The sequence below is a fragment of the Mesoplodon bidens genome (assembly GCF_964165515.1).
Source record: "Mesoplodon bidens genome assembly, chromosome: 19".
Lineage (NCBI taxonomy): Eukaryota > Metazoa > Chordata > Mammalia > Artiodactyla > Ziphiidae > Mesoplodon > Mesoplodon bidens.
Window position 1 is genome coordinate 30,421,345 of NC_138179.1, and position 144,179 is coordinate 30,565,523.

Genomic DNA, 144,179 nt, shown 5'->3' on the forward strand with positions numbered 1-144,179 from the left:
GGAGATATTAGGACTTTGTGCCTGGAAAACAAACCAAGCGGCTAGAAGGTGATCTGAGCTGTGGACCTGAAACCCACATGCCAGGTGAAAGCTCCCACTGGGCACTGGCTTGGAAGCTTCTGCACAGGCGAGACCACACCAGTGCTTCCCGCCCGACCCCTCCAGGCCTCCCTATGGGCACAGCTGGACCTGCACTCCTGAGGCTCCCCGACCCAGAGCCTGAAGGGCTGACACTGCCAGGGCCTGGGGACGCGAGGGGTCCCTCCACCAACGCTGCTCGGCCCCTCCTCCCCAGTGACCAGGGGAGGGAAGCCCCGTGGAGTCTCAGACCCGGCGCAGGCAAAACTTGCACACACACCCCCCAGGACCCCCGGCCCAGCCCTGCTTCCTCAGGCCCACCGTCTGCCCCTCGCGGTGCCCGCATCTCACCGACCCACATTTCCGGTATGGACGTCCACGTGCACAAGCTGCTCCGTGTCCTCTTCCCACATGGGACACCCCCATCCGTGCTTCTCCCTAATGACGGCCTGGACCCCGAATGTTCTGGGCAGGAAGAGGGCCGAGGAGGAGGCCAGCCTGTCCCGTCTGCCTCCCGGGGGCCCAGACACAGGGCTCGGGGTTGCTGAGCCTTGAGGTCTGGATGCTTCCAGGTGTGGGATGAAGCTGCCACTGCCCGCTGGAGCTGCTCCTTCCGAGACTCAGGAAACAGGGGAAACTACCAAACGGAGCCCGTCCCCAGGCTCTGCTGAAAGTTTGCTCGGATTTGCTCTCCCGATCCTGAAGGCAGACCTGCGGGAAACAGGGCCTGCTATTCCTATACTGATGGTGTTCTGTGGAATTTCCACTAGACCCCTTCCTACCCTGTTCTGAGCAAAATTGCTAGTCAATCCATGCTACCAGCACCCCACGAGCAGACCAGGAAGCTGAGGCTCCGAGAAGCCAAGTAATCCAGCCGGAAGCACAGATGTGGGACACGGAGTGGGGTCTGCACCCGCCACACACCCCAGGGGACTGCCCACTCCCCACAGGTTCCACGCCTGTTCCCTTCAACCCCCTCCTGGGACCAGCTCACAGAGCCTCCTCTTGGGGGGATGCACTTACCTTCTTCTAACAGGATCTGTCTCACTATCCTGTTTTGTGATCATCCGGAAGGTTTGTCACTCTGAAGCAGGTTCAGCCTCACGTCACCAGAGCAGATTTCCTGGATCACACTCACCACCTGCACGTCCACTCTCAGCTCAGACCTAGAAAGGCCCCCTCAGCCCTGAGCCCCGTGGCTCTGCCTGGGCTCCCACACCTTCCTGCCTGGTCCATCCCTCTCATGTCCCCTGCAGGGTCACCAGGAGCTCCCACCTGCCCCAGGCAGGCTGTCTCCTCTGTCCTGGGGAGGCCTCCATGGTGTCAGGTGGAAGACACAAGAGGTACCCGTGGGGCCTCCCTTACGCAGCACAGTGGCCAGCACCCACCTACTGACCTCATCACTCTAGATGGACAGGGGTTCAGGGGGTCCGTGGCATCTCCTGTTTCTCATTTCATCCCAGCACTGCCCACAGGGAAGTTGCTAAGCAACTCTGTGCCGGCTGCACAGAGAGGACGCTCATACACGCCCCCCTCCCAGCACACGGGGCTCTCATGGCCAGGCACCCTCCCAGGGTATGGAGCTCACCTGGACAAGTACCCAGCAGCCCACGGGGCTCTCGTGGTCAAGCCCCTCCCAGGATATGGAGCTCACGTGAGCAGGTACCCAGCAGCCCACAGGGCTCTCGTGGTCAGGCCCCTCCCCGGGTATGGAGCTCACCTGGGCAGGTACTCAGCAGCCCCTGGGGCCCTCGTGGTCAGGCCCCTCCCAGGATATGGAGCTCACCTGGGCCGGCACCCAGCAGCCCACGGGGCTCTCATGGTCAGGCCCATCCCAGGATATGGAGCTCACCTGGGCCGGCACCCAGCAGCCCCTGGGGCCCTCGTGGTCAGGCCCCCCCCCCCAGGATATGGAGCTCACCTGAGCAGGTACCCAGCAGCCCCCGGGGCTCTCATGGTCAGGCTCCTCCCCAGGTATGGAGCTCACCTGGGCAGGCACCCAGCAAGCCTGGGCACCCAGGAACCGTGCACATAGCCCTAATTGCAGAGCACCCCCAGCCTACCTGTTGGTCAGAGCTGACCCTGAGCACCTCAGAGCAGGACCTGAAGTAACAAACAGCAGCTACTGGACAGGTCTGTGACCCTGGGCTTCACTCTGTGTGACCTCCTTCCACCGGGTCTTCCAGAGGCTTCCAGTGCAGCTGGGGTACCAGGCCTCTGTCTTCACCCACCACCCCTCCTCTCCCTGACTCCTGGGTTCCTCTCATTAGGAGAGGGTCTTCTTGAAGTTGTCTCCCACTCATAGGCCAGATAAAATGATTAGAAAACAAGCAGCATTGCAGCCCCATGTCTATCCTGACCCTCAGGACCCCACACCTGTTCCTGGGACCTGGCCGGTGCAGCAAGGCCCATTTTCTGCAACTCTGAGCCCCTGATGGGCAAGGATTGGCTGACCTGGGCAGCCTGACCCTGCCTTCCAGCCCTCCCCAGGTGTGCCTGGGTTGAGGTCAATATAAACACCCCTCCAGGCAGCAAGAGCCCCTGCAGCTGTGCCTGACGCCATATTCTCTGCCCTGTCAGCAGTCTCAGGGGCTGGGCTGGTGGGAGGGAGTGAGGGCCCATGGCTCTGTGGGTGGCCCGGTGTGAGTGGGGCTCTGCTGGACTTTCCGCAGGAGTTGCTGGACTGCCACCTGTTAAAGAAGAGGATGTGTCACCAGTACTTACCGTTGGAATTTCTCCCCCGGCAGAGGTGAGGAAGGAAAAAAGCAGTGGGGGCCGGGACAGGAGGGGTATCTCAGGCAGGGAAATGGAAAGCTTCCAGAAGAGCGCCCGGGGCCAGGACCATCCTGGCTGGCCTGCAGGCACCAAGTCGGCCTGCGTGCTGTCGCTGGTGTGACTCCAAGCCCTTTCCTCTAGGCTTTCAAGTCTGTGTACGTATTCAGGTGTTTTACCTGGGAAGGGTGGGAACAGTTCAGCAGCAGCTGGCCTGGGGCTCAGCTCACGTTTACTCACAGACGCCTCGGCACGGTCCCCCAGCTTTGCAATGAGGACGCTCCTTGTGGGGGTGCTGCTGGCTGCATGGGAGACGATTCCCCACCTCTGACCAACTTCAGAATTGTTTACCACTGGAGCAAGTGTCCTGATAGGGTTTTCATCTGTGTAACTAGTGGGTTCTTAATTAGCAGCGTGAACGGTGACATCAGAAGTCCTGAATCAGGATGAAAATACTTACCCCTAACAGGTACAGGCGAAAAAACCTGGGGAGGCCGTGTGCAGCCGGCACCCTTAGGGATGGGCTTCCTACTGACCCCTCAACATTCTGGTGTCCAGCCACTGCTTTAGGATTTCTGGGGCTCAGTGCTGACTCTAAGGGTTCTGCAACCCAGCCTCTGCCAGCCTTTAATGAGACCCGCACTTCCAGGATCCTACAGAGCAGGGACTGTGTGACCGTTCTGTGGCTTCTGTAACAAATGACCACAAGGTGGGTGGTTTAAAACAACAGGAATTCATCCTCCCCCAGTCCTGGAGACCAGGCAGCTGAGATCAAGGTGTTGCAGGACGGAAGTCTCTCCAAAGGCTTCAGGATAGGGTTCTTCCTGCTTTTTCCGGGTTCTTCCTGCCTTTTCCAGCTTCTGGGGGCTCCAGGCGTCCCCAGGCTTACGGCTGCATCCCTCCCATCTCTGCCTCTGTCTTCACGTGGCTTCTCCTCTATGTCTGTGTCTCTCCTCTTTTGTCTCTCATAAGGACTCTCTCAATTGGATTGAGGGCCACCCTAACCCAAGATGACCTCACCTCGAGATCCTTAGCTACATATACAAAGACTCTTTTCCCAGATATGGTCCTGTTCACGTGTTCTGGGGGGGTACATCTTTTGGGTAACCCATTACCTGTGTATAAAATAACCCTCATTTTAGGAGGTTACCAAGGTCCCGTATAGACTGGCACAGACAGCAGCCAGCAGCCATGTGGGTGGGGGTCTGGACAGAGTGAGGACCCTGGAATCACCTGGAAAGGATGAAGTCCTGGCTTCATTAGGTGAGCTCTTCCACCACGGGGCCCGTGGAAACAGCCACTCCACTCTGCCTGTGGAAAGGGACCCCGTGCCGAGTCCAGAAATGGTTATATTGCAAAGCTGGCTCTTATGGGATTTCACTATCAATAGCATCATGTAACCAATAACTACGGGCTTGGAGGAGTCACTCTCTGGCACATGATGACAGCACTGTCACTTTAGGCTCATCAAGCCTAGAATAGGAATGTTTGAAGGAGAAGAGTTTGGGAGATTGAAAAGCTTGGTTGTCAAGGAAACTGAGCAGGTTTGTCAAGGTTGTCAAGGAAACTTCTCCCTTAAACTGAAGGCAGGGCTGGGAGAGCTGAACGCCAGGGATCTTTTAAAGGGGCTGCTCTGAAGCACCATCACCTGAGAGGTGGTCTCAGCGTGAGCTGGGGTTTGAGAAAAGTGTGATGAGATTAAGCCTGCCTTTCTGTGACAGCTGGGGAGCGGTTTGTAAAGCACCTTCGCTTTTAAGGCAAAAGTTTGTTGCTGGGACAAAGTGTCTCCCAAAACTGGGCTGAAGCTCAAGATGTCTCTGTCCCCTTCTTGTGAGAGTCCAGGGCAGGTTGGTGTCAGAGGGGCTCTGTCCCCCTTGTTTCTCCTCCCTGCTTCCAGGTGAGGGCTCCAACCAGCAGGGTGGGATGACCAGGTGGGCATCATGCCCTCCATCCTAGGATGCAGTCTGGTCAAGGCCCTCACCACCTCCACCCCTTCCCCTTGGTAACACGAGACACTGTGCCCCAGCTGTAAGGGGTGGGAAGGCTGGGAGGTGCAGGGTAGCTGTGAACAGGAAAAAGGGAAATGGGTTCTGATGGGCAGCTGTGCGGCTCTGCTGTGAGGGTCACCTGGACAGTAGTGCACAGACTCTGGGGCCTGTGAAGCTTCGATGCTTTGTGGTTCTGGAAATCCTATAGGAGACGGTCCACAGCAGGTGAAGCTAATGCTCTCAGTGGAGCTGGTGAAGCCAAAGATCTGCAGTTCAGACTGAAGGTGCCGATGTGGGTGTACATACAGGGCAAAACCATCTTGTGTGAATGGATTTCAGGCACGTTTAACATGAATGCAGTCATGTTAATACCTACCATCTTCTATCTTGTGCCTCCCATCAGGGACCACCTCCTCAGTTCCTGAGGATTCTGTAACTCACGTACAGGGGGATGGAGAGTGGGCTCTGTCCAGTCTGAGCCCTGAGTTACCCTGCATGTGAGTCTGCTCAGGGCTGCTGTAACAAATAGCACAGACTGGGCAGCTTGAATAACAGACCTATCTCCCAGTCCTGGATGCTGTCGGAGGTCAAATTGTCTGCACGCTGGCTTCTCCTGAGGCCTCTCTCCTTGGTGCTTAGACAGCCGTCTTCTCCCCAGGTCCTCACATGGTCTCCCCCTGTGCCTATCTGTGTCCTAATCTCTTCTTGTAGGACATCAATCCTATTGGATTAGGATCCAGCCTAGTGACCTCATTTTTACCTTGATCACCCCATCTCCAAATACAGCCATGTCCTGGGGTTCTGCGGGTTAGGGATTCAGCCTGTGAATTTGGGGGGACGTGACTGAGCCTATACCATCCTCCTTAGGAACCAAGTGTGCTTCGGTCCTTCCTTTCCTCAAGTCACACGAGGTGATGTAATGGCTCAAGGAGAGGCCACTCATGCAGAGTTTGTGTGCCAGCTGGGGAACCCTTCTCTGCTCTCTTTGATCAGGCCGTGGCAGTGCCAGTCCCCTCCTGAGGTGAGCAGTTCTGGGGTTTCCTGCCATGTCTCCTGGCCTGCCGAGGTGCTCATTGTCAGGGAACTTAGGAGCCAGCAGCCTAGTGGGGATGCCAGGGACTCTCAGGGCCTTTGCAGATGTCTCTCCCAGCAGATACCCTAGCAAAAATGGGGAAACATTTGGGGGATTACAGGTGGGAGAGAGTCACAGTCTTGTTTATGCTTCAGAAAGACCACGTTGGGTGGGATGTGAGATGCACCGGGGGACAGGGAGCTTTGTCAGGCCTGATGGAGGAACCAGGCACAAGATCGGGCTTGGGCCAGGGCTGTGGGTGTAGAGGGGAATTAGTGTGGGAACTGGCCACAGACTGTTGTCGAAATATCGGCTTCCCTGTGCACTGAGGCTGAGCAGAAATACAGAGACAGGGATTTTGGAGGAAGAGAGAGATGGCTTTATTTTTCTGCCAGGCAGAAGGGAAGACACAGCCGGCTAGCACCTCAGGAACTGGGCACACCTCCTTGAGAATCAGGGAAGATTTTATATGTGGGGCTCTCGCAGTCTGGGGTATAGGATAAGGATAAAAGTAGTGAAGGTCTTGCATTCCTCCTTTCCTTTGCATTATTTCAAAACAGTCATAGTTGGCGTCAGGCTGCCCAGTAATTAGGGTTCAGCAGTCTGGTAATTGCGTATGTTTGTCTCTGGTTTGTCGGCCAATGAACTTGTTTCTGAAATGAAAAACTAGGGGGTGATTTGTTAGGATGGGAGCATAGAATGTAAGTGCTGGACATAATAAGGTTAGGGAGTGAGAGGCAGGGGATGTAACTCACACAGAGTCCGGGGTGATGGGGGCCGAATGTAAATTACATAGTTTCAGGGAGTGAGGTTAGCTTTGTAAAGTACAAATCTAGTTACTGCAAATGAGTGACAAAGTAAAACAAGGAGTGATGAACTCTTTCAGGCCAGGTTATGTTTCTTCTCTAGCCTGTTCGCTGTTCCCTTTGTTTTCCTTGTTCTCAGGGGAAGGAAGACTTCATTTCTATTTTTGCTGCAACAAGACTCTGGAGGAGCAAATGACAGTCACTGGGGCGCAAGGAGGGTGGGAGCCTGGGAGACCCCAGTGTTACCGAACAAATCGTGGGTCCGCTTGCCGGAGTGCAGTAAAGCCAGTCTACTGACACTGGGTGTGGTGAAGGAAAGTGCAGCTTTAATTGTACAAGGGCCAATACAAGGAGGCCAGGTGGCTTGTGCTCTAAAACCCCGAACTCCCTGAAGGATTTCAGCAAAGAAATTTTAAAGGCCAAGTGAAGGAGGGGGGTCGCAGGGTATGTGATCAGCTGGTGCACAATTCTCTGGCTGTTGGTGAGGTAACAGGCAGTTAACATTATAAATTCTTAGGCACCAGAAGCTCCGGGGCAACCTGTTCATGATCATCAAGTAGTTAGTTAATTTCTTCCACTTGGTGGTGGAGGAAGCATGCGTCAGACACTGTTATCCGGGTACTTCAGAGAGGACCTACAGCAGAGGACGTAGGGGAGGGCTCTGTTCTCGGAAGGCCCCGTAGGGTCCTGCTCGGTTACACCCGGTGCCTGGGCTTGGCAACCTGGGAAGGTGGGGCTGCTCCTGGGTGTAGGGAGCTGCGGGATCCCAGTCCTCTGAGGGCCCTGTTAGCCCCCAAGGTGAGATGGGGGTGCAGTGGCTGGACAGAGGCGTCTGGCCTGGGGGAGGGGTCCAGGCTGGAAATGTCACTGGAATCATTGCAGGGAGGGAGAGGGAAGGCAAAGTGGGGGCAGATGGGTCACAGCAGACTACGTGCAGGTGACTGCGGTCCTGTTGGAAGCAACTCAGAGCCAGAAAGGAGTGGCTGTCGGGCTCAGCTCCATTCTCTTGTTCCTTTGTAAAACCGCTGTGTCAGAGTTTGAGACACCGTCAGGAGACGTCTGGGCCCAGTGCTGCCGTGGCTTCATCAAAGGGCCCAGGGGGAACACAACCACTGCAGGCCCCGCCCATGTCCTCACTGGGAATGGACCCCATCGGGGCTCCTGGGCTCACAGATTTCAAGGAACCTCTGTCCTCAGGACCGGTCTTCCTCCCTCTTCTCACCTGCTGGTCAGAGGCCCAGGAACCCCCAACCTGGCTCCACCCCCAGGGCCTGGATTCTGGGACAGCTTAGGGGTAAGCAAGACCCTCATGCTCCTTTATCTGCCTGGGGATGAGAATGTCTTAAATGCTGCAATTGCCTGATTATGGAGGGCTGAGTGCTTCCAGCAGGTCTGGGTGGAAAGATGGGGTGTGAAGTTCCTGTGTCTGCAGGGTCTTCCCAGCGTGAAGATGTGTGTGTTTCCCCCGGCCAGTCAGCATCCTCCCAGGAAGCCCAGATCCAGGATTAGGAGGGCAGAGGCTCTCCACTTGCTTATCTGTAACTTCCCACGCCCACAGCAAGGAGGCTGGCTCCCACCATCTGCCATTTATCTGTGCATTGCTCCTTTCCAGGTTACATGTGCAGAGGTTTCAGAATTGTTAGCTACTACACCCTGGAAAGAACTTCGTAAAATAAAGCCCACTCTTTATATATGGACCATTTTGCCTTTAATCTACCGTTTCCATTCATTTCCAAAGGTAACTTAGGTCAGCACCTTTTACCCCATCCCCTACAGTGAGTTGTTTCCATATATTTCTAATACAGTTAGACTCTGTCACATTATGTATTCCATCCTGCAACACGCCTACATCTAAATAACTAAATTTGAATAGATTATGATTGGCCCCTTGGGCTATACACATCTGTTGGCTTAGAGAACTGCATAGTGACAGGTATCCATCCTAGAGTATCACGTGGACTACTTCAAACCCCCCACCCCATGATCTGCTATCATCTATGTAGCTTTGCCTTTCCCGGAATGTCATCAATGGGGTCATACTGTGTGCAGCCTCCTCAGACTGGATTCTTTCACTTAGCAGTATATACTGAAGATTTATCCATGTCTTTCCATAGGTTGATGGTGCATTCCTTTCTGCTGAGTAGGATTCCACTGCATGTGTATGGGAGGAAAAACAATTTTCCCCTACTTTTCTAGGTTCTTGGTTGAGGCCCCCCTGCCCCTGTAATAAAAAGATTACCAGGAGAAAAGCAGAAGTTTAATAACATGTATACCTCCTGCATACAGGAGGGATACCACGGAAACTGAGTCACTCCCTGAAATGACCAAAACCATCCCCTTAAATACCATCTTCAGCTAAAAACAGAAGAAAGATGCTGCGGAAGGGGGGAAGGCCAGTTATGGCAGGTTATCATGCAAAGCACAGTAAACAAGAGTATGATTGCACATTAAAGTCAGGACTTCTCCATTGAAAAGAGTTACTTAAGATTTAATTATCCGTCTATGTTTGGTGCAAAGAGGGACATACCCTTATAAATGGAGATTTCTCTATTGTAAATGTCCTTCATAAAATGGCAATCTCAGTTTTCTGAGATTTTTAAAAATAAATTTATTATTTTATTTTTGGCTGTATTGGGTCTTCGTTCCTGCATGCAGGTTTTTCTCCGGTTGTGGTGAGCAGGGGCTACTCTTCATTGCGGTGCGCGGGCTTCTCATTGTGGTGGCTTTTCTTGTTGCGGAGCACAGGCTCTAGGCATGCGGGCTTCAGTAGTTGTGGCACACGGGCTCAGTAGTTGTTGCTCACGGGCTCTAGAGTGCAGGCTCAGTAGTTGTGGCGCACAGGCTTAGTTGCTCTGCAGCATGTGGGATCTTCCTGGACCAGGGCTCGAACCTGTGTTCCCTGCATTGGCAGGTGGACTCTTAACCACTGAGCCACCAGGGAAGCCTTTTTTTAATTTTTAATTTTTTTTAAGCAGATAAATAATCCTTATGCCAGAGAGACATATTTTGGGGTGGCATATTCTACTCGCCTTGACATGGATATACCCCAATTTGCTTATGCATTCATCTTTTGAAGGATATCATGATTTCTTCAAGTTTTTAGCCATTATGAAAGTGCTGCTGTGCATAATTGCATCCTTGTTTGCATTTGGACATAGGTTTTCAAACCAGTTGCTTAAATACTGGAAGCATGATTGTTGGATCTCAACATGAGACTTGTTTAGCTTTGGAAAAAACTGCCAAATTTTCTTACAAAGTGGCTGCACATGCATCCCCCCAGTGATGAGGGAGAGTTCCTTTTGTTCCTCACCCTCTAGCATTGGTATTGTCCTATTTTTGGAGCTTAGCAGTCCTAACAGGTGTGCTGTGATATCTCATGATTTAAATTTGTAATTCCCTAATGGTATATGATGTTGAGCTTGTTTCTGTATGACTTTTACTATCTGTGTATCTTTTTTGGCAGTATGTCTGTTCAGATCATGCTGTTCACGTTCATGCTGATGGGAGCCCTGTCTCCTCAGGACCCGCTGGGGCTTTGGCTTCTGCGACACGCGGGGCTGAGTCCACGCTGACGGCCGGGCTTCGGGACAAGCCGGGGTCGAGTCCACACTAACAGAAGCCGGGTCTCCTCAGGACCCGCTGGGGCTTTGGCTTCTGGAACACGCAGGGCTGAGTCCATGCTGATGGCCGGGCTTCGGGACAAGCTGGGGTCGAGTCCACACTAACAGAAGCAGGGTCTCCTCAGGACCTGCTGGGGCTTCAGCTTTGGGACACTGTGGGGTCCAATTCATGCTGACAGGAGCCTGGTCTCCTCAGGACCTGCCGGGAGGTGATGCCGCAGAGGGAGAAGGTGAGGAAAAGTGGGCAGAAGGTTCCTGTGCGTTGCTGACCGCTGAGGGTGTCTGTCTTCAGAGGGCCCAGGCGGGGAAGGGCTTGATGTGGAAAACTGGGTTTTTGGCTCCTTTTGTGTGTGGTATAGACAGAGTGCAGTGTTGTTCTTTGGTGAGTGGCCTCTGGTTTTCCCAGCACCGTTCATTGAGGGGACTGTCCTTTCCCTGGTGTATGTTCTTGGCTCCTTTCTTGTGAATCAACTGATCACATACCTGTAGGTTTATTTCTGGGCTCTCCGTGTGCCTGTTTTTGTGCCAATTCCACACTTTTTTGGGGACTGTAGCTTCGTAATGAAGTGTGGAGTCAGGGAGTGAGATGCCTCCAGCCCGTTCTCCTTCCTCAGGGTCGCTTTGGCTCTTCTGGGTCCTTTGTGGCTTCACACAGATGTTAAGATTGTTTGTTCTGTTTCTATGAAATGTCATTGAAATTTTGGTAGTGGTTGCGTGTATGTGTACATTGCTTTGGGTAGCATGGACATTTTCACAATATTTTCACCCATGTGCACGGGATATCTTTCCATTGATCTGTTCAATTTCTTTCATCAATGTCTTAGTTTTCAGTGTGCAGGTCTTTCAAGCCCTTGGTTGAATTTATTCCTAGTTTTTTTGGGGATGAGATTATAAATGGAATTGTTTTCTTAATTCCTCTTTCTGATAGTTCATTATTAGTGTATAGAATCACAAATGATCCTGCAGTTTTACTGAATTCATTTTTTTAGTTCTGACAGTTTTTTTGGTGGTTTTATGTAGAAACCTAGAATTCAGAAATCCCACTGTTTTCCACTCCATCCAGGTCATCCACAGCACCCAAGACCTAGTGGCTCCTAATATTATCTCCCACGGTGCCTCTCATTACCATGTGGACAAAGTGAATAGCATCACCACTTTGCTTGAATTTGGTCTGGGTAAGTCTTGGCCTCTCTAGCAATGTTTGATGTCGTCTCTGATTTTCTGGCATGTTACTGACATGGTTGTATTGAAAGGTGTTTTCTAGTAAATTTCAAATGTTTAAACTTTAAATAACAGTACAAAGTTTTCTACATTCACACCAAATACTGCAGTGTGTTTTAGCCAAAACAGGGCCAGTCTCCCAGGGAACCAGGACATAACCCCAAAATGAGGGATAATTATGGTGTCCACATTATAATCCTACCTACAGGACCACTTCAGCTTTCACCAGCTGCCCCAACTTTGTGGAAATGTCTTTTTCCATTCTAATCCAGGTTTCTTTTTCTGGAACCATCACTGGTCTTCCCTCATTTTAAAAACCTTCATGGATTTAAAGTGTACAAGATGAGTATGATCTCGGTGGATTTTCCTGTATGGCTTCTTTCACTTAGGATGTTTCCAGTGTTTATCCATATTGTAATATGTACCACTTTTTTCATTGTGATTGAAAACACATAACATTTATCATGTAAGTCATTTTAAGTATACACTTCTATAGCATTAAATACATTCACATTGTTGTAAAAACATCCTCACCACCCATCTCCAGAACTTTTTCATTTTCCCCAAGTGAAACTGTAACCATTAAACACTTATTCCCCTCAACCCCTGGCAAACTTATTCTACTTTTTGTCTTTGAATTTGACTTATCTGGATACCTCATACTAGTGGAATCATAGAATGTCCTTTTGTGTCTGGCTTGTTTCACTTAGCATAATGACTTCAAGGTTCATCCACATTGCAACCTGTGTGAGAATTACCTTAGTTTTAAAGTTTGAATCATATTTCATTGTGTATATACTATACTGTACTTATGCATTCATCTGTTGAAGGACACTTGTGTTGCTTCCACCTTTTGGCTATTGTGAATAATGTTGCATATGGGGTACAGATATCTGTTCCAGTCCTTGCTTTCTAATATTTTGGGTGTATACCCTGGAGCAGAATTGAGGGATCATACGTTAATTACATGTTTAAGATTTTGAGGAGCTGCCATACTGTTTTCCACAGCAGCTGCGCAATTTTACTTTATTCCTTCGTATGACAGAATAATGCATCTTATGGATCTACCTTATTTTGCTTATCCATTCACCCGTTGGTGGACATTTTAATTGTTTCTACCTCAGGCTATTGTGAACAGTGCTGCTGTGAATATTGGTGTATAAGTTTTTATTTGAACACTGTTATCCATTCTTTGGGTATATATCTAGGAGTGGAGTTGTTGAAACATATGATAATTACATTTTTATATTTTTGAGAAAATGCCAAAGTTTTGTACACATAGATTGCACCATTTTACATTTCCATAAGTAAAGTTTAAGGGTTCCAATTTCCCTACATTGTTGCCAACATTTGTTATTTTTATTTATTTTTAATATAAGCATTCTAGTGTGTGTGAAGGGCTATCACATTGTGGTTTTAGTTTGCATTTCCATCATGACTCCTGATGTTTGACATCTTTTCATGTGCTTGTTGACCGTTTGTATGCCTTGTGTGGAGAACAGTCCATGCAAGTCCTTTGTGCATTTCAAAAATTGGGTTGCCCTTTTACTGAGTGGTAGAAAGTTCTTGATATATTCTGGATAAAGACTCTTATTAGATATATAATGTGCCTATGTTTTCTTCCATTCTGTGGGCTGTCATTTTACTTTCTGGATAGCCTCTTTTGATGTACCAAGGTTTGTAACTTTGAGGAACTCCAGATTATCTGTTTTCTTCTTTCATTGCTTGTGTTTTAGTGTCAGATCTAAGAAACTATTGCTAAATGCAAGGTCATGAATCCCTTGGTTTATTCCAGAGTACCATCATCCCTCAGTAGCCACTGGGCTAGGGTTTAGGTCTGGGGTTTGAGTCAGGTCAGGGTTTAAGGGTCACGGGTCAGGCTTTGAGAGTCAGGGTAGAGCGTCTAGGGTTCTGGAGTTAGGGTGTTAGGGTTCCTTAGGGTTAGGGTTAGGTTTAAGCATAACTGGCCCCCATTGCCCTTCCTTTCTCTTCTCTGAGGTCTCCAGGATGGATAGGATTTGCCCAGGGTCACACATGAGTCAGGGAATCGAGCTGGACAACTGTCTTTCTATCCCCCAGTCCTGGGCTCTGAGAGAAGAATGAAATGTCTGTACTGTCTCTGAGTGTTTCACATTGAACTCGATGTCAGTCACGGGGTGTGGAGGGTGTCTGGAGTCATGCCTGGTTCCTTCCTGCCCTCCCATCTGGGAAAGGTGGTGTTGGCCCTGCTCTGCCTGGGCAGCCCCAGTTCCAGCAGAGTGCCCAGACAGGAGGGCACTCAGTGGACTTGTGTGGATTAATGCAGAACTGGGTGTAGCAACCTGCCAGCCCCCTGCCTACTTGAGGGCTGCTGGGGCCCTCCTGGGGCTGCAGGCATCCTTTGTCCCATCTGAGTGGGTAGCAATAGACAATCAAGTCTCAGGCAGGACAGTCCTTGACCTCTGACCATTCAAGCAGGCATTTGTGGTCCTCTAGCTCAGTTCAGCCTGGGCCCTGTCAAGACCCCATGGACAATTAGTGAGCTGACCATGTTACTGAGCAATGGAACAGCTACCTGGGCAGTGTAGACATTCCTTTGAGATGTTTCAACTACCAACATCCATGTGGTTGAGAAAAGGGCCTCCCCTTCACAGCCTTCACAGCCTCATAGCCTGCCAAGAGAGGTAATAACCCTCTAAATATTTGAGTGTGTCCCTGACACAACAACCATACAGCACACCATGGCCCTTCAATCCTTTGTCCTTTTAGGTGTTAGAATTTTTTTAATTATAATGGAATTTTATTAAGAATTTATGTTCATCAAGACAATCATAATAGTGTCTAAAAGCAACCCATGGGCAGAAAAAATATTTATAGTATATTTATCTGACAAAGAACTTATACCCATGATATATTAAAAAAACTCCTACAAATCAGTAATCTCTTGCAAATCACACAACACATAAAGAAACCGTACAAAAAGAGTTGAACCCTTCTCACAAGAGAATGTCCAAATGCTTAATAAACATAAAAAGATGTTGAACTTCATGAGCCACAAAGGAAATGAAAATTAAGACACCCACAATGGAAGATGATATATTTGTGATATAGTTGCATGGCACAAAACTAGTACCCAGAATATAATAAAGTATTTCTGAAAATCAAATCAGTAAGACAGACTACCCAATAGAAAAATTGGCAAAAGACTTGAACAGGCTTTTCACAGAGAAGAAAATCCAAAGAACCAATAAACCAATAAAGGTGTTCAACTTCCTCCATCATCAGGGAAATACAAATTAAAAACCACAATGAAATATTATGACATAATGACTAGGTCAAGTAAAGTCTACCAATAACAAGTGTGGGTAACAATTTAGAACTAGTTGTTAGAAATTTTGACATTCATATTCATTAAGAATCAAAGTTATGGGAGAAACTGGGCCTCCCAATAGGAGGTTTACACTGACACTTCATTGTCTTGGAGAGCCATATGCATCCATGTGGCCTCTGGAAAGCCTGCCAATTACGGGTTCCATGGCATGGAATAATTCTTGAGCCTCCCGTTACTTCATTGCACAAGAGTTTCCTTACCACCCTAGCATTTGGTTTCTTCCCTTAGAAAAGGAGAGAAAAGAAACTGGAAAAGGAGCAGTATTGTTTTTCAGGGATGGGTAAGTTAATATGGCCAGGGAGATGGCATAGCTCAAGGGCTCCCACCTCTCAGGGGCAGGAATGAGGTCTGTGTGTCTTCTGAGGGCACATGGGCTGTTCTGGGCCAGCCTCTGAGATGTGAGGGCCTGATGCCCAAGGCAGGAGACTTGAGTTTACCAACAAAAATGATCCTGCCTTTTCAGCAAGTGAAAGAACTTCTTGCAGTCTTGGGAGGACAGTAAGAGCACTGGATGAGTAGCTGCAGCCCCTGACCCTAAGTGAACCCCTTTCTTCCTTTTGTGTCAGATTCTGTGTTGTGCAGTGAGCTGTCATGGACATAGAATCTGCTGCTTTCTCCCAGCCAGCATCTGTTCTCATGTCCAAGTCTGGTGCCTCAGTTTTCCTTTGGGAATTACGTCTCACCTGCTTCCAGTCCAGATAGTTCCAGAAGGATGAGCCCATGTTCCACCCAGCTCGAAGATGGGTTTACAACCCACATCTAGCCAGTCCCATTTTCCATCTTCTGGTGATGGGTCAAGGATGAGAGTGAAACCCAAGCCAGGCCAGAGGTATTCAAAACCATGACTTTTCTTAGAACCCAAGAAAAGGAGAAACTTTTTCTTGGAAAAAGAATGGTGAGTGGTTGTCAGCCTAGAATTGATGTTGGCCCAAGGGCAGGGAGAGAGCCTGTGCCTGTGAATGGGGTCTCCCAAAGGCACTGAGGAGGACAAAGGTTTGGAAAGAAATAAGGTCACCCTGAGAGAGTGTGAGACACTGGACCTGCCAGGTCCAAGCCCATTCTTCAACTTGCCACTTGCAAGTATTAAATTATTTCTACCCTTACAATAAATACTAATTTATTTTACTTCAGTAAGTGTGTCCAGTCGCTGAGAATAAAAAAAGTCCTAGTTGAAACATCCGAATCAATAATCCCTGATCCATCCTCAGGTGTCCTAAGTGGGTAGGCATGGCTGGGGGAGATGAAGACACTGGGTGAGGTCATATACTAGGGGAGCTGCCAGACATCTTTGTCCCTGTTCCTTCCCTGTCCCGGGAGAGGAAAACCCTGGAGAAGTGATAGGATAACCAGTAGGGGAAGAGGTTCCTCAGTGGTTAATTAGTCTTTTTGTATTTTCCTTAATTTAGGGTCCATTTTGGTAATGTGTTTTTACAAAGAAATCACCCGTTTCCTCTAGATTTCCAGTTTGTTACAATAGGTTTCTCTTATTTGACTTTTAATTTTTCCAGTCTAATTTTCTACAGAATCATCACAAATAATGAACAAATATTGATACTTAGTATTAACTGAAGTCTCTATTCTTGTTCCCTTTGTTGTACCTTTCCTTGTTCCAGGGTCTCATAGGACATTGGGTCATCATGTCTTTTTAGTCTCTTCTGGGCTCTGACAGTTGCTCAGACTCTCCTTGTTTCCATGACCTTGACAGTGTGGAGGAGGACTGGTCAGGTATTTTATAGACTGCCAGGCACTGGGATTTGCTTGGTGTTTTTGTTGTAATTAGACTTGGCTTTGAAAAAGCAGATCAGAGGTAAAGTGACTCCTCTTCACTATATATCAAGAGAACAGGCTCTTAAGGGAACTTCTCCCTTATATTCTTAACTTTGGTCACCAGGCTGAGGTAGTGTTTGTGAAGTTTTCCCACAGTGAAGTTAATTTTTTCCCATGTCCATCCTGTGTGTCTTATTTAGGAGGAAGTCAATGCAGAAGCCACACTTGAGGAGAGAGGGGTTAGCTTCACATCCTTGATGGATAGCTGAGTGTCTATATGAATTGTTTAGAAACTTTCTGCATAGGAGATTTCTATTTAACACCATTCATCAAAAACTCTGTAACTTATTTTTACCAGTTTGGACACATGAATAATTATTGTAAACTTTTGTTTATAATCCAGCACTACATTATTAGACTGCTTAGTTCATTCTTGCTTTGCTTGTTGAGAGCTTTTTCCATTTGCTCCTGTTTTCATTTTACATAATTTTTCTTTTGTGGGTTTTTAAAATTTTGGGTACTTCTTTACTTTCTGACATTTTAAGATTATCCTGTTTCATATATTTACTGTCTCAGTCCTAACATCAGCCCTTTCTTCAAAGAGCCCTTGTTCCTTTTTATTAGAGAATAGTATTAAAGACTTACATGTTGGGGCTTCCCTGGTGGTGCAGTGGTTGAGAGTCTGCCTGCCGATGCAGGGGACATGGGTTCGTGCCCCAGTCTGGGAAGATCCCACATGCCGCGGAGCGGCTAGGCCCGTGAGCCATGGCCGCTGAGCCTGCGCATCCGGAGCCTGTGCTCCGCAACGGGAGAGGCCACAACAGTGAGAGGCCCATGTACCGCCAAAAAATAAAAATAAAAAATAAAGACTTACATGTTGGAGCTAAATATGCTCAGCTGAAAGTGCATGGAAATATATGCATGTATCCCAGCCTATGCATATACACATAATTATTAAGATTTCCATGTGGAGCTATGTGTATCTCTGTTAGGCTAAAGATAGTTTATACTTGATGTCTCCAACCTGATCTATTATGACATAGATATTGCAACCTTCCTTTGTTTGTGACTTCTCACTCCAGTGGTTAAGAAACCTGGCTTCCACCATTTGTCATTAAATTCAGGGCTTGTTCCGTTCGATTACTGATATAGTAGTTTCAGTACTGTGAGCTGCGCTCCCCATGGGAAAGAACTTGCAGAGTCCACTGTGTATGTACGGCATATTTCGCCTTTGGCCTACAGAGTCCTCCCATTTCCAAAGTTAACTTAGGTCAGCCCATTCTGTCCCATCACCAACAGTGAGATTTTTTCATACTTTTCGAAATCAGTTAGATTGTTTGTTACATTCTGTATGCCAGTCTTTGACACTCCCATATCCGAAGTAACTAAATTTGAATAGATTATAATTTACTTGTTGGGCTGTAAAAAAAAAATCTGTGGGTGTAGACAAATGCATAGTGACAGGTATTCACTACTAAAATATCATACGGACCTTTCAATCACATATTCCATAAACTGCTTACCATGTCTGTTTTGCCTTTTCTAGAATGTCATATAAATGAGGTCATACAGTGTGTAGCACTTCAGACTGGATTCTTTTACTTAGCAATATAAGTGTTAGATTCATCTATTTTTTTTTGCACGGGTTGATGATTCATTCCTTTATATCTCTGAATATTATTGCATTGCATGTATAGGAGAGGAAAAATAATTTTCCCTCTACCCTTCTATGTTCTTCATTGAGATCCCCCTTGTAATGAAAGGGAGATGAACTGGAGAAAAACAATCAGAAGATTAATATATACCATGCATACCTCCTGTATACTTGAAAGATACCCAGGAGAACTTAGTCTGGCCCAAGCCATTACCTTAAAGGCTACCTTCAGCTAAGAAAAGAAAAAATATGTTAAGGAACGGAGGAAGCCACTTAAGGGAGGTTTTAGGCAAAGCACAGTAAACAAGGGTATGGTTGTTATGCAGATTTACATCCAGACCTATTTCATTGACAAGCTTTTTTTTTTAAAAATATTTATTTATTTGGCTGCAACAGGGGTTAGTTGCGGCATGTGGGATCTAGCCCCCTGACCAGGGATCGAACCAGGCCCCTGCATTGGGAGTGTGGAGTCTTAACCACTGGACCACCAGGGAAGTCCCGACAAGTCTTTCTTGATATTTAGTCATCTTTCAATTCCTGGTCCAGAGAGGGACATACCCTTACAAATGGAGATATCCTTAATAAATGTAAATTTACCTCATAAAAGGGCATTTTCTACTTGGTTTTCAAAAATTCTCCTGGGTCTGCTCTTTTTAAAATTAATCAGTCCAAAATAATCCTTTTGTCAAAGGGACATATATTAGGGTGGTGTATTCTGCTCCCCTTGACATGGATGTGCCCTAATTCGCTTATGAATTCATCTACAGAAGAACATCCTGATATCTTTAAGTTTTTAGCCATTATGAATAGAGCTGCTGTGCATTACTTGATCCTAGTTTTTGTTTGAACACAGGTTTTCAAAGCAGTTGTCTAAATACAAGAGGTACGCTTCTTGGATCCTAAGGTAAGATTATTTAGATTTGAAAAAAGAACTGCCAAACCGTCTTCCAAGCTTGGTTGTACATGCATTCCACCAGCATCTTAAGTATATTCTTGTATGCTTTTTTAGTATCTGTTTATCTTCTTTGGCCAGGTGTGTGTTTCAATCTTTACCAAATTTTAATGGCATTGTTTGGTATAATTTGAGTACAAACCTTTTATCAGATATGTGTTTTGGAAATAGTTTCTTCCAGTTTGTGGTTTGTCTTTTGGTTTTCTGAATAAGTTCTTTCATAGAATAGAAATTTTTAATTTTATAAAGTCCACATTATCAATTATTTTTCTTTTGTTGATTGACTTTTGGTGTTGTGTGTTTAAAACGCATCACCAGACCCAAGGTCATGTAGATTTTCTTTTTTTTTTTTAAATAAATTTATTTATTTATTTATTTTTGGCTGCGTTGGGTCTTCGTTGCTATACGTGGGCTTTCTCTAGTTGCGGCGAGTGGGGGCTACTCTTCGTTGTGGTGTGCGGGCTTCTCATTGCAGTGGCTTCTCTAATTGTGGAGCATGGGCTCTAGGTGTGCCGGCTTCAGTAGTTGTGGCACGTGGGCTCTAGAGCACAGGCTCAGTAGTTGTGGCGCACGGGCCCAGCCGCTCTGCAGCATGTGGGATCCTCCCGGACCAGGGCTTGAACCCATGTCCCCTGCATTGACAGGTGGACTCCCAACTGCTGCGCCACCAGGGAAGTCCCAGATTTTCTTTTTTCTTCTAGAATTTTTATAGTTTGGTAATTTAAACTTGTCTATGGGCACTTTTGAGTGAATTTTGGTTTACATTGTAAAGTTTGCGTCTACATTCATTTCATTACATACGGTTTCTAATTAATTGTTCCTTAACCAGGTTTTGAGAAGATACAGTGAGATACTTGGCTCCATTTCAGTTTGGATTTCCAAACTTAGTACATACAGCAGAACAGCATTCGGGATGAGGCCTCTGGATTTGTGAGTGTGGTGCTCCCGGCACTTCTCTGATGTCCCACAGTGGGCAATGAACACACCTGTCTGGCCCTGGGGGCACAGGTGCATCCGGGCCACAGACTTTGCTCTGTGACAAGCTGACGGGAGCTTTGTCTTCTGTCAGGCCTTAGGTTTCTGGACCACGGGGCAGTGTCTGTATTGACTGGAGCTGGCTTTTCTCAGGACCCACTGGTGAGGAGATGTCACAAGAGGAAAAAATGAGAAAGTGTGGAGAATCTTCCTGTGCAGCTGACTGCGGAGTAGGTGGGGTGCATCTTCAGGGGACTCAGGAGAGAAAGGGTTTAATGTGGAATACTGTGGGCTTTTAGTTAGTTTTATGTGCAGTGTAGATGGTGACAAGTGTCGTTCTTTGGAGTCTGGTGTCTAGTTTTCCTGGTTCTGTTTGTTGATGGCTTTGGGTAGAATAAACATTTTAATAATAGTCATTTTTCCTGAGGCATGAGCATGGAATATTGTTTTCTATTGTGTCTTCAATTTCTTTATCAGTGCTTTATAGTTTTCTGAGTATAGGTCTTTCATGTCCTTGGTTAAATTTATTCCTGAATAGTTTGTTCTTTTTGATGGAGTTGTAAATGGGATTGTTTTCTTAATTTTTCTTTCTGATGGTTTGTTAAGTGTATAGAGACAAAACTGATTTGTGCGTATCGATTCCATATTTTGCAACTTTACTGAATTTATTTTTTTAACATTTTTTTGAACGTGAAAAATTTTAATGCTAAAATCTCACGGTTTCTACTGCATCCCAGGTAATCCGCAGGACCCAAGACTTGGTAGCTACTAATATACTCCTCTCACGGTGCCTTTTTTTAAAAAAATTATTTATTTTATTTATTTTTGGCTGAGCTGTGTCTTCGTTGCTGTACGCGGACTTTCTCTAGTTGCGGCGAGCGGGGGCTACTCTTCGTTGCAGTATGCGGGCTTTTCATTGCAGTGGTTCTCTTGTTGTGATGCATGGGCTCTAGAGTGCAGGCTCAGTAGTTGTGGCCCACGGGCTTAGTTGCTCTGTGGCATGTGGGATCTTCCCGGACCAGGTGTTGAACCCATGTTCCCTGCATTGGCAGGCGGATTCTTAACCACTGAGCCACCAGGGAAGCCCCATCCACTTTGCCTCTTAATACTATGTGGACTCCTACAAAGGAAATAACAGTCACAATTTTGGTTGAACTTTGTGTGGGTAAGTCTTGGCCTCTATAACAAAGTTTGTTGACTGCCTTATCTGATTTTCTGGCATAGTACTGATATGGTTGTTTTGAAAAGTAATTTACTTTCCAGTAATTTAAAATGTACAGAAAAGTTTCAGTAATGGCAAAAGTACTCACATTTGCCACTTCACACAAAATGCTCACAAAACCATGACTAGTTTTGGAGAAGTCAGGGGATAGTGAGAGGGACACTCTCCTGAGAAATCAACACATAACCCCTAAATGAGGAAATCATGATGTCTACATTATAATTTAATACTCAGACCCACTTCAAATTTCGCCTGTTGTCCCAACTGTATGAAAATGTCTTTTTCCATCCCGATCCAGTTTTCTTTTTCTGGAACTATTACTGAGTTTTTCCCTCACTTGGACAACCTTGATGTATTTAAAGGAGACAAGATGAGTATGGGATCTGGGTGGCCTTTTCTGTATGGCTTTTTTTTCACTAAGGATTTTTTTTTAACATCTTTATTGGAGTATAATTGCTTTACAATGGTGTGTTAGTTTCTGCTTTATGAGAAAGTGAATCAGATATACATATACATATGTTCCCATATCTCTTCCCTCTTGCGTCTCCCACCCTCCCTATCCCACCCCTCTAGGTGCTCACAAAGCACCGAGCTGATCTCCCTGTGCTATGCGGCTGCTTCCCACTAGTTATCTGTTTTACGTTTGATAGTGTATATATGTCCATGCCTCTCTCTCGCTTTGTTACAGCTTATCCTTCCCCCTCCCCATATCCTCAAGTCCATTCTCTAGTAGGTCTGTGTCTTTATTCCTGTCTTACCCCTAGGTTCTTCATAACATTTTTTTTCTTAAATTCCATATAGATGTGTTAGCATACGGTGTTTGTCTTTCTCTTTCTGACTTACTTCACTCTGTATGACAGACTCTAGGTCCATCCACCTCATTACAAATAGCTCAGTTTCGTTTCTTTTTATGGCTGAGTAATATTCCATTGTATATATGTGCCACATCTTCTATATCCATTCATCCGATGATGGACACTTAGGTTGTTTCCATCTCTGGGCTATTGTAAATAGAGCTGCAATGAACATGTTGGTACATGCCTCTTTTTGAATTATGGTTTTCTCAGGGTATATGCCCAGTAGTGGGATTGCTGGGTCATATGGTAGTTCTATTTGTAGTTTTTTAAGGAACCTCCATACTGTTCTCCATAGTGGCTGTACCAATTCACATTCCCACCAGCAGTGCAAGAGTGTTCCCTTTTCTCCACACCTTCTCCAGCATTTATTGTTTCTAGATTTCTTGATGATGGCCATTCTGACTGGTGTGAGATGATATCTCATTGTAGTTTTGATTTGCATTTCTCTAATGATTAATGATGTTGAGCATTCTTTCATGTGTTTGTTGGCAGTCTGCATATCTTCTTTGGAGAAATGTGTATTTAGGTCTTCTGCCCATTTTTGGATTGGGTTGTTTGTTTGTTTTTGTTATTGAGCTGCATACTAAGGATGTCTTTAATGTTCATTTATGTTGTAAGAAATATCAGCACTAAACTTTTGTTTCATTGTCATTAAAATACAAAACATGACATTTACCATTTAATTCATTTTACTTATACAGTTTTGTGGTATTAACTACCTTCATATAGTTGCACAAACAAGTTAACTAACATGTGTACCTCCTGTATGCATGGGAGATACTCAGGAAATTGAGTAACACCCTGACATGGCCCAAGATGTCACCTTAAATACCGTCTTCATCTAAAAGGAAAAAAAAGGAAGGGTATAGTTGTTTCTGTCTACATTCATTTAATTGCATATAGTTTCCAATTGATTGTCGTATGACTAGTTTTGGAGAAGTCATGGGATAGTTGGCTTCATTTCAGTTTGAATTTCCAAATTGGGTGGATTCTGCAGGCTTGATACAAGGTTTACAAACTTGATATTGGATCAGGACATCCCATGGTGTAATTGGTATCAATGGTTTGTTCAACAATTAAAGTTCTGTGTGATATGAGTTCAAACTGGAGTAATCCTGGTTAGTTTCTATCTGTTATACATTTGACCCAGGATGAAAGGACAAGAAAAATAAGGCCTACTTTATAAAAGTGTCTTCATACTAATTGATGGTATAATCTCAACCTAGTTTTCTAAAAATTTATTTCATTGAAGTATAGTTGACTTACAATGCTGTGTTAATTTCTGCTGTACAGCAAAGTGGTTCATATATATATATATATATACACACACACACACACGTACTGTTTATTACATATATACATATGGTTTATTACAGGGTACTGAATATAGTTTCCTGTGCTTTACAGTAAGACCTTGTTGTTTATCCATCCTCTATATAATAGTTTGCATCTGCTAATCCAAAACTCCCAATCCATCCCTCTCCCATCTTCCCCTTTGACCACCACAAGTCTGTTTTCTATCTCTGTGAGTCTGTTTCTGTTTTGTAGATTCATTTGTGTCTCATTTTAGATTTCACATATAAGTGATATCATATGTTCTTTGTTGTTCTCTGTCTGACTTCACTTAATATGATAATCTCTAGGTCCATCATGTAGATACAAATGACATTATTTCACTCTGTTTTATGGCTGAGCAATATCCCATTGTATATATTTATCACCTCTTCTTTATCCATTCATCTGTTGATGACATAGAGGTTGCTTTCATGTCTTGGCTATGGTAAATATGGCTATAGTGCATGTTTGCCTGGCTGTGTTTTTCCGATTCTGGTCTTCTTAGGTTATAGGCCCATTAGTGGATCAGCCGGATCATGATAGCTCAATTTTTACATTTTAAACGCAGCTTCATTCTGTTCTCATTATTAGCTGTTACCAGTTTATATCCAGCCAACAGCATATAGTGGTTATGCATTTCTTCACAAATCCTTCAGCATTTCTTGCTTGTAGACATTTGCTGATGGCATTTTGAATGTTGGGTGGTGATACCTTTTGGTAGTTTGGATTTGCATGTGACCAATAATTCCTGATATTGAGCTTTTATCCATGTACTTTTATTAAAAAAAAAAGAGTGAGTAAAACTTATGACTTCAAATTATTTTCTTGAAAAATTTTTGCTGCTTTGAATTTTTCTGGCCATTACATATGCCAGGACATTTTTTGAGGGCAGGTGTCATTTACAAGCCATGCAATAATTATGAATATTAAGTGACCATTAGCACTGGGTTTAAAGCTGCTGTGGTGGGAAAAGGCCACAAGGCGGCAGCATTTCTCCATTCCCAAATCTGATTACTAGGGCAGAAGAGTCGTGTTCCTAGGTGGTAAATTAGAAATGAACGTGCCAGGAAAAACGTCCATAAGTTTATGTCTCATTACTTGTTGTCTGTTGTTCTATTTTTTTTTTTTTTGCAGTACGTGGGCCTCTCACTGTTGTGACCTCTCCCATTGTGGAGCACAGGCTCCAGATGCGCAGGCTCAGAGGCCATGGCTCACGGGCCCAGCCGCTCCGTGGCATGTGGTATCTTCCCGGACCGGGGCACGAACCCGTGTCCCCTGCATCGGCAGGCGGACTCTCAACCACTGTGCCACCAGGGAAGCCCTAATTTAATTTTTTAAATTGGGGTAATGATTACAATGTTGTTTGTTCTAGGTGTACACAGTCTGGTTCATTTGCACATTATATATATCCATTCATGTACAGATCCTCTTCCCATGTACATTATTACAGAGTGTTCCGTAGACCTCCCTTGGTATATGGTTGGTCTTTTTCATAAATGTATTTAATATGTATTTGTATACGTATGGTAAACCTAATCTTAATTGATCCATTCCTCCCATCTTTCCTTTTAGACAACCATAGTTTGTTTTCTAAGTCTGTGAGTGTCTTTCTTTGTGGAAATGTGTTCATTTGTGTCAGTTGTTGGATAACACCTATAAGTGATATCATAGGATATGTATCTCTTCCTTTCTGACATACCTCATGTTCTGTGATTATCTCTAGACTGATCTATGGTGCCTCAAAGAGCAGTGTTTCATTGTTTTCTGTGGCTAATATTCCACTATGTACATGGACCACTTCTTCTTTATCCATTCACCTGTTGATGGACATTTTAGTTGCTTCCATGTCTTGGCTATTGACAATATGGCTGCAGTGCAGCTGTTGCAGCCTGTGTCTTCTTGATTCTGGTCTTCTCAGGTGAGAGGCCCAGAGGTGGACCTGCTGGATTGAATGTAGCTCAATATTTACATTTAAATGCAACTCCTTTCTGTTCTCATTATTGGCTCTTACCACTTTGCATGTCACCAGCAGCTAGAGAGGACAAAGTTCTCAAAAACCAATTCAGCATTTAGTGTTTGTAGACATTTTGCTGATGGTCTTCCCAGTGGCGTGAGTTGAAACCTTTTGTAGATTAGATTTACATGAGTCTAATAATTCCTGATGTTGAGCTTTTATTCATTTTCCTTTTTTTTTTAAAGAGTGAGCAAAACTTACCCCTTCATAGGATCTTCTTGAAAAATTTGCTGTGTGTTGAGTTTTTTTGCCATTCCCTAGCTCAGGGCATTTTTTGAGGGCAGGTGTCCTTTACAGCCCTGAGTCCTTGTGAACGTTAAGTGACCATTAGCTGTGGGTTTAAAGCCGCTCTTGCGGGAAACGGCCACAAGGCGGCAGCATTTCTACATTTCCAACTCTGGGTTTTTGGGCAACAGAGCCTTCCTGGAAATCGTGTTAGTAGGCTGCAAGTTAGAGTGGAATGTGCCAGCGCAAACCCCCAAGAGCTTGTATCTCCTTACTTCTTGTTTGTTTTTTAAATTTAATTTTAATTTATTATCAGAGCAAATTTGATAAAAATGTTGTGTGTGTTCTAGGTGTACAGAATCTGGTTCATTGTATCTATGTATTGATCAATTCATCTTTGGATCCTTTACCGTGTAGGTTATTACAGAGTGTTTAGTAGACCTCTCTTGGTATTACATAGATATTTTGTGATTATATATTTCATATGTATTAGTACATGTCTGTTAACTCCCATATCCTAATTCATACATTCCTTACACCTTTCCATTTGGTTAAACATAATTTGGTTTTCTGAATCCATGTGTGTCCTTCTCCTGGAAATAATTTCATGGGTATCAATTTTTAGGTAACACCTATAAGTGATATCATAGGATATCTGTCTTTCGGTTTCTTTCTTCCTTCAAGTTGGGTGATTATTTCTAGATCCTTCTATGGTGTTGCCAACAGCACTATTTCATTCTTTTCCATGGCTAATATTCCATTGTGTACATGGACCACTTCTTGGTGCATTTTTCTGTTGATGGACATTTTGGTTTTTTCCAAGTCTTAGCTGTGGTACATGTGGCTGAAGTGCAGGATTGCCAGCCTGTGTCTTTTTGATTCTGGTCTGCTCAGGTGATAGGCCCATCAGTGGGCCTACCACATCACATGGTAGCTCAATTTTTACCTTTAAACGCACCTCCATTCTGTTCTCACTACTGGCTGTTACCAGGTTACATCCCACCAGCAACTAGAGGGTACGCAGTCCTCTAAAACCCTTTCAGCATTTATTCTTTGTAGACTATTTTCTGACGATCATTCTGACGGCTGTGAGGTGAACGTTTTTGTACATTGGATTTGCATGTCTTTATTAATTCCTGATGTTGAGCATTTTTTCCATGCCCTTTTTTTAAACAACAACAAAAAAAGAAGAGACAAAATGTGCATAAAATATGCCTCGTGAAAATGTCTTTTGAAATGTTGATGTCTTTTGAATTTTTTGGTCGATTTACGACCCCAGAATTTTTTTTGAGGGCAGGTGTCATTTACAGGCTGGCAATTATTTTGAATATTAAGTGACCATTAGCGCTGGGTTTAAAGCTGCTGTTGTGTGAAAAGGCCACAAGGCGGCAGCATTTCTCCTTTACCAAAACTGGTTACTAGGGCAATAGAGCCTTAGTGGCACTCGTGTTCTAGGTTGTAAATTAGGATGGAATGTGCCAGGAAGAAAACCCTTAATGTTTATTTTTTATGACAGCAAATTTGATTACAGTGTTTTGTTTGTTCTAGGTGTGCAAGATGTGGTTCTTTTACACATATACATATATCTATTCTTCTTCAGATCCTTTTCCCATGTAGGTTATGACACTGTGTTGAGTAGTCTTCTCTTGGTATTCTGTAGGCCTTTGGTGATTATATATTTCACATGTGTTTGTATATCTCTGTTAACCCCAATATCCTAATGTATCCAATCCTCACACCTTTCCATTTGGTGAACAGTAAGTTTGTTTAATGAATCTGTGATTGCCTTTCTCTGTGGAAATATCTTCACTGGTATCAATTTTTAGGTAACACATATAAGTGATATCATAGGATATGTGTCTTTTGCTCTCTGACTTACTACCAGTTGCGTGATTACTTCTGGACTCATCTGTGGTGCTGCAAATGGCATTGTTTCATTTTTTTCCTTGGTTAATATTCCATCTGTACATGTACCAGTTGTTCTTTGTTCACTCATCTGTTGATGGACTTTTTGGTTGCTTCCATGTCTTGGCTATTGTAATACTGCTGCAATGCTGATTTGCCTGCCTGTGTCTTCTCAACTCTGTCTTCTTAGGTTATAGGCCCAGGAGTGGGCCTGCTGGATCATATGGTAGCTCAATGTTTACCTTGGAAAGGCACCTCCATTCTGTTCTCATTAGTGTCTCTTACCAGATTACGTCTCACTTAAAGTTGAGGGTATGCATTTCTCCACAACCCCTTAAGCATTTATTCTTTGCAGAATTTTTGCTGATGGCCATTCTGACTGGTATGAGCCGGTAGGTTTTTGTAATTCAGGTTTGCATGTCCTTAATAATTCCTAATGTTCAGCATTTTCCCACGCCTTTTTCTTTTTTGTTAAAAAAATTGTCAGTAAAATATACCTCTTGAAATTGTCTTCTTGAAAGGTTGCCCTCTTTTAATTTTTTGGTCAATTTTCGACCCCAGGATTTTTGTAGAGGGCGGGTGTCTTTTACAGGCCTGCAATTATTATGAATATTTAGTGACCATTAACACTGGGTTTTAAAGCTGCTGTTGCGGGAAATGGCCACAAGGCGGCAGCATTTCTCCATTCCGGAATCTGATTACAAGGGCAGCAGAGCCTTTCTGGAAGTTGTGTTCGTAGGTTGTAAATTAGAATGGAATGTGCCAGGAAAATCCCCCATAAGTTTATGTCTCGTGAGATCTTGTGTGCTGTTGTAATTTTTAAAAATGGAGTAATGATTACAATATTGTTTGTTCTCGGTGTACACAGTCTGTTTCATTTGTACATTATATATATTCATGTACAGATCCTCTTCCCATGTAAATTATTACAGAGTGTTCAGTAGACCACCCTTGCTAAATGGTCGGTCTTTTGTTTGTTTGTTTGTTTGTTTTGCTTTCTTGCGGTACGCGGGCCTCTCACTGTTGTGGCCTCTCCCTTTGCGGAGCACAGGCTCCGGACGCACAGGCTCAGCGGCCATGGCTCACGGGCCCAGCTGCTTCGCGGCATGTGGGATCTTCCTGGACTGGGGCACGAACCTGCATCCCCTGCATCGGCAGGTGGACTCTCAACCACTGCGCCACCAGGGAAGCCCTCGGTCTTTTTGATATATGTATTTAATATGTATCTGTATAATATGGTAAACGTAGTCTTAATTTATCCATTCCCTCCACCTTTCCTTTTAGATACCCATAGTATGTTTTCTAAGTCTGTGAGTATCCTTCTCTTTGGAAATATGTTCACTGCAGCAGTATTACACTAGCTAAGACATGGAAGCAACCAAAATGTCCATCAACAGAAAAATGCACCAAGAAGAAGTGGTCCATGTACACAGTGGAATATTAGCCATGGAAAACAATGAAACACTGCTCTTTGAGGCACCATAGATGAGCCTAGAGATAATCACAGAACATGAGGTAAGTCGGAAAGTAAAAGACATATCCTATGATATCACTTATAGGCGTTATCGAACAACTGACACAAATGAACATATTTCCACAGAGAAAGACACTCACAGACTTAGAAAACAAACTATGCTTATCTAAAAGGAAAGGTGGGGGGAATGGATAAATTAAGATTAGGGTTACCATATGTGTACAAATACATATTAAATACATATATCAAAAAGACTGACCATATAGCAAGGGAGGTCTACGGAACACTCTTCAATAATGTACATGGGAAGAGGATCTGTACATGAATATATATATATATATATATATATATAATGTACAAATGAACCAGATTGTGTACACCTAGGACAAACAATATTCTAATCATTACCCCGATTAAAAAAATTAAAACAACGAACAAGAAGTAATGTGACATAAACTTATGGGGGTTTTGCCTGGCACATTCTATTCTAATTTACAACCTGGGAACACGACTTCCAGAAAGGCTCTGCTGCCCTAGTAACCAGATTTGAGAATGGAGAAATGCTGCCGCCTTGTGGCCGTTTCCCACAACAGCAGCTTTAAGCCCAGTGCTAATGGTCACTAAATATTCACACTCATTGCAGGGCCGTAAATGACACCTGCCCTCAAAAAAAATCCTGGGGTCGAAAATCGACCAAAAAATTCAAAAGAGGGCAACCTTCCAAGGAGACAATTTCAAGAGGTTTATTGTACTCACAGATTTTTTTCTGTTTTTGTTTAACCGAATTAAAAAAGGCGTGGAAAAATGCTGAACATTAGGAATTATTAAAGACATGCAAATCCAAATTACAAAAATGTATCAGCTCACACCAGTCAGAAAGGCAATCAGCAAAAATTCTGCAAACAATAAATGCTGAAGGGGTTGTGGAGAAATGTGTACGCTGGGTTCTAAGTGGGACGTGGTAAGAGCCACTAATGAAAACACAAAGGAGGTGCCTTGAAAAGGTAAACATTGAGCTACCATTCAATCAAGCATACCCACTTCTGGGCCCATCGCCTGAGAGGATGAGAATCAAAAAGACACAGTCTGGCAATCCTGCTCTCCAGCAATATTTACCATAGCCAACACTTGGAAGCAACAAAAATGTCCATCAACAGAGGAATGCACAAAGAAGAAGTGGTCCATGTACACAATGGAATATTACTCCAATAAAAAATATAAATTCAATTTAAGAAACAAACATAAGTAAGGAGACATCAGCTTTTGGGGGTTTATCTGGGCACATTCCACTCTAATTTATAACCGAGGAACACCACTGGCAGGAAAGTCTGTTTCCCTAGTTACCAGAGTGGGGAACGCAGAAATGCTGCCGCCATCTGGCTGTTACCTGCAACAGCAGCTTTAAAACCTGTGCTAATCGTCACTTCATGTGCACCAGTACTGGAGGGCTGTAAATGAAACCTGCCCTCAAAATGTCTTGAGGGAGGTAATGGCCAAAATATTTCAAAATGTGGCACATAGTTCAGGAAAACAATTTGAAGAGGTAAGCTGTACTCACAGTTTGAGGAAGAAAAGGACATGCCTGAAAACTCAATTTCAAGGGATTATGAGACGCATGCAAATCCAACCACAAAGAGGTATCAGCTCACACCAGTCAGAATAACCATCAGCAAAAAAACTACAAACAGTAAATGCTGAAGGTGTTGTGGAGAAGTGCATACCCTCAAGTTTAAGTGGGACTTAACCTGGTAAGAGCCACTAATGAGAACAGAATGGAGGTGCCTTTCCAAGGTAAACATTTTGCTACCATATGATCCAGCAGGCCCACTCCTGGGCCTATAACCTAAGAAGACAGAATTGGAAAGACACAGGCAGGCAAATGTGCATTGCAGCAGTATTACAATAGCCAAGACATGGAAGCAACCAAAAAGTCCATCAACAGATGAGTGGACAAAGAAGAACTGGTACATGTACAGATGGAATATTAGCCAAGGAAAAAAATGACACAATGCAGTTTGCAGCACCATAGATGAGTCTAGAGGTAATTACACAACTTGTAGTAAGTCAGAAAGAGAAAGACACATATCGTATGATATCACTTATAGGTGTTACCTAAAAAATGATACCAGTGAAGATTTTCCACAGAGAAAGGCAATAACAGATTTATTAAACAAACTTATGGTTCACCAGTGGAAAGGTGTGAGGATTGGATACATTAGGATATTGGGGTTAACAGAGATATACAAACACAGGTGAAATATATAATCACCAAGACTTACGTAATACCAAGAGAAGACTACTCAACATTGTGTCATAACGTACATGGGAAAAGGATCCCAGGAAGAACAGATATATGTATATGTGTAAAAGAACCACATCTTGCACACCTAGACCAAGCAAAGCATTGCAATCAAACTTGCTGTAATAAAAATAAAAGTTGAATTAAAAAAAGAACAGAAAGTAATGAGACATAAACTTAAGGGGCTTTTTCCTGGCACATTCCATTCTAATGTACAACCTAGAACACGAGTTTCCTTGAGGCACTGTTGCCCTAGTAACAAGATTTGTTAAAGGAGGACTGCTGCCGCCTTGTGCCCGTTTCACACAACAGCAGCTTTAAACCCAGCGCTAATGGTCAGTTGATATTCAAAATAATTACAGGCCTGTAAATGACACCTGCCCTGAAAACAAATCCTGGGGTCGTAAATCGACCAAAAAATTCAAAAGATGTCAACATTTCAAAACGACAATTTCAAGAGGCATATTTTACGCACATTTTGTCTTCTCTTTCTTTTTTGTTAGAAAGGCATGGAAAAGTGCTCTACATCAGGAATTAATAAAGCCATGCAATTCCAGTCTACAAAAGCATTCACCTCACAGCCGTCAGAATGATCATCAGCAAAGAAGTCTACAAAGAATAAGTGCTGAAAGGGTTTTAGAGAACTGCATACCCTCTAGCTGCTGGTGGGATGTAACCTGGTAACAGCCAGTAGTGAGAACAAAATGGAGGTGCGTTTAAAGGTAAAAATTGAGCTACCATGTGACCTGGTAGGCCCACTGTCGGGCCTATCACCTGAGTAGACCAGAATCGAAAAGACATAGGCTGGCAATCCTGCACTGCAGCAACATGTACCATAGCCAAGAATTGGAAGAAACCAAAATGTCCATCAACAGAAAAATGCACCAAGAAGAAGTGGTCCATGTACACAGTGGAATATTAGCCATGGAAAACAATGAAACACTGCTCTTTGAGGCACCATAGATGAGCCTAGAGATAATCACAGAACATGAGGTAAGTCGGAAAGCAAAAGACATATATCCTATGATATCACTTATAGGCGTTATCGAACAACTGACACAAATGAACATATTTCCACAGAGAAAGAAACTCACAGACTTAGCTAACAAACTATGCTTATCTAAGGTAAAGGTGGGGGCAATGGATAAATTAAGATTAGGGTTACCATACGTATACAAATAGATATTAAATACATATATCAAAAGGACCGACCATATAGCAAGGGAGGTGTATGGAACACTCTGCAATAATTTACATGGGAAGAGGATATGTATATGAATATATATACACACACACACACATACATACATACATATATATATATATATATATATATATATAAAATGTACAAATGAACCAGATTGTGTACACCTAAAACAAACAATATTTTAATCATTACCCCGATTTAAAAAATTAAAACAACGAACAAGAAGTAATGTGACATAAACTTATGGGGGTTTTTCCTGGCACATTCCATTCTAATTTACAACTTGGGAAAACGACTTCCTGAAAGGCTCTGCTGCCCTAGTAACCAGATTTGAGAATGGAGAAATGCTGCCGCCTTGTGGCCGTTTCCCACAACAGCAGCTTTAAGCCCAGTGCTAATGGTCACTAAATATTCACACTCATTGCAGGGCCGTAAATGACACCTGCCCTCAAAAAAAATCCTGGGGTCGAAAATCGACCATAAACTCCAAAAGAGGGCAACCTTCCAAGAAGACAATTTCAAGAGGTTCATTGTACTCACAGTTTGTTTTCTTTTTTTGTTTAACAGAAAAAAAGGCATGGAAAAATGCTGAACATTAGGACTTATTAAAGACATGCAAATCCAAATTACAAAAACCTATCAGCTCACACCAATCAGAAAGGCCATCAGCAAAAATTTTGCAAACAATAAATGCTGAAGGGGTTGTGGAGAAATGTGTACCTTGGGACGTGGTAAGAGCCACTAATGAAAACACAATGGAGGTGCCTTGAAAAGGTAAACATTGAGCTACCATTCAATCAAGCATACCTACTTCTGGGCCCATCGCCTGAGAGGATGGGAATCAAAAGTCACAGGCTGGCAATCCTGCGCTCCAGCAATATTTACCATAGCCAACACTGGAAAGCAATGAAAATGTCCATCAACAGAGGAATGCACAAAGAAGTGGTCCATGTACACAGTGGAATATTACTCCAATAAAAAATATAATTTCAATTTAAAAAACAAACATAAGTAAGGAGACATCAGCTTTTGGGGGTTTATCCGGGCACATTCCACTCTAATTTATAACCGAGGAATACCACTGGCAAGAAGGTCTGTTTCCCTAGTTACCAGAGTGGGGAATGCAGAAATGCTGCCGCCCTCTGGCCGTTGCCTGCAACAGCAGCTTTAAAACTTGTGCTAATGGTCACTTCATGTGCACCAGTACTGGAGGGCTGTAAATGAAACCTGCCCTCAAAATGTCTTGAGGGGGCTTCCCTCGTGGCGCAGTGGTTGAGAGTCTGCCTGCCGATGCAGGGGACACGGGTTCGTGCCCCGGTCCGGGAAGATCCCACATGCCACGGAGCAGCTGGGCCCGTGAGCCATGGCCGCTGAGCCTGAGCGTCCGGAGCCTGTGCTCCGCAACGGGAGAGGCCACAACAGTGAGAGGCCCGCGTACCGCAAAAAAAAAAAAAAAATGTCTTGAGGGAGGTAATGGCCAAAATATTTCAAAATGTGGCACATAGTTCAGGAAAACAATTTGAAGAGGTAAGCTATACTCACAGTTTGAGGAAGAAAAGGACATGCCTGAAAGCTCAATTTCAAGGGATTATGAGACACATGCAAATCCAACCACAAAGAGGTATCAGCTCAAACCAGTCAGAATAAACATCAGAATAATCTATTCAGAATAAACACCAGTGAGAATAAACTTAGTGTAGTTGAAGCGAAGCATTCACCTATTAATTTACATATTATTTCAATAAAATGTATTTAACTTTAATTCTCTCTATGGTAACTAGAGATGCATACACACATATACATAATTATACTTAAATTATATGTGTAGAGAGATTATCTTATCTCTGCATCTGATTTCAGAAAGTGAGGGGAGCGTTACAAAGTACTTGATATAAAAGGGGTGAGAGTCTGATGGGCTGACAGAACACCCATGACATGGCATTTCATTCCCCCTAAGGTGCTAGAATCCAAAGGATGATAAAAAGGGAAGAAATTGGAACATTGAAAAACCGCTACTGGGAATGTGAAATGGTGCCACCATTTTGGAAGGCAGTCTGGCAGTTCCTCAGAATGTCAACATGGAGTCACTACAAGACCCAGCAATCCCACTCCTACGTATAAACCCAAGAGAAAGGAAAACACACGTCCACACAAACACTTGTACATGCATGTTCATAGCAGCATGACTCAAAACAGCCAACATGTGGAAACCACCCAAATGACCATCAACTGGCAAATAGAGAAGAGATACACACAATGTGGTCCATCCACACAATAGAATATTACTCAGCCATGAAAAAGAGTGAAGCACTGACACTCGTTGCAATGTTTTTTTTATTAGTTTCTGCTTTATAACAAAGTGAATCAGTCATACATATACATCTGTTCCCACATCCCTTCCCTCATGCATCTCCCTCCCTCCCACCCTCCCCATCCCACCCCTCCAGGCGGTCACAAAGCACCGAGCTGATCTCCCTGTGCTCTGCGGCTGCTTCCCACTATCAATCTACCTTATGTTTGGTAGTGTATATATGTCCATGCCTCTCTTTCGCTTCGTCACAGCTTACCCTTCCCCGTCCCCATATCCTCAAGTCCATTCTCAAGTGTCTGTATTCCTGTTTTACCCCTAGGTTCTTCATGACATTTTTTAAAATTCCATATATATGTGTTAGCATATGGTATTTGTCTTTCTCTTTCTGACTTACTTCACTCTGTATGACAGACTCTAGGTCTATCCACCTCATTACAAATAGCTCAGTTTCGTTTCTTTTTATGGCTGAGTAATATTCCATTGTATATATGTGCCACATCTTCTTTATCCATTCATCCGATGATGGACACTTAGGTTGTTTCCAGCTCTGGGCTATTGTGAATAGAGCTGCAATGAACATTTTGGTACATGCCTCTTTTTGAATTATGGTTTTCTCAGGGTATATGCCTAGTAGTGGGATTGCTGGGTCATATGGTAGTTCTATTTTTAGTTTTTTAAGGAACCTCCATACTGTTCTCCATAGTGGCTGTACCAATTCACATTCCCACCAGCAGTGCAAGAGTGTTCCCTTTTCTCCACACCCTCTCCAGCATTTATTGTTTCTAGATTTCTTGATGATGGCCATTCTGACTGGTGTGAGATGATATCTCATTGTAGTTTTGATTTGCATTTCTCTAATGATTAATGATGTTGAGCATTCTTTCATGTGTTTGTTGGCAGTCTGTATATCTTCTTTGGAGAAATGCCTATTTAAGTCTTCTGCCCATTTTTGGATTGGGTTGTTTGTCTTTTTGCTATTGAGCTGCATGAGCTCTTTATAAATTTTGGAGATTAATCCTTTGTCAGTTGCTTCATTTGCAAACATTTTCTCCCATTCTGAGGGTTGTCTTTTGGTCTTGTTTATGGTTTCCTTTGCTGTGCAAAAGCTTTGAAGTTTCATTAGGTCCCATTTGTTTATCTTTGTTTTTATTTCCATTTATCTAGGAGGTGGGTCCAAAAGGATCTTGCTGTGATTTCTGTCATAGAGTGTTCTGCCTATGTTTTCCTCTAAGACTTTGATAGTTTCTGCCCTTACATTTAGTTCTTTAATCCATTTTGAGCTTATTTTTGTGTATGGTGTTAGGGAATGATCTAATCTCATACTTTTACGTGTCCCTTTCCAGTTTTCCCAGCACCACTTATTGAAGAGGCTGTCCTTTCTCCACTGTACATTCCTGCCTCCTTTATCAAAGATAAGTTGACCATATGTGCGTGGGTTTATCTCTGGGCTTTCTATCCTGTTCCATTGATCTATCTTTCTGTTTTTGTGCCAGTACCACACTGTCTTGATTACTGTAGCTTTGTAGTATAGTCTGAAGTCAGGGAGCCTGGTTCCTCCAGCTCCGTTTTTCGTTCTCAAGATTGCTTTGTCTATTCGGGGCCTTTTGTTTTTCCAAACAAATTTTGAAATTTTTTGTTCTAGTTCTGTGAAAAATGCCAGTGGTAGTTTGATAGGGATTGCATTGAATCTGTAGATTGCTTTGGGTAGTAGAGTCATTTTCGCAATATCGATTCTTCCAATCCAGGAGCATGGTATATCTCTCCATCTATTTGTATCATCTTTAATTTCTTTCATCAGTGTCTTATAATTTTCTGCATACAGGTCTTTTGTCTCCTTAGGTAGGTTTATTCCTAGGTATTTTATTCTTTTTGTTGCAATGGTAAATGGGAGTGTTTTCTTGATTTCATTTTCAGATTTTTCATCATTAGTGTACAGGAATGCCAAAGATTTCTGTGCAGTAATTTTGTATCCTGCTACTTTACCAAATTCATTGATTAGCTCTAGTAGTTTTCTGGTAGCATCTTTAGGATTCTCTATGTATAGTATCATGTCATCTGCAAACAGTGACAGCTTTACTTCTTCTTTTCCAATTTGGATTCCTTTTATTTCCTTTTCTTCTCTGATTGCTGTGGCTAAAACTTCCAAAACTAGGTTGAATAAGAGTGGTGGGAGTGGGCAGCCTTGTCTTGTTCCTGATCTTAGTGGAAATGGTTTCAGTTTTTCACCATTGAGGACAATGTTGGCTGTGGGTTTGTCATATATGGCCTTTATTATGTTGAGGAAAGTTCCCTCTATGCCTACTTTCTGCAGGGTTTTTATCATAAATGGGTGTTGAATTTTGTCGAAAGCTTTCTCTGCATCTATTGAGATGATCATATGGTTTTTCTCCTTCAACTTGTTAATATGGTGTATCACATTGATTGATTTGCGTATATTGAAGAATCCTTGCATTCCTGGAATAAACCCCACTTGATCATGGTGTATGATCCTTTTAATGTGCTGTTGGATTCTGTTTGCTAGTATTTTGTTGAGGATTTTTGCATCTATGTTCATCAGTGATATTGGCCTGTAGTTTTCTTTCTTTGTGACATCCTTGCCTGGTTTTGGTATCAAGGTGATGGTGGCCTCGTAGAATGAGTTTGGGAGTGTTCCTTCCTCTGAAAATGTTTGGAAGAGTTTGAGAAGGATGGGTGTTAGCTCTTCTCTAAATGTTTGATAGAATTCGCCTCTGAAGCCATCTGGTCCAGGGCTTTTGTTTGTTGGAAGATTTTTAATCACAGTTTCAATTTCAGTGCTTGTGATTGGTCTATTCATATTTTCTATTTCTTCCTGATTCAGTCTTGGCAGGTTGTGCATTTCTAAGAATTTGTCCATTTCTTCCAGGTTGTCCATTTTATTGGCATAGAGTTTCTTGTAGTAATCTCTCATGATCTTTTATATTTCTGCAGTGTCAGTTGTTACTTCTCCTTTTTCATTTCTAATTCTATTGATTTGAGTCTTCTCCCTTGTTTTCTTGATGAGTCTGGCTAACGGTTTGTCAATTTTGTTTATCTTCTCAAAGAACCAGCTTTTAATGTTATTGATCTTTGCTATCATTTCCTTCCTTTCTTTTTCATTTATTTCTGATCTGATCTTTATGATTTCTTTCCTTCTGCTAACTTTGGGCGTTTTTTGTTCTTCTTTCTCTAATTGCTTTAGGTGCAGGGTCAGGTTGTTTAGTTGAGATCTTTCCTGTTTCTTAAGGTGGGATTGTATTGCTATAAACTTCCCCCTTAGAACTGCTTTTGCTGCGTCCCATAGGATTTGGGTCGTCGTGTCTCCATTGTCATTTGTTTCTAGGTAATTTTTTAATTTCCTCTTTGATTTCTTCAGTGATCACTTCGTTATTGAGTAGTGTATTGTTTAGCCTCCATGTGTTTGTATTTTTTAACAAATCTTTTCCTGTAATTGATGTCTAGTCTCATAGTATTGTGGTTTGAAAAGATACTTGATACAATTTCAATTTTCTTAAATTTACCAAGGCTTGATTTGTGACCCAAGATATGATCTATCCTGGAGAATGTTCCATGAGCACTTGAGAAAAATGTGTATTCTGTTGTTTTTGGATGGAATGTCCTATAAATATCAATTAAGTCCATCTTGTTTAATGTATCATTTAAAGCTTGTGTTTCCTTATTTATTTTCATTTTGGATGATCTGTCCATTGGTGAAAGTGGGGTGTTAAAGTCCCCTACTATGAGTGTGTTACTGTCGATTTCCCCTTTTATGGCTGTTAGTATTTGCCTTATGCACTGAGGTGCTCCTATGTTGGGTGCATAAATATTTACTATTGTTATATCTTCTTCTTGGATCGATCCTTTGATCATTATGTAGTGTCCTTCTTTGTCTCTTCTAATAGTCTTTATTTTAAAGTCTATTTTGTCTGATATAAGAATTGCTACTCCAGCTTTCTTTTGATTTCCATTTGCATGGAATATGTTTTTCCATCCCCTTACTTTCAATCTGTATGTGTCTCTAGGTCTGAAGTGGGTCTCTTGTAGACAGCATATATATGGGTCTTGTTTTTGTATCCATTCAGCCAATCTGTGTCTTTTGGTGGGAGCATTTAGTCCATTTACATTTAAGGTAGTTATTGATATGTATGTTCCTATTCCCATTTCCTTAATTGCTTTGGGTTCGTTATTGTAGGTATATTCCTTCTGTTGTGTTTCTTGCCTAGAGAAGTTCCTTTAGCATTTGTTGTCAAGCTGGTTTGGTGGTGCTGAACTCTCTCAGCTTTTGCTTGTCTGTAAAGGTTTTAATTTCTCCATCAAATCTGAATGAGATCCTTGCTGGGTAGAGTAGTCTTGGTTTCAGGTTTCTCTCCTTCATCACTTTAATTATGTCCTGCCACTCCCTTCTGGCTTGTAGAGTTTCTGCTGAGAGATCAGCTGTTAACCTGATGGGGATTCCCTTGTGTGTTATTTGTTTTTTTCCTTTGCTGATTTTAATATGATTTCTTTGTGTTTAATTTTTGACAGTTTGATTAATGTGTGTCTTGGCGTATTTCTCCTTGGATTTATTCTGTATGGGACTCTCTGTGCCTCCTGGACTTGATTAACTATTTCCTTTCCCATATTAGGGAAGTTTTCAACTATAATCTCTTCAAATATTTTCTCAGTCCCTTTCCTTTTCTCTTCTTCTTCTGGAACCCCTATAATTCGAATGTTGGTGCGTTTAATGTTGTCCCAGAGGTCTCTGAGACTGTCCTCTGTTCTTTTCATTCTTTTTTCTTTATTTTGCTCTGCATCAGTTATTTCCACTATTTTATCTTCCACCTCACTTATCCGTTCTATTGCCTCAGTTATTCTTCTATTGATCCCAACTAGAGTATTTTTCATTTCATTTATTGTGTTTTTAATCGATGCTTGATTCATCTTTAGTTCTTCTAGGTCCTTGTTAACTGTTTCTTGCATTTTGTCTATTTCCAAGATTTTGGATCTTGGAAATAGAATCTTGGATCATCTTTACTATCATTATTCTGAATTCTTTTTCAGGTAGACTGCCTATTACCTCTTTATTTGTTTGGTTTGGTAGGTTTTTATCTTGCTCCTTCACCTGCTGTGTGTTTTTCTGTCTTCTTATTTTGCTTATGTTACTGTGTTTGGGGTCTCCTTTTTGCAGGCTGCAGATTCGTAGTTCCTGTTGTTTTTGGTGTCTGCCCCCAGTTGCTCAGGTTGTTTCAGTAGGTTGTGTAGGCTTCCTGGTGGGTGGGACTAGTGCCTGTGTTCTGGTGGTTGAGGCTCGATCTTGTCTTTCTGGTGGACAGGTCCACGTCTGGTGGTGTGTTTTGGGGTGCCTGTGGCCTTATTAAGTTTTTAGGCAGCCTCTCTGCTAATGGGTTGTGTTGTGTTCCTGCCTTGCTAGTTGCTTGGCATAGGGTGACCAGCACTGTAGCTTGCTGGTCGTTGAGTGAAGCTGCGTGCTGGTGTTGAGATAGAGATCTCTGGGAGATTTTCGCCGCTTGATATTATGTGGAGCTGGGAGGTCTCTTGTGGACCCGTGTCCTGAAGTTGGCTCTCCCACTTCAGAGGCACAGCACTGACTCCTGGCTGCAGCACCAAGAGCCTTTCATCTACCCGGCTCAGAATAAAAGGGAGAAAAAGTAGAAAGAAAGAGTTAGTAGAAGAAAGAAAGAGAGAGAGAAAGAAAGGAAGAAAGGAAGAAAGCAAGAAAGGAGGGAGGGAGGAAGGATGGAAAGAAAGAAGGAAAGAAAGGAGGGAGGGAGGTGTGAAGGAAAGAAACAGAAAGAGTGAATGGAAGAAGGGAGGGAGGGAGGAAGGAAAGAAAGAAAGAGAAAGAAAGAAAGACAGGAGGGAGGGAGGGAGGAAGGAAAGAAAGATAGACAGGAGGGAGGGAGGGAGGAAGGAAAGAAAAAGAAAGAGTGAAAGGAAGTAGGGCGGGAGGGAGGGAGGAAGGAAAGAAATAGAGAAAGAAGGAAAGGAGGGGTGGAGGGAGGGAGGGAGGAAGGGAAGGTAGGGAAAAAAGAAAGCAGGTAAAGTAAAATAGAATAAAGTATAAAATATAGTAGCGTTATTAAAATTAAAAAGTAATTATTGAAAAAAAACGGACAGATAGAACCCTGGGACATATGGTGGAAGCAAAGCTATACGGAGAAAATCTCACACAGAAGCATACACATAAACATTCACAAAAAGAGAGCAGCGGGAAAAATCGAAAATCTTGCTCTCAAAGTCCACCTCCTCAATTTGGGATAATTCGTTGTAAAAAGAGGAAAAGGGGGAAAAGCCTGAAATCTTGCTCTCAAAGTCCACCTCCTTAATTTGGGAAAATTCGTTGTAAAAAGAGGAAAAGGGGGAATAGTCTTAAATCTTGTCCTCAAAGTCCACTTCCTCAATTTGGGGTGATTCGCTGTCAATTAATGCAGTCCACAGACGCAGGGCACATCAAGTGGACCGTGGAGCTTTAATGCGCTGCCTCCGAGGCTGCACAGAGAGATTTCCCTGTCTCTTCTCTGCTCTCACAGCTCCCGGTCTCAGCCTTGGACCTGGCCCCGCCTCTGCGTGTAGGTCACCGGAGGGCATCCGTTCTTCGCTCAGACAGGACGAGTTTAAAGGAGCCGCTGATTCGGGGGCTCTGGCTCACTCAGGCAGAGGGGAGGGAGGGGCGCGCAGTGTGGGGCGGGCCTGCAGAGGCTGGCGTGACGTTGCACCAGCCCGAGGCGCTCTGTGCGCTTTCTCGGGAAAGCCGTTCCTGGTTCACGGGACCCCGGCAGTGGCGGGGTGCACAGGCCCCCCGGAAGGCAGAGTGGACAGTGACCTGCGCTTGCACACAGGCCTTGTGGCGGCGGCAGCAGCAGCCCCAGCATCCCACGCCCGTCTCCGGGGTCCACGCCTTTAGCCGCGGCTCGCGCCCATCTCTGGTGCTTCTTTAAGCAGCTCTCTTAATGCCCTCTCCTCGTGCACCAGGAAACAAAAGGGAAGAAAAAGTCTCTTGCCTCTTCGGCAGCTCCAGACTTTTTCCCCGGACTCCCTCCGGGCTAGCCGTGGTGCACTAACCCCTTCAGGCTCTCTTCCTGCCGCCAGCCCCAGTCCTCTCCCTGCGCTCCGACTGAAACCCGATACCCGAGCCTCAGCTCCCAGCCCCGCCCGCCCCGGCGGTCGAGCAGACAAGCCTCTCGGGCTGGTGTGTGCCTAAGGGCACCGATCCTCTGTGCCGGAATCTCTCCGCTTTGCCCTCCACACCCCTGTTGCTGTGCTCTCCTCCGCTACTCCGAAGCTTTCCCCCTCCGCCACCTGCAGTCTCCGCCCACGAAGGGGCTTCTAGTGTGTGGAAACCTTTCCTCCTTCACAGCTCCCTCCACTGGTGCATGCAGGTCCCGTCCCTATCCTTTTGTTTCTGTTTATTCTTTTTTCTTTTGTCCTACCCAGGTATGTGGGGGAGTTTCTTGCCTTTTGGGGGTTCTGAGGTCTTCTGTCAGCGTTCAGTAGGTGTTGTGTAGGAGTTGTTCCACGTGTAGATGAATTTCTTATGTATCTGTAGGGAGGAAGGTGATCTCCGCGTCTTACTCTTCCACCATCTTCCTCAGGCTACTTGAATTTTTAACATTTATTTTTGCGTCATGTATTTTGAAGCTCTGTTACTAGGTGTGTAAATGTTTATGAATTTTAAATCTTCTGCTTGTCATGGACACAATTTTTGCATGTGTCTTAGCAACAAAATGTAACACAGCTTAATCTTCTTGGATAAATCTTCATTTTATAGGCCCAATAATGCATTTCTTTTTGTTTGGAAGGAAAATATGATTACATCTCTTGCTATGATTATTTGTTTCACTAACATCAAACATATGCTGTGTTTCTGGTACTGTGTTTCTGTGACTTTCTGTGTATTCAATTCAATGCTAAATTATAACATAATTTTCAAAGATATTTTACATGGCAGTTAAACTTCACACATGTAGTTTCAACAGTATACAAACTCCAATGAAGAAGTAACAACATGAGCAGATATGACCAAGTTTGAGCATGTCCAGGCAATGCCAATTATATCTGATTGCAGTCTCAATGACACTAAGTGTAACACACACCTTGAGGTTAAAATGTGAAAAAAAACCTCTTAAAGTCTAAGAAATATGGTATATATTAGATAAGAAATATAGGATTCTATTCAGTGATGGATGAAACAGCCAAGATTACTGCCTCCATTGACCTTACATTCTAGTATGTAAAGGCCAATATGAAACGAGTATAAAGTAAGCAAGGTAATTCTTGCCCATGTTATATATTATGAAAAAAGAAAGAATGATGTATTGGCCTTTCTGAAGATGTCATGAGTGAGATGAATGACATTGACAGCTGAAGAGTGAGAAGAAACCATTGGGGGATGTCCCAGGGGAGGAGCATTTGAGTGAGAGCAAGTGGAAAGCCTTTTGGTCAGGAATGAACTTGATATTAGAGAAACATAATGAAAACCAATGTGGCTGGTATTTAGTGGTTAAGGTAATCATGGTACCAAGTGAAGGTACAGAGTGGTTGATGGGGGCTATTTTTGCATCACTTTCTCTAAAGTTGAGCCAGATTAAGTATTCCTTTAGTACATTACAGTGATGAACACATTACAACTCATGAATCAGTTTCAGTTCAATCCTGTTTGGGGACTAAAAGCAGAAGAAAATAAGTTGAGCCTCCCAGGGTGCTTAGCATCTGTACTACATGTAATTTAGCACTTGGATATATGTTTCCATGTGTTACTTGCAAATTGTATCATCTGTTTAAGCCTTTTCACTCTGAGGGGAAAGAGCCATGTTATATTGGTTTGATTAATACTACAGGGCTTCTCAAAATGATGGTTATGGTTGGGGGAAGCGGGGTGTAGGAGAGGGCTGATGCAAAATCAGCAGGTTTCCTGGCAATTATATTAACCTGTTAGCACTTAGAAGGAGTATAATTGGAATATCTTTCTGGAGGGAAATCAGGAAGTATGTATCAACAAATCTAAGATTTTTGAAAGTTTTTCATCCAAGAAAGTATATGAAAGAAATGATCAGGGCACAGATGCTTTAACAAGGATGCTCACTGAACTTTTTTTTTTATGACAGCAAAAAAATTTGTCGGTAAGTTAATGTTGGAAAACAGTCACCATAAAATATTATATAGTATTATGAAATATTATATAGAAATATTATGTAGTTGTGATATAGATTTATGCTTCTTGACCTGAAAAAAATGTCTAAACTATTTTAAGTGAAAAATTGGGGATAGACAGAGTATAATCCCTGTGTTGGAAAATAACAAATTTGTATATGTGTAAATAGAAAAAGAAAACAATGTCAGTCCATATACAAAATTGGAAACAGCGGTTATTTCTTTGTAGTGGGGTTATGGGTAGGTTCCCTTTTATCTTTACACAGTTTTGTATTGTCTGAGTATTTTACAATGAGCATACATTATGTATATTAAATAATTAGGAAAAAACCCTGTTTCTATTTTGGAAAAAAATTAAGGGTAGGTAAACTGCTAAAGGAGCTGACTTAAAGAGTAAAAAGTAAAGCTAAGTCTAAACACTTTCTATGATGCTGTTGCTTATGTTTCTGGTGCTGGGGCCTGAAGCAGGACAAGAAGTTGGGAAGGAAGGATGAATGAGAAACGGGTAAGGGGAATGATCAAGAACAAACAGGAATCTGCAAGTACAAGCAGAAACCCATGAGGATGGACTGAAATCCAAGCCTCCACGTCCAACACTGGGGGTGACCTATCAAAGAACATGGCGCCTTTCATCAAAAAGCTAAACACACACCTGACCCAGGAGTCAGATAAAGATGAGATCAAAAAAAAACAAACAAAAAAAAAACAAACAAAAAAAGATGAGATCTATTGGACAAGATGAGCTGGAAGAGTTATTGACTTAGTTGCTTCACCACCCTAGCAGGTTGAGCCAGCAGATAAATAGCAGCATGTGTGAGCTGCTGTGACTCCTTGTGTTTAGCATCCTCCTTCTGAGTGTAAAAAGAACATGGCTGATGCTTCCTTCTTGCTTCCCAAATCTTGTATAAAATGTTTTTCGCGCTCCACACTTAACCTGTGCAGAAGAGTGATCAACATTCTTTTGGGGTCAAACCTAAAGGATTCTACCTGTGCATTATTTGTATGCACCTTCTTTTATATAAGGGTTAGACTCCTGAAAAGATTTTTAAAAATAAAACTTACATAAAACTTGAAAAAAAAGAAGTAAAGCTAAGAACATATTTGGGTCTAGTTCAGAAGAAAGTGGTTTCTGGCATTGTGCCTGGCACATAATAGATAATAAATAGTAAGTGGTTGTTACGAGGTGAATTTTGTCCCCTTGCCCCAAATTCATATGTTGAAGTCCCAACCCTCAGTACCTCAGAATGTACCTGTAGTTGGAGAGAAGGTCTTTAAAGAGGTGATTAAGTTGAAATGAAGCCATTACGATGAGGCCCTAATCTGATATGATGGGTGTCCTTATTAGAAGAGAAGGGACAGCAGGGAGGCACACATGCAAAGAAAAGATCATGTGAGGGCACGGTGAGAAGGTGCCATCTACATGCCAAGGAGAGAGGCCTCAGGAGGTACCAAACCTGCTGACACCCTGATCTTGGCCTTCTAGCCTCCAGAGCTGTGAGAAGATACATTTCTGTTGTTTAAACTACCCAATCTGTGGTACTTCGTTATGGCAGCCCTAACAAATTAATGCAGTGTTCAAAAATGATGGCTGCTTATATTGATAAGAGTTATCAAATGTCAGGTACTACACTAAGTACTTTACATGTAGTATCTTATTTAGTCATCACAAAATCTTATGTTAGGTGCTGCAATTCATGCACACTTTGCAAGTTAAGCAGTGGAGGCTTAAGAATCTTAATTCATTGCATAGCTAGTAAAGTGGTAGAACAAGTTTTGTTTTAAATACATATATTTATTTTTGGCTGCGTTGGGCCTTCGTTGCTGTACATGGGCTTTCTCTAGTTGTGACGAGCGGGGGTTACTCATTGCAGTGTGCGGGCTTCTCATTGCAGTGGCTTTTCTTGTTACGGAGCATGGGCTCTAGGCATGTGGGCTTCAATAATTGTTGCGCACAGGCTTAATTGCTCCGAGGCATGTGGGATCTTCCCGGACCAGGGCTCAAACCCGTGTCCCCTGCATCGGCAGGCGGATTCTTAACCAGTGCACCACCAGGGAAGTCCCAGAACTATGTTCTGAATGTAGGTTGTCTGATGCTATAATCCCTGCTCTCAAGGGCTGCACTAATATTAGTATAACTATATAGCAGTGTGCAAAGTTAGGGTCCAAGGAAGTTGACATGGCAAAACCAATAAATAATCTGGCGCATTAGTCCAACTACAGATAATACAACACAATACAGCTATTTTCATATATTGTACATGATTTTTATATCTTTTTTTGTTGAATTAAAAAATCCTCCTCGTGCTTCCCTGGTGGCGCAGTAGTTGAGAGTCCACCTGCCGATGCAGGGGACACGGGTTCGTGCCCCGGTCTGGGAAGATCCCACTTGCCACAGAGCAGCTGGGCCTTTGAGCCATGGCCGCTGGGCCTGCGCGTCCGGAGCCTGTGCTCCGCAACGGGAGAGGCCACAACAGTGAGAGGCCCACGAACTGCAAAAAAAAAAAAAAAAAATCCTCCTCTTTATTTTTATTTTTTAATTTTTTGCCTTAATTCTGCCGTTATTTGCCAGCTGTCAGCCATTCAGGTTTCTAAACCAGCAGACTTCTTTTCATATTTATGTTTTTATAGTTATGAAGTATTTCAAATATAGAAAAAATAAAAATACTATATTTGACATTCCTATACCCACAACCCAGCTTTACCAAATTTAACTTTTTCCACAATTATTTCAGTTAAAAAAAACCCAAACAAAACCTCTCCTAAATTGTATTTTCCTCCCCTCCGTAACCTTCCCAGAGGTTCTTCTATCTTGAATTTTGTATAGATTACTTCCATAAATATTTATGTACTTTTATTCATTAGCTTACACAGAATCCTCCTCTTTTTAATAAGGTAAGGATATTTCATGATATTTTGAATCTCTGGGGGTATAATCCATACAGCTCAATGCAAATAATTAACTTCTCCAACTGTGTCCAGGTCTCTTGGAAACTAAACAGAGACCAAGAATAAAAAAGGAAGTTATCATTTGGAATCTGAAGCCCTTAAATAGCCAGTGGCCTTTGACAGGTCAGGTGGCCCTTTATTTTGGGTGTTCTTTCATGTACTCTTCAAATCAACCTTTTGAGGAAAGGCCTACTATTGGTGAAAAAAGTTAAGTTCTGAGAGATTAAGCAACTTCTTTAAACTCACAGGTCTGAGAAGTGTTCCGATGTCTTCTTACTCCTGTGACGTGATTGAAGAGGAGAGTCCTGCTCATCAGGGGAATTAACCCTTTCTATGTAACCATTAATTTATATTTATTTCACGTTCACTCTATAGAAGACTTTGGGATTTGACTGTATAGAAGAAAATCCCTGACCTCAAGGAGTTTTGAACTTCAGATAATTAAGACTTGGAAAATTTAATTCCCCAAAATAACTTATTGGAGACTAACTAGGGAAAAAATGGGAGGAAATCACCCTTGTAATCCAAGGGTTCCAAAACAATACTAACATTTAATCATTTAGTGAATGTTTACTATGTGCCATGCACCATGAAATATATTATCTTACTTAATCCTCAGGAACTGTTGTGAGACAAGCATTACTGTTATGTTCAGTTTCTACACTAGGAAACTAATTCCTAGAGAGAGCAGGGAAAGTGTGCAAATAGAATGTGGTTAGTACCGGATTGTAGCCCAGGTGCTTTACAAACACCCTGTATTGCCCTGGGACCTAAACTAGAAGAATTGGGATTTTGATTTCTTGTGTCCCCTTCCTGCCGTCAATATGAGCCAATCATTTGTTGTCTCCTTTATATATTGGGAGGTAGTAGAAGCTGCAGTACAGCACAGACCCACCCCCTGCTTTAGAATGAGGCATTCATTTCTCTAGATGATGGGAATGTTGGCTGCTAACAGGAGTTCAGAGCTGAATCCCTCTCTGGACATTTCCCTTAGCCAAGGAAGTGGTCCTTCTCCAATGACTAGTTGATACAGCGTTTAAGAAGAGCAGGATAACTCTGAGGAGCCATGCAGAGCTTCCTCCAGGGTTGGCTGAGGCTTCTTTGTGGTTTATCTGACCCAGTCTTGCTTCTCTCATCCTCTTACAAGTGTTGTTCCTGAGACTGCTTTCCCAAACACCTTGCACTCCAATCTCTGCCTCAAAGTCTAGTTCCTGATCTGGAAACTGATCTAAGTCAGATGCAAAGTAAAATTTTATTTCATTCATTTATTCATTTTCCAGATAGTACTAAACACCTGATATTTGCCAGGCAGTATTCAAGGTCTTGAGAATACATTGGGATTTTGGGGATTTCTGAAAGCAAAATCCCTGTGGAGCTCCTTAGTGCTTTTACTTAAAAATAAAAGTGCTTTATGCTAGGAGGAAGGCTTAGCACTTTATCATCATTAAGTGTTCTTTAGTTTTTTTATGACTAAATTATAAAAGTTACCCTAGTCAGTATAAATCCTGATTTGGGTTGCAGCATCTCCCACCTCAAATTATTAAAATAACTTCTTCCTAGGTCTTTCTAACTAAAATCTCTTGTCTCACCTTGTCCCTAGTTTTCTCCTTGAAAAGCAAATCTGATCATTTAAAGCATCTGATATGATGTAACTTTCTTAGCGTGGCAAGCAGGCTCTTTACAGACTGGCTGCATGCAATTTTTTCAGCTTAAACTCCCATCACTACTCCCCTATAATTTAACTTCTTTCCATCAGGCCTCACTGATACTTCTTTTCCTTTACTATACAGAAATAATTGCTCTGGTCACGTTATTTCATATTCTTGAGGCATCGTACATCATTCCCTCCTCCTGAAAGGCCACTTCATCTCCCAGGTCATCTGTAGCCCCCATCAGCACTTCCATTTATTAATCCTCTGGCTTGAATGTAACCTCTTAAGTTTTCATGTTTAATTATCTTCCCTCCCCCACGTAATATAAACCAAATACAGTAGGTTGATTCCTTCCTTTTTCTATCCTCCCATGACATTTTGTGTACCCATCCTTTGTCCATTTCACCACTTTGTGCTGCAATTTCTTATTTGTATCCTTTGAAGAACTGTTACATCTTTGAAAGCAACGGCTATCTTATCTTTATATCTCCAGAATTTTACAGTTTGTGTACAGCAGAAACTGGATGTGTTGCAGTTGAATGCATATCTTGTTTTTCTGTTTGACTGTCGGAGATACAGAATTAGCATTCCATCCCACTGGATTTCTTTTACACAATGAAAGTAATATTTTCATATTAGTTTGTATTAGTTCCTCTAGGGTAAATGTCAAGTGAGGAGAAATGGATACATGGTGGCGCTGTTAATGCCTTTTCTTTATTTAAATGATCTATTTCTTTGTTTTTGCTGCTATTTACCATTGTCTTTTTGCACTGACTTAGTTCATAATGCAGATCTCTTCAGTCAGTAGATACACTTGGAATAGTTAGCGTCTGTCACGCTGTTTGAATACCTTGTTAGGCCTTCTGTCTAACAAGTACTGTAGAAGGGACTTGAGGGCTTCTGTTGGGAGGGAGGGGCTGCAAGAAGAAGGCTGAGGTATTACGGAGAGCACGGGAAGGAAAAGCAGGAAATCTTTTTCAGTTTGGAAGAAGTCATCTTTACCATAAATAGTAACAGTTTAATTTTTAAGGATTTTTTTTACCTGGCCAATAACTGTATATATGAAATAGGTGCCAGTATGCAGGAACAGGAATACTTTAGCTCTGTCCCTTCACTCCTGCTCTCCTTTTCACTTAAAATTGGGCAACTGGTGGATCATTAAACCCACTAGGATTCTCTCCCCACTTTGCATCTACCTCTTCCTGTTCTCCCTGACACATGCACCTAAAATACTCTCCTATTCAGTCCTCAAATGTCACCTCTTCTATTATGTTTTCTTGACTTCTCTTACATCAGCTCTTTATTTTTTCTTCTGTGATGTCAGGTTAGGTTGTTTGCATCCATACTATTATTCTGGCAATGACATTTAATTATTTGCTTGTGTGTCTGCAAAAAAGAGGCTCCAGTGACTCCAAAAAGAGGACAAGTCTTACACACCTTGGCATTCTCAGAAGTTGCATGGTGAATGGGACAAAGTAGTAATTAGGAAAAATATGTTCTGTATAAATGATTAAATGATTCAGAAGAAATATTTATTGAGGATTTTTTTGCATATTACCTAACACAACTCTTCTAAAATGTTCACCTGCTTCAACAGTAACTTGGTTTCACTCAAGAATATGATAAAAAGACTAGTACATGGCAAAGAAAGATTAGAATTAGTAATACCAGCAATATACTTTTTGTTTGTCTTTCTCTCAGACATGAAAAGTTTTTATGATTTAAACCAGAAAATTTTACTCCTGAGTCTAAGCGACTATTAGATGTGGCATGAGCCTTTAGTATGTTTAGTATTTAGGAAACCAGAGGTAGTGTGTGATTTAAAAATGTCAATAATGGAAACCTGATGGAATCTTACTCCTCATGGAAGTAATTGGCCCAAGTGTGCACAACAGTCAGATGTTAAGACTGGCTCAGGTGGATATATATTGATTATGTATTGTGTATATTTAATGAGTTTTGTGATTGATCGTTATTGTGCTACTATGTCCATTATTTCTGTAAAAGTATTAGCTAGGAACTAGCCTAACTTGGTGTATATCTGCTCTTTCTAAAATTTATCTCTATATACTTTTCAGTATTATGGATTTGTTATTTTGAGGAGGGAAGAACATGTTGGTTAAACTTATAAATAATCCCTTTGCCTAAACCACTTACTAAATGCAAAAATGGACACCAGTGGCACATATGAATGTTGGATGATGTGGGCAGATAAGCCTTCTTCCAAACAAAAGTTGAGTACTCACCAATTATATTAATTAGAGTCCAGCTTCTACACTAGCTTCTTCTTAAGTGGAAAACCATTTCTGTTAATCTCTTCCTTTGAGTTGAGCAATCAAATAGAATTTCCTGAATATTTGAAATAGTACCATTTATATATATATATATATATATATATATATTTATTTATCGGTACGTGGGACTCTCACTGTTGTGGCCTCTCCCGTTGCAGAGCACAGGCTCTGGATGCGCAGGCTCAGTGGCCATGGCTCACGGGCCCAGCCGCTCCGCGGCATGTGGGATCTTCCCGGACCGGGGCATGAACCCGTGTCCCCTGCATCGGCAGGCGGACTCTCAACCACTGCGCCACCAGGAAGCCCCCTAAATATTTTAATTAATGTCTCTCAAAGGGAGGTTTTACTAAAGCAAATGAGAGGCACCTTGATACATATCCATTTATGTACCAAGGCTTATAAGCAGGGGGCTGTGACATTCCCTAAAGATCACACCTCTTTCTTGGAGTAGATAATGCTTACCACTCTTACCATTCCAGAAGAAAAGGAAAGGAATAAATCCATTAATCAGATGGTGAGCCATTGAGTGCTGGATAATTGGCTTTGCATTAAGATCTATTTGGAATTTTTGAAATGTATTCATATTGTTAGGTAGTTTATTAATTTCCTGAGAGGACAGGGTGACTGGGAAAAATATTATATATGAGTCCACTGTAAATCCATCATGAGAAGATTCAATGCCTTCTACCTAGAAGAGTACACTTTGTTTTGCTTTAAGTTATAACTAGTCTTGCATATTGGATATTTATTAGGTACCCAGGAGTTAGGTTAAACACTTCACATGTATGATCCCTTTTAAGTCTAAACACTTCACATGTATGATCCCTTTTAAGTCTAACCACAAGTCTGTGGTATACATACTATCAAGATCATCATGTTTTAGAAGAGGAAACTGACTTACAAGATGAAATATCTTGTTGAAGACCATATTGGGAGTGAGTAGTAGAACCCACATTCAAACTCAGGGAATCTAATTCCAGAACATGAATTGGAGATTATCTAAGATTCAGACTGAAATAGTTCAAGAGTGTCTAGGACAGAAATCATCCCTTGTTCTTATTCTGGGACTCACAACAATAATCTCACAAAGGAAGGCATGTTTTAAAGAATAGTAACGGTGTCAGTATATATGGAAGACAAGACAAGAATTTCTAGATGTTTTGTAAAACACAATTCAGAAGATATAAGCCTTCTTGTATGATTTCTGGAAAGGAATAAGCAGACTGACCTTCTGGTTCTACCTCCTCTTACCCTTAATTAGCAAATATTTGTCTTCTGTGAGCAGAAACTGAACAGTCATTGGGGTTTAAACAAGTCATAATCCACATGAAAAGAAAACAGTAATTTCTTTTTGGGAAGCAATGGGATTTCATTATTTGATTTGGTTCTTAATGTCTCGACCTAGTCAGTGGATATCCACTGAATTCACAGTGGATCTCAGCTAAAGCAAAAGGCCAAACTCCCTTTCTTTGATTAGTAAGGAGGTACTTCAGGGAGAGTCAATATGAACTCTGTGGGTGTGACAGGACTGCTGAGAACGGCCATGGACAATCTTCTATGCCATTGACCTCAGCTTTCCATTTGCTTTCTATCCTTGATGGACCTTTGAAAAGTTAGTCATTTTCACATTCATATACATATATATTTAAACATTCCCATTCAGCACTTTTAATAGGTTTTCTGTAGTGGTTGGTTCCATCTCCCATAGAATGAGCCAGCATTAATCTCTTGATGTTTAATAATATTGATTAATTTTCCAGTAATATTTCAATATTCATCAGTAATGAATTTTTATAAGGGCTAATCTTTGATTCTCTCTTCTCGCACCTAGGATAAACTCGAGTTGACCTGGTAGTCTGTATACGGAGGGTGATATTCGACATTTAAGGATGTTGAAGGTCAGACAAAGGAGGTTACCAACTGTGTTGCTATATGGATGTACTACCAATAGGTGACCTAGCACACTAAGATCATTCACTATCCTAAGGGCTAAAAACCAGAGGGGCTAGAAACCTAGCTGACAAAAGGCAGTGCCCACATTACAATCAAGTGCTCATTTGTCAGTATTTATTGGGGAGTCATGCCTTTCTTTTATTTTCAGTTTATCAGTGGCTCTAGGTTTAGTGCACAATTACAGTAAAGCCAGGTTTGGGCTTCTGTAAATGCCAGTGCTATTTGTGATCTTTTTCTAGCCTGGCATATCAAAGGCTAAGGAGCCTACCAGAGAATGAAGTTGGTTAGACTGGCATACCTGTTTTCTTTTTTTCTTTCTTTCTTTTTTTTTTTTTTGTGGTACATGGGCCTCTCACTGTTGTGGCCTCTCCCGTTGCGGAGCACAGGCTCTGGACGTGCAGGCTCAGTGGCCATGGCTCACGGGCCCAGCTGCTCCATGGCCTGCGGGATCTTCCCGGACCGGGGCACGAAGCCGTGTCCCCTGCATCGGCAGGCGGGCTCCCAACCACTGCGCCACCAGGGAAGCCCCATGCCTGTTTTCTTGTAACTGGATTCTTCACTTGGAATCCTAATATTTTAAGTAGCCCTCAGGAAAATCATATGACGTTCATAGACATAGTCACATACGAGTTTAAAAACTGTGTGTGTGATTGGGGTGTGTGTGTGTTATGTAATAATAAGAAAAGAAAAATAGTAAAAAGATCCTTTGAAATCAGAAGAACTCAGAATGGAAATTACATCACTACCATTTGCTACCTGGGCAATTTAGGCAACTCATTTATCTCTATGTTAAATAATTCTGCTTGCCTACCTGATATCCAGTCCCATTTATTTATTCTTTCATTACTTAATTCCTTCATTTCTTCATGTATTAAACACATAGCACTTAACTATGTGTCAGATTTTATTCTAAGCACTTTACATATATTAACTCATGACTAACTCTGATTTTAGTCAGGACTACACTGGAGTTCAGAATATTCTAAATACTCAATTCACTGGCTTCTCTTGCAGATATAGGTGGTTATGTAATGGAGTTCTGAGCAAGAAGATTAAGCTTTGGGTATGGCTTTCAGAAACTCTGTTGTCCTTTTGATAAAAAGGGACAGGTTTGCCTGGCGTGGTTCTTTTCTCTTCACCTTTTGCTCTTCCATATTCCTTCATCTTCCTATCTGGAATGTATTTATAATGCCCAGAGGTCCAGCAGCCATGTTGAAAGAATAAGGATAAAAGCCACATGCTGGGGATGGTGTACAGGCAGGCAGAAGGAGCCTGAGTCCCTGATGGCAATGTTGACTCTGTGTACTAGCCTCTGCTGTCACCCCAGACTTCCTATTTCATGAGAAACAAGGCTTTACTTGCCCAAGTCACTGTTAGTCAGGTTTTCTGTAGCTTGTAGGTACAACTTAACAGTTGTAGAATTTAACAGTTCTACAATTAACAAAGGTAGAATTTAACAATTCTAAGTGTTAAACTCTCTCTGGGCTTCAGTTTATTCATCTGTAAAATGAGAACTGTATTCTCTGAATGAGGGGATTGTTAGGATTCAACAAGATAGAGCATCTACAACACGAAATACATAATATTGTTCAGTAAACTCTAGCTCTGCTTGCCATATGGACATAAAATTTTCTCTATTTCAGCACACATGAGTTAGGGTTAAGGGTAGGATGTTAGATAATATTGATAGCCACTGACATTTTTTACTCATTTGGTTAACTTTTAAACTATAATTATCTATTCTTTTCTGTTTTTGTTTTGTTTGTTTTTTTGTCTTTATTTCCCCTCAGACATTGCTATGAGGCACAGCGACTGCCCACTCAATGTGAAGTCATGCCAAATTTGCTTCTTAAAACTTCTTATATTCCCTTCAAGGGAGGAGGAATAGTAGTGTTCAGGTGAGACCAGAGAATGGGCCCTGCTGTGTTTTTGAAAATATATGCTTGGATGCTGGAATGATCTGTTTTTGAGTCCCATCTCTTCAGTGTATAAACTGTGTGACCATATTGGCAAGTTGCTTACCCTTTCTAAGCCTCAGTTCCCCACCTGAAGACAAAAAGGATAAAGCCCATCTCTCAGGCTCCTTGTAAATGTTAAATAAGTTAGTGCCCTTGGATGCCCAGTGTCTGGCCTTCAGAGGGGTTCTATAAGCATTCCTTTCTTTTAGCCTACTTTTCAGGTTTTTTTCTCAGTCAATAGTTAGGCTCTTTTTGCTCCAGTCAATGTTTGTGGCAAAATTCCAAGAATTTTCTTAGAGCACATTCTCTGAAGTGGCCAGAGAAAAGAAGGATGTCTCTGTGTTGGACATCTTCAGATGGAGCTCCATTATGATGAAGCTTAAATATTACTATAATGTCTCTCCAAAGGGATTCATGCTAAGTGATGTTTTGTACTGTGGGACGATGGATTTCATTCGTGGAACAGAAGATAAAAGCTTTGAGCATCGAAATTCCGTTTAGATGCAGAATCCTAATAAACACTGCATTCTGGAGAGATTGAAGTTTAGGAAACAAAATGGAAATGCAGGCAGAAAAAAATGACAAGTCTGAACTTCTCTCCTTTGTCGCCCCTCATAGGCTTAAGTGGAGATTTGCTCTGTCCGAAATAACCATTGGCATCACAACACTTGCAAGTGAGTAACCCAAACAGATATTGGGGAATAACACGTATCTTTAAGCTCTTTTCCTTATCTGTAGTGGTGTATGGGGCATGGAGTGAAAAGTGACAGAAAAAAGTGGTTGAAATCACATCAAATGATGAAATTTCCAGAGGCTCAAAAGATAACAGACTCCTGGTCACTTATTGAAATTCTGAGAGACAGCAGATATCATCAGTGTTACTGAAATGGAGCAGGACCCCATGGTCCTTGTCCCCCACCCCCCATCTCCTCAGCCTGCATTTTGTCTGTGGAAAAAATTTAGCCAAAGAATAAGTTTAATCAGAGAAGTGAAAAAATGCAGAAACAGAGGAAAACAGTCAAAGGAGACCAAATAATAATAGTTTAGTCATTAAGCATAGTCAAGGACCTCTAGTTCCTCCTTAAGGGCTATAGATAATATTCTGAGCCGTATCCTATGAGCTGTCTTATAGATACTGAAACCCCCACCAGATGGGAGAAGTTGACTACATGATGACCAGACTATAGCCATGACATAAGCTGCCACAGTTTCAAGAATTGGCCTCAAAGAAATGGAAACAAACCAACCCTGGAACTGAAGATTAACTGTACCTAAAACAGTCAAGATGATGCTGGTCAGACCACCAATGACCAACTTCAAGATGACTGACAGAGCTGACTGTATTGTTTCTGCTAGTCCCCTCCCTCTGTCTATAAAAGTTCTTGCCCCCTGATTGTCGGGGCAGGGCGGGGGGCAGAAGTTGGCCTTTGGACAGGCGTCCGCCCTCCCCCGCTCCCCCGCTCCCTGGTTGCTGGCCTCTGAAATAAAGCAGCTTTTCCTTTCCTACCAACACTTGTCTCTCGAAAATTGGCTTTTGAGTGGCAAGCAGCCAGACCTGGGTTCAGTAACATTACCTTAAGAGGCAGTGGCCTCATGCAGTTACAGAAATACCCAAGGACAGAGAGAAATATTTAGAACTGTCTCCAGATGGAAAAGCTGCTTCTGAAAAAAGTGGATTCTTTTGCATCAGAGGAATTGTAGAGGGTATATTTGTCATATCAATTAAAACAAGTGCTTTTGATTTTCTTAGCAGATGGGGGTCTGTTCAGTGGGTGCCTTCTCTAGGGCTGAGACTCTGACAGCCACTTTCTGCTAGATAACCCTCCCACATTGGGAAGAGATGACAGGACCAGAGTTAGACATCCAGTCCAAGCTGGATCAGTCATATTCTTTGTCTGATAATTTAAAACGTGAAAAATAGAAACTAGAAAGTGGACTCTGCGCCAAGGCAATGGCAGATTTCTAGTTGGAAGTTTTAATGACCTCTAAACCTGAGGTCCTTGGAGGCTCTCACCCTTTCTGAGACTTGTTATAGGAGATCTGCTCGGAACATTCTCTACCCTTGTATCACACAGATCTACTTTTCCACACAGGTTTGGGAAACAACTCTTCCATGGTTTCTGCAGCCTTTCTTCTTGAGGGGAATTTCAAAAAGAAGGAGGTCACTGAGATGAACTGTAACTCCCATCACTGCAGTTGATATTGGGGCTGCTCTCCTCCTTTATTATCCATTCTTAAATTCCCTTTACTCTCAGCTATCACTTTGGCAAGTCTGTGTGGCTTACCTGGTGGTGTGACCAAACCTTCATTCTTTTTTTAAAAAAATTTATTTATTTTTGGCTGCGTTGGGTCTTCATTGCTGCGCACGGGCTTTCATCTAGTTGTGGCGAGCGGGGGCTACTCTTGGTTGCAGTGCACGGGCTTCTCATTGAAGTGGCTTCTCTTGCTGTGGAGCATGGGCTCTAGGCACGTAGGCTTCAGTAGTTGTGGCACATGGGCTCAGTAGTTGTGGCACGCGGGCTCTAGAGCACAGGCTCAGTAGTTGTGGCGCACGGGCTTAGTTGCTCCGCAGCATGTGGGATCTTCCTGGACCAGGGCTCGAACCCGTGTCCCCTGCATTGGCAGGCGGATTCTTAACCACTGCACCACCAGGGAAGTCCCAAACCTTCATTCTTGAATGATCTGAACACTTGATAATCATACCCTTCCCAGTTTAGGGTTGTTAAATATGTGCGCTCACAGTTATTCTGAGGCCAGAGAGTACCTGGAGACACCCAGTGGATTACCTAGGTTCAACATATATTTCTCCCAAGCCCTATCTCCTCCTGCTGATGAGGGTAAACTACTCCTGCCAGTATGGTGACTCCTCTTTTCATCTACTGGCCTCTGGACACAAGGAGTCCAGATGGCCCTGGAGGAGTCTGTATTTTGTAGTTCAGTAGATTGAACCTGGTGATGTCTGCTTATAAGAGTTTGCCCCCTCTTGGGACCAATATCTCCAACCTTGCATTGCCCAGAATTAAAGGGGCAGAAACCACAAGGTCTCCGTGTGGTTCACTGGGAGAGAGGGTCATTGGCAGAAAGGGTAAGTCTTCTACTCTTTCATTCCCAAACCCATATATTCCTTCTCCTGGGGAAACAGTATCATATAGTGATCTCTAACTTAGTAAGTTTACTATATCTTGAAGGATGACACCCCATCCTTTTAGAGTGTTTCTTCCAAGCTGGCACTTTATTTGTGCCTTTAGAAGCTGTTCTAGTGTTCTGTGAAGCTAACTGACTACTTTTGGATGGTGTAGTATGTGATATGACTAGTAAATCCCATAGTCATGGGTCCACACCTACACCTCTTTTGCTGTAAGCGGGTCCCATCTTTGGATGCTATGCGATATGGAATTTCATGCTTGTGGACTAGAAATTCCATAAATCCCCAGATAGCAGTTCTGGAATAGGCTCTCTGTGAATGAAAGACAAATTCATACCAGAAATAACTGTCTGTTCCTTTAGGTCTGTGAGGCACATCCTTATGTTTGCCACAGCTTCTTAACTTGGACTTTGAAGCTCCCAAACCTCATTTTTTGAAGCCCAATTTTCCCGCTACTGTATTTCATGAAGCCTATATTCTGGTTAGATTATGGACTTTCCTGCTTTGTGCCTCAACACGTTTGATAAGAGAAAGGGAAGAAATGTAACTCACATTTATAGTATGCCTCATGAATCAGGATTTAGCTTTACCATCCTTTTTGTTTATTTGCTCACTTGTACATCTGTTTTACAGATAAGGAAACTGAACTTAGAAAGAAATTCTGCTGCATTACAGACTTCCATGTCAGGAAGCTATGTAGAGTTATTCAGGGTGAGATAAGTAGTAAATGCTTTCTGATAACTCTCATAATCTTGGCTTTCTGTTTTACAAGGTTATCCCCAAAGGAAGCTTGAAGATTTCTCTTTTCATCTTCTAGGGAAAATATCTCTTTTCCTAGATCAGAACTTTGAAATTTTTTTGCTTTGCTTTTTGCATGCAGAGTTTTGGAAAACTGGCCAACCAAGGTGAGACTGAAAAATCCCTATGATTCGTGGAAAATATTAACATAGTCCTATATGGAAATAAATGTACATTTTCTCCAGAGTTCAAAGGACTTACCATATGGTTTGATCTGCTGAACTATATTGGAAGAATATCCCCTCTTCTTTCACCCCTTTTTTCCTCTATGCTTTTGCTATATGAAATCAAGCCCTGAGTTTTGTTTTGATTTAACTCTAATTAGAGCCATGCTTTTACTGAATCTAATTTCAGTTGGAACTAATTACACGGGAAAAAGTCATAGCTGTACTGAGAGTATTACTCTGCTCACAATATATTGGCACCATATAACACTAACTCAATTTTTATAGAGACACAAGTGAAGATAAGAATAAACGACCAAAACGTTCTGCATCTTCATTTTGTTTAAATCAGTAGGGAAAAATCCATACATAGTTATTGACAAGAAAACCTGTCTTGGGTATAAATAAATACAAGTTTTTCAGTTGATTTGTGTCTGTTTCCTGACAACAGTCTGGGTATTGCCAAGTAAGACATGTATGTTGGGGCTTCCCTGGTGGCATAGTGGTTGAGAGTCCACCTGCCGATGCAGGGGACACGGGTTCATGCCCCGGTCCGGGAAGATCCCACATGCTGCAGAGCGGCTGGGCCCGTGAGCCATGGCTGCTGAGCCTGCACGTCCGGAGCCTGTGCTCCGCAACGGGAGAGGCCACAACAGTGAAAGGCTCACGTACCGCAAAAAAAAAAAAAATGTCACTTTGTTCCCTTCTGGCTTATATGGCTTCTGATGAGAAGTTCTTCTATAATTAATATCTTTGTTCCTTTTAATGTAATATGTCTTTTTCGTCTGACTACCTTCAAGATTTTCTCCTTATGCTTGGTTTCCAGCAGTTGGAATGTGATGTTTCATTCATTTACTTGAAAAATCTTGCTTGGTGTCCTTGGAACTTCTTGGATCTTTGATTTTACATCTTCCATTATTTTTGGAAAATATTTTCCATTATCTTTTCAAATGTTTCTTCTGCCCTTTTCTTTCTCTTTTCCATTGAGGAGTCCAATTACATGTGTATTGGACCTTTTGTTATTGTCTTAAAGCTCTTGCATACTCTGTTCTTTTTTCTTTTTTTTTTCTTTTTTGACTCTTGCTCTGCATTTCAGTTTGGATAATTTCTATGACCTAACTTCAAATTCACTGATTCTTTCCTCAGTTGCCTAGAGTACTGATGAACCCACCAAAAGCATTATTAATTTCTTTTACCATTTTCCCCTAACATCCCATTTGATTCTTTCTTGTAGTTTTCATCTCTCTGTTAAAATTCTCCATTTGTTCATTTATATTTTTCACCTTTACCACTGGAGTTATAGCAAGTTACATTTCTTTCCTTGTCTTAAGGACTTTCTTAAGGAATTTAAAATTCTTTGTCTGATATTTTGAACTATCATGAGTCTAATTCCATTGATTATTTTGTCTCTTGACAATGGTTTTTTGTTTTTTGGTTCTTTCTTTCTAATATTGAGTCTCATCACTTTTGGTTGACTGGGTGATATTCTCTGTAGAACAGTAGAGACTAAGGTATATGCCAGGAAAGAGACATAGCTCTTTTTCTGCTAGGCTATTAGTGTGTGGAGTTCAATTAATTTACCCAGGAGGTGTGCTGGGTTTGTGTTTTGTTGTTACAGTGGTTCCTCTCAGTAAATCACTGGCTTCAAATTCCTTTGATTACTTTCTGCTTAGGTGGGGGTTGGGTGTTGGAGGTCTTCTCTCAGTTCTTCTGTTCTACTCTAGATTTAGACTTCTCTTATCTGCATGAATGTCAAGAGTGAGAGCTTTTCCCTAAGTTTTGTACCTTTCCCCTGAATTAGACTGCTGTTATGTGTGACTTGCTCGTTGCTACCTGGTGGTATGTGTCAGGGGGGATTCTGTCTCATTGTAGCCTCAGTCTTAGGCACACCCATTGTTTCTTGAAGATGAGGATTTTTCAGTGATTCTGCCCTTACCTAGTGGGTAGCATTAGGATATTTCTAATGGTAGATCCAGGATGGAGCCTTGCCCCTTCTTGAGGCAGAGGATTATTATTATTTTTTGTTTCCTTCCAGTTGCTTCAATGGGTCTTCACCTGTGCTGTGTGGGCCACAGGGTTTCCTGCTTATGACTTTTGTTCTTTAGGGGAGATAGGAGAGAAAGATCCGTATGGGGCTTTGTGCCTTTCCTGTGGTGAATTGCTGCTCCTTTCTTCCAGGCCAGCACCAGTGAGGGAAGCTATCTCTGGTTTCCCACTCTACTCCCATTTTTCTCATGAGCACGGCATTAGTTTGCTAATGGACAAAGGACCTCAAACTGGGTCACTTAAACAGCAGAAATTTATTGTCTTGTGGGCTAGAAGTCTAGAAATGTATCATCAAGGTGTTGGCAGGTTTGGTTCCTTCTAAGGTCTCTGAGGGAAGGATCTGTTCCATGCCTTTACCTGACTTGTAGGTGGCCACCTTCTTCTCATGTGTCCACATCATCTTCCCTCTATGTGTATCTCTGTCCAGATTTCCCCTTTTTATGAAAACACTGGTCATATTGGATTAGTGCCCACCGTAATGAACCTTGTTTTAACTTGATTATCTCTATAAAGACCCTGTCTCCAAATAAGCCCACATTCTGAGTTACTAGGGATTATGACTTCAACATATAAATTTTCAAACTGTAACAGGCACCCATTAGGTACTATGGGGAAGAATCTAGAAATGGACTACAGACACTCATTGTGTCTGTAGCTCCTAGGGGTTCTATCCTTCAGGAGTTTATTAAAAATTTTAACGGAAATATTTTTACCTGCTTCTATGGTGGCTTTGTCTTTGTCAAGTGCTGTGTCTTAGGTAAAGCAGTGCTGTGTTTTCATCTCTCCTTGGAGATGTCTGTCTTTCCTTAGGCTACTTGGTTGCTGTGACCACAGCTCTCCAAAAGATTTGACAGAAGTTATAGTTTTGTTGATTATCCGGCTTTTCCTTATTGTTAGGTGGGAGTGATACTCTTCCCAGATTTACACATACTAAGGGAGAGAAGGCAACACTTTAAAAATCTGTTTACAATTTTTCATTACTATATGAAGAAATACAGTTGATTTTTATGTTGATCTTTTTTAAAAATTTAATTTAATTAATATATTTATTTTGGGCTGCATTGGGACTTCGTTGCTGCACGCGGGCTTTCTCTAGTTGCGGCGAGCGTGGGCTACTCTTCGTTGTGGTGTGCAGGCTTCTCATTGCAGTGGCTTCTCTTGTTGTGCAGCATGGGCTCTAGGTGCATGAGCTTCAGTAGTTGCAGCATGCGGGCTGAGTAGTTGTGGCTCGCGGGCTCTAGAGCACAGGGTCAGTAGTTGTGGTGCATGGGCTTAGTTGCTCCACGGCAGGTGGGATCTTCCTGGACCAGAGCTTGAATCCATGTCCCCTGCATTGGCGGGCGGATTCTTAACCACTGCACCATCAAGGAAGTCCCTATGTTGATCTTGAGTTTTTCAACTTTGCTAAATTCACTTATTAGTTCTAGAGTTTTTTTTTTTGGGTAGACTTCCTTGGGTTTTCTATGAAGACAATCTTGTAATTTGAAAATAAAGATAGTTTTATTTCTTCTTTTTCAATATATATACTATTATTTATCTTTATATTTATACATTTATCTGTTTATCTATCTATCTACGTATCTTGACTAGATGCACTGGCTAGGACCTTCAGTATAATGTGGAATAGAAGGGGGGAGGGTGGATATCCTTCTCTTGTCCACTCTGCAGAAAAGTATTCAGCCTTCACCATGACGTATGATGTTAGCTGACCCAGGATTTTTCCTAAATGCCCTTTATTAGCTTAAAGAAAGTTTTCTTCTGTTCCTAGTTTGTTGAGGGTTATTTACCATGAATGGATGTCGAATTTTGTCAAATGCTTTTCGACAAGGCATTTTCAAGCTGGTTGATTCTTCTTACTTCTTGAGAAGAAATACTTGTACAAAAATTATTGAGTGACTTGAGTAAAACATTTCAGTAATAGCTATAATCCCAGATTACCAGGAGTTTAAAATGACTGTTTCTTCAGTCTCACCTTGTGATTATTTATTTTTTATTTTTTTATTAGTTTCTGCTTTATAACAAAGTAAATCAGTCATACATATAAATCTGTTCCCACATCCCTTCCCTCATGCATCTCCCTCCCTCCCACCCTCCCCATCCCACCCCTCCAGGCAGTCACAAAGCACCGAGCTGATCTCCCTGTGCTCTGCGGCTGCTTCCCACTATCTATCTACCTTACGTTTGGTAGTGTATATATGTCCATGCCTCTCTTTCGCTTTGACAAAGCTTACCCTTCCCCCTCCCCATATCCTCAAGTCCATTCTCAAGTCAGTCTGTGTCTTTATTCCTGTTTTACCCCTAGGTTCTTCATGACATCTTTTTTTAAAATTCCATATATATGTGTTAGCATACGGTATTTGTCTTTCTCTTTCTGACTTACTTCACTCTGTATGACAGACTCTAGGTCTATCCACCTCATTACAAATAGCTCAGTTTCGTTTCTTTTTATGGCTGAGTAATATTCCATTGTATATATGTGCCACATCTTCTTTATCCATTCATCCGATGATGGACACTTAGGTTGTTTCCAGCTCTGGGCTATTGTGAATAGAGCTGCAATGAACATTTTGGTACATGCCTCTTTTTGAATTATGGTTTTCTCAGGGTATATGCCTAGTAGTGGGATTGCTGGGTCATATGGTAGTTCTATTTTTAGTTTTTTAAGGAAACTCCATACTGTTCTCCATAGTGGCTGTACCAATTCACATTCCCACCAGCAGTGCAAGAGTGTTCCCTTTTCTCCACACCCTCTCCAGCATTTATTGTTTCTAGATTTCTTGATGATGGCCATTCTGACTGGTGTGAGATGATATCTCATTGTAGTTTTGATTTGCATTTCTCTAATGATTAATGATGTTGAGCATTCTTTCATGTGTTTGTTGGCAGTCTGTATATCTTCTTTGGAGAAATGCCTATTTAAGTCTTCTGCCCATTTTTGGATTGGGTTGTTTGTCTTTTTGCTATTGAGCTGCATGAGCTCTTTATAAATTTTGGAGATTAATCCTTTGTCAGTTGCTTCATTTGCAAACATTTTCTCCCATTCTGAGGGTTGTCTTTTGGTCTTGTTTATGGTTTCCTTTGCTGTGCAAAAGCTTTGAAGTTTCATTAGGTCCCATTTGTTTATCTTTGTTTTTATTTCCATTTATCTAGGAGGTGGGTCCAAAAGGATCTTGCTGTGATTTCTGTCATAGAGTGTTCTGCCTATGTTTTCCTCTAAGACTTTGATAGTTTCTGCCCTTACATTTAGTTCTTTAATCCATTTTGAGCTTATTTTTGTGTATGGTGTTAGGGAATGATCTAATCTCATACTTTTACGTGTCCCTTTCCAGTTTTCCCAGCACCACTTATTGAAGAGGCTGTCCTTTCTCCACTGTACATTCCTGCCTCCTTTATCAAAGATAAGTTGACCATATGTGCGTGGGTTTATCTCTGGGCTTTCTATCCTGTTCCATTGATCTATCTTTCTGTTTTTGTGCCAGTACCACACTGTCTTGATTACTGTAGCTTTGTAGTATAGTCTGAAGTCAGGGAGCCTGGTTCCTCCAGCTCCGTTTTTCGTTCTCAAGATTGCTTTGTCTATTCGGGGCCTTTTGTTTTTCCAAACAAATTTTGAAATTTTTTGTTCTAGTTCTGTGAAAAATGCCAGTGGTAGTTTGATAGGGATTGCATTGAATCTGTAGATTGCTTTGGGTAGTAGAGTCATTTTCGCAATATCGATTCTTCCAATCCAGGAGCATGGTATATCTCTCCATCTATTTGTATCATCTTTAATTTCTTTCATCAGTGTCTTATAATTTTCTGCATACAGGTCTTTTGTCTCCTTAGGTAGGTTTATTCCTAGATATTTTATTCTTTTTGTTGCAATGGTAAATGGGAGTGTTTTCTTGATTTCATTTTCAGATTTTTCATCATTAGTGTACAGGAATGCCAGAGATTTCTGTGCATTAATTTTGTATCCTGCTACTTTACCAAATTCATTGATTAGCTCTAGTAGTTTTCTGGTAGCATCTTTAGGATTCTCTATGTATAGTATCATGTCATCTGCAAACAGTGACAGCTTTACTTCTTCTTTTCCAATTTGGATTCCTTTTATTTCCTTTTCTTCTCTGATTGCTGTGGCTAAAACTTCCAAAACTAGGTTGAATAAGAGTGGTGAGAGTGGGCAGCCTTGTCTTGTTCCTGATCTTAGTGGAAATGGTTTCAGTTTTTCACCATTGAGGACAATGTTGGCTGTGGGTTTGTCATATATGGCCTTTATTATGTTGAGGAAAGTTCCCTCTATGCCTACTTTCTGCAGGGTTTTTATCATAAATGGGTGTTGAATTTTGTCGAAAGCTTTCTCTGCATCTATTGAGATGATCATATGGTTTTTCTCCTTCAACTTGTTAATATGGTGTATCACATTGATTGATTTGCGTATATTGAAGAATCCTTGCATTCCTGGAATAAACCCCACTTGATCATGGTGTATGATCCTTTTAATGTGCTGTTGGATTCTGTTTGCTAGTATTTTGTTGAGGATTTTTGCATCTATGTTCATCAGTGATATTGGCCTGTAGTTTTCTTTCTTTGTGACATCCTTGCCTGGTTTTGGTATCGAGGTAATGGTGGCCTCATAGAATGAGTTTGGGAGTGCTCCTCCTTCTGCTATATTTTGGAAGAGTTTGAGAAGGATAGGTGTTAGCTCTTCTCTAAATGTCTGATAGAATTCGCCTGTGAAGCCATCTGGTCCTGGGCTTTTGTTTGTTGGAAGATTTTTAATCACACTTTCAATTTCAGTGCTTGTGATTGGTCTATTCATATTTTCTATTTCTTCCTGATTCAGTCTTGGCAGGTTGTGCATTTCTAAGAATTTGTCCATTTCTTCCAGGTTGTCCAGTTTATTGGCATAGAGTTTCTTGTAGTAATCTCTCATGATCTTTTGTATTTCTGCAGTGTCAGTTGTTACTTCTCCTTTTTCATTTCTAATTCTATTGATTTGAGTCTTCTCCCTTGTTTTCTTGATGAGTCTGGCTAATGGTTTATCAATTTTGTTTTATCTTCTCAAAGAACCAGCTTTTAATGTTATTGATCTTTGCTATCATTTCCTTCCTTTCTTTTTCATTTATTTCTGATCTGATCTTTATGATTTCTTTCCTTCTGCTAACTTTGGGCGTTTTTTGTTCTTCTTTCTCTAATTGCTTTAGGTGCAGGGTCAGGTTGTTTACTCGAGATCTTTCCTGTTTCTTAAGGTGGGATTGTATTGCTATAAACTTCCCCCTTAGAACTGCTTTTGCTGCGTCCCATAGGATTTGGGTCGTCGTGTCTCCATTGTCATTTGTTTCTAGGTAATTTTTTAATTTCCTCTTTGATTTCTTCAGTGATCACTTCGTTATTGAGTAGTGTATTGTTTAGCCTCCATGTGTTTGTATTTTTTACAGATCTTTTCCTGTAATTGATGTCTAGTCTCATAGTATTGTGGTTTGAAAAGATACTTGATACAATTTCAATTTTCTTAAATTTACCAAGGCTTGATTTGTGACCCAAGATATGATCTATCCTGGAGAATGTTCCATGAGCACTTGAGAAAAATGTGTATTCTGTTGTTTTTGGAAGGAATGTCTTATAAATATCAATTAAGTCCATCTTGTTTAATGTATCATTTAAAGCTTGTGTTTCCTTATTTATTTTCAGTTTGGATGATCTGTCCATTGGTGAAAGTGGGGTGTTAAAGTCCCCTACTATGAGTGTGTTACTGTCGATTTCCCCTTTTATGGCTGTTAGTATTTGCCTTATGTATTGAGGTGCTCCTATGTTGCATGCATAAATATTTCAGTTGTTATATCTTCTTCTTGGATCAATCCCTTGATCATTATGTAGTGTCCTTCTTTGTCTCTTCTAATAGTCTTTATTTTAAAGTCTATTTTGTCTGATATAAGAATTGCTACTCCAGCTTTCTTTTGATTTCCATTTGCATGGAGTATGTTTTTCCATCCCCTTACTTTCAATCTGTATGTGTCTCTAGGTCTGAAGTGGGTCTTGCTTTTGTATCCATTCAGCCAATCTGTGTCTTTTGGTGGGAGCATTTAGTCCATTTACATTTAAGGTAATAATTGATATGTATGTTCCTATTCCTATTTCCTTAATTGTTTTGGGTTCGTTATTTTAGGTATTTTCCTTCTGTTATGTTTCTTGCCTAGAGAAGTTCCTTTAGCATTTGTTGTCAAGCTCGTTTGGTGGTGCTGAACTCTCTCAGCTTTTGCTTGTCTGTAAAGGTTTTAATTTCTCCATCAAATCTGAATGAGATCCTTGCTGGGTAGAGTAATCTTGGTTTCAGGTTTCTCTCCTTCATCACTTTAATTATGTCCTGCCACTCCCTTCTGGCTTGTAGAGTTTCTGCTGAGAGATCAGCTGTTAACCTGATGGGGATTCCCTTGTGTGTTATTTGTTTTGTTTCCCTTGCTGCTTTTAATATGATTTCTTTGTGTTTAATTTTTGACAGTTTGATTAATATGTGTCTTGGCGTATTTCTCCTTGGATTTATTCTGTATGGGACTCTCTGTGCCTCCTGGACTTGATTAACTATTTCCTTTCCCATATTAGGGAAGTTTTCAACTATAATCTCTTCAAATATTTTCTCAGTCCCTTTCCTTTTCTCTTCTTCTTCTGGAACCCCTATAATTCGAATGTTGGTGTGTTTAATGTTGTCCCAGAGGTCTCTGAGACTGTCCTCTGTTCTTTTCATTCTTTTTTCTTTATTTTGCTCTGCATCAGTTATTTCCACTATTTTATCTTCCACCTCACTTATCCGTTCTTCTGCCTCAGTTATTCTGCTATTGATCCCATCTAGAGTATTTTTCATTTCATTTATTGTGTTTTTAATCGATGCTTGATTCATCTTTAGTTCTTCTAGGTCCTTGTTAACTGTTTCTTGCATTTTGTCTATTCTATTTCCAAGATTTTGGATCTTGCATCATCTTTACTATCATTATTCTGAATTCTTTTTCAGGTAGACTGCCTATTACCTCTTCATTTGTTTGGTTTGGTAGGTTTTTATCTTGCTCCTTCACCTGCTGTGTGTTTTTCTGTCTTCTCATTTTGCTTATGTTACTGTGTTTGGGGTCTCCTTTTTGCAGGCTGCAGATTCGTAGTTCCCGTTGTTTTTGGTGTCTGCCCCCAGTGGCTCAGGTTGTTTCAGTAGGTTGTGTAGGCTTCCTGGTGGGTGGGACTAGTGCCTGTATTCTGGTGGTTGAGGCTCGATCTTGTCTTTCTGGTGGACAGGTCCACGTCTGGTGGTGTGTTTTGGGGTGCCTGTGGCCTTATTATGTTTTTAGGCAGCCTCTCTGCTAATGGGTTGTGTTGTGTTCCTGCCTTGCTAGTTGCTTGGCATAGGGTGACCAGCACTGTAGCTTGCTGGTCGTTGAGTGAAGCTGGGTGCTGGTGTTTAGATAGAGATCTCTGGGAGATTTTTGCCGCTTGATATTATGTGGAGCTGGGAGGTCTCTTGTGGACCCGTGTCCTGAAGTTGGCTCTCCCACTTCAGAGGCACAGCACTGACTCCTGGCTGCAGCACCAAGAGCCTTTCATCTACCCAGCTCAGAATAAAAGGGAGAAAAAGTAGAAAGAAAGAATTAGTAGAAGAAAGAAAGAGAGAGAGAAAGAAAGGAAGAAGGAAAGAAATGAAGGGAGGAAGAAAGAAAGAATGAAAGGCGTGAGGGAGGGAGGAAGGATGGAAAGAAAGCAAGAAAGGAGGGAGGGAGGAAGGAAAGAAAGAAAGAGTGAAAGGAAGAAGGGAGGGAGGGAGGAAAAGAAAGAGAGAAAGAAAGAAAGGATGGGTGGAGGGAGGGAGGGAGGAAGGGAAGGTAGGGAAAAAAGAAAGAGCTGGTAAAGTAAAATAGAATAAAGTATAAAATATAGTAGCGTTATTAAAATTAACAATTAATTATTGAAAAAAAAACGGACAGATAGAACCCTGGGACATATGGTGGAAGCAAAGCTATACAGAGAAAATCTCACACAGAAGCATACACATAAACATTCACAAAAAGAGAGCAGGGGAAAAATCGAAAATCTTGCTCTCAAAGTCCACCTCCTCAATTTGGGATAATTCATTGTAAAAAGAGGAAAAGGGGCAAAAGTCTTAAATCTTGTCCTCAAAGTCCACCTCCTCAATTTGGGATGATTCGCTGTCCATTCATGCACTCCACAGACGCAGGGCACATCAAGTGGACCGTGGAGCTTTAATGCGCTGCCTCCGAGGCTGCACAGAGAGATTTCCCTGTCTCTTCTCTGCTCTCACAGCTCCCGGGTCTCAGCCTTGGACCTGGCCCCGCCTCCGCGTGTAGGTCACCGGAGGGCATACGTTCTTCGCTCAGACAAGACGGGTTTAAAGGAGCCACTGATTCGGGGGCTCTGGCTCACTCAGGCAGAGGGGAGGGAGGGGCGCGCAGTGCAGGGCAGGCCTGTGGCGGCAGAGGCCGGCGTGACGTTTCACCAGCCCGAGGTGCTCTGTGCGCTTTCCCGGGGAAGCCGTCCCCGGGTCCCGGGACCCCGGCAGTGGCGAGCTGCACAGGCTCCCCGCCAGGGGGGGTGGGCAGTGACCTGCGCTCTCACACAGGCCTTGTGGCAGCGGCAGCAGCAGCTCCAGCGTCCCACGCCTGTCTCCGGGGTCCACGCTTTTAGCCACGGCTCGCGCCCGTCTCTGGAGCTTCTTTAAGCAGCGCTCTTAATGCCCTCTCTTCGCGCACAAGGAAATAAAAGGGAAGAAAAAGTCTCTTGCCTCTTCGGCAGCTCCATACTTTTTCCCCGGACTCCCTCTGGGCTAGCCGTGGTTCACTAACCCCTTCAGGCTCTCTTCCTGCCGCCAGCCCCAGTCCTCTCCCTGAGCTCCGACTGAAACCCGATACCCGAGCCTCAGCTCCCAGCCCCGCCCGCCCCAGCGGCCGAGCAGACAAGCCTCTCGGGCTGGTGTGTGCCTGAGGGCACCGATCCTCTGTGCCAGAATCTCTCCGCTTTGCCCTCCACACCCCTGTTGCTGTGCTCTCCTCCGCTACTCCGAAGCTTTCCCCCTCCATCACCTGCAGTCTCCGCCCGCGAAGGGTCTTGTAGTGTGTGGAAACCTTTCCTCCTTCACGGCTCCCTCCCACTGGTGCAGGTCCCGTCCCTATCCTTTTGTCTCTGTTTATTCTTTTTTCTTTTGTCCTACCCAGGTATGTGGGGAGTTTCTTGCCTTTTGGGGGTTCTGAGGTCTTCTGTCAGCTTTCAGTAGGTGTTCTGTAGGAGTTGTTCCACGTGTAGATGAATTTCTGATGTATCTGTGGGGAGGAAGGTGATCTCCGCGTCTTACTCTTCCGCCATCTTCCTCCCCACCTTGTGATTTATAAACAAATTTTCAGTATCAATCAGGTTAGTAGAGTTTTCTAGTCAAGTGAGAGCTTTAGCTATAGAAGTACCAAAGGGCCGCATTATAAATAAATGTCACCTCCAAAGTAGTCCCGGATGGGTTATCACAAAAAGCATTTTAGTAAATCTGTTTTTATTTTGTGCTATGTTTTGGGCATTGTGCTTGTTGTCTGGCATCCAGTGTCTCATTTAGTCTTAACAAAAACTCTGAAAAATTGGTATTGACATCTTCAGGATATTACAAGATTTGAGAGTATGAACACTGCAGACCAACTGCCAAGGTTCATATTTCAGCTCTACCACTTGCTGAATGAGCACAAGCAAGTCATTTAACCTCACTTAATTCATTGCTTCACGTGTAGAATAGGGAAGAGAGTAACAATATGAGTAGTTGTTAAGAGATTTAAATGAAGCTATTCAATATTACACCTTAACATATTTTCTGGTGCATTGTAAACACTACATCAAAGTTAGATATACATCCTGCTATCTTACAGATGAGGAAATGGAGAGATACGGAAACAAATGCATATAACTAATGTAAGTCAGAGTTTAGATTCAAATCTAAGCCTAGCTGCTTCCAAAGCACACCCTCCCTACCCCCATCATGCTGCTGTTTTCTTATGTTCTGATTAGGAAGAGAATATTTTGCTAATATATAGTGTCATTATATATCCTAGTTTATGCCTGTTGTCTCAGTGCAATTATTAATTGTGCCCCCTTTAACTCTCATGATTGTCCATTTTAGATAATAATTTATATGATCACTCTACTAATAACCCACATTCTAATTTATGTTTCAGTGGCAAATTATTATTTTTATTTCTAAATTTTCCTGTGGTCCAAACTCACCAACACACACACACACACACACACACACACACACACACACACAGAATCTAGCCTACAGTGGATTTTATAAGGAAGTTGCAGATACTATGTGTGTTTTGCATCTAAGACATTAATCACAATTTAGCAACTTCATGGCTTTATGCAGAGTAAACATACACCCTTTCAAAAATCTTATCTTTTTTTAAAAAAATTTATTTATTAGGTCACACCACGTCTCAGTTGCAGCAGGCTGACTCCTTAGTTGTGGCTTGTGGGCTCCTTATACTGACACAATTGCAAATCTATTCCTCATGTTGGGAGTGCCATACCAATTCCACATGAATGGATACACATTGAAGTTGACTACTGTTGAAATGAATTTGGGCTATTAATAAAATGCTATTGGTTGTCCAAACCAGAAAAATATGGTCTAGTAGACAATTAGAGTCTACGAATGGTTTCTAGGTGTGATTCTTTTGGGGACTTGTTTCAGAGAGAGGAAGATAAAGGCTATGAGGTATTTCCAACATAAGATTTTGCCCCTTAATGGGAATTTAGCTCATATCTGACTTTTCTTAGTATTTTCTTAGTAGTTCTATAGATGAATATTATTAGTCCTTTAAATAAACATTCTTATTGTGAGGAAAAGTATCTTCCTTTGTTGCCTTCACTTTTAAACATACGGTATAACTGAAATGTCTGTGCATATATCATAACTGAAATGTTTGCGTTAGTGAGACTCAAAGTGAGAGCCAAGAATTTTGTTTTCCATAGACACTAAACCTTTATAGAGACCAAAATTCAATCAATTTTATTTTTATTCCTTTGAGGCTTGGTGCTATTCACACCTTTATATTCCTTATAGCTAGTATTTTATTTTACAATGTATATTTCAGTCTCAAGATAGTTAAATTAATTCCTTTTATACTACATTTTATGAACACCTTTTTTCAATTGTCATTGGAGGCCTACCATAAGCAATGTGTTTAGCCTTCTGTTCACCCAATCATATTCAGCACAAAAAATAGACTTTCATCTGAAGAAATCCCCTGTGGAGTAGGAAACACAGCTGTCTCATTGTACTAGACAGCCTGCAGAGAGATACTATTTTCCTTGGGGGAAAGGACACTCAAGTTTTGAGAATCTAGGTACTGCCCCATTGGGGAAAAAGATGAAAAGAAAAGAGACCATCCTTTTCAATTCTATTGTGCAGAATATAAAGAAACTCTTTGTTAAGATTTCATGTCCTCCTCCTCCTTTCTCAATCTTTAGTCTTTTAAAATTCTACCCTTAACTAAATGGGTGAGCTGCAAAAAAGATTAAACTTAAAAATATACCAGGAATACAGAATGAAGAGAGGTGATTGATCTTTGAGTATGTATTCAACAGTGCAATGAAATTCTCAAGCAGGTTCCTTTTTATTTCAAAATGGGTTTGATTCAGAGAGATTTTATAGCTGCTAAATCATGAGGTTGGCAGAGATTGTGCGTGCTTCTTACAGTTAGTTTGAAAGATGTCCAATTTGGCAAAGGCAGTAAAAATACTGGGATTTACTGAGTTTGCTTTTTTTTTTCTCTTCTAGAGAATGCTCTAAAATTCAGTGTGCTCAGAAGTAATACAGTACAATTCTGCAAAGTGTGCAGAATTGCAGATTTCACAGAAACAGTGTGGCTTTCTCAGCCAGTGTGTTGCGACTGCATCTTTGGCAAAAGCCTTTGTTAGTTGTTACAGAAGGCTCTTCTTTACCACCAGTGTACTTTCAGTGTCATTGCCATTGGCATCTGAAAGCTGCTTATTTCCAGCATGATAGTTCCTGAACAGCCTTACTTTGTTCATCCAGAGAGGAGGTCTGAAGCAACACTTCTAGCCAGGTAGGCCTACCTACACGAGACCACTACCCTATATCCAATTACTCTATATTGGTGCAGTATTGGTGCATCATGAGCATGGCTCTGGTTTGATGAATGCCTTGGTTTGATTATCAGTTCCACTGGTGACTTGCATAACCCTTCCAAGCCCCAGCTTTACTAAGTGTAAATGGAGGCAACAGACAATTTTATTAGGCTGCTAGGAGATTAAGTGAGATACAAAGTGCTTAAGGCAGATACATAAGTGTCAATAAATGCCATTATAACTATTGTCATTATGAAGTTCAATGAATGGAATTTATTATTATTATTAGATTATCTCCAGTCCAGGAGAAGATTATTATTCATAAAGTTCACATTTGTTCGCATGACACAAATGATGCAATTGTTACTACTAAACTTATAATACAATATACCTCACTTCTATCTTGTCTGGAAGAAAGTGATACCCACTGTCTGTGAGTCCCTAAATGCTGTTCTGCTACCAATCAGATTCAGATTGCTATCTCTATTTGTACATTAAAAAAATTAGCTTTTTAAAGCTAATTTTGTTCCTAAAGCCAAGCTTATGGCCCCCTTGATAGATAAATGTGTATTAATATACAACAATATATATAATATAATTGAAGGATGAACCCAACTGGTGTGGTCTAGGTAATATGCTAAGAAGTTGCTCATTCCTAGCAGATCATATATAAATCCATTCCTAAAATCCATTGGCATCTGCAGCTCAAAGAAGCCTTGATTATAGGACAGGAAGTCAGAGTAGTGCTATAATTCTAAGCACTTCACTTTCTGATATCCAGAGCTCTATAAATGTGGCTTTTTAAAATGTATCCGCTATGTGCTAGTCAATGTGACAATTTAAAATTTTTTATCCTTAAAACAATCTTATCGTCCCCATTTCCAGATGAAGACACTTTCTTGTTTTAGAGGAAAATGTTGTTAATTAATATGACCTTTGACCTTAACACTTTGAGATGCATTTATTCAGTCATTTATTCTCTTTTACAGAGGAATAGCCTGTCTTATCAATTACTATAACCCTAGTGGCCAACACAGAGCCTGAAACATAGTACACATTCCATAAATATTTTAAGTGTGTGCATAAATGCTAATATAGAGATTCTGAAGAACTATAATGTCTTCATTTTCTATATCTCTTTTAAAACCTATCCCTAACTATAATAAAGTATACAAGACCCTGGTTCCTTGAATGAATGGTAAGGATGGATTATGGTGCAAACCAAGACTGTTGAAGCTTCAGGGATTACTCCAAACTGTGACTAAGCCTCTATTGTAGGACTAATGGGATTAGGCAGAAATTAAACCATCAAGGCAAGTAAGATGATGGAAGCATTTAACTAAATCTCCCAACTGTGCCAACTGGAATAAATATAAATGAGCAGGTCCAATGTTATAGACGGTTGATAGATAATTGAGGGGCAGATATTGTAGACCACTTTCTCATTCTGTTTTCTTCATAAAAGTCCAAGGAATATGTTTTAAAATGTAAATTGGTTTGTCCCACATCCTCACTTAAAATGCACTCGTGTCTTGTGACATTTTTAATGTAACATAAGCGCTACCATGACCTACCACATCCTATATGATCTAGACCTTTTGCCGCCAAACTGTCCTCTCAGTTGTATATTCCAATCACACTGCTCTTTGCATCTCAAAATCTTTTTCTTATTGTTCCCTTACCTGGAGTTTCTCACAGCTCTTTTCATTTCTGATCCTTCAGTTTCAGCTCAAGTGTCACCCTCAGACCTTCCCAGGCTATTGCATCTAAATTGCCCTCCATCTTCAGACTCTATCACAGTGCCTTGATGATTTCAGCTTGTGATAAATGCAATGAAAGGAGCCATTTCTGACTAGGGGTTCTCCAAAATAATGAAGTCAGCAAATAAGTTTTGTGTGAGTGGGGGCTTCTTTTTTTCCCCATATTTAAGACTGATAAAAGCCTAGAATTTGGTATGTTCTTAACAAATATTTGTGGTACATATTACTGTCTGAAGAATGCAATGCTGGGTACTATGGGCTGGCCTAAAATATGAAAGATTTCTGATTTTGATGATCTGATTGTTCTTGAAATGACTAGGGACATTATGCTGCTTGACAGTTAGGGATTGGTATCACAGCACAGAAAGCTGTGTGCCAAAACCTGTACAGAGGAGACCAGCAGCAAACGAAAACTTATGTTGGGGTTGAGGGCATTCAGATAATATAACCTGCCCGGACAGCAACCCTAAGAGAGGATTGTGATGGTTAATTTTGTTTTACTTGGCTGGGCCATGGTATTCAGATATTTGGTCAAACATTATTCTGGATTTTTCTGTGAGGGTGTTTTTAGATGAGATTAACATTTACATTGGTGAACTTCTTTCGGTACGTGGGCCTCTCGCTGTTGTGGCCTCTCCCGTTGCAGAGCACAGGCTCCGGACGCGCAGGCTTAGAGGCCATGGTTCACGGGCCTAGCCGCTCTGCGGCATGTGGGATCTTCCCGGACCGGGGCACGAACCCACGTCCCCTGCATTGGCTGGTGGACTCTCAACCACTGCATCAACAGGGAAGCCCTACACTGGTGAACTTTAAGTAAAGCAGATTGCCCTCCTAAATGTGGGTGGACCCCATCCAATAATTGAAGGTGTGAATAGAACAAAAGACTGACCTCCCCTGAGTAAAAGGGAATTCTGCCAGCAGACAGCCTTTGGACTTGAACTGAAACATTGGGCTCTTCCCTGAGTCTCCAGCCTACTGGCCTACCCTGCAGATTTTGGACTTGCTAGACTCCATAATCATGTGAGCCAATTCCTTAAAATAAATCTCTATACATGTTCTGTTTGTTCTTTTTCTCTGGAGAACCCTGAAAAATACAAGGATACTGGGGTGAAGGATCCGAAAGGCTCTGAGAGGTTACAGATAATTGCAATAATTATAGCAGAAGGCTTATTACAGTTGGTGAGACATCGGCTGGGGTGTTTCCATTTTGAAGTCCAGTAGGATAGTGGTCATACCTGGGAATCTGTCCAAATAAAGTAGTATTTCCCTTAGTGGCTTGGAAGTGTGCCCAAAAAGCTTCAATTTGGAGAATGGGCAGAAACAGTAAGCAGCAAGCCATCAGATGGAGTTGATAGGACGCCACAGATAACACTGTGCAACTTTTCTGAGGAAAGATGAAATGGGAATCTGTAGTAGCAAAGATAAGGCTATCATCAGGGGCTATCTCACATGCTTTATATGCATTATCTTACTTAATACCCTCAAGAAAGCCTTCAGGGTAGATGAGAATATTCCTATATTACAAATGAGAAAACTGAGCCTCAGAAGAGTGAAATTACTTTGCCAAATTCACGTAGCTGGTGGGTGCTGGTGACAGGACTCACACCGAAGCATGCTGTTTCTAGCATCTGTCTTGGCCTGCTATGGTGTTTCCTTTAGCACACTGGCTCTGAAAGACACTTGAGGGTAGGAGTTGGTAGAACTTCAGAACTTAGAGGGTTGTATGGAAGCAGTGGATCCTTGGATTAAAACAAAACTATGTTTCATATTTTTAGTGCCTTCATTTTTGAAATGATTAGTATTATCAAGTGGACATAACATCTAGAATGATTTTTCACAGTTGAAATCTCTGACTGCATGAAATTTCATGTACTGTATTTCAGAGCAGTATATCCATTCCCTTCCACTGCCCTCTAGAAGATTGTGGGAAGTGTGCACATGAAGGGAAAAATGATACACACTATATCTCTTTAGGTATTAAAAATATTTGAGTATTAGAAAATGTCCTCTTTTAAGAGGCCATGCATTCATATGAATCACCTCTCCCCATCTACTCTAATTAGACATTCTACTGTATTTCTTCATTGTGAAGAAGTTTAGGAAAAATATGGACAGATATGTGCAGACTCAAAATGTCAATAGTGCTGCCTTTCTAGAGAAATAAAGATCACTTAACACAAGTATTTAATGAGCATTTACTATTTTGTATCTAGTTCACCACATATATAATCATAAAAGTATAAATCATAATATCTTCCACAGTGAGATTACTTTAGTGGATGGAGCGAGTAGTGATGTTATGTTTCATCAAATATAAATTAGAATTATTGCCAAAGGATAAATGTTCTGAAAGAATATATATTTTTTCTTCTTCTTTTGCTTGTGTCTTTTTTTGTAGAAATCTTGGTTGCTATTTACTCACAGAACTGAGCTTTGGAACGTTTCAGGCCTAGCATGGAGTGCAGGTTTTACACAAGTTGTAAGTGAAGTAGAAGATGAATACATGTAAAAAACTGTGTGTAAAAACAATCATGCAGTTATTGGTTAGCTGGGTGTAAGTAAGCCCAGTATGAATTCTGGAAAGTATGTCTTGAGAGCCATTTATTTTTTTTTCAAATGAGGAAACTAAGGTACAAAGAGGCCAAGAGACTTGTTTAACTCACATATATGAAACACTCTGCTTTCCATAGTACTGATCTTTGGCACGGGCAATAAAAGGCACCAAGCAAAAACACTCAAGTTAGCATTGTCATGGAATCCCACTGATGCCCCTCCACTATGTGAATGGTCCATGAAGTTCCACTTTTGAATTTAACTTTGATTCCTGCTCATGTGCAAAGTTCCTACCTGCTTAAAATGTATGCAACACAGAGCTGCAAACAACTAAGTTTAGCACGGAATTCTTCTGGGAGCAAAAGGTGTGGGTGCTTCCCCAACCATTATTAGCTCTTTTAAATGGTAAAGCAGAAAGAATTCCTGAACACCCACCACAGGGCTCTCCCCAGCCACCCAGAACATTATTTTTCAAAAAGCATATAACTCTGAAGTGAATTATCTGTGGCCAGTAGGAACCTTTGAGGAATGGAAAAAGACGTTGTTTGTGTTCAGCTGTAGTGTGAAAAATATAAAGAAAATACATTGCTGTAGCCTAATTCAATATACTTTCTTTGCTGACTACTCTTCAATAAGAAGTGTGGGTTTTACACCCCTTCAGCTCAAAAATTTTGTGATTCCTCATGATGGAAGGAAATGATAGTGGGTACGTTCAATGGCCCGAAGGCGATTTTAGACTCAGGGTAAAGAGCTCTTCTACACCTGGCTTTGGAAAAGACTCTCTTCCCTGTTTTGTGGTTCAGACATCCTGCTTCACACAGTTCACAAATTTTGGGTTAATGAAGGTGTTGAGGCTGTGTCTGGAGCTGGATTAGCAATTGCTGCTGATGCCTATCTTTACCAGGGTGGGGGGGGGCGGGAGGGGGCTCTTTCCTTTCCCTTGTTAGTTTGCTGATGCCTACCTTGGGGAGAGAGCACCAAGGGTCAGTTCTTCTTTTGCCAGCACGCCAGAGAGCAGGCTCATGAGGTCCCTTCACCAGGAGGCTTTAGTAGCCTCAATACAAGTCTTAAACTCACCACCTTTCCTAAACATCCTATAACACCAAGAGTTCCTTATAAGAATCAGAGTTTCACTATACTTATGTAGGCAACACAGGAAAATACATTGTGGAAATCAATCAATCAATCAATCACTCACAGTTTAAAAATTAATGAATTCATTCAAAAACATTCACTGAGTGCCATACCCACTGTGTTTCAGCACTGTAATAAGTGCTGGGGATACAAAGACACATAGGGCACGGACTTTGTCCCCAAGAAGCTTTCATACTGGAAGGAGAAAGATGGATGTTGACGTGAAAACATACATGAGAGCCATTCTAGCATCTATGCATCAGAGTAACAAGGAGAGGGACGGGGGTGGTGAAGTAGAAAATGGCTGGTAGGTTAGAAAAGATTTGTAATGGAAGAGGCACCAACTTTTTCCTTTTGAATTTGTGTTCCTTTTAAATGACAGAAACAGGTAGTGAAAGAATCAGAACTATCTGGTGTTGGAAATAAATTAGTACTGTACTCCTAAAACTCATTCACACTTACTTTCAAAAGATTGTCACAGTATATAGTAAGTCTTTGTTTTGGGCTAAGTCTTTCTAATAGAAAAAGCTAATTTGCTTCAGGAAACATTTGCCATGGTGAGATCTAAACTTTATTGCATCTCTTTCCAAAGGCAAGCCACCAAGGGAAGATGCCACCCTTGAGCTAAGTCATTTTACTACCTATAATGACATATTACTGGGGTGTTTATAAGTTGCCTGCATTAAATACGTTTGGAAAACGGCCCCAGCTGAGGTGGATTTATCATGAATACAATGAAGCTTAAGCTTCAGGGATCCTCACTTGCATAGGTCCCTTCCAAGGTCTTGAGAGGGGTCCTAGCGATTTTTCTATTTATAACTTTGCATGTTTTTATTAGATAGGATTTCCCAAAGTAGATGAGGTTCAGGCCCCACAAAACCTTGATTCATCACCAGATTTCAGGTACTTATAAGTCAGTAGGTTTCTTGAATGAAGCCTCTTTGTTATTGACAAACATCAGGTGAAGTAGTTAGCAGGGTGGTAGTCTATTTTAAATCTGAAATCTACCTCAAAGATGAGCCAAGAGCTTCTTAATTAATAAAGTACCACTTTTTGAATGGTGGTAGTAATCATATCTCTTTCAGATAAAATCAGGGATGAAATATGTTATGGAAAACCAGCAGTGGTTGATAATCCTAAATGTTAAGTATGCTTTTTTTTTCTGACTTTAAAGTGTTTCTCCTTCATTCAGCTATGCAGGTCCAGACTGGTGGCTTATTTTTACAAATTCTTTTAGTCACTTCATTGGTTCTAACAATACAATCTCCATGATTTTAGAAACTGAAGGACGCTACAATGTAGAAAGGCTATATAACTTACCCAGAGAGAGCACATTCACATGCTGGCTTGTCTGTGGTACATCAATATTGTACCAAACACATAAGTACTAAGAGAGAATAAGAGGAAAATCAAAGCCTTATCCCTATTGAATTATTTACCCCATTGTTGAGAATATCAGTGAGGGAGGTGTGGCCACACTATGAAGGCAAATTGAGCTGCAGTCACAGAGCCGCCCTAATGATCCCCCAGTCAACTAGCATTGGTTTCCTTTACATAGCTATGTACACACAAAAGCTTACACACTTAAGGGTGTTGTCATCAGTTTTTGCTATGTACTAGAATCCTGGCAGCTTCTAGGATTTAGAATGGCATAAGACCTAATAACAAAAATAACTTGGGTCTGCCCTTTGGGGTGATTCAGGGTGGCTGTTTTATTTGTAATAATTCAAAATTTTGAGATTGTCACACCTAGAAACTAATATACTTTTTTTTCTCGCAACTGCATCTTATTCTTCCCACCTGTAGTATTTTCACCGATTCTCTATGTTTTTTCACTTTCTTGATAGTGTTCTTTGAAGCACAAACTTTTTAATTTTTATAAAATCCAATTCATCTATTTTTTCCTTTGGTTGTTTGTGCTTCTGGTATCATATCTAAGAAACTGTTGTCTAATGCAGGTCATAAAGATATACTCCTGTGTTTTCTTCTAAGACTTTTATAGCCTTAGCTCTTACATTTGGATATTTGATCCATTTGGAGTTAATTTTCATATATGGTGTGAGGTGTTGGAGTCCACCTTTATTATTTTGTGTGTGGATGTACAATTGTCCCAGTGTCATTTGAAAAGACTGTTCTTTCCACATTGAATTGTTTTGGCACCCTTGTTGAAAATCAATAGACCATAAATAGGAGGGTTTATTTCTACACTGTCAATTCTGTTCCAGTGATTTACATGTCTTTTCTTATACCAGTACCACACTGTGATTGCAGTAGCTTTTAACTTAGTTTTGAAACCAGGATTTGTGAGTCCTCCCACCTTGTTCTTTACCAACATTGTTTTGGTTATTCTGTTTCCTTGAATTGCCATATGAATTTTAGAATTAGCTTGGCAATTTCTGGAAAGAAGTCAGCTGGGATTTTGATAGGAATTGCAATGGAACCATGGTCGATTTGGGAAGTATTGAAATTTTAATAAGATTAACTTCCAGTCCATGAATCCAGCATGTCTTTATATTTATTTAGATCTTTTTCAATTTCTTTCAACAGTTTTGTACTTTTCACTGTGAATCTTGCACTTACTGGTTAAATTTTTCCCTAAGTATTTTATTTGTTTTGATGCTGTTACACATGGAATTGTTTTCTTAATTTCAGTTTTGAATTACTCATTGCTGGTATGTAGAAATAATATTGATCTTATATCCTACAACCTTGCTGAATTCACTTATTAATGCTAACAGTTATTTTCCTAGATTCCCAGGAATATATCTTGTGGTCTTCCAGTTTCCCAGGAATACACTGGAACATTTCAGATTCTCTGTGAACATCTCATTCCTCAGCTTTTCTTTTTAAGCTTTTTTGGTTGGGCTGTTTTTTGCCCCCAACTGTTTTCCATTGCCTCATGCAACCTCCATGTTAAAATATTTGCCTGAAACTGTTTTCCAGAAATGCCACCTAAGGAGAGGCTTTTCTCACTAGACAGCTCTCAGTCAGGTCAAAGGCAAGCCTTTCAAGTGAGGTCTTCCAGGGGACGACCAGACATGTAAAACAATGACAGTTCTTTGGGAATGAGGCTTTGAAGGACCTCCAAGTCCATGCTGCTCCTTCTGGTACCAGGGATGTGGACTGTTTTTCAAGGCTACCTCTGGCATGGAGAACCAAGGTCAAGGACAAGTTAAAGAAACACAGATCTCATTGTTCTTACAGGAATTAATATGTTTTCCTTGAATAAATTGCTCCCCAATTTGCTGCAAGCCTGTTGGTTAAATTTCCAGAGTTCAGAAGAAGTTGATTCTGACCATTTTCGCCAGTTTTGTTGTTGTTGTTATTGTAGTGTTGCTTCTATGGAAGGATGAATTATCAGATGTCCTTCCTCCATCATTTTTACTGATTTTCCTGCAATATTTTTTAAAATCTCTAAAGTCCCAATGAACATAGGCTAATTAAATATTTATCATGGGAGATGATTAAGGAACAAATAAATAAAAAGAGAAATAAATAAATAAATGAAAAGAAGAAATATAATTCTCATAGAGGCTTTCCCAGATGGGTAGATGAATTCTGAAAAGGTATTTCTATATTTAGTGCTCTCAAAATTAAGGTTAAAGTAACAGATGTTTTAAAAACCCCCCTTTTTTTTCATTCAGGTTAAGCACAGGCTTTAGAGTCAGAACTGAGATCAAATTCCATCTGTGCTTCTTACTAGGTTGATGACTTAGGACAAGTTATATAACTTCACTGTGCCTCAGTTTCCTCATTTGTACAATGGGGTAATATATCTATCACATAAGGTTACTGTGAGGATTAAATGTTAAATGCTGATCACAGATGCCTGGCAACCCAAAAGATATTAGTTTTGATAATTATCTTTATAATATTCTGCAAAAATATGCTAGTAATTCTTGAGTAGAATTAACCTAAAGTCAGATATTGTTTTCTTTCTTCCTGTTTGTTTTGGGTTTTTTTCCCCCTTACTTGTTTTAAAGAACTAAGAAAAAGAAAGAAAGAACTAAGAAGAAAATCTATTCCAGCATTTTGGAAAAATTTTGTTCCCCAAAATTAATATGTTTATTTTATTGATATATAAACAAAATGTTATTTATTTATTCAGCAAACATTTATTAAATATCTACTAAATATTTGGCTCTATGTCAGGCACAGGAATAATAATGACAATAAAATGTGATTCCTGCTCTCAAGTTGCTGACAGTCTAGGAGACTGACAAGTAAACAGGTGATTACATACACAGTAACAAAGTCTATAAACAAGAATACACATGGGACTATGTGATGGGAGTATGGCTTTAACCAGTTCCTGTTTGATTTATCTCTTCTTCTTTGTCTCCAGAACCAAGGAATTAGCCCTATTTTTGTTTTTAACTGAGCAGTTTAAATCATGAAATTTTTAAAAATTTGTAGAGATGAAAGAAAAACACCTTGAATTATGGAGGACACTAGAAATAGTACTTTTTTACAGAGCAAGGGCTTCCTACCAGCATAGGCAGTTCTAGGGTTTTTAACCTGAAAAGTTCTTTGGCATATTTTTTCTTTGGTAGCCACTTTTTTTCTATTTTTTGATTGTTAGTTTGTTTCTCTTGTCCACTTTATCATCTAGAGACCTGAGTAGTTTCCAATGAAAGAGTGTTTTACAAATTCTAAGGATGATTTATAGGTAAAGACAGAAAATAATTTTTTTTAACCTTCAAGTTCCCTACCAAAAAAAATGAACATAAGCTTTCATGGACGTAATTGAAAATGCAGATAATTTTAATTCCATTCCATTTTTCAGAATTCTCAATCATAATCCTTTAACAACAGTTTAAGATTCTTATCTTTTTAAATTGCCAGCATTAAAATATTTGTAAGTATTGCAACAGTTTCATGGCTCATGAGATAATTTCTGCTCTTTTTTACTTTCATGAAAGATTGAGTACTTTGGCTAAAAAGTCATAATTTAGATTTTAACTGGGTTATTGAAAATAAGAGTTATTGTCAAAGAAAAGGATTAAGAAAGAATATATATGGGTAAGACAGCCAGCAGAGAATGGGAATTGCGTTGAAGAACACATATAGATATGGAACATATAGATGCATATAGGAATATTATTTATTCCGGAAAGCAAAAAGAAATAAAGGGTACATTGTTTTTTTTAAACACAGTGATCAAAAGAGGTAGATGCAAATGAAAATGAGAAGTTAGGATAATAAAAAATGATTGTACTGTTCAGCACCAAGGTCATTAATATGATGATGCAAATTTAAATTTCTTCAATAAGAGCTCTTTAGAATTATCATCTATGGCAAGTAAGAAGCCAGAATTGAAGTAATCACATGTTAAGTATCTTTTTAAGTTTAGAATTTTTACCTTCGATTTTATATCATGCATGTTTGGGCTTCTCGTTCAGAGACATGGGAACAACACAAGTGTCACTTACAACAATTGAAAGCATCCTCATGATGACCCTTGAATTGGAAAAGCTGTAAGTTGATTTTTCTTACGTTTTTTTCACTCAATTGTTTTTTTAGGTTTGTTTTATTATTTTTTTAAGTCAGGTTTATTTATGTATAATTTTCATTTAACAAAATTCACTATATTATAATATACAGTGTGATGTGTTTTGACGAACGTATAGTTCTGTAGCCACCACCACATTTGAGGTAAAGAAAACTTCTGCACTCCCAAAAGACCCCTCATGTCCCTCTGTATTCAATCCATCCTCCTCCCACTACCAGCCTCTGGCAACCACCAATCTGATTTTTGTCCATATAATGTTGCCTTTTCCAGAATATCTTATAAATGAAATCATGTGATATGCAGCCTTTTGTTTTTGGCTTTTTTTCCCCTTAGCCAGTCTCTTTGGAGATTCATCTGTTTTGTTGCACCTGTCAGTAGTTCATTCCTTTTTATTGCTAAGTAGTATTCTAGTTGTGTGGATACACAGTTTGTTTCCGCATTCATTGTTTGATGAACATTTCAGTTTTTTCTAGCTTTTTGGCTATTGTGAACAAAGCCTCTGAAAACACTCGTGTGTGTGAATATATGTTTTGTGCGAGCATATGTTTTCATTCCTTTGGGGTAAAATACCTAAGGGTGGGATTGCTTCATCATATGCTAAGTGCATATTTTACTTTTTGAGAAACTGCTAAACTGTTTTCTAAAGTGCCTGTGCCATTTTGCTTTCCCACTAGCAGTCTATGAGAGTTACAGTTGCTCCACGTCTTCGCCTGATCCTTATGTTTGTTTTAAAAGAAATTTTAGCCTTTCTAGTAGGTGTGTAGTTGCATCTTGTGGTTTTTGCCACATTTTGCATTTCTGTAATAGCTGATGATGTTGAGTGTCTATTCATATGCAAATATCTTTTTAAATGAAGTGTCTGTTCAAATCCATTCTTTAATTGTATATTGATATTGAGTTTTAAGAGTGCTTTATAGAAAAAGTAATGGAAAAAGTCCTTTCTCTCAGATATGTGTTTAGTAAATATCTTCTCCCAGATTGTGACTTATCTTCATTGTATTAAAGTGTCTCTGAAGACTAGAAGTTTTAAATGTTTGATGAACTCTAATTTAGCATTTTTTCTTTTTTTTCATATTTAATTTATTTATTTGGTTGTGCTGGGTCTTAGTTGCGGCAGATGGACTCCTTAGTTGCAGCTCATGGGCTTCTTAGTTGTGGCATGTGAACTCTTAGTTGTGGCATGCATGTGGGATCTAGTTCCCTGACCAGGGATCGAATCCGGGCCTCCTACTTTGGGAACTCTGAGTCTTAACCACCAGGGAAGTCCCTTAGCAATTTTTCTTAGATGGTTTCTGCTTTTTTGTGTCTTATCTAAGAAATCTTTGAGACCCCGTTGTTTCACCCAAAATCAAAAAGATTTTATCCTATGTTTTCTTCCAGAAGTTGTATAGTTACCTTTAGGTCTATGATTCATTTTGAGTTAATTTTCATATATGTTGTGAGGGAAGGGTCGTTTCATTTTTTTGCATTAAAAAAACTATTTCTGTAGGACCCTATTGTGACAGTTTATTACACAACTTACTGCACCTTAAATTGTGCCATCCCCCCTCCAATATGGCAAGCTAATAGAAAATTTCCATTATGCCAAGGTTAGTTGAGGGGATTGCATGAGATTAGTATGCAGAAAGGGCCCTGCATTTAGCCATCTGTTCCAACCGTCTTTGTCAGGTCAGCTGACAAATGACTGTCTTCATCATGCCGTCACACATTGGTCACTGCTCTAGCCTCATCTTCCTCAGCCTCCCACAGCATCTGCCACAATTGCGATCCCTCTCTTGTCAGCTAGATGCCCTCCTCTCTGGATATTAAAAATTATGTCCCTATGTAATGACAATACTGTTAACACACAGTATTGAAGAAATTAAATTCCTACACAATAATATTACCTAATAAAGTGTTTCTATTCAAATTTCCCCAATTGTCTCTCTCATATAATATCATTTCTTTTAACAGCTTTCTGAGGTATAATTGACATACAGTAATCTGTGTTCACACACACACATACATACACACCATGAAGACATCACGAAAATCAAAATGTCCATCACCTCAGAAAGTTTCTTAATGTCTCTTTGTAATTCTTCCTTCCCATCGTTCTGTGCCCTTCCCACTCGCCATGCCAGCATTCATCTGCTTTCTGTTTGCATTTTCTAGAATTTTATGTAAATGGAATCATACAGTGTATACTTTTTTCTGACTGACTTCTAACTCAGCGTGATTATTTTAATCTTCATCCATATTGTTGTATATAACAGTAATTCATTTCTGTTTATTGCTGAATAGTATTCCATTATATGGATGTACTACAATTTATCTATTCACCATTGAAGGACATTTGAGTTGTTTCAGTGTTTGTCTATTACAGATAAAGTTGCTATGAATATTTGGGTACAAGTCTTTGTATGGATGTATATTTCCATTTCTCTTGGTAAATACCTGCAAGTAGAATGACTGGATCATTGGTAAGTGTATATTTAAGTTTTTAAAAAATACCAATTTTCCATAGTGGTTTGATCATTTTACATCTCTACCAGCAGTGTATGAGAGTTGCATTTTCTTCACGTTGTGGCCAACACTTGCTGTGCTCAGTATTTTTACTTTTAGATAGTTTACTAGGTGTGTAGTTGTGTCTCACTGTAGCATCCCTAATGATTAATCATGTCAAAATCTTTTCATATGCTTATTTTCCATCTGTATATCTTTGAATCTTTTATTTATATTTTTCTGGAGTTTTGAGAGTTCTTTATATATTCCGGAAATTAGTCCTTTATCCAATATGTAAGTTGCTAAATATTTTCTCCCATTCTGTGACTCATCTTTCTTTTTTTTTTTGTGGTACGTGGACCTCTCACTGTTGTGGCCTCTCCCATTGAGGAGCACAGGCTCCAGACGCGCAGGCTCAGTGGCCATGGCTCATGGGCCCAGCTGCTCCGCAGCATGTGGGATCTTCCCAGACCTGGGCATGAACCTATGTCCCCTGCATCGGCAGGTGGACTCTCAACCAATACGCCACCAGGGAAGCACTCTGTGGCTCATCTTTTCATTCTTTCAGGAGTGTCTTTTGCACAGCAGAAATTCTTAATTTTTTTTTTTTTTATACATATAACTGACAAGTTTATTATCAAGAAACTTCAGTAGGTTTTTTAAAAGACTGTGTTGGTTTTACAAGACTGAAAGATGACAATCCACGACAGGACATATAAACAAGGATCATTAAAATATTAAATACCATCTAAATTAAAAGACCATAATTCAAATTAATTATAATCTTTGTGTCTTGTTATAATCAGCTGTACAGTTACCCTTCATGAAATTCACCTCACCAACTCATGAAGACTACAAAGCCTCACTACAAACACAAGTACATAATTTACAATAATCAATGAGTTTTTTGCACTTAAGCATGCACTATCACAGAAAGCACAAAATCTTATATACAGGGATTTTTTGTTTCTTCAAAATGTATCTCAAGCATCATTTAAAGTGCAAGCTACAAATATGCTGTATCCTTCAAGAAAAAGGCTTCTAAAGAAGTGTGAGACAGCTACACGATACTGCCAAGAGTGGTTATATAACTAACCGAAGGAAACCCAGCAACACCCTGCTAAGTCTGCTTATTGTGGCAAAACCTCCTCCTTTGTAGCAGAGTTCTTAGCTCTTACTGTATTACCAGCCAAACATGTATTCCATTGCTTTGGATACAAGACTTTCATCTTTTTTTGGTGTTTGTCTGTCAGAAATAACCTGATAGTCACTAGTAGAAGCTTTGTATGCTGTAGCAAGAGGTCTCATGGTAGAAATCCTAGGAGTACTTCCAGGTTGGGTTGGTGTACCTAAGGTTTTGATTGGTGGTGTAAAGGCAACGGATGGAGATGATAAAGCACACCTGTCACTGTTTTCCATAACGCTTTTATCTATACATGGTTTTACACCAATCATGATGGACTCTCCAAAAATTCTCCCATCTCTGCTTAAAGCTTTCCGGGCCTGCAGTTTAGACTGATAACGAATATGCATCCAATTTCCTGTGTTAGACATCACATGTTTTAAGATATTTCCATACTGTGCAAATTGTAATAATATATAGGAAGCAGATGCTTGAGGAAACCCGAACACAGTCACCCAAGTGTCATCGAGGTGATCTTCAGATGTCAAAGAATCTCCTTGAGTATAAAAAGGATCCAACTGGGCAGGAGATAATGTTGTCTTTCGTGGTTGACCAATGTTTGCTGGACTAAACATACTTTGCCCTGTTCCAGGAGTAGTTGTCATAACTCCGACAAGAGGACCCTGCATTACTGAAATGTTTGCCTGTCTTCTTGAAGTTAAAGGTGTTGATCCAAGTCCTGGGCTGGAAATGTCATCATATATACTTCTAACTGGTGGAGCTCCACTTTTATCTTTATGAGCTGGTACAACTGGCTGTGGTGGTGACCCACCTGCAAGTAAAGGTGATCTCATTTCCATTACTCCTACTGAAGGGCCACTAATTGATCGAGGTTGTGGAGTCACTGGAGCTGGCAAATCCCCCATTAAAAATCCAGGTAGGAACTGGGCATTAACCCCTGGCTTTGGAGACGTGGGTGAACCCAGCATCATTGGTTCAGATCCTTTATTAACTATTGCTTAACTTCTAAACAGCCTCAAAAATGTGTTTCTTGCTATCCAAATGCTGTCAATTATTTACTCTTCCTCTTATTTCTAATCATAGTAGACCTAACGTGGGAACCTGGGGTTCCACAGCAAACGCTGCCATCGCAGCAGCGGCGACACTCGGCCCTGCACCTCCCCGATTTTCAAAAATGGCGGAAATTCTAGAAATTCTTAATTTTGATGGTGTGTGATTTATCTTTTTTTTTGTGTGTGTGTGGATTATGCTTTTGGTATTGCAGCTAAGAAATCTTGCCTAACTCAGCATCATAAAATTTTTCACCTGTTTTGTTCTAGATGTTTTATAATTTTATGTTTTATAGTTTTCTGTTTTACATTTAGATCTTTGAAACAATTTGAGTTCGTTTCTGTGTATGGTTTGGATGGAAGTTATTGGGTTTTTTTTGCACCTTTATATTCAATTATTCCAGCATCATTTGTTGAAAAGACTATCGTTTCTCCACTTAAATGCCTTTGAACCTGAAAGTCAGTTGTCCACATCATTCTACTTCTGAATTTTCTATTCTGTTCCTTTGATCTTTTTGTCTATCTTTACACTACTATCACAATGTCTTGAAAGTGTAGCTTCATAAGCCTTGAAATCATTTACTGTTAGTTCTTCAACTTTGTTCCTTTTCAAAGTTGTTTTATTTATTCTAAATTTTATTTCCATATGAATTTTAGAATTAGCTTGTCAATTTCTATAGAAAAGCCTACTGGAATTTTGATCTATAAATCAATTTGGGGAGTATTGATGTCTCAACAATATTGAATCTTCTGGACCATGAATACATTATATCTCTCTATTTATTTAGTTCTTCCTTAATTTCCCCCAGCAATATTTTACAGTTTTCAGTGTGCAAGTCTTTTACATCTTTTGTCAGATTTATTCTAAGTATTTTATATGTTTGATTCTATTATAAGAAGTATTTTAAAACTTTGCTCTCTGATTGTTTGTTGAGAAAAATTAATCTTTTTGTATGTTGATCTTGTACCCTGCAAAGTTGATAAACTCATTTATTAGTTCCAGTAGCATTTTTGTAGATTCTATCAGGTTTTCTACATAATCATGTTATCTGAAAATAAAGATAGTTTTACTTCTTCCTTTCCATTCTGAATATCTCTTTTCTTTTTGTTGCCCTATTGCAGTGGCTAGAACCTTCAGTGCAATGTCAAATAGAAGTAATGAGAGCAGACATCCTTGCCTTTGTCCTGATCCTGGAGAGAAAGTACTTTTTCCTCACCATTAAATATGATGTTAAGTTTTTTGTAGAAGTTGTTTATCAAGTTGAGGAAGTCTCCTTCCATTCCTAGTCTACTGAGGGCTGTTTTTTTCTTTAATCAGGAATGGATGTTAGATTCTTTCATTCTTTTCCTGCATCTATTGCAATGATTATGTGATTTTTCTCTTCTTTTCTTTTCTTAATTTGTTTATTTATTTTTGACTGCATTGGGTCTTCATTGCTGCAGGCAGGCTTTCTCTAGTTGTGGTGAGCAGGGACAACTCTTCAGTGCCCTATACAGGCTTCTCATGGCGGTGGCTTCTCTTGTTGCAGAGCACAGGCTCTAGGTGCATGGGCTTCACTAGTTGTGGCACATGGGCTCAGTAGTTGTGGCTCACGGGCTCTGGAACGCAGGCACAGTAGTTGTGGTGCATGGGCTTAGTTGCTCCGTGGCATGTGGGATCTTCCCGGACCAGGGCTCCCACCCATGTCCACTGCACTCTCAGGTGGATTCTTAACCAGTGCCCCACCAGAGATGTCCTGATTTTTCTTTTTTAGTGTACTAAGTTGGTTAAGTTGATTTTCAAATATTAAACCAACCTTTCATTCTTGAGATAAACCCCACTTGGTCATGATGTATCATCTTTTTATATATTATTGGATTTGATATGCTAAAATTTTGTTAAGAATTTTTGCCTCTGTGTTCATGAGAGATATTGGTCTATAGTTTTCTTGTAATGTCATTGTCTCATCTTGATACAGTGAAAGTTGGCCTTATAAATAAGTTGGGAAGTATTCCCTTCTCTTAAACTTTCTGGTAGAGTTTGTGTAGAATTGGCATTATTTTATGCCTTAAATGTTTGGTAGAATTTATCAGTTAAGCCACCTGAACTTCAAGCTTTCTCTGTTGGAAGGTTTTCAACTGCACATCCAATTTGTTTAATATCTTTATTCTTGAATAAACTTTAGTAGTGCATGTCTTTCAAGGAATTTGTCCATTTCATCTTGAATTTATTGGTATAAAGTATTCTATAGTATTCTCTTATTATCCTTTTAATATGTATAGTATTTTTCTGTTTTCCATTTTATTTATTTCTACTTTGATCTTTATTGTGTTCTTTCTTCTCTTACTCTGTGATTAATTTGCTCTCATTTTTACAGTTTAAGGTGGAAGTTGAGTAAGCTCAGTACAGTGTTAGCCATATCCCAGATGTTGACATATTATGTTTTCAGTTTCCGTGAGTTCAGAATAGTTTCTGAGTTCCCTTTTGATTTCTTCTTTGACCACAAAGTTACTGAGAAGTGTATTGTTTAGTTTCCAAATATTTGGAGCTTTTTCGGATTTGTTAATTTCTAATGTAATTCCATTGTGATCATAGACATATATTGAATGACTATAATCCTTTAAAAATTTTTTGTAAGTATTTCTTTTTAATTTATTTTTTTGCTGCTTTGGGTCTTTGTTGCTTCACCTGGGCTTTTTCTGATTGCGGCGAGCAGGGGCTACACTTCGTTGCGGTGCACCGGCTTCTCATTGGATGGCTTCTCTTGTTCAGAGCACAGGCTGTAGGTGTGTGGGCTTCAGTAGTTGTGGCACATAGGCTCTAGAGTGCAGGCTCAGTAGTTGTGGCGTACGGGCTTAGTTTCTCCGCGGCATGTGGGATCTTCCCGGATCAGGGATCGAACCCATGTCCCCTGCATTGGCAGGCAGATTCTTAACCACTGAACCACCAGGGCAGTCCCAATTCCACTATTCTTAATCTTTTGTGTAGATCCTTATTCCAACCTGGTTTCATTTTCCTTCTGCTTAAAAATACTTAATGTAATATTTCTTATAGTGAAAGTCTACTAGTAATGAATTCTTTCAGCTTTTGTATGTCTGAGATAGTCTTTATTTTGCTTCTGTTTTGACAGATCTGGGTATAGAATTCTAGCTTGATAGAATTCAATTCACTGCTTTAAAGATGTTATTCCACTGAGTTCCATTTACATTGTTTCCAACAAGAATTCTGCTGTCATTGTTATCTTTGTTCCTCTGTATGTAGTATATAGTTTTTCCCTCTGGCTGCTTTAAAATTTTTCTCTTTATTGCTGGTTTTGAGCAATCTCTTTATTTTTTGTACCTTGGTGCAGTTTTCTCCATGTTTCTTATGCTTAAAGTTCATTGATGTTCTTGACTTTGTGGGCTTATAGTGTTTACCAATGTGGAAAAATTTTGGCTATTATTTCTTCAAATATTTGTATTTCTCCTCTCCTTCATGGACTCTAAATACACATGTATTAGGCCACTTGAAGTTGTTGCACAACTCACTGATGCTCTGTTCATTTTTGTTGTTGCTTTGTTTTGTTACTCTTTTTGTTTCATTTTGGATAGTTTCTGTTTCTATGCCTTAATGTTCACTGACCCTTTCTTCTGCCGTGTCTAATCAGCCTTTAACCTCCTGCAATATCTTTTTCATTTAGACATTGTTTTTAATCTCTAGAAGCTCAATTTGAGTCTGTTTTACATTTTCCATGCCTGGACTTAACGTTTTCAGTGTTTAGTCGGGGTTTCTTAACATATGAAAAACAGTTATAATAACTTTTCTTCATGTATAATAACTTTTTAAATGTTCTTTTCTGCCGATTCTAACATCTGTATAGATTATGGGTTAGTTTTGATTGATTGCCTTTTCTCCTCAGTATGGATCATATTTTCCTACTTCTTTGCATGATTGGCAATTTTTCATATAATCCCAGATGTTGTGAGTTTTAGTTTATTGTTTTCTATAGTTATTTATATTCCTGTAAAATGCTTGGAATTTGTTTGGGTGAAATTAAGTTACTCAAAACAATTTTATTCTTTTAGGTCTAGTTTTTAAGATTCCTTGGATAGGAGTCCAAGTAGCCTTTAGTCTGGAGCTCATTATTTGCAACTACTGAGACAAGTCCTTTCTGAATATCATGAGGTTTTCCAGTCTGACTTGTAAGAACAGGTACTATTCCTACAACCCTGTGTGATATCCAGTTATTCTTAATCCTTTCATGTGGATCTTTTCCTGGCATCAAGTAATTCCTCACACAAATGTATTGACCAATACTTTGTTGAATTCTCAAGAGATCCCTCTGCATATCCCCAGAGTTCTTTGTCTGTGCACTTCTTTTCTCTCTGATACTCTGCTTTGTGAACTCTAGTTACCTTGGTTTTCCCAGACTCTCAGCTCCATTTCCTCAGTCAGGGAGTCCACCAGTCTCTGCTTGGACTTCTCTTCCCTTTACCATGATGTGGAAACTCTCTCAGAGAAATAAGTTAGGGCTATTATAGGGATCACTTCATTTATTTTCCATCTCATGGGGATCACTGAACTTTATTGCCTGAGGTCCAGTTTCTTGAAAACTGTTGTTTCATATGTTCTGCCTGATGTTTTCATTGTTTCAGGTGGGAGGTTAAATTGGTCCTTGTTACTTCATCTTGGTCAGAAGCCAATAACATTCTTTAAGTCTGTTTTGTTTTGATACAAGGTCCAATTAAAGATTAGGCATTGCATGTCATGTCTTTGTTTCCTTTAATCTAGAATATTTCCCTAATATTTTTTTGTTTGTTTTTTTGTGACATTGGCATTTCTGAAGAGTCTAAGCCAGTTGTCTTGTAAATTTCCCCAAAATCTGGATTTGTCTGTTTCCTCATTAGATTCAAAGTATACATTTTGGGGAAGAATACTATATAGGTGATGTATTCTTCATACTTCATCACTTCAGGTGGCCCAGTGCTAAGTTTGATCACTTGATTAAGGTGGTATGTTCCATATCTCTCCATTGTAAAATTATTTTTCCCCTTGGTAACTGAGAAATAATATGTGGGGTGATACTTTGGGATGAATGAAGATCCTACTTTCAAACAACTCTTCACTCAACTGAGCATCAATGATAATCCTTGTCTGAATCGATTATTACATTGATAGTTGCAAAATGACACTTGCCTAATTCTATCATTCCTTTTGCATTTATTAGTTGACATTATTCTATACAGAAGAGCTCCCCCACTTTTTATTTTGAGTGTCATTATGAACTCATGTGCTTTTTAAAAAATTAACTATGTTATACCTTATTATAATGATAATGTTATTCCTTAGAATGTTCCTTTTGGCCAGTCATTGGCCAATGATCCAGATTTGGCCAATGAGATCTCTGTTATTGTTTAACCACACGATGCTTTTTTATTACTTGATTAATTTCTAATATATTACTACTCATGATTAGGAACTGAGAAAGGGACTCCAGAAGGTGCGGTATTATTCAGACTCTTCTTAGAAGTCTGCCTTCTTCCTGTGTACTCTTAACCCAAAGTGAGGCTTTCGGGTTGGAAGGAGATACTTCTGAATTAAACTACAGATCAGTGTCACCCAATTCTAATCACTATTCCCTTTTTTCTAGACATACCATATCTACTGCAATCCTAATCCTTCTGTTGAGCACCTCTCTCCTCCTCTATATTTATTTACAACAGTCAAGAGCAGCAATTGGCCAACTGGCCCCTATCCAGCTCTCCAGTCCATATGCCCCAAGAACTCCTTTTTGCACTGGTCTGTGGTGGCCTTGGCCTACGTCTTCTACCTACTTAAGTAACTCTTTTACCACGAATTTAATTACCTCTGTTTCCATTTATAGGATCTTACCTAGCTGTATGGCCTGCTTCCTCTGCCAATTTAAAAATACTATTAGGTTGTCTGTAAGACAGTCAAGATGTGTTGTGACAGTGAATGCCTGAGAGACGTCACATATTGTGGTGAGTCTCAATTGCGGGATAATAAATTTTTAGTTTTTATTTAATTTTTATTTTTAATCAAGAATGATAAATTTTAAAATTAATGATGTAATTGCATTATATTAATTAATTCATTCAGAGTTTCAGCTCCCTAAGTTTCTAAGAACTACCCCCTTGCTAAAAATCAGATTCTTGGTTACATTATTAAGCTAATAATAGCTCAGTTACATTGTTAGCTTAATAATGTAACTGATCCGCATACATAAAGGAACAAGAGAAAGGAATGGAAGGGGGAAGGGAATTCACATTAATGGCCACATATCCTATGCTGTGCTCTCTGCAAATGAGAACTTATTCATATAGTGCATCACAGTTTGTAAACTGATTTTATATACATTAGGTCTCAAGTACCCTTTGTCTTATAAGACAGGTGTAAATATATTTTTGTTTATTTTGTTTGTTTCTGCAATTTTATAAAGGGTACAAGTGATGCTGTTTTATGTCCTATATTTGGAGCCTGAGATTTTCTGGTTCCATAACCAGAAGCTGCTACCTAGCCCTTCTAATGGATGGGAGAGCTAGTTTATACTTAGACTGTGCAGCTCTGAACTTGCTCTGAATCTCAAGCTTTTCTATCCACAAAACACTCAGGGGCTTTCAACTATTTTTCTACATATTAGATGTATTGGCACTAACTTGATGACTTCCAAAATGTGCTTTCATGCCCACGTAGCTTGAATACAGGTCTATTTCAGTGATCTAGAGCACATCATAAATAATAACACTTTGCTACTTATATAAAGACAATACTGCTGATTTTTCAACACAATTTTTTTTTGTCTGTGCCACACAGCTTGTGCGACCTTAGTTAACCAGGGGTTGAACCCTGGCCACAGAAGGGAAAGTGCCATGTCCTAACCACTAGACCACCAGGGAACTTCCCCAAACAATTTTTTGACTAATTATATTACTCCCTTCTCCCCCAGAAGTGGGCATAAAAGGCATTTTTAATCTCCTTTTAACAGGTGAGGAAAAACAAGATCAGAGGTGTTAAGTGCTATGACCCTAGTGCCCTGATCTCTGTCCCCAGTTTGGGGCTCTCTGCAAGCCCATGCTCCTCCTTTCTCATGACCCTTCCCTCCTCCTTTGAGCCCTACCAAAAATACTTGTAATCCTTTTGGAAGAGAAGCCCAGCTACCCAATGGTACACATTACCTTCACACAGTCACAGCTTTAGATGGTTCCCCAAGTAAAGCTGGAAATATTAGAAGTAAAATGAAATGAAAGCAAAGTAGCCATCTGACAGAAGTTGCTTTTTCCCTTCTCCAGTTTAGGACCTCAAGTATTATTCCATTGATTTGTTGAACATTCCACATTGGCATTCAGTCTGGCAAATTCCTTAACTTATTCCCCACATCCCTGCCCAAATTTTAGCAAAGAGCCAGGGCGGACATAGTGTTTTTTTCTGTATAGAGCTTTCTGTTATGGTGGCTGGGATATATGGAAGCAGGGACTGAGCAGAGGACTCGGTGGGTGGCTGGAGAAGGACATGTCCACATGACAACCTGTTAGCGGTGGTTGTTGTCATGGTCATCTGTGATAGCAGCAAGAACACAGGCACACTGAAGAGGTGGAGAGAGGAAGCCTCACACTCCTCTGCCTCTGAGGCAGGACAGGATGGGGTATATGAATGTGAGGAGTCACAGTAGATCTGCAGAGAGTCCAGCTGAGTAGGGGAATATTTGTCTTCCAGCCTTGGCTTTTCTTGAGTACTGGCCCCTGGGAACCAGTGGAGTAATCCTGAATATAGTTACTATATTTCACGCTACAGAATTTTCTGAGTAGATAGCCCCTTTTTCAAGAGAGACCTTTTTCACATTTTGTTGTTGCCAGTCATAGGCTAAAGTGTGGGTTTCTTTTTCTCCTAAGTGGCACTCAAACTTTGACTGATTCCTAATTTCTTTGGCTGTGGACTGACAAAATGCTGTCCCATCAGTTTTCAATGATCAAAAACAGTCCCTTCTTTTTTGACAGATGAAGAAACATCTATAGGGAATGCAGGAGGATCGTTGATGAAGGTGTTACAAGCCCAGAAGAAGAACAACAGCACCGAGCTGACTATTGAGTCAGAGAGGATGTCCTCACCTAACAGTGCTGTCAGCTTGTCAGGCTTCATGAATGAGCAGCTGGACTCTAATAATAAAAGTGATATTATCAGTGCACTAAATTATGTCCTGCCTTATATCTCAGAGGGAAACCTAGGAGATGTGGAATCACCATTATTACCATTCATTCAACTTCTTTTTTCAAATACACTAGATAGAGATATGCCGCTGGGCCTTTTGAAAAACAGGAGCCCTTCTGTTAAACCTGTACCCAACAATTCAACTAATAAAAACAAATTAAGGAAACTCCATTTTGTGGAAAATTTGTTAGATGCAGAAACTCAAGAAAAAATTGATGAGGTTAAAAAGGAAGAAACACCTGCCACGCGTACGCGTTCCAACCTTTTAAGTGCCATGTTTAAACACTACATCTCTCAAAAGATATTGGAAACTGCCCAGCCACAGAAAGACAGCCTAGCAGAGGTTGAGAGTCCAGAGGAAAAGCTGCTGAGAGTGAACAGCGTCCTCAAGGGCCCAAGAGGCGCACAGAAAATGCACCTCAAAGCAGTGGGAGATGAGAGCGTCAGGAGGAAACTGAATGCCCAGCCATCTGTGGGGAACACTGCCGAAGAACAAAAGCTCAGGAGGCCATCCACAAGAAAGCTGCAACAGCTTCTCCTGGTGCAGAGGCCCAGGAAGTTGGTGGGAAAGTCCTCCAATGCAGAGTCTTCATTCGTAAAGGAACACAAGGCCGCAGACTCCTCTTCCCTGAAACCGTACTTCAAGGGCAGGCCTTCTGCCTCCATCCCTCCAAAATCCCCAGCTGAGCTTAAAAGCAGATCAAAAGACTTATCCAACACTATTTTTATTTTAGAAGCTGCAAAGGCTAGAGTTAGAAATATTAGGGCTCCTGAACTAATCTCACATTCTGGGAATAAATGCATCTTCAATAAAACTCAGTCTCATTGGGTCCACAGGAAACCCAAAGTCAAAAGGAGTCGAAAGTTCAGAAAGAAAATTTCCCTCAATAGAATGATGCTTGCAAGCCCTCCGTTCTCTGCAGCGAGGAGTCTCATAAATTCCCCTCCAGGAGAGGCTGTTTCATCTTCAAGAGAAGTGACTTCTCAGGAAAATCCTTTTCCAGAATTATTTTCTCTTTCAGACCCTTCTATAGAAAACACTACTTCAGAAAACAATGCTGCACAAAATGTTTCTGAAGAAATTATTTCTACAGGAAACTCTACTCTGCCAGGAGGAACTGGCCCTGGAAACACTACCCATAGGAACGTCTCCACTGCACATTCTACTGTTGCTGCAGACAACAGTATGCCAACTGTTCAACACACCAAGGAAACACATTGGGAGCACCACAACACGGGCACTGAATTATCTTCTAAGCCCACAGCCTTCACTTTCCCAGGGCTCACATCCCCGGGTGATCAAGTTGAAACTCAGCTAAACCAGCAGCTACAGTCCCTCATCCCCAACAATGACGTGTGAAGGCTCATTTCTCATGTTATCCAGACTTTGAAAATGGACTGCTTGGAGACCCACGTGCACTTGGCCTGTGCCAACCTCATCTCTAGAACAGGCCTCCTGATGAAGCTTCTCAGAAAGCAGCAAGAACTAAAGGTGGCCAAAGAGGAATGGGATACGGACCAGTGGAAAGCTGACAACTATATCAGTGAGAGCACAGAAGCCCAGAGTGAGCAGAAAGAGCAGCAGTCAAGTGAGGTGAGGATAACCCCTGACACATGGGACCTGGACTTTTACTCAGTTTAGGACATGCCATTAACGAGCCCAAGTGGGAATACCACAGGCTCCTAGTCTGTATCTTATCTTCAGCCGTGAACCTGCCTAAGACAGTGATCTCCCACTTTGCTCATTTAGACAGTGTGCCACTATTCCTAGGGTAGACGAGAAAAGGACATAACACTAGATAAATAAATTGTAGAAGAAAATGCTAATGATAAGATTAATAACATTAAATTTGGTTTGTTCTTATAGAAGCTGCTCACCTGAAAGGATTGGGTTTTATAGTAGTTTAAGAATAGTTAGCTATTGTTTAGAATAGGTTTAAGAATGGTTAGCTTTCATCCCTTCTATCTCCTTGTTTTTAAAAAACTGTTATTTATTTCTTTAGCTCACAAAAGAAGTTCCAGGATATGGCTATAACAACAAACTCATCTTGGCAATATCTGTACCTGTAGTAGTGACAATTTGGGTTACAATTCTCTGTCTCATTGCGGTAAGGGCAATAATTAATTCAGATTCAGAACCTACAACCTGAGAATCAAAGCCACCTTTCCACCTACTACTACTTGATTCTTCTCTTTATTCATGAGGAGTGAGATACACTTTGTTCTTTTACTGAAAAGTATATTCTCAGAATTTTATTTTTTTATTTTTATTTTTTTGGCTGCATTGGGTCTTCATTGCGGTGCACGTGCTTCTCATTGTGGTGGCTTCTCTTGTTGTGGAATACGGGCTCTAGGCACACAGGCTCAGGAATTGTGGCACACGGACTTAGTTGCTCTGCAGCATGTGGGACCTTCCCAGACCAGGGATCGAACCCACGTCCCCTGCACTGGCAGGCGGATTCTTAACCACTGCACTACCAGGGAAGTCCCCACAGGATTTTTAAAGGAACTCCACTCCCAGGAGATCTCTATGGAATTGGATCCATGATAACAAGCCATTGGACTATTTTGAAAAGTTAAGTTTATAAGAAGGCCAGAGTTGACATGATAGAAAAATTTCTTCAACACAAACAACTATGCTGATTTGATGTACTCACCCATCACTCTCATTCTACTGTTGATTTCTTTCCTTCTTGGCTGAAGTGATGAGAGATATAGGATCCCCATACTCATGGAGCTATCAGTCACCCTGGAGGGCTAAAAGGACATGCCTAAAAGATAAAAGTGTGATCTCATCAATTCCTCAGGTTTACTTAGCAGCTTTCTTCTCTGATGTATTAGGAATTCTGTAGATAGGTTCCATTAAAACACTGCAAGTAAAATCTTGCAGCAGGCTACCCTGAAGTGTGTCATATTTATAGTAGCCTATTCTTGGAGCTAGCCTGTTTACCTTTTGTTCAGTTACATAGTGGTTTATTACTTTTCCCAACAGGCAGTTGCTAACATTAAAAGAGTGATTTTAATAAGCTGACAATCTTGATTCTACCCTACTAATCCAACCTACTTTATTTACCTTTTCTCTTGTAATGGCAGCCCTCCATTCCAGCCAAAGCAGCTCCTCACCATACGCTAGTTACACCATACCCATTCCTACTTTTGTCTGTGCCTTAGCCCATCTAAAATTCCTTTATTTTGCTTTGCCTGCGGAACGCCTATGAATCTCTCAAAAGCCAACTCAAGTTCGGATATCTTTCTCTGTAAAGCCTTCCCTGAATACTCCAGCCATCCTGATCCTAGTCCTGTGAGGTTTGTCACCATTTCTTAGGGGCCATAGCATAGCAGTCCCCTGCCCTCAGAACTCACAAAAGTGGTAAGCAGTTTTTTAAAAGGCAGCCCCCTAAGAGAGAAACACCAAGTTAGCACATCATGGAGCTGAGCAGAGATGTACTAACTGTACTAACCTGACATGATGTACTAACTTCTGAAGAGAAATGTGTCTATCTGAAGGAGGATTGGTCACTAGTGAAAGCATAGAAAAGGTGAGGAGAGACCAACATGGGCAGTGCCCATCCTCACATTACCCGAGAATAGAGATGGCACCTTAGACAGCATAAATGAAGAGTCAGGGCCACTAGCCAGGCTGTGCCTGTTGAGGAGATGGATGGATCCAGCTACCTCAGGCCTTCCCATTAAATTCTGGATTCAGCTGATTCCTTTTCTAATTCTGTTCTCACCAAGTAGCCTTCGATTGTGTGATTGTGCTTTAGTGTGCCAAGGAGGCCTGTCTCCACAGAAGGTAATTCTCTGATTGTGTAGACACGGATGCACTGTGTGTAGAACAGATGTATTTCTCATTGTAAAGTAATAATTTGGCATTCCGATTTTTGATCAATCCTGTGATATTGATAAACTGAGACTGCCACAACAGGGAGCCATGTGTTCTTTCTTGGTGAGGAAGAGTATGCTTTCTGATCCTAGGAGGCTGGGGACTAGCATGGGGTCAGCTTGCTAGTCATTGACCATTGCCCAGACTGTATCCCCTATATCTCAGGTGGCATATGGCCTTTTGCAGTTTTAGAGTTTCTGGAAAGTCCCTTTTTTATTGTTTTTAACTTCGATGTAGTTTGACCTTGCATTTGTTTTGTTTTGGTTTGGTTTGGTTTTCTTTTGGCCTGCGTGACCTTAGTTCCCCAAGTAGGGATTGAACCTGTACCCTTGGCAGTGGAAGCAAGGAGTCCTAACCGTTATTACCTCTCACCACTTATACAATAAACTTTTTGAGGACAGGGGCCATGCACTGTTCTTCCTATGGTAGACAATAATGGTGTTCAAGGGAAGAGAGATGAGGCGTTATATCAATCCCACAGTGAGGAATAATGCAACCCAATATTTATTTGAAGTAGCATAGAGTCCAGCAATAGACCCCTGTGTTCTTAAGACTTTTGAAATGTCATGTTTTAATATTGCAATCAGTGGAAGAAAATGAATAAATGGTGATAGAATAGCTGCCTAACTATTTGGGGGGTAAATAATAGCAGATCCCCATGTTTCATCTTTAATAAATGTATTTCCATAAATGTGAATAAAGACCACATAAAGGTATTAGAAGAAAATAAAAGCAATATTTCTATAATCTTATGGTGGGAAAGAGCCTTCAGAGTCTGATGCCACAAGCAGAGCCTTTGATATATTCCACCACCTTGTCTGTGACACCAGCTTAGCACTGATTCATGCCAAGCGTAAGAGGAAGAGTTTTCCATATATTGTCTGATTTAATGCCCAGAGTCCTGTGAGGATGATATTACTATCCCTCCTTCATAGATGAAGGAAATCAATGTAAGGCCCCAGTGGCCAAACCAAAAGCAGAAGCCAGTTTCACCTGACTGCAAAGCTGGTGCTCCCTACTCCACTCTTTTGTCTTGTCTCCTTAGAGACAAAAACACTGGAAAGATTCAAAACACTGAAATTCAATGAAAGCCAGTATTTCTTAACTATAAAGAGGTTTTTTTGTTTGTTTGTTTGTTTGTTTGGAAGTGGCAGGGTTTGGCCAATCTGTGCAGCTTGCGGGATATTAATTCCCTGTCCAGAGATTGAACCTCGGGCCACAGCAGTGAAAGAGCCAAGCCCTACCCACTGGACCACCAGGGAACTCCCAGGAGTTTTATTAGTCAACCATAAGAAGACAAACAGTCCAAGGGAAAAGGGGGCGAAGGCTGTGAAGAGTAGAAAGTGTGTTGACAGTCTGCCACCATATCTGCCCGTCCTCTCCTCATGGCTCATGTGGGGTGGTTTTTGTTAGCCAGACCTTTTTCAACTCATGATGTACAAATCATCGCTAATATTTTCTTCAAGTACTTTTATAATCTGTCTAGAATTTGTTGTATTTGTTTTTAGTGAGGTTGAAGTAGGGGATCTAACTTTTTCCCCCTACATGACAATCTAATCATTTTCAAATCTTTCACTAAATCATTTCTTCCCTGGTGTATTATACTATCGCCACCTGGACTCTATTCTGTGATCCAGTTATCTTGCCCTGTACCAGTACCAATATCACACTCCTTAATTCCAGTTGCTCTATAATATATTTTATATCTGGTAGGGCAAGTTTCTACTCTTTGACCTCCTTTTGCATACATTTTATAACTATTCTTACATATATTCTCTACCAAATGTCAGCTGACCAGGTTTATTTAAAAATTGTTTTGGCTATAAATGGATTGCATTGAATTTGTAGTTTCATTTGAGGAGAATTGACCTCTTTACAACATTCTAGGAGGATGGTATCTTATGCCATGTAAGTACTTCTTAATGTCCTTCAGAAAAGTTTTAATATTTTCATCACATAAGTCTTACAAATTTGTGGTTAAGTTTATTCCTAGGTACTTTATGCATTTTTATTGATATAGTAAATGGGATGTTTCTTCTGTTTTTTAGTTAGCTGTGTTATATGGGAAAGCTATTGAGGCTTATATGTTGATCTCTTGATTTTGTATGGAGCCATCTTACTCATGTTACTTCCAATAAAATTTCGGTTGATTCTTTTGGTCTTTTTAGGTCCCTCGTTTCATATGCAAATATGTTTGTCTCTTCTTTGCAATGCTTCATTTTTCTTATCGTGCTGATTAAGACCTCCTCCACAATGATCAATAGTAGCAGTAATGATTGGGCATCCTACTCTTGTTCTTGACTTTAAAACAATGCTTAGGGTTCTGCTTAGGATTATTTTCTTTTCCTACTTCTAAGAGTTTTTATTACGAATTATCTGTTGAACGTTATCTAAAACAGTCAATAAAATATATCGCCAGCTACATGCAAGACCCTAAGTTAGGTACTGTGGAAGAGCCAAAGGATTATTAAACAGGGTAGAATTCATTTCCTTAAAAGAGTTATCCTCTCACTGGGTAGATAAGATTTAAAGTAAAAAGGAATGAATAAGGATTTGGAAATAGTTGTAATGGATAATCATGATCATGTTTTCTTTCAAAACAGATTTCTTCTCATAGAATTGCAAAAGAGGAAGATAGAAAAAGAAGCAGAAAGTAAATATTGGTCTTTAAAAGCAGAATTTTACAACCAGAGGAGACCTTAGAACTCATCAATTTCAATTTCCTCACCAAAGGCAGGAGGAATGTTTAATTACCCTAATGGTTTACCCTAATTTATTTATCAGCAGAATTAGCTCCCCAGCCCAAGCTGAGTTAGAACAGGACTGGCACACATTCATCTGCTTTCACTAGTCCTTTAAGGAAAGAGGGTGGACGGGGAGAGGTTTTGGTTGTACCTGTTCTTGCTGGCCTGATGCCTGGTTCCTAGGCATCAGGCCAGTCCAGAGGCCTTCTAGGAGGCTCTGGGGTCAGGAGGGCCACCTGGTTGGGGAATCTGGGGCTGGCCTCACTCAAAGCTGACGAAAGGTAGAACATATGAGTCCCTTCTGGAAAGTGGCAAGAAAACTTCCCTTCTCATCCTACTGTTTTTCAGGCCCCTACTCTCTATTCCCCTTATCCAAACCTCATAGAATTTTAACCAGAGAAACTTTAGACAGTAGTTTGTCTCTTTCTTTTTTTTTTTTTTTTTTTTGCGGTACGCGGGCCTCTCACTATTGTGGCCTCTCCCGTTGCGGAGCACCGGCTCTGGACGCGCAGGCCCAGCGGCCATGGCTCACGGGCCCAGCTTCTCCGCGGCATGTGGGATCCTCCCGGACCAGGGCATGAACCCGTGTCCCCTGCATCGGCAGGCGGACTCTCAACCACTGCGCCACCAGGGAAGCCCCGTCTCTTTCTTTTATAATAAGGAACTGGAGAAAGAGAAAGGGAAAATATCTTGCCCCATGGTCATACTGCTAGTGATTACCAAGAAGAAGATGGTCCCTTTCCACTGAGGACTTCTCTACTGATCACAGACTGTGCTTGGGCTGTGAGCTACATTTTATGTCACAGTTGAGTAGACACATACTATACGGACATAAGTAGTTTCTGAAACAAACTTATTGTGCACTGTGATTTTTTTCTCTTCTGTTTGTATTCGAAAAGAGTATTTTGTGCTTCCCTGCTGGTCGTGGCCTTTAAACGGATTCCACAATTCACTGACACCTGAGTGACAGCCTGCAGAGTGAAAGTCAGAGAGCTATAGATGACTTTGCTCGTTGGGTTCAGGTGTTTACTTGGTGTGATTCAACTTATAGGACAGAGCAGCCAGGAAAATAAAAGCACCTTCTCCCCACACCCACACTCCAAGCAAATGCTGCATGTGCAACTAAGTCCGAAGCGGACTGTTGTGAAGCGCATCTGGGGCTGAAAATACCGCCTATACTCCATGTTAAGCCACATACAAAGGTCTCCCCAGAGACACTGGGGGGCCATTTTGGACAGACACAGAGAACTTCCAGCATGCTTGTAATGAATTTCAAGATCCTGCGTTTATGGTGATTTTGCTCATTGTGATTATGGACTGAGGTACCCGTTTAGTTCTAATAAGACCAGAGATAACACATTGTGCGAGAGATGAAAAGTGACACGTAACACTAACTGTGTGTGTTTTTCTCCAAGGGGCTTTTTTCGATTTCTTCTGCATAAGAGAAGCTCAGGGGAAAGTGAGAGTCAGGTAAGTTTGAGGAGGGTAAAATACTGTGGCCAGAGAAAACAGGGGAGATGCAGAATTAATATTTCCCTTTCTGTGTTCTAGGAGGGCTTTTTTGGGAGAAGGCGGCCACTGTGGCTTAAGGATATGTATAGGCCTCTCAACGCCACACGCAAGGAGAACATGGCAGAAAAGCTACGTGGCAGGGGGTCTTCTGATGAGGATGAGATATTCTATAAGGATGCACCATAAATAATAGGGTACAATTTAAAATTCTCATCTAAATTGAGGAAATAATGAAGTATAATTGTTCCTTTCAAAAGTAAAAGCTTTGGCATTATTCTTCTTACCCCAGGGAAGTCATCAAAACCCCAGCAGAGAAGCTTCTGGATGCATATTGGATTGATGAAGAGGCGGGTGAGGAAACTGAGACAGCACACAAGACTGCCACAGAGTGAGCCCTGTTCTGCCTCAAGCCACCTGCAAATTTTATTTTCTAATATTGGCTTCTCAGCATTGCTTGTAAAATAAATATTTTTCTCATATTAAAAAGTATAAATTCATAACCAAGTCTAACCATGTGGTAAGGAATTAAAATGTAAATAGTTGAATATTTATATACCAATAACAAGGGCCTGCAAGAAGAAGCAGAGCTGAAACTAGAATCCCTCATGGTAGCCAGTACTTCCACAAGAGGAAATGTGGGCAAAGGAGGATGAGTGGAAGGATGAAGAGGGGCTTCCCTCCCTTGTTTCCCCAGTATCATCCGTCCCTCGGAACTGGAAAACATACCATCCACAAGGGGCATAGATCATTAAATCAAATAGTTTATTCTGGTGCCGTCTCTCCTGGTTCATCAAGTACCAGTTATTTACAACATGCTCGAATTCCTGCCCGTAGAGGATCATCTACTTCTGGCCTCTCTTGCAGGTCATTGTGGTTGCGAGAATATTTGGATCATTGGGCCTCCCTCCACTGTGGAGCCAAGGCCTCACTTTTCTCCCAAGTTCTCAAACTCATGTACAAATGTGTACCCTGTCTTGGTAGGGGATTCTCCACCATTTCAAGCTGGTGGAAAATTCCCATTGGGTTGTTTTTTTCTTTAAAATATCCCAACCCTTGGATAACTAGCAGGGAGGTGCCAGAAAGACGGTAAAGAAGAATGTGTGAGAGCAGCCATTGCCCAAGACAGCACTCCTCAGGCCCTGGCCTCTCCTGACCCCACTGCGGGTCAGCTGTGTGCTGCTCGGCTCCCTCCAGCTCAGCCCAGCACCAAACCTAGCCACCTCCTGCCTCACCCAGCACAGGCACAGGGCTGCATGATTCCAAGTGATTATATAGTGAGAGTGCCACCTGTGGAATTTGCAAAGGCTCTTCCACTCCTGCAAAGAAAGTCATTCATCACATTTATTAAGTCAGTGAGAGTTAAATACATTAATGAGTAAAAGAAATTCTGGATGAACAAGACTTCATACTCTACCAAAATGACCACAGATAGTGCTGGTGGTTTAGTAATATGAGGTGAAGGACGGTGCAAGCCATGGGGTGATAGCACACGGTCCCCCAGAGGATCAGTGGGCCTGGGAGATGGTCCAGCAGGCTCTGCTGGTTGGCTGGGGTTCCAAGCAAAGTGAAGGACCCATCAGTTCTTCTGATCTGTTAGTTTGCTGATGCTGCATGAGAGACATCTCTTCTCTCAGTGCCTGCCCAAGTCACCTCCCAAAGTTTCTTACTGAGAATGAAAAACAAGTGTTTTTCTCTGGGCGATGACTTCAGTGAGCCAACAAGTATTTACTGTGTTGAAGGCGCATGACTAGTACTACTAACAATAGGAAACAGCAGCAGCTAACATTCACCACTTGCTTGCTTGGTGCAAAGCCCTGGGTTAGGCATCTTATGGTCTTATTTAGCCCAACAGTCCGTGGAAGCATATCTTGTTATCCTCGTTTGACAGATAGGAAACAGGGTTTAAAGAATGTAGGTAACCTGCTCAAGGGCCCAAGGCCCCACGTCCAAAAGTGTGAGTTAAGTTTGGAGCCCAGAACTGTTAGACTCCAACAGGGATGCAGAGAAGTATAAGCTGTGTTTGCCACCAAAGAGTTGATAACAATGATAATAGTGAGGAGAAGGAGGCAGCTGCTGTTTATTGAGCACCTGCTATGGACCAGGTACAGTACTAGGCACTTTGGTTACACTATTAGGTCACAAGAGCGGAAGGTCCCCATGCCCGCTCAAACTCTGTAATGAGTGGGGATCTAATTTCAATAGGAGAGGTGGTCACAAAGACAGGGAGCTGACGAGAAACCAGGGGTAGAGATCCTTGTACTGCTGGGCTTCCCAAAGTGTGGACCGGGATTCCAGGTAGCTCTAGGTTCCTATTTTGGGATAGTTCCATTATTTCAAAGTTGGTACATAAATGAGGCTTAGATAATATTTTTTGTATCATACTACCTCAGATTTGCACAAGTTTTTATTAGTCTCAAATGCTACCCTACCATATTTCTAAATTAAAATTCCCAAGAGTAAGATTCTGCTTTGCCCAGCTTGACTTAGATTGGGCAGTGTTTTTCCCAGAGCCAGAGACTTCACCTGGCCAGCTTGTGAGTGAGCTGTCTCTCCTTGGATCAGGGACTCATCCCTGGCTGTGGCCCAGAAGCAGGAGGGGTGCACAGGGTCAGGTGGTACAAAACATGGCCGCCTGGGGCTGCCTCTGTCACCATCTTATGGACAAACTAGCTCAGAGCCCAACTCCTTAGTGAGACCTGAGAGATAGAAGGGGAGAGGGAGATACAAGGCCAACAGCTACTAAATGAATGAAAATTCTGATTCCGATGAAATCTGTCAGAGAAATGATCCACTTTTTAAAAGATAATGAAATGAGACAATATATGATTAGGGCAAAAATGATACAGAGAAGAAAATTGTAGGATTCAGAGGAGGGAGGGTTAGGAAATTAAGGAGGGTCCATGAGAAAGGTAGAACTTGATCTGGGCCTGGATTATATGCCAGACACTGTGCCTGGCACTGGGGAAAGAACTGATTAGGACAAAGTCCCTGCTCTTGTGGGGCCCTAAGACTGAGAGGAGGCACAGTCACCTGAAGACATATTATACATAGAAGACAGTGTGTTGATATGACAATGGCAGTGTACCGAGAAGTGGTTCAGCTCTTGGTTGGCTGGAAAGGAGTAATGTGAGGGATGGCTTAGAGGAGGGGAAGAAGAAGAAACGCAAACAAGTTTCTTGGGAGGACGAGTTGAAGGAAAGGCATTCTAGATGGAGGACAGTACAGAGGCAAGAGGCATGAAAGCTTGGGTGGGCTTGAAGCATGTGCAGGCTGGTGTTCCCAAGCATGAAGCACAAGGAGGAAAGGGCAGTAGGTGAGGCTGTGCGGGCGAGCAGAGAACCAATCCCAAAGTGCCTGGTCAAAGCACATGGCCTTGACCAAACAGAGCACAAAGTACAATGTTTTAAACAGAGAAGAGACATGACGAAGCTTTAGTTTTATAAAGAGTACATTGATGGTGACCTAAAATTAGAGAGGCCGAGAGGTCAACCTGGGTGTTTAGACCAAGTAGGAACTGGGCAAAAATGGGACACCAGACTAGAGGTTTTGATGCAACTGAAGAGCATGTACGGTGGATAAACATGAGTGAGAACTGAAAGGACAAGAGCTTATGTTCAGAGAATGAAAGATTGTACTTAAAAAAAAGATTGTAGATTTAAGATTTTTTATGACAAATTCTAGATGATGATAAGGTCCAAATGTAACGTGGGAATGGAGATCAGTGAGGTGTTGGGAATCCAGAAGATGATGAGAAATAATTCGGATAGTCCTGAACACTCATTCCTTTCCCCTTTCAGTAGCTCAGCAAAAAGCTAGCTCAGCAGGTACCAGCGAGCTCAATGGAAATAATAGGCTCCCCCTCCTACTGCGACCGTTTCTGTCACCAAGCAGTTGCCACTGTTAGTAGTATAGACGTTCCCTGCCTCACATCCCTGTAACTGTGACACACTCCAGGCTGGCTCCTCCTCTACGGGAACTCTGGTCATGGGACACACAATGCAGCTAAGTGTGGTCTAATCCCCTTCTCTGAAAGCTTGTGGGATTGAGTGCACACTGTTATTGTTTTGCTTATAAGTTCCCACCCCACCCCCTGAACAATAAAACCCTACTGTATATTTGCACAGTAGGGGGTTGAGGAATTTCGTGCCCAGGAAAATCTGTGGGTTGTTGGCATGGCAAGTATTGTGTTAAAGGAAAAGACTTGGAGCCCAGGACCGAAGTCCCCAACGGTTATGAGCGCATCATTCATTAATATGCCAGTTCAATATATTGAGGGTCTCAAGTCTGCCTGGTTCAACCCCTGAATCAGACAGTGTATTGATTATCTGGTGGTATGTAACAGATCACACCAAAATAGTGGCTCAAAACAACAATAAACATTTATTCCTCACAATTTCTGAGTCAAGCCTTTAGGAATATCTTGGGCAGTTGTGTCTCTGGGTCTCTCATGAGGTCCTCAAGATATCGGCCAGGGCTGCAGTCATCTGACAGCTGGACTGAGGCTTCAGGGTCCACTTCCAAGATGGTTCACTCCCTTACCTGGCTGCCAGGGTTGTGCTGGCTGTTAGAGGGAGGCCTCATTTCCTCCCTGCGTGGGCCTGTCTGTCCACCTGCTACTTGATTGAATGTCCTCACTACATGATGGCTGGCTTCCTCCAGAGGGAGCTGTCCAGGAGAGAGACAGAGGTCATTCCTCTTATGGCCTGGCCTCAGAAGGCACATAGCACCACTTCTGCCACATAGCATGGTTAGAGGTCAGTCACTCGTTCCAGCTCACATTCAAGAGGAGGGGATTTAGACTCCAGCTTTTGAAGAAAGAAGAGTCAAAGAATTTGTGGACATATTTTTAAACTACCATAGACAAGAAAATAGAAAGCACTCTAGATATTTCAAGCAAAAAAAATGCCAGAAAGAAAGGGAGATTATATCCAAACAGTTGGTGCTTATCATTGAGGGGGCTAATGGTAGTGAAAGTTGGGGATGGGGGCATTGTAGCACTAGCCTTCAGGTTACTCCACCACAGCTGTTTCCCATAGACTCAAAACTGCTGCTGCCACTCAGAAGTCAGGAAACTTTGGGAAACCACTGATGAGGTCATTGCAGCCCCAAAGCCCCAAGGGTGTGACTAAATGGGGAATATGGTGTCTACTGCAGAGGAGGAAAGAATGATTTCCATCTGTTTTCCACCTTCCAAATTTCACACAAGTACATTTTATTGGCAGAACCCAGCTATCGAGGGGATCTGTGAAATATGGTTCCCAGGCTTCTAGCACCTGCAGAGAAGGGGGTAGAAATGGGTGTCAAGAGCCAACCAACACTATCCAACATGTGTCCGTATACAGGTATGGTGTGGAGGCACCATCTGTACTTGGAGAAGTCCTGGAGCCCTACTCCTTTTTTTAAAATAAGCTTATGGGTGTCCAAGGCTTTGTAAAAGGGGGGTGGTGTCTACATAGAATAACGTGGTGGAGAGCTAGCTGAGTCACAAATCTGGAAGGTGTCACTGTACTTGGGTAGCAGGTAAGGTACTGGTTGCTGGTGACATGCAGCCAGCCCCAGAGGTGACTGGAGAAACACCTGGAGTTGATCCTTAGTTGGTCTCTGGAATGTTCTCACTGGAATGAAAGCTGGGTAGACTGCAGGCAGTGCAGCATCAGAGAGCATAGCTGCCATTCAAAAGCGCTGCCAGAGGAAAGGTGTCCATAGGGAAATATCATTTCTCAAAATATGGTCTGTGGACCTCTACACTCAAACATCTCTGGGCTGCTTCTTTAAAAGGCGGATCCTGGGAATTCCCTGATGGTCCAGTGGTAAGCAATCCGCCTTCCAGACTTCCCTGGTGGGGCAGTAGTTAAGAATCCGCCTGCCAATGCAGGGGACATGGGTTTGAGCCCTGGTCCGGGAAGATCCCACCTGCCGCAGAGCAACTAAGCCTGTGTGCCACAACTACTGAGCCTGTGCTCTAGAGTCTGCGAGCCACAGCTACTGAGCCCTCATGCTGCAACTACTGAAGCCCGCTTGCCTAGAGCCTGTGCTCCACAACGGATTAATCCCAAGTATATTTGAGTACCTAATAGAGTATGAATGTGCTAGGTACTAGAAAAAGGATGATAAATCTGTAAATATTGTTCATGAGGGGTTCATAATCTATCTGGAGAAGATTATGGATCTTCTCCATACACAGATAATGGATACAATGAATAAATGTATACATACAATGAATGCCATGGATAATGATATAGATAATAAATCTATAGTTATTGGTTTGAAACAGTATCAACATCCAAGTAATTCCTCCAAAGTCAACAATTTTTGAAATAAAAGAGCTCAGAACTAGGTAATGGGTGGGGCTAAGGGTCTGATATATTGAGGTGGAGAAAGTCATGGTGGGGATGGTGAAATGTGCTCGGTGATTTGGGGGTACTTTAGGAAAATGGGCTAGAAACAAGCTTTTTAAGAATTTCATATTAGACTGTTGATGGCTTTAATGAGTTATACCTTGATATGCATATTTAAGGCTCATGAAAACACTCAAGTCGAAGGATTGTATCTGTGGTGGTCATTTCTCACACCGAGTTGGGAAATCTAAATTTTTAAAGTTCAGTGGATTGCTAGCGCTAACTACTTAGTACTCTAGTCTTCTCTGAGAGTTTGAAGATGAAGCCAGCTGCTATAAAGATGTCCGCACCATTCGATCCTGTAAACTCACACTTTGGGCTCTACGCTAAAAATACACCTGAATAGAAGCGCTAAACTCCAAGACTTCTGGCCGCGGGGGTTGCAGAAGGGAAACTAGAGGCAGAGGCAAGCCGGGAGTGGGAGGGGCGAGGGAGAGGTCCAAGCACCACCCTCATCCCACTCCCACCAAGCTGGCTCCGCCCCTCAGGCTCCCGTTTTAATAAAGCGCGGGCTCGCGTGCGCAGGCGCAGTCCGCTTGCGCCCCGAGCTGCGCACGCACGGTGACGGTAGGGTGGTGGAGTTGGTACCTTTTGCGTTTCCCATCGGGGGTGACAAAACCTTGCTGGTGTGGGAGCTGAGCTCTGGACCCACGGCCGAGGACCTGCAAGTGAGCCGAGCCGGGGCGGAGGGAGGGGTGGAGGAAGCCGCCCCGAGCCCCAGTAACTGGGCGCCCCAGGGTACTGCTTCAGCACCTCATCTGCCTGTGGTCTCCACTGAGAGGAATCTTAGTTCTAGAGCTGACCTGAGCAGTCAGCTCGCCCCCATAGCGTTTTGAGAGATAGTTCCCAACAGACGGCATTGCCTCCTAATGCTTCTCGAAGCTTAGGATTTCAGAGGGAAACGTGTTCATGAAATGAGAAGTGTTTGGAATTGCAGGCTCACCACAGTTGCCTGTGGCGGAGGGCTAGGGGAATATAAGGGAATGGGTGGTTTTGTTTCCTGGGCATGAAATTTTCTGCACTTACTTAGCGTGGGACCACCCTACAGCATTCTCTGTTCACAGTCTTCTCCCAGTTTGGCCTTCTGTATTCGGTCCGAGTCTTCCCAAATGCAGCAGTGGCCGGTCCTGGGTTCTATGCCATCATCAAGTTTTATTCACCAAGGGATGCCCACAGAGCCCAAAAGGCATGCAACCAGAAGCAGCTTTTTCAGACATCTCCAGTGAAGGTGGGTCCAAATGTGGAATTCCTCGTTCTACTAGGATGAAGTGCTGAATTTAAAACTAATAGGCCATCGGGAATTCCCTGGCGGTCCAGTGGTTAGGACTCTGCACTTTCACTGCTGAGGGCCCGGGTTCAATCCCTGGTCAGGAAACTAAGATCCTGCATCCCAGGGGAAAAAGAAGGCCAATGTTTCTACAGCACTGTGGTATACAGAATGCCCTCAGATGCACTGCTCCACTGATCCCCCAGTTCCCCAGTTCTTTCTTTCTTTTTTTTAGATGAAGAAACTCCAACTGAGGATGGTTAAGTGACTTACTTAAGGTTCATGACAGTAAATGTGGAAACTAGAGGCCAAACCCAAACTTAACTGATGTTAAACCCCATGTCATTTTATGCTGCCCCTTAATTTAAGAAATCTTCACAAGAGACTTCCTTATATTTACTTTTATGTGGATTTTAAATGTGTGAGGTTGACAAATTTTTCTAATTAATTAATTAATTTTGGCTGCATTGGGTTTTGTTGCTGTGCGCCAGCTTTCTCTAGTTGTGGCGAGCGGGGGTTGCTCTTTGTTGTGGTGCATGGCTTTCTCATCACGATGGCTTCTCTTGTTGCGGAGTACGGGTTCTAGGCACATGGGCTTCTGTAGTTGTGGCTTACGGGCTCTAGAGCACAGGCTCAGTAGTTGTGGCACACGGGCTTAGTTGCTCTGCGGCATGTGGGATCTTCTCGGACCAGGAATCTAACCCACGTCCCCTGCATTGGCAGTCGGACTCTTAAACACTGTGCTACCAGGGAAGTCCCGAGCTTGACAAACTTTTCTCAGATGTAACATAAAGGAGGCTTCATCATCACCATCACTCTCAAACTGCCTATTCAGAGCTCCCTTCAGATTCCAGAAAATGGTTAAAATATTCTTTAATGCACTGTAGAAGCCTTATTCCATATTAACATGCCATCCAATTTTACTACCCCAGAATTAACATTTCATTATGTGCCTCTATTCAGCCACCATTCCTTTCTCAAGGACCTTTTCATTTCCACTGAATAAGTGAGTGAGGCTTAGATTTCCCAGACCTCTCACTTTATAATTGTGTCTTCTCCAATTGGCTTCTTACTCTGGCTACTTCCTACTGATCTTGCTGCCTATTCTCACCCATATTTCTTTACTCACTGATTTCACCTTTATTGAATCTGAGAACTCTCCTCAGATATGACTCCAGGTACACTACCTCCCACTTCTGTGCCCTGTTTACAACCGTCTTCAATCCTGGCTGTACTCCCTGGGATTGAACTGATTTTGTGTCAGACATACTTTAATTTGCAGACCCTGCAACCATTTCACATAACCACTCAGATATTACAGATGGTCCTGGAAAGATTATGAAACAGTTACTTGGTATCAGTTGTGAGTAATGAGTTCTTTTCTTATATTGGACATTAAGACCATTCCATAAGCTTAGGTACCGAGATTTTCACAGCAGAAAGCCCGTCACTGATAGAGTAAAGAAGAAAATCCCTACAAGTCTCTATAGAGTTGAGAGGAAAGGGCATTCGTATTAGATTTCTTTATTTAATGCAGAGCCTTAGTTTACTACCGACAGCCCCGAAATTGTTACCTCCTTTAATTATGCATTCTTTTTCAATTTTATTTATTTATTTATTTGTTTACACTGGGTCTTTGTTGCAGCAGCTGGGCTCCTTAGTTGCGGCTCAAGGGCTCCACAGTTGCAGCAGGCAGGCTCCTTTAGTTGTGGCTTGCAGGCTTCTTAACTGTGGCGTGTGAACTCTTATTTGCAGTATGCATGTGAGACCTATTTCCCTGACCAGGGATCGAACCTGGACCCCCTGCATTGGGAGCATGGAGTCTTTTTTTTTTAAACATCTTTATTGAAGTATAATTGCTTTGCAATGGTGTGTTAGTTTCTGCTGTATAACAAAGTGAATCAGTTATACATATATCCCCATATCTCCTCCCTCTTGCATCTCCCTCCCTCCCACCCTCCCTATCCCACCCCTCTAGGTGGTCACAAAACACTGAGCTGATCTCCTTGTGCTATGCGGCTGCTTCCCACTAGCTATCTATTTTACATTTGGAAGTGTATATATGCCCATGCCACTCTCTCACTTCATCCCAGCTTACCCTGCCCGCTCCCCATGTCCTCAAGTCCATTCTCTAGTAGGTCTGCATCCTTATTCCCATCCTGCACCTAGGTTCTTCATAACCTTTTTTTTATTAGTTTCTGCTTTATAACAAAGTGAATCAGTCATGCATATACATCTGTAACCACATCCCTTCCCTCATGCATCTCCCTCCCTCCCACCCTCCCCATCCCACCCCTCCAGGCAGTCACAAAGCACCGAGCTGATCTCCCTGTGCTCTGTGGCTGCTTCCCGCTATCTATCTACCTTACGTTTGGTAGTGTATATATGTCCATGCCTCTCCTTCGCTTTGTCACAGCTTACCCTTCCCCCTCCCCATATCCTCAAGTCCATTCTCAAGTCAGTCTGTGTCTTTATTCCCGTTTTACCCCCAGGTTCTTCATGACATCTTTTTTTTAATTCCATATATATGTGTTAGCATACGGTATTTGTCTTTCTCTTTCTGACTTACTTCACTCTGTATGACAGACTCTAGGTCTATCCACCTCATTACAAATAGCTCAGTTTCGTTTCTTTTTATGGCTGAGTAATATTCCATTGTATATATGTGCCACATCTTCTTTATCCATTCATCCGATGATGGACACTTAGGTTGTTTCCAGCTCTGGGCTATTGTGAATAGAGCTGCAATGAACATTTTGGTACATGCCTCTTTTTGAATTATGGTTTTCTCAGGGTATATGCCTAGTAGTGGGATTGCTGGGTCATATGGTAGTTCTATTTTTAGTTTTTTAAGGAAACTCCATACTGTTCTCCATAGTGGCTGTACCAATTCACATTCCCACCAGCAGTGCAAGAGTGTTCCCTTTTCTCCACACCCTCTCCAGCATTTATTGTTTCTAGATTTCTTGATGATGGCCATTCTGACTGGTGTGAGATGATATCTCATTGTAGTTTTGATTTGCATTTCTCTAATGATTAATGATGTTGAGCATTCTTTCATGTGTTTGTTGGCAGTCTGTATATCTTCTTTGGAGAAATGCCTATTTAAGTCGTCTGCCCATTTTTGGATTGGGTTGTTTGTCTTTTTGCTATTGAGCTGCATGAGCTGTTTATAAATTTTGGAGATTAATCCTTTGTCAGTTGCTTCATTTGCAAACATTTTCTCCCATTCTGAGGGTTGTCTTTTGGTCTTGTTTATGGTTTCCTTTGCTGTGCAAAAGCTCTGAAGTTTCATTAGGTCCCATTTGTTTATCTTTGTTTTTATTTCTATTTCTCTAGGAGGTGGGTCCAAAAGGATCTTGCTGTGATTTCTGTCATAGAGTGTTCTGCCTATGTTTTCCTCTAAGACTTTGATAGTTTCTGCCCTTACATTTAGGTCTTTAATCCATTTTGAGCTTATTTTTGTGTATGGTGTTAGGGAATGATCTAATCTCATACTTTTACATGTCCCTGTCCAGTTTTCCCAGCACCACTTATTGAAGAGGCTGTCCTTTCTCCTCTGTACATTCCTGCCTCCTTTATCAAAGATAAGTTGACCATATGTGCGTGTGTTTATCTCTGGGCTTTCTATCCTGTTCCATTGATCTATCTTTCTGTTTTTGTGCCAGTACCACACTGTCTTGATTACTGTAGCTTTGTAGTATAGTCTGAAGTCAGGGAGCCTGATTCCTCCAGCTCCGTTTTTCGTTCTCAAGATTGCTTTGTCTATTTGGGGCCTTTTGTTTTTCCAAACAAATTTTGAAATTTTTTGTTCTAGTTCTGTGAAAAATGCCAGTGGTAGTTTGATAGGGATTGCATTGAATCTGTAGATTGCTTTGGGTAGTAGAGTCATTTTCGCAATATCGATTCTTCCAATCCAGGAGCATGGTATATCTCTCCATCTATTTGTATCATCTTTAATTTCTTTCATCAGTGTCTTATAATTTTCTGCATACAGGTCTTTTGTCTCCTTAGGTAGGTTTATTCCTAGATATTTTATTCTTTTTGTTGCAATGGTAAATGGGAGTGTTTTCTTGATTTCATTTTCAGATTTTTCATCATTAGTGTACAGGAATGCCAAAGATTTCTGTGCAGTAATTTTGTATCCTGCTACTTTACCAAATTCATTGATTAGCTCTAGTAGTTTTCTGGTAGCATCTTTAGGATTCTCTATGTATAGTATCATGTCATCTGCAAACAGTGACAGCTTTACTTCTTCTTTTCCAATTTGGATTCCTTTTATTTCCTTTTCTTCTCTGATTGCTGTGGCTAAAACTTCCAAAACTAGGTTGAATAAGAGTGGTGGGAGTGGGCAGCCTTGTCTTGTTCCTGATCTTAGTGGAAATGGTTTCAGTTTTTCACCATTGAGGATAAAGTTGGCTGTGGGTTTGTCATATATGGCCTTTATTATGTTGAGGAAAGTTCCCTCTATGCCTACTTTCTGCAGGGTTTTTATCATAAATGGGTGTTGAATTTTGTCGAAAGCTTTCTCTGCATCTATTGAGATGATCATATGGTTTTGCTCTTTCAGTCTGTTAATATGGTGTATCACGTTGATTGATTTGTGTATATTGAAGAATCCTTGCATTCCTGGAATAAACCCCACTTGATCATGGTGTATGATCTTTTTAATGTGCTGTTGGATTCTGTTTGCTAGTATTTTGTTGAGGATTTTTGCATCTATGTTCATCAGTGATATTGGCCTGTAGTTTTCTTTCTTTGTGACATCCTTGCCTGGTTTTGGTATCAAGGTGATGGTGGCCTCATAGAATGAGTTTGGGAGTGTTCCTTCCTCTGAAATTGTTTGGAAGAGTTTGAGAAGGAGGGGTGTTAGCTCTTCTCTAAATGTTTGATAGAATTCGCCTGTGAAGCCATCTGGTCCTGGGCTTTTGTTTGTTGGAAGATTTTTAATCACACTTTCAATTTCAGTGCTTGTGAATGGTCTATTCATATTTTCTATTTCTTCCTGATTCAGTCTTGGCAGTTGCGCATTTCTAAGAATTTGTCCATTTCTTCCAGGTTGTCCATTTTATTGGCATAGAGTTTCTTGTAGTAATCTCTCATGATCTTTTGTATTTCTGCAGTGTCAGTTGTTACTTCTCCTTTTTCATTTCTAATTCTATTGATTTGAGTCTTCTCCCTTGTTTTCTTGATGAGTCTGGCTAATGGTTTGTCAATTTTGTTTATCTTCTCAAAGAACCAGCTTTTAGTTTTATTGATCTTTGCTATCATTTCCTTCATTTCTTTTTCATTTATTTCTGATCTGATCTTTATGATTTCTTTCCTTCTGCTAACTTTGGGGTTTTTTTGTTTTTTCTCTAATTGCTTTAGGTGCAGGGTCAGGTTGTTTACTCGAGATCTTTCCTGTTTCTTAAGGTGGGATTGTATTGCTATATACTTCCCCCTTAGAACTGCTTTTGCTGCGTCCCATAGGTTTTGGGTCGTCGTGTCTCCACTGTCATTTGTTTCTAGGTATTTTTTAATTTCCTCTTTGATTTCTTCAGTGATCACTTCGTTATTGAGTAGTGTATTGTTTAGCCTCCATGTGTTTGTATTTTTTACAGATCTTTTCCTGTAATTGATGTCTAGTCTCATAGCATTGTGGTCGGAAAAGATACTTGATACAATTTCAATTTTCTTAAATTTACCAAGGCTTGATTTGTGACCCAAGATATGATCTATCCTGGAGAATGTTCCATGAGCACTTGAGAAAAATGTGTATTCTGTTGTTTTTGGATGGAATGTCCTATAAATATCAATTAAGTCCATCTTGTTTAATGTATCATTTAAAGCTTGTGTTTCCTTATTTATTTTCATTTTGGATGATCTGTCCATTGGTGAAAGTGGGGTGTTGAAGTCTCCTACTATGAGTGTGTTACTGTTGATTTCCCCTTTTATGGCTGTTAGTATTTGCCTTATGTATTGAGGTGCTCCTATGTTGCATGCATAAATACTTACGATTGTTATATCTTCTTCTTGGATCCATCCCTTTATCATTATGTAATGTCCTTCTTTGTCTGTTCTAATAGTCTTTATTTTAAAGTCTATTTTGTCTGATATAAGAATTGCTACTCCAGCTTTCTTTTGATTTCCATTTGCATGGAATATCTTTTTCCATCCCCTTACTTTCAACCTGTATGTGTCTCTAGGTCTGAAGTAGGTCTCTTGTAGACAGCATATATATAGGTCTTGTTTTTATATCCATTCAGCCAATCTGTGTCTTTTGATGGGAGCATTTAGTCCATTTACGTTTAAGGTAATTATTGATGTGTATGTTCCTATTCCCATTTCCTTAATTGCGTTGGGTTCGTTATTGTAGGTATATTCCTTCTGTTGTGTTTCTTGCCTAGAGAAGTTCCTTTAGCATTTGTTGTAAAGCTGGTTTTGTGGTGCTGAACTCTCTCAGCTTTTGCTTGTCTGTAAAGGTTTTAATTTCTCCATCAAATCTGAATGAGATCCTTGCTGGGTAGAGTAGTCTTGGTTTCAGGTTTCTCTTCTTCATCACTTTAATTATGTCCTGCCACTCCCTTCTGGCTTGTAGAGTTTCTGCTGAGAGATCAGCTGTTAACCTGATGGGGATTCCCTTGTGTGTTTTATGTTGTTTTTCCCTTGCTGATTTTAATATGATTTCTTTGTGTTTAATTTTTGACAGTTTGATTAATATGTGTCTTGGTGTATTTCTCCTTGCATTTATTCTGTATGGGACTCTCTGTGCCTCCTGGACTTGATTAACTATTTCCTTTCCCGTATTAGGGAAGTTTTCAACTATAATCTCTTCAAATATTTTCTCAGTCCCTTTCCTTTTCTCTTCTTCTTCTGGAATCCCTATAATTCGAATGTTGGTGCATTTAATGTTGTCCCAGAGGTCTCTGAGACTGTCCTCTGTTCTTTTCATTCTTTTTTCTTTATTTTGCTCTGCAGCAGTTATTTCCACTATTTTATCTTCCACCTCACTTATCCGTACTTCTGCCTCAGTTATTCTGCTATTGATCCCATCTAGAGTATTTTTCATTTCATTTATTGTGTTTTTAATCGATGCTTGATTCATCTTTAGTTCTTCTAGGTCCTTGTTAACTGTTTCTTGCATTTTGTCTATTCTATTTCCAAGATTTTGGATCTTGGAAATAGAATCTTGGATCATCTTTACTATCATTATTCTGAATTCTTTTTCAGGTAGACTGCCTATTACCCCTTCATTTGTTAGGCCTGATAGGTTTTTATCTTGCTCCTTCACCTGCTGTGTGTTTTTCTGTCTTCTCATTTTGGTTATGTTACTGTGTTTGGGGTCTCCTTTTCGCAGGCTGCAGGTTCGTAGTTCCCGTTGTTTTTGGTGTCTGTCCCCAGTGGCTAAGGTTGTTTCAGTAGGTTGTGTAGGCTTCCTGGTGGGGGGGACTAGTGCCTGTGTTCTGGTGGTTGAGGCTCGATCTTGTCTTTCTGGTGGGCAGGTCCACGTCTGGTGGTGTGTTTTGGGGTGCCTGTGGCCTTATTATGTTTTTAGGCAGCCTCTCTGTTAATGGATGGGTTTGTGTTCCTGTCTTGCTAGTTGCTTGGCATAGGGTGACCAGCACTGTAGCTTGCTGGTCATTGACTGAAGCAGGGGGCTGGTGTTGAGATGGAGATCTCTGGGATATTTTCGCCACTTGATATTATGTGGAGCTGGGAGGTCTCTTGTGGGCCCATGGCCTGAAGTTGGCTCTCCCACTTCAGAGGCACAGCACTGACTCCTAGCTGCAGCACCAAGAGCCTTTCATCTACCCGGCTCAGAATAAAAGGGAAAAAAAGTAGAAGGAAAGAATTAGTAGAAGAAAGAAAGAGAGAGAGAAAGAATGGAAGAAGGAAAGAAAGGAAGGAAGGATGGATGAAAGAAAGAAAGGAGGGAGGGAGGGAGGAAGGATGGAAAGAAAGAAAGGAGGGAGCGAGGGAGGAATGAAAGAAAATGGAAGAGTGAATGGAAGAAGGGAGGGAGGGAGGGAAGAAGGAAAGAAAGAAAGAAAGAAAGAAAGACAGGAGGGAGGAAGGAAAGAAAAAGAAAGAGTGAAAGGAAGAAGGGTAGGATGGAAGGAGGAAGGAAAGAAAGAGAGAAAGAAGGAAAGGAGGGTCTGAGGGAGGGAGGGAGGAAGGGAAGGTAGGAAAGAAAGAAAGAGCAGGTAAAGTAAAGTAGAATAAAGTATAAAATATAGTAGCATTATTAAAATTAAAAAGTAATTATTGAAAAAAAAACGGACAGATAGAACCCTGGGACATATGGTGGAAGCAAAGCTATACAGAGAGAATCTTACACAGAAGAATACACATACACATTCACAAAAAGAGAACAGGGGGAAAAATAAAAAATCTTGCTCTCCAAGTCCACCTCCTCTATTTGGGATAATTCTTTGTAAAAAGAGGAAAAGGGCGAAAAGTCTGAAATCTTGCTCTCTAAGTCCACCTCCTTAATTTGGGATAATTCGTTGTAAAAAGAGGAAAAGGGGGGAAAGTCTTAAATCTTGTCCTCAAAGTCCACTTCCTCAATTTGGGATGATTCGCTGTCCATTCATGCACTCCACAAACGCAGGGCACATCAAGTGGACCGTGGAACTTTAATCCGCTGCCTCCGATGCTGCACAGAGAGATTTCCCTGTCTCTTCTCTCCTCTCACAGCTCCCGGGTCTCAGCCTTGGACCTGGCCCCGCCTCTGCGTGTAGGTCACCAGAGGGCGTCCGTTCTTCACTCAGACAAGACGGGTTTAAAGGACCCGCTGATTCGGGGGCTCTGGCTCACTCAGGCAGAGGGGAGGGAGGGGCACGCAGTGTGGGGCGGGCCTGTGGCGGCAGAGGCCAGCGTGACGTTTCACCAGACCGAGGCGCTCCATGTGCTTTCCCGGGAAAGCCGTCCCCGGGTCCTGGGACCCCGGCAGTGGAGGGGTGCAAGGCCCCCCGGAAGGCGGGGTGGACATTGATCCGCGCTCGCACACAGGTTCCGCAGCGGTGGCAGCAGCAGCCCCAGCATCCCATGCCCGTCTCCGGGGTCCGCGCCTTTAGCCGCGGCTCGCGCCTCTCTCCAGCGCTTCCCCAAGGAGCCCTCTTAATGCCCTCTCCTCGTGCACCAGGAAACAAAAGGGAAGAAAAAGTCTCTTGCCTCTTCGGCAGCTCCAGACCCTTTCCCCGGACTCCCTCCGGGCTAGCCATGGTGCACTAACCCCTTCAGGCTCTCTTCCTGCCGCCAGCCCCAGTCCTCTCCCTGCGCTCCGACTGAAACCGGATACCTGAGACTCAGCTCCCAGCCCCGCCCACCCCGGCGGCCGAGCAGACAAGCCTCTCGGGCTGGTGTGTGCCTGAAGGCACGGATCCTCTGCCAGAATCTCTCTGCTTTGCCCTCCACACCCCTGTTGCTGTGCTCTCCTCTGCTACTCCGAAGCTTTCCCCCTCCGCCACCTGCAGTCTCTGCCCATGAAGGGGCTTCTAGTGTGTGGAAACCTTTCCTCCTTCACGGCTCCCTCCCACTGGTGCAGGTCCCATCCTTATCCTTCTGTCTCTGTTTATTCTTTTTTCTTTTGCCCTACCCAGGTATGTGGGGAGTTTCTTGCCTTTTGGGGGTTCTGAGGTTTTCTGTCAGCTTTCAGTAGGTGTTCTGTAGGAGTTGTTCCACGTGTAGATGAATTTCTGATGTATCTGTGGGGAGGAAGGTGATCTCCGCGTCTTACTCTTCTGCCATCTTCCTCCGGGGGCGGAGCATGGAGTCTTAACCACTGCACCAGCAGGGAAGTTCCACTTATGTGTTCTTTTATTCATTGGCAGGTATACATACTTCTTATCTTTTTTCCCCTGTATTTTTTTATAAATACAGAAAAGAGAGTAACATCTTAAAATAAAATGAAGGAAAGGCCTAATGTATCTGAGTTTTTCTCAGTAGCATGAAGGGAAATGTTTGCCAGCAAGAACTGTGACAAGGTTATCCAATATGTCAACTCTCTGTACTACCCAGGGGCTCAGAGCCCTTCTGAAGCTTCCTAATTGTCCAGGACAGCTCCATTATGACTCACCGTACAGGGCCTAGCCTCCCATGTGACACACAACATTTAAAAATTAGTCTTCATTTCTCCTTCCCAGCAGGCAGCTTCAGTTGGAGAAAGTAATTTCATTTTCTTATGTACTCATTCTTTCACTCAATCAACAGAACATCACTCCTCTATTATATGCCAAGATCTATGCTTGTTTCTGGAAAGAATAATATATGGTTCCTTCAAGCACTTAAGGAGCTCAGAAACTAGTGACAGAGGAAGATGCACAAAGAAATTAATAAAGAATTGACAATGCTTTGACTTTATTTGTATTATTTGAATTTTTATGACTATATTTATATACTACACCCTGTTCAAAGTGGAAATAGACATTTAAGAAAGAACTAGTGGTGAAAAAATCCACAGTAATATGTAAGTTATTTAGAGAGTTAAGACTGGAAATATTTGCACTTTCAAAGAAGCTTGCTAATGCAAGTGAACCTCTAATTCTTTTGGTTGCTTTATTTATATTTATAGAGGTATACGTATTCCCTCTTCTAACAGGGTTTAGTAACTTGGGAGGGGGTGCTGCAGATTAAGGTCCTAATTCAGTGGCAGGTCCATCTTATCTCCTCTTCAGCTCATACTCTCAAGCAGGGACTACAGGATGAGACGGCTAAAACAGTTCACTTCCTTTGCTTACCCCCAGCCCCATAATAGGCTTCTGCTGGGCTTCCTTGGTTGCTTTCATCATCACTTTCACCACCAGAGGTCAGGGAACCTTCCGGTTAATCAAGGGCCCTGGAAATGATGCAGAAAATTACTGACTTAAAAATAATAGGCTTCCCTGGTGGCACAGTGGTTGGGAGTCCACCTGCCGATGCGGGGGACGCAGGTTCGTGCCCCCGTCCGGGGGGATTCCACGTGCCGTGGAGCGGCCTGGCCCATGGGCCCTGGCTGCTGGGCCTGTGCGTTCGGAGCCTGTGCTCCGCAACGGGAGGGGCCACAGCAGTGAGAGGCCCACGTACCGCAAAAAAAAAAAAAAAGAAAAAGAAAAAAAATAACATTTATTTAGGGCTGACTGTGAACACATTGCTTAAAATGTCCTACTTAATCTTCACAACCACTCTATGAAATTGGTATTGATAAATCTCAGGTATATCCAAAATAAGTCTCTATGTAGGATTGTGATACTTTTAGGTCTTTTATGTCTTTAGGTTCATCTCGGCACCAGACATAAGGCGGTTCAACATAATACGCTGGCCCTAAACAGCTCCAGATGCCAAGAATTGGCAAATTACTACTTTGGTTTCAGTGGGTGCTCAAAAAGGATCATCAAGGTAAACTCAGTAGATTTTCTTTGACTAAGCAGACTCCTTTCAACATTGAACTCCTAGATTTTAGAGAGAAGAATAGAACAGGGCTATGGGGAGGAGATGTGAGAGGCTTCCACATGGAAGTATCTGAGCATTGGCCTGCCACCTAGAATTAGTGATAATCTCAATGACTTGGACAGTGGTGTCCATAATTTTCTCCAGTATTTGTATGGTATATAATAAAAAATATTTGTCCATATCTAGTCATTCATTTGCAAGTCTCACTTGATTTTGAAGCTATAGCATACCTAAACTATTACCTGGGATTGCTGGAGTTTAGTTTTTATTTCTAACAACAGAATATTTTGAAGTCTAGCCTTTAATTCAAAATCCTAACAGCTTCAGCATCTCTCTAACCTTGAAGAAAGGGAAAATGAAGATATTGTGACACCACTTCAGAAGCAAAGCCTGAAGTTGTTTTGTGCTTTAGAGGTGGAGTTTTCCTCCCACGAGTGCAGGAGTCCCGGAGTTGGCATGGCTGAGGAACCTTTGGATAAGTTGTAGGAAGGTCTGTTTTCCAGTATGTGTGTGTGGGGAGTGAGGGAGTGGGATTTCTCTGTTTTTCTTTCTTTCTGAAACTCAACTTTTCAGATACATAATCACCTTTGCCAGGCAACTAATGACCTGGGCAGAATTTTTTCTGCCTGACAATATAGGTTTTTATCTTAGGCAATACCTGACAGCACCTTAAACTTTAGAATTTTAGAACTGACCGCCTGCAAAGAAGCTTAGGAGGGGGGAAAATTAGGGGTTTTTTTGGTTTGTTTTTTGGTTAATTATTTGTTTTGTGCTAAAACAGTCCTTCAAATACAGATGTCTTCTGGCCTTCAGTTATCCCAACAAAGTCGTTGTCTAAAGATTGAAATAAACTCTTGTGTAAATATTCAGTCCTTTGCCTCCTATAGAAGGGCCTGAGCAGAAAAAGTAAATGTAGATCCCTAGAAGGAGGATTCCGATTGGTACTGAGTTTTTTCCTAGGGTCCATGGCACTTGGGCTTAGGGTTTTAAGTCAGAGGCAGGGCTGTTAGCGAATGGAGTGGAGGAGGCTCCACCATCCACCTGAGTGGGTGATGGTTGAGGAGAGGCCAGATCATCTGCACTACCACCAAATCTATCTCACTGTATGAATCCAGCCCTTTATGCACAGGAGAGCAGGGTCTTAGCAGTGCAGCCTCAGCTTGTCCATTTGAAATCTGTGAGTAGTATGAGATTTGTGCCACGTTCTTGGTTTGCATTTCCCATTGAGTATTTTACGAACTTTCAGAATAGATCTGAGCAGTAAAAATGTGCCAAGTCAGGATATACCTACAACAGAGACATTCACCCATACCCTAGTGTTGTGCCTGCCCTTAATCACTAAGATAATGATCTAAGAATCACGGATGCATTTTTAGTTTTACACACATAACCTAGAAATCAGTTATGCAGACAGGCATTTTAAATTCATCTGTTTTGGTTGGATTTAGGGTCATTATCATTCCTTATGAAAAGGAAGGTAACCCAGAAGCTTGCTATTCAGAAGGCTATGACAGATGCATTCCAGAAACTGCTGATTGTGGTTTTAGGTAAGACCTTTTTGATTGTCCTTGAAGTGCTTCAGTTTCATTGAGCAAATAAAGTTATATGAAAAGTTAATTGGATGAAAATAATGGTTATCTAAAACATTACATATTCTTTCATTCACCAGATGCTTTCACAGCAGCAGTGACATAGAATGACTTGCCTCAGTTCATACTGAAAGTGTTGATCCAGTTCTTCCTCAATTGCTTGCTTATCATACAGAATAGTGTGGTGATTACAAGCCTTGGACACCTGTGTTTGAGTCCTAACATTGTCTCTTAGATTTTTTGTTGTTGTTGCAATTTTAGGTTTTTCTAGCCAGAGACATTTGAAGGTATTTAATATCTCTAAGCTGCAATTTCTTTATCTGCAAATAGGGTTAGTAATTCAGCTTATCACCTAATGGGGGATATTGTAAGAGTAAATGAGATGATGAATGTAAAAAGCTTAGAACTATGCCTGAAACATAGTAAGCAGACAAAATATATGGACTATTATTCTTATCGTTGGTGTTTTCTTGTTGAAGAGTTTATTAGATTATGTTTTTGGAATCAATTTAATTTCAGTTTTCACTTCTGATATATTGGGTGAATATGATTCTTATATAATAATCGGCTACGTTTTTGTGAGCCTTAAAAGTGGTCATGCTACTGAATAGCGTTGATTGTGTTCCCTATCGAGTTATACAGCAGTGAGAATGTCACAGGCTGTGCCCAAAGGAAACTTTATGATTAGTAGATTCTTGGAACAGAATTGCTCCCCTGCTTCACAGCCCTACAGGCTTGGAGCCTGAGAAATCCTAGCTAAGTTGTCAGAGACCTTATTTGCTTGTAAGAGTTGACCCTGGATTGGTCTTGGCCTTCCAGCCTGGGCAGTCCTTCCAGTGAAGTTTGACTTCCCTGGTCATCAGGCAGAATCTCCATCAACTGTCAACTCTGGGTAACAACCTTTAAGAACCAAACTAAATGTCTGGGTTGTTTGTCCCTAATATGCCAAAGTATTCCTTATATGTACTCAAAACTCCTTAGACCAAAAAGCCTGGTGGCTCTAGCTTGCCTTGAGGAAAGCTGTATTGTCCAAAAGGTACATGGTCCAGTTTCTGCCAGTAGAGTGTGCAAATGCTCTCTCTCTCTCTGTCTCCAACACTTTGTTCATTGTATCTGGTAGAATTTTGGTCCCAAGGAGTAGGCACTTACCTTGTTTCTAATATGAAGTGTCTATTATAGTCCAGTGGTATCTATCCCAGGTTTGAACTCACTTTGACCCCCACCTAATGCCTTCCTATTTAATTGTATTGTGATTGAACATTTTTGTTTCCACAGCTTTTAATTCCTATGTCATTATTCCTTAGTTCTAAGTTCATAAAAGTTTTTGAAACAAAGTTGATACTTCTTATATATTTTTTCAAAAATAATTATGATAAAATTGAAGTGTCAGATGAGGGAACTTCTAGGAAAATGCTCTTATTTTCTGCTTTTAGAAATCAAAAGAATATCTAATTATTGGATGCTACCATTGTATACAGGAAGTTTTAGAACAAGAAAACTTCTGAATTGATCCTTGTTAACTTTATTTCAGAAAGTGGTAAAATAGCTGTGGCATATAGACCCTGTGAAGAGGTCACAGTTGCTAGAACGGAAGAGGAACTACAGGATTTAATTCATGTATGTGGAGATAAAAACTCAAGGGGTACACAGCCAGTGTAGCCGTAATTCAAAACATCCAGCAGGATTTGGAAGACTTTGGCATGTCTACTCAGCTCTGTCATCCTTAGGAAAATGTGAAACTCTGAAACTGCTTTTGAGGCAGGGTATTTCTAGGACTTTTCCAAGTTCCGAGCCTTGTCCCTGGCCCCTTATTTGAAGTTTGGAGAGCAGGATTGAGGGCCATCAATGTACGTCTACAGTTGTGGACACAGGAGAAGACACAGGCCGTTTAGAACTCCCCTCAAATAGAATTGCAGGAATTTGGGAACAAAGTAACTATGGCCTTAAGTGTGATTATGCTACAGTGTTTAAAAACTATTCATGCATTTCAAGTAAGGTATATTACCCAGATCTCAGCATCTCATATATATCTTGTATTAAATATTTTGCCAAAGAACCTTGCTGTAAAGCAATTATATGGATGCCTCGAATTAGGGATCAAATACTCAACGTAATTTCTAAAAGAAAACAGTAATGTACTGCACATAGGATTTTTATTAAAAAGGAGCAAAAAATGTGTTTCATGTCATTGAGAGCTTAATTTGGGGCTAGATTTCTGATTAGTTAACTCACCCCAATGTTGCAAAGTTTGTTTTGAAGGGAAGAATCTGGAGAAAGAAAAGGTGGTTATGTTCTGAAAAATGTAAAAATTTTGAAAGTTTTTCCTGTAGAAAATAATTATTTTAATTCAATTTAAATCAGTCAAGGAAACTTCAGACGTATCCATATTTGGGCTTTAAGAAGTCTAGCTTACTGTGAAATGTGAGAGGAAAGGATTCCGTATTGATACTAAAGATTTTGGAAACCTGATTATAACAACAGATCCATTCCTAAATGAGGCCAATCGTGGAATGAGTTCCATTTAGAAACCATTAAGTGCTAGGCACTGGAAATAAGATGAAGCTCCTTCTGTCTTGGAGTTTAGGTGTTAGAGGTGTACCAGACAATTAAAAAGGACTAAAATTAAATAGATTATGAAAAGGACTGTGAAGAAAGTAAACTGGGTGCTAGTTACAGTATTTCAAGAAAATTACTTAACATGCTGACTTTAACATTCTAAGTGCCTTCTCCATGTCTGCACCCAGGAAGACCTCTGAAAAGTGACACTATAGTTTTCTCTAGATTAATGGCTCTGTTGAGACAAGGTGGGGTGGGAGAAGTTTTCCCATGCTAATGTAAAGGGCCATTCACTTGGTTTTAGAGTCTCTTTCCCAGAATGGATTATTCATCTGCCCCAAACGCCTCCTATAGAAGTTCTGGAGTGATCACTGATTCAGTGGTAACCCCTAATAATAGAGTGGTGAATTATTAATGAGACGTGAATACTGAGAGTTTGGAGGAAATGGCAACAATTTATTTTATTTTTTAACATCTTTATTGGAGTATATTTGCTTTACAATGGTGTGTTAGTTTCTGTTTTATAACAAAGTTATACATCAGTTATACATATAAATATGTTCCCATATCTCTTCCCTCTTGCACCTCCCTCCCTCCCACCCTCCCTATCCCACCACTCTAGGTGGTCACAAATCACCGAGCTGCTGTGACAAAGTGAGAGAGTGGCATGGACATATATACACAACATTTTTGAATAATTGTAAGGTGTGTTCCCCTCCCGCCACGCTAAGTGGTGCTCATTTCGCAGGTCAGCTACTTTTCTTGTCAGCCGTGTGGCCAAAGGGAGGAAGAATGTCTCTCAGACTTCAGCTCGGAGGAGGAAGAGTTCATATTGCCAGAACTGGACTAGCACTTTTGAATTTCCCAGAATGCCACGTCCTGTGGTTTCCTCAGGAAGCTCTACATCCTTCCGAACCCCCTTCCACCCCTTGGCTGCTGGAGTTTGGGGCCACTCGGGTCTGCAGCCCCAATCCCACCTCATTGTTTGGGGCCAGGGAGGGCAGGGAGGGGTTGGGAAGAGGGCCCGGCAGGAGGTAATTGTCGCCTTTGCAAGGGGAAGGATGGCTTGCGCCCTGGGTCTCTGGGAAAAAGGCCCACTCTGGTGGCACGGATTGGATCTCTGCACGAGCCTAATAAAGGTGGCATAACTAAAGATGTCATAAATAACGGGTGGGAAGTTGGGGGGGAGGGGCGCACTGTTGCTAACGTGAGCCCTCGCCTCGGCACTGGCATAGCGGTTCAGCTCAGATGCAGGATGTGGCTCTGGCTCCTCACTGGCATGTGTCACTGCGCCTGGGAGCCGCTGCACATTATGTCCCGGTCATTCCTTTGGTTGCCACGGCTCTTCCTCACGTGGCAACAACTGTGGCTTCTAGTCCAGGCAGTTCAGCCTTCAGAGTGGGCCCTGGACCCCGTTCAGGTGACCCCCCAACCCCACACATCTGACGAGGCTTGGTCTTCATACGCCTCAGACCCCCCTCCCAAATTGCCCCATGCCCTTACACCCCTGGCAGAAGCCGGAGGCTTTAATTAATTGATGTCCTCGTCTCCAGTCCAGATGTTGGCCCCACCTCATCAGGAGTTGACTGAGACTGAGGCTCCATACCCGGACACGGATTCCGTTGGAGAGCTGCCTACAGGACCAGATCAGTTTACTGTTCCACATCAGGATCTGAATAACAAGCAAACCCAACATCAAAAGCTCCCAGAGGTAGTTCCAGTGCTAGATTGGAATCATAATCAATCCTTGGTTCTGCCTTCTACACAAAAATAAGGCTAAAAACATAGGTCTAGATCAGGCTGAAGGTCACCAATCATTTGAAATACTTGTCCCACCTCTAGGTAGTAAGGTCTCAAAACCAATGAAGTTTATTGTATCACCCCCAAACCTGAAGAATGATCCAGTTCAGCATCAACGTCTTGCCAAAGTTGTTGGAACGACAGGCCAATTTGAAAAAAACACTCAGGGTGTAGAACAACAGTTGCAGGGTGATTATTTAGATCACAGTACAGATGCTTCTTATTCGGAGGAGACCCTTGTAGGGATTTTCTGGGGAGCCCAGATGAACCTCCAGAGCCCCCTGAGGTAGCTGAAATTTCTCCATCCCAGCAGGAGGCCCAAACTCGTCATCCAGAGCTCACTGAGGAGGCAGAATGTTTACCGCAGCAAGAGGCCCCTGCTCAGCATCCACAGACCCCTGAGGAGATTGAATCTTTTTCACCCCAGGCAGAGGACCAGGATCAGCATTCAGAGCACACTGAAGAGGCAGAACCACCTTCACTTCAGCAGCAGACCCCATCTCAGTCTCCAGAGCGCCCTGAGGAGATTGAACCTTCTCTACTACATCAAGAGGCCCCAACTCAGGCTCTAGGGTTCCCTACTGATATGTAATTCCAATTCCAGTGAGTGTAGAGGTAGCATCTCTACCTGGCGTTCAGTGTCATGCTCATTCAAACTTGCCCAGTGTTACACTTTAACCTCTGGATTTGGAACTTCCCATCACTCCAGAGCCCACTACGGAAGCTGAATTTCCTACAACTTAACAGGAGGCCCTGGCTCCACCTCTTGAGCATCCTGAGGAGACAGAATCTTCTCCAACCCAACAAAAGACCTCAGTGAAGCCTCCAGAGCCTCCTGGAGAGGTTGAGCCTTCAAGGGAGCAGGAGCAATGAGCTCAGCCTTCTGAGCCTCCTGGGGAAGTTGAACCTTCTCCAACCAAGCAGGGGCCCACAGGTCAGCCTCCAAAGCCTCTTGTGGAAGCTGAGCCTTCTCCAAGTGAAGAGGAACAAACTGACTCAGGCTTCTGAGCCTACAGAGCCTCCTGAGAAGGTGAAACCAGCAACCCAGCAGGAGACCCCAGATCAGCTTTCAGAGTCTTTTGGAGAACCTGAAACTTCTGCAACCCAGGAGAAAGCCTCAGCTCAGTCTCCAGAGCCCACTAATGAGGCAGAATCTTCTCCAACCGAGCAGGGGATCCCAGCTCTGTCTCCAGTGGAGATAGAACCTTCTGCAACCCTGCAGGAGCAACCAGCTCAGACTCCAGAACCTTCTTCAGGGGAGGTGGAACCTTCCCCAACTCAACAGGGACAGCCAGCTCAAGCTTCAGACATCAGGAAATGACAGTTCCACCTCCAAGTCACCCTCATGCTAAGCATTTAAACATCCAATGTCACTGTCAAACCTGCAAATGTGGAGCTTACATAACAAAAGGACCCACTCCAGAGGTGGAACGTTCTCCAAATCAGCACAAGCCTTCAGCTCAGTCCTCAGTGCCCCTTACTAATGCAGAATTTTCTACAACCCAGCATGAGACCCCCACGCTGCCTTCACAGCTACCTGAGGAGGTTGAACCTTTGCCAGTTCAACAGGAGGCTCCAGCCCAATCTCCAGAAGCCGGTACACATAATAAATCTTCAGTACAAGAGGAGACCCTAGCTCAGTATCCAGAGCATTCTGGAGAAGAAGTTATACCTGCCACAAGCCAGCAGGAGACTCCAGATCAGCATCCACAGGCTCCTGAGGTTGTACCTTCTCCACCTCAGCAGGAAGCCACAGCTCAGCATGCAGAGTCTCCTGTGAGTTTGAATCCTATCCAACTCAGTCTCTAGAGCTCTCTAATGTGACTGTAGTTTTCTCTCCAGAGCATCCTGTGACAACAGTTTCTCCTCTCGGTCAGGATCAAGCTCAGCTTCTTCAGCGGCACGATGTCACTGTTAAACCTGTGGATCTCGCACTTATCGTAACTCCAGCGTTCACTAATGAGCGTTTCCACCTCAACAAGAAACCTCTGCTCAGTCTACAGTGTCCCCTGAGCAGTTGGAACCTTTGTCAGTCCGGCAAGAGGTTTCAGATCAGCATCCAAGCCCCTTTGAAAATGTTGAACCTTCTCCAGTTCAGCAGGGAGCCCCAACTCAACCTGAAGAGCTTCCTGAGGAAACTGAACCTTCTCCAAGCCAGCAGGAGAGCCCAGCTCAGCATCCAAAGTGCACTGAGTGGGTTGGACCTTCTCCAGTCCAGCATCAGCACCCAACTCAGCCTCCAGGGGCCTCTACAGATGGTGCAGCTGAACCTTCAGTGCACAATGAAGTGACATTCTCACCTCTCAGTCCAGGGGAGTTGAACATCCAGTGTTGCCTAATATCACAGTTAAACCCATGGGTCTTGCAGTTATCTTAACTCTAGAGCCCACTAAAGATGTTGAACATCCTCCAGTGCATCAGGAGGACCCTACTCAGACTCCAGATCCCCCTGGAAGGATAGAGCTTTCTTTAGTCCAGGAGTAGGCCCCAGCTCAGTCTCCAGTTACCCAGCGGGACTCAGCTACATCTCCTGAGCCCCCTAAGGAGGTGGTACCTTCTCCCACACGGCAGGAGCTTCAGGCTCAGTCATCAGAGCTCCCTGCAGAGGTGGAACCATTTCCAGTCCCTCAAGGGACCCTTCCTCAGCTTCTACATCTCCCTGAGAATATGGAATCTTCTCCAGTCCAACAGAGTTCCCAGACCTACCTTTGGAACCCTTTAAAGAGACAGTACCTTATCCAGCCGAGCAGGAGGCCCCATCTCAGCCTCCAGCGCCACCTAAGGAGGTTGTAGCACAAACTCCAGTGCATTATGAGATGACAGTTCCAACTCTAGGACAGGATCAAGCACAGCATTCAAACATGCCCAGTGTCACAGTTAAATCTTTGGACCAGGGGCTTCCCACAGCTCCAGAACCTACAATGGAGGCTGAACATTCCGCAGCCCTACAGCAGACTGCAGTTCCTCCAACATACCCCGAGGTGACATTTCCAAATCCAGAGCAAGTTCAGGCTCAGCATCCAACCTTGACTGAGGTCACACTTCAACCTTTGGACCTTGAACTGACCATAAGGCCAAAACCCACTAAGGAGGATGAACCTTCTCCAACCATGCAGGGGACCTTAATCCAGCCTCCAGAACCACCTAAGGAGGTTTTTGTAGCTCAGCCTCCAGTATATCAGAACCCAGTAGTTCCAACACCAGATCAGGATCATGCTGAGCATCAAACATCACCCAGTATCACAGTTAAATCTTTGGACCTGGAGCTTACTGCAACTCCAGAACCTACTACAGAGTCTGAACTTTCTACAGCCCTGCAGCAGACTACAGCTCTCCCTCCAAAACACCCTGAGGTGACACTTGCACAGCCAAACCTGACTCAAGTCACAGTTCAACCTAAGGATGTGGAACTTACTGTTACTACAGGATCCAATATGGAGACTGTACCTTCTCCAATCATGCAGGAGACCCAAACTCAGCCTCTAGAGGCACCTCAGGGCATTGTAGTTCAATTTCCATTTCAGCAGGAGGTGACAGTTCCAACTCCAAGGAAGGATCAAGGTCAGTATTCAACATCATCCAGCGTCACAGTTCATCATGTGGACCTAGAGCAAACCACAACTCCAGAACCCACTACGGAGGCTGGACATTCTACATCCCTACAGCTCCCCACCAAAACACCCTGAGGTGACACTTGCACAACCAAACCTGACTCAAGTCACAGTTCCACCTGTGGACCTGGGAGTTAACACATCTCAGCAACCAAGGCCATCTGAGACAGTTCTTTTTCCTTCAACTCAGTGTTCAGTATCCACAGGCCTTCCTGGTGTAAAATATACCCCAGAAAAGAAGCAGCCAGAACAGAATGCCACCACAAACAGCAGCTTATGTGAGCTCTGTACCTGCAAAAATGAGACGCTGTCATGTGTTGGTCTCAGCCCAAAGCAGAAGCTCCACAGAGTGCCTGAGCCAGAGCCTAACACCTACAACGGCACCTTCACCATCATGTAAGAATCGCCTTTCCTCATTTGTTCTCTGCATTCTGCCTGACATGGCAGCCTTTCTTCAGGTCTTCCTGGGTCCTCCTTTTCTCCCCAATCCACATTGACTGACTTTCTGTTTCTACCTTTTGCTTCTCAATGATCCTTATCTTCATTCTCCTTCTTACTATTTTGCCCTCTCCTTCAGTCTTTTACTTTTAATTGCCCTTATATTTTCCTTCTCCATTTTTTACCCCATTATTTAATTCCTTAACATCTACTCTTCTCCCATCTTTACTCCATCCTCTTTACAGCAACATGTCCCTCTTCCCATCTCATTGGTGGTAATACAACAAAGTGGTTAAGAGTAGAGATTCTCTCCTGTTCCATTGATCTATATTTCTGTTTTTTGTGCCAGTACCATACTGTCTTGATTACTGTAGCTTTGTAGTATAGTCTGAAGTCAGGGAGCCTGATTCCTCCAGCTCCATTTTTCATTCTCAAGATTGCTTTGGATATTCGGGGTCTTTTGTGGTTCCATACAAATTGTGAATTTTTTTGTTCTAGTTGTGTTGAAAAATGCCAGTGGTAGTTTGATAGGGATTGCATTGAATCTGTAGATTGCATTGGGTAGTAGAGTCATTTTCACAATGTTGATTCTTCCAATCCAAGAACGTGGTATATCTCTCCATCTATTTGTTTCATCTTTAATTTCTTTCATCAGTGTCTTATAATTTTCTGCATACAGGTCTTATTTCTCCTAAGGTAGATTTATTCCTAGATATTTTATTCTTTTCAGTGCAATGTAAATGGGAGTGTTTTCTTAATTTCTCTTTCAGATTTCTCATCATTAGTGTATAGGAATGCCAGAGATTTCTGTGCATTAATTTTGTATCCTGCTACTTTACCAAATTCATTGATTAGCACTAGTAGTTCTCTGGTAGCATCTTTAGGATTCTCTATGTATAATATCATGTCATCTGCAAACAATGACAGCTTTACTTCTTCCTTTCCGATTTGGATTCCTTTTATTTCTTTTTCTTCTCTGGATTGCTGTGACTACAACTTCCAAAACTATGTTGAATAAGAGTGGTGAGAGTGGGCAACCTTGTCTTGTTTCTGTTCTTAGTGTAAATGGTTTCAGTTTTTCGCCAATTAGGATGATGTGACATAGGTTTGTCACATATGGCCTTTATTATGTTGAGGAAAGTTCCCTCTATGCCTACTTTCTGCAGGGTTTTTACCATAAATAGGCGTTGAATTTTGTCAAAAGCTTTCTCTGCATCTATTGAGATAATCATATGGATTTTCTCCTTCAACCTGTAGACAGAACACTCTATGATATAAATCACAGCAAGATCCTTTTTGACCCACCTCCTAGAGAAATGGAAATAAAAACAAAAATAAACAAATGGGACCAAATGAAACTTAAAAGCTTTTGCACAGCAAAGAAAGCCATAAACAAGAACAAAAGACAACCCTCAGAGTGGAAGAAAATATTTGCAAATGAAGCAACTGTCAAAGGATGAATCTCCACAATTTACAAGCAACTCATGCAGCTCAATAACAAAAAAACAAACAACCCAATCCAAAAATGGGCAGAATACCTAAACAGACATTTCTCCAAAGAAGATATACAGATTGCCAACAAGCACATGAAAGAACACTCAACATCATTAATCATTAGAGAAATGCAAATGAAAACTATAATGAGATATCACCTCACACCAGTTAGAATGGGCATCATCAAAAAATCTACAAACAACAAATGCTGGGGAGGGTGTGCAGAAAAGGGAACCCTCTTGCACTCTTGGTGGGAATGAAAATTGATACAGCCACTATGGAGAACAGTGTGGAGGTTCCTTAAAAAACTACAAATAGAACTACCATATGACCCAGCAATTCCACTACTGGGCATATACCCTGAGAAAACCATAATTCAAAAATAGTCATGTACCAAAATGTTCATTGCAGCTCTATTTACAATAGCCAGGAAATGGAAGCAACCTTAGTGTCCATCAACAGATGAATGGATAAAGAAGATGTGGCACATATATAGAATGGAATATTACTCAGCCATAAAAAGAAATGAAATTGAGTTATTTGTAGTGAGGTGGATAGATCTAGAGTCTGTCATACAGAGTGAAGTAAGTCAGACAGAAAAAAACAAATACCGTATGCTAACCCATATATATGCAATCTAAGGGGGAAAAAAAGGTCATGAAGAATCTAAGGGTAAGACGGGAATAAAGACTCTGACCTACTAGAGCATGGACTTGATGATATGGGGTGGGGGAAGGGTAAATTGTGACAAAGTGAGAGAGTGGCATGGACATATATACACTACCAAACGTAAAATAGATAGGTAGTGGAAAGCAGCCACATAGCACAGGGAGATCAGCTAGGTGGTTTGTAACCACCTAGATGGGTGGGATAGGGAGGGTGGGAGGGAGGGAGATGCAAGAGGGAAGAGATATGGGAACATATGTATATGTATAACTGATTCACTTTGTTATAAAGCAGAAACTAACACACCATTGTAAAGCAATTATACTCCAATTTAGATGTTAAAAAAAAGAAAAAAAGGATCCACTTGCCAATGAAGGGGACACAGGTTTGAGCCCTGGTCCAGTAAGATCCCACATGCCACAGAGCAACTAGACCCGTGTGCCAAAACTACTGAGCCTGTGCTCTAGAGCCCGCGTGCCACAACTACTGAAGCCCACGCGCCTAGGACCCATGTTCCACAAAAAGAGAAGCCACCATAGTGAGAAGCCCGTGCACCCCAGTGAAGAGTAGCCCCCACTTGCCGGAACTAGAGAATGCAGGCATGCAGCAACAAAGATCCAATGCAGCCAAAATTAAATGAATAAAAAATAATATAATTTTTAAAAAATCTCTAAAAAAACTGCAAGTAAAAATAGAAAAATCCACAACTACAATCAGATATATTTAATAGAACAAATAGACAGAATATTAGTAAAGATATATATGTCTTGAAAACCACAAACAAATTTGGCTTAATTGACATTTATAGAACATTCCTCCCAGTAACAGCAGAATACACAGTCTTCAAGTGCACATAGAATATTGCAAAGGCAGAACATAATCTGGGCCATAAATTAAGTCTCAGTAAATGTAAAATAATTCAGGACAAATGAAGTATAGTCTCTGTATATAATGAAGTTAAAATAGAAATCAACAGAAATATCTCCAGAAAATCCCAAAATATTTGGAAAGGAAATAACAGCCTTACAAATAACCCATAAATCAAAGAAAAAATTAACAGAAAAATTAGAAAAGTTTTTCAATTGAATAAACATAAAAGTACAGCATATTAAAATTTTAAGGATGCTTTCAAAGCAGTGGTGGAGATGAAATTTATAGCACTGAGCACCTATGATTTTTTAAAAAGGAGGAGGAGGAAGTGAACAAGAAGGAGGATGGGGAGAAAGGTCTCAAATCAATGACCTTAGCATCCATCTTGATAAATGAGAAGAAGATCAAATTAAACCCAAAATTTGCAAAAGAGACAAAATAATTAAGATTAAACTGGAAGTCGATGGGGCTTCCCTCGTGATGCAGTGGTTGAGAATCTGCCTGCTAATGCAGGGGACATGGGTTTGGGCCCTGGGCTGGGAAGATACAACATGCCATGTAGCAACTAGGCCCGTGAGCCACAACTACTGAGCCTGTGCTTCTGGAGCCTGTGCTCCGCAGCAACAGAGACCATGATAGTGAAGAGACCCGCACACCGCGATGAAGAGTGACCTCCGCTTGCTGCAACTAGAGAAAGCCCTTGCACAGAAATGAAGACCCAACACAGCCAAAAATAAATAAATAAATAAATAAATAAAAGGTTACTATTAAAAAAAAGTGGACGGCCCGCCGCCGCCACCGCCGCGGCCCGCCGCCGCCGCCGCTGCCCCCGCCGCCGCGGGGCCTGTGTGCGAGCGCGGGTCACTGTCCGCCCCGCCTTCCGGGGGGCCTGTGCACCCCGCCACTGCCGGGGTCCCCGAGACCCGGGGACGGCTTTCCCGGGAAAGCGCACGGAGCGCCACGGGCTGCTGCAACGTCACGCCGGCCTCTGCCGCCGCAGGCCCGCCCCACACTGCGCGCCCCTCCCTCCCCTCTGCCTGAGTGAGCCAGAGCCCCCGAATCAGCGGCTCCTTTAAACCCGTCCTGTCTGAGCGAAGAACGGACGCCCTCCGGCGACCTACGCGCAGAGGCGGGGCCAGGTCCAAGGCTGAGACCCGGGAGCTGTGAGAGCAGAGGCAGGGAAATCTCTCTGTGCAGCCTCGGAGGCAGCGGATTAAAGCTCCACGGTCCATTTGATGTGCCCTGCGTCTGTGGAGTGCATGAATGGACAGCGAATCATCCCAAATTGAGGAAGTGGACTTTGAGGACAAGATTTAAGACTTTCCCCCCTTTTCCTCTTTTTACAACGAATTATTCCAAATTAAGGAGGTGGACTTAGAGAGCAAGATTTCAGACTTCTCGCCCTTTTCCTCTTTTTACAACGAATTATCCCAAATAGAGGAGGTGGACTTGGAGAGCAAGATTTTTGATTTTTCCCCCTGCTCTCTTTTTGTGAATGTGTATGTGTAATCTTCTGTGTAAGATTCTTTCTGTATAGCTTTGCTTCCACCATATGTCTCAGGGTTCTATCGGTCCGTTTTTTTTTTTTTCAATAATTACTTTCTAATTTTAATAACGCTACTATATTTCATACTTTATTCTATTTTACTTTACCTGCTCTTTCTTTTTTTCCTACTCTCCCTTCCTCCCTCCCTCCCTCCGCTCCTCCTTTCCTTCTTTCTTTTTCTTTCCTCCCTCCCACCCTTCTTCTTTCCACTTTCTTTTTCTTTCCTTCCTCCCTCCCTCCTGTCTTTCTTCCTTTCCTTCCTCCCTCCCTCCCTCCTTTCTTTCCTTCTTTCTTTCCATCCTTCCTCCCTCCCTCCCTCCCTCCTTTCTTTCTTCCTTCCTTCCTTCCTTCCTTTCTTCCCTTCTTCCTTTCTTTCCCTCTCTCTTTCTTTCTTCTACTAATTCTTTCTTTCTACTTTTTCTCCCTGTTACTCTGAGCCGGGTGGATGAAAGGCTCTTGGTGCTGCAGCCAGGAGCCAGTGCTGTGCCTCTGAAGTGGGAGAGCCAACTTCAGGACACGGGTCCACAAGAGACCTCCCAGCTCCACATAATATCAAGCAGCGAAAATCTCCCAGAGATCTCCATCCCAACACCAGCACCCAGCTTCAGTCAACGACCAGCAAGCTACAGTGCAGGTCACCCTATGCCAAGCAACTAGCAAGGCAGGAACACAACCCCACCCATTAGCAGAGAGGCTACCTAAAAACATAATAAGGCCATAGGCACCCCAAAACACACCACCAGACGTGGACCTGTCCACCAGAAAGACAAGATCGAGCCTCAACCACCAGAGCACAGGAATTAGTCCCCCCCACCAGGAAGCCTACCCAACCTACTGAAACAACCTTAGCCACTGGGGTCAGACACCAAAAACAACGGGAACTACGAATCTGCAGCCGGCAAAAAGGAGACCCCAAACACAGTAACATAAGCAAAATGAGAAGGCAGAAAAACACACAGCAGGTGAAGGAGCAAGATAAACACCTACCAGACCTAACAAATGAAGAGGTAATAGGCAGTCTACCTGAAAAAGAATTCAGAATAATGATAGTAAAGCTGATCCAAGATTCTATTTCCATGATCCATAATCTTGGAAATAGAATAGACAACATGCAAGAAACAGTTAACAAGGACCTAGAAGAACTAAAGATGAATCAAGCATCGATTAAAAACACAATAAATGAAATGAAAAATACTCTAGATGGGATCAATAGCAGAATAACTGAGGCAGAAGAACGGATAAGTGAGGTGGAAGATAAAATAGTGGAAATAACTGATGCAGAGCAAAATAAAGAAAAAAGAATGAAAAGAACAGAGGACAGTCTCAGAGACCTCTGGGACAACATTAAACGCACCAACATTCGAATTATAGGGGTTCCAGAAGAAGAAGAGAAAAAGAAAGGGACTGAGAAAATATTTGAAGAGATTATAGTTGAAAACTTCCCCAATATGGGAAAGGAAATAGTTAATCAAGTCCAGGAGGCACAGAGAGTCCCATACAGAATAAATCCAAGGAGAAATACACCAAGACACATATTAATCAAACTGTCAAAAATTAAACACAAAGAAATCATATTAAAAGCAGCAAGGCAAAAACAACAAATAACACACAAGGGAATCCCCATCAGGATAACAGCTGATCTCTCAGCAGAAACCCTACAAGCCAGAAGGGAGTGGCAGGACATAATTAAAGTGATGAAGGAGAGAAACCTGAAACCAAGACTACTCTACCCAGCAAGGATCTCATTCAGATTTGATGGAGAAATTAAAACCTTTACAGACAAGCAAAAGCTGAGAGAGTTCAGCACCACCAAACCAGCTTTACAACAAATGCTAAAGGAACTTCTCTAGGCAAGAAACACAACAGAAGGAAAAGACCTACAATAACGAACCCAAAGCAATTAAGGAAATGGGAATAGGAACATACATATCAATAATTACCTTAAATGTAAATGGACTAAATGCTCCCACCAAAAGACACAGAGTGGCTGAATGGATACAAAAACAAGACCCATATATATGCTGTCTACAAGAGACACACTTCAGACCTAGAGACACATACAGATTGAAAGTAAAGGGATGGAAAAAGATATTCCATGCAAATGGAAACCAAAAGAAAGCTGGAGTAGCAATTCTTATATCAGACAAAATAGACTTTAAAATAAAGACTATTAGAAGAGACAAGGAAGGACACTACATAACGATAAAGGGATCGATCCAAGAAGAAGATATAACAATTGTAAATATTTATGCACCCAACATAGGAGCACCTCAATACATAAGGCAAATACTAACAGCCATAAAAGGGGAAATCGACAGTAACACACTCATAGTAGGGGACTTTAACACCCCACTTTCACCAATGGACAGATCATCCAAAATGAAAATAAATAAGGAAACACAAGCTTTAAATGATACATTAAACAAGATGGACTTAATTGATATTTATAAGACATTCCTTCCAAAAACAACAGAATACACATTTTTCTCAAGTGCTCATGGAACATTCTCCAGGATAGATCATATCTTGGGTCACAAATCAAGCCTCGGTAATTTTAAGAAAATTGAAATTGTATCAAGTATCTTCTCCGACCACAATGCTATGAGACTAGACATCAATTACAGGAAAAGATGTGTAAAAAATACAAACACATGGAGGCTAAACAATACACTACTCAATAACGAAGTGATCACTGAAGAAATCAAAGAGGAAATTAAAAAATACCTAGAAACAAATGACAATGGAGACACGACGACCCAAAACCTATGGGACGCAGCAAAAGCAGTTCTAAGGGGGAAGTTTATAGCAATACAATCCCACCTTAAGAAACAGGAAGCATTTCGAGTAAACAACCTGACCCTGCACCTAAAGCAGTTAGAGAAAGAAGAACAAAAATACCCCAAAGCTAGCAGAAGGAAAGAAATCATAAAGATCAGATCAGAAATAAATGAAAAAGAAATGAAGGAAACGATAGCAAAGATCAACCAAACTAAAAGCTGGTTCTTTGAGAAGATAAACAAAATTGACAAACCATTAGCCAGACTCATCAAGAAAAAAAGGGAGAAGACTCAAATCAATAGAATTAGAAATGAAAAAGGAGAAGTAACAACTGACACTGCAGAAATACAAAAGATTATGAGAGATTACTATAAGCAACTCTATTCCAATAAAATGGACAACCTGGAAGAAATGGACACATTCTTAGAAATGCACAACCTGCCAAGACTGAATCAGGAAGAAATAGAAAATATGAATAGACCAATCACAAGCACTGAAATTGAAACTGTGATTAAAAATCTTCCATCAAACAAAAGCCCAGGACCAGATGGCTTCACAGGTGAATTCTATCAAACATTTAGAGAAGAGCTAACACCTATCCTTCTCAAACTCTTCCAAAATATAGCAGAGGGAGGAACACTCCCAAACTCATTCTACGAGGCCGACATCACCTTGATACCAAAACCAGGCAAGGATGTCACAAAGAAAGAAAACTACAGGCCAATATCACTGATGAACATAGATGCAAAAATCCTCAACAAAATACTAGCAAACAGAATCCAAGAGCACATTAAAAGGATCATACACCATGATCAAGTGGGGTTTATCCCAGGAATGCAAGGATTCTTCAATATACGCAAATCAATCAATGTAATACACCATATTAACAAGTTGAAGGAGAAAAACCATATGATCATCTCAACAGATGCAGAGAAAGCTTTCGACAAAATTCAACACCCATTTATGATAAAAACCCTGCAGAAAGTAGGTATAGAGGGATCTTTCCTCAACATAATAAAGGCCATATATGACAAACCCACAGCCAACATTGTCCTCAATGGTGAAAAACTGAAACCATTTCCACTAAGATCAGGAACAAGACAAGGCTGCCCACTCTCACCACTCTTATTCAACCTAGTTTTGGAAGTTTTAGCCACAGCAATCAGAGAAGAAAAGGAAATAAAAGGAATCCAAATTGGAAAAGAAGAAGTAAAGCTGTCACTGTTTGCAGATGACATGATACTATACATAGAGAATCCTAAAGATGCTACCGAAAAACTACTAGAGCTAATCAATGAATTTGGTAAAGTAGCAGGATATAAAATTAATGTACAGAAATCTCTGGCATTCCTGTACACTAATGATGAAAAATCTGAAAATGAAATCAAGAAAACACTCCCATTTACCATCGCAACAAAAAGAATAAAATATCTAGGAATAAACCTACCTAAGGAGACAAAAGACCTGTATGCAGAAAATTATAAGACACTGATGAAAGAAATTAAAGATGATACAAATAGATGGAGAGATATACCATGCTCCTGGATTGGAAGAATCAATATTGTGAAAATGACTGTACTACCGAAAGCAATCTACAGATTCAATGCAATCCCTATCAAACTACCAATGGCATTTTTCACAGAACTAGAACAAAAAATTTCAAAATTTGTTTGGAAAAACAAAAGGCCCCGAATAGCTAAAGCAATCTTGAGAACGAAAAACGGAGCTGGAGGAATCAGGCTCCCTGACTTCAGACTATACTACAAAGCTACAGTAATTAAGACAGTCTGGTACTGGCATAAAAACAGAAAGATAGATCAGTGGATCAGGATAGAAAGCCCAGAGATAAACCCACGCACATATGGCCAACTTATCTTTGATAAAGGAGGCAGGAATGTACAGTGGAGAAAGGACAGCCTCTTCAATAAGTGGTGCTGGGAAAACTGGACAGGGACATGTAAAAGTTTGAGATTAGATCATTCCCTAGCACCATACACAAAAATAAGCTCAAAATGGATTAAAGACTTAAATGTAAGGCCAGAAACTATCAAACTCTTAGAGGAAAACATAGGTAGAACACTCTATGACATAAATCACAGCAAGATCCTTTTGGACCCACCTCCTAGAGAAATGGAAATAAAAACAAAGATAAACAAATGGGACGTAATGAAACTTCAAAGCTTTTGCACAGCAAAGGAAACCATAAAGAAGACCAAAAGACAACCCTCAGAATGGGAAAAAATATTTGCAAATGAAGCAACTGACAAAGGATTAATCTCCAAAATTTATAAACAGCTCATGCAGCTCAATAGCAAAAAAACAAACAACCCAATCCAAAAATGGGCAGAAGACTTAAATAGGCATTTCTCCAAAGAAGATATACAGACTGCCAACAAACACATGAAAGAATGCTCAACATCATTAATCATTAGAGAAATGCAAATCAAAACTACAATGAG

General features: G+C 41.6%; 2 protein-coding genes and 1 long non-coding RNA gene across 3 annotated transcripts; 2 read left to right on the plus strand and 1 right to left on the minus strand.

Moving 5' to 3' along the window:
- Positions 1-10,227: 10,227 nt before the first annotated feature.
- On the plus strand, positions 10,228-105,361 carry LOC308607967. The gene is made up of 6 exons (XR_014014067.1): positions 10,228-10,566; positions 11,400-11,511; positions 19,202-19,252; positions 20,130-20,230; positions 105,199-105,253; positions 105,335-105,361. It is a non-coding gene; the product is annotated as an uncharacterized lncRNA (long non-coding RNA).
- LOC308607770 (nucleoporin NUP35-like) lies at positions 87,171-89,095 on the minus strand. The gene is made up of 2 exons (XM_081219996.1): positions 89,008-89,095; positions 87,171-88,901 (listed from the first exon to the last, which is right to left on the minus strand). The coding sequence occupies exons 1-2, from the start codon at positions 89,045-89,047 to the stop codon at positions 87,958-87,960; spliced, it is 984 nt and encodes a 327-aa protein (XP_081076122.1). The 5' UTR covers positions 89,048-89,095; the 3' UTR covers positions 87,171-87,957.
- A 5,185-nt stretch (positions 105,362-110,546) lies between the features above and the next one.
- LOC308607036 (RAD52 motif-containing protein 1-like) lies at positions 110,547-129,436 on the plus strand (the record flags this gene model as incomplete). The annotated part of the gene is made up of 8 exons (XM_081218630.1): positions 110,547-110,637; positions 112,219-112,361; positions 112,742-112,921; positions 124,196-124,318; positions 124,694-124,854; positions 125,813-125,919; positions 127,493-127,578; positions 129,266-129,436. 8 exons carry the CDS (start codon positions 110,547-110,549, stop codon positions 129,365-129,367), a joined length of 993 nt encoding a protein of 330 aa, XP_081074756.1. The 3' UTR covers positions 129,368-129,436.
- Between the last annotated feature and the right edge of the window lie 14,743 nt (positions 129,437-144,179).

Excerpts from the sequence above, each read along its gene's own strand:
- LOC308607770 (XM_081219996.1), bottom strand. The coding sequence starts at position 89,047 with ATGGCAGCGTTTGCTGTGGAACCCCAGGTTCCCACGTTAG. Across the intron at positions 88,902-89,007 it reads ACCCCAGGTTCCCACGTTAG|GATCTGAACCAATGATGCTG; the intron begins GTCTACTATGAT and ends TAGTTAATAAAG.